The sequence below is a fragment of the Notamacropus eugenii genome, chromosome 4, assembly GCF_028372415.1.
Source record: "Notamacropus eugenii isolate mMacEug1 chromosome 4, mMacEug1.pri_v2, whole genome shotgun sequence".
Lineage (NCBI taxonomy): Eukaryota > Metazoa > Chordata > Mammalia > Diprotodontia > Macropodidae > Notamacropus > Notamacropus eugenii.
In genome coordinates this window covers 305304623-305416689 of record NC_092875.1, presented here as the reverse complement: position 1 = coordinate 305416689, position 112067 = coordinate 305304623, and the positions used below count along the sequence as shown (strand labels likewise).

At 37.7% G+C, this 112067-nt stretch overlaps 2 protein-coding genes across 3 annotated transcripts; one reads left to right on the top strand and one right to left on the bottom strand.

Annotated features, from left to right (window-relative positions):
* Positions 1–22466: 22466 nt before the first annotated feature.
* On the bottom strand, positions 22467–76610 carry CHMP4C (charged multivesicular body protein 4C). Its single transcript, XM_072604977.1, has 5 exons — positions 75881–76610; positions 29494–29671; positions 27446–27560; positions 23539–23692; positions 22467–23304 (listed from the first exon to the last, which is right to left on the bottom strand). The coding sequence occupies exons 1-5, from the start codon at positions 76068–76070 to the stop codon at positions 23243–23245; spliced, it is 699 nt and encodes a 232-aa protein (XP_072461078.1). The 5' UTR covers positions 76071–76610; the 3' UTR covers positions 22467–23242.
* Positions 76611–89193: 12583 nt separating this feature from the next.
* ZFAND1 (zinc finger AN1-type containing 1) lies at positions 89194–104680 on the top strand. 2 transcript variants are annotated; one of them, XM_072604976.1, is made up of 9 exons: positions 89236–89391; positions 90848–90927; positions 96063–96105; positions 97605–97644; positions 100203–100330; positions 100422–100513; positions 102754–102875; positions 103936–104091; positions 104190–104680. In XM_072604976.1, exons 6-9 carry the CDS (start codon positions 100477–100479, stop codon positions 104358–104360), a joined length of 486 nt encoding a protein of 161 aa, XP_072461077.1. In that variant the 5' UTR covers positions 89236–89391; positions 90848–90927; positions 96063–96105; positions 97605–97644; positions 100203–100330; positions 100422–100476; the 3' UTR covers positions 104361–104680. The 2 variants fall into 2 exon arrangements, with proteins under 2 accessions (XP_072461076.1, XP_072461077.1); XM_072604975.1 differs by lacking the exon at positions 90848–90927 and having other exon boundaries at positions 89194–89391.
* Positions 104681–112067: the final 7387 nt, after the last annotated feature.

The following is a 112067-nucleotide window of genomic DNA, read 5'->3' as shown; positions in this document are numbered from 1 at the left end:
GGAAATCACAGAATCTCAGAGTTGGAAAAGGCCTGAAACGCCATATCGTCTAAAGCTACTTGAAAAAGAATGTCCTCTAATGCATAGTAGGGTAGAGATAATAGGAATTTTAGAAAAGTAATCACTTCATTTCAGAATCCATAATCAAGAAGAAAAGGGAATCATAGGCTAGTCTGACATGTGCCCTAAAGTATGGGAGAGTAGATTTCAAAGGGTTCAGAAAAACAATAGGTGGAATTCCATGAATTAAAATTTGGTAGAGGATATTGACCCCAAAGGAAGAGGAAACAGTTGAGAATGAAGTTCTAAAGATGAAAGGAGAGGTTATCCTGATGCAAAAGTAAAAAGAGAGTTGCCAAAAATGAACTATATGGATATACAAGAAATTCTCCAATGAACTTAATTTTTTTAAAAGATTTATACCTGGAATGGAAGCAAAGGCAGGAAACTAAGGATGAATACAAAAGCATGACATCCTGTTAGAACAGCATCAGATTGTAAAATCTCAAGCTGATCTAAAACTGGTAAAGAAAGCTAAGAATAACATATACATATATATGTGTATATATATATATGTATATATTATATATATATATATAAAACTGTGTGTATAGATACAGATATTTATACAGTAGCTGGCAAAAGAAGAATACTGAAAAAAAGGATAGTAGAATAATGGCTCTGGGGAGGTGGGATAGAACAGTTCAACCCTAATTTTACTTCTGTTTTCTCTACTAAAGGAAGTCATTTTTGGATTTGAAAGGACAGAATAAAGAATGGCTCATGAAGTGTGTTGATGCTCAAGATAAGTAAGAAGATAATAAAAATTCTGAAATGCCTCCTGAAGAGTTACATCACCAAGCCCAAATGAACTCTTATCACTGGGTCCTAAAAGAGCTAGCAGATATGAGTGCCAAATCATTGGCTATGATCTTTGAAAGATCATTGATAAAATAATAATCTTACTTAAGGTCTTCAAGCACAGATTATAAGACCAATTAGCAGGCATAGTATAGGCAGAATTCTTGTTCAGGTACAGGTTGGACCTTAAATTATTAAAGTCTTTAATTCTATTATTGTGTGACACACAAATAAGTAGGTATACTTTAGCCTTTATTTAATGGGTTGTCATAAAGGGGAACCCACTGCCTCATGCAACATTTTTAGATGGTTTTAATTATTAGGAAGTTTCCTTCTATCAAATCTAAATGGGGCGGGGGAAGGAGGAAAAAATTTACGTGATACTTTTATTATGTATTAAGCAAGTTGTACATAATAGATTTCAGTTTCATATGCAATCATCTTTTTTTATGGAATGTTATGTAAATACTTGTTTTGTCCTATAAATTAAAAATAAAATAAATTTTAAAAAAATCTAAATCCACTTCTCTAATCCTAGTTCTGCCCAATGGGACCAAAAATCATAAATCTAATTCCTCTTCATTCAACATGAAACTATAACTAGACTATGACTTTGGACAGTTTGAATAGTTTTATTTTATTCAAAAGAAACAGAATATGTAAATAGGGTGTGTTTCGGTTGGGGGAGAGTGAAAAGACAGCATTGTATAATAAGAAGGTTTATTCATGGGAAGAAATCCAACGAACCAAAAGAGGAAGGTATGGTGGAAAACATTGGGATAAAGGTCAGTGGAAAAAGAAACAGAAAAGATTTTTGTCTTTAGAGTATGCTACAGATCACCTAAAATCTAGGGCCTAGACAAAAAGGGAAAACATATGAGGAGTTTGGGAGACAGATCACAAGCTTGACCCAGAAGCATGATCAAGTAGTCATGAGTCAAGGGAGACTTTAATTATCTAGACAGCTGCTGGATTTCTTGGTGCTAAAAACAGAAGAGCTAATAACTTTTTGACTTGACTTAGTGATAAGGTCATCATTTGAAAGGGGGATGGAGCCAATAAGGAAAATCTCTATTCTAGGTCTGATTTTTTAAAAGACATTAACTTGTTGATGGGGGAGAAATGATGGGAACTCTGGGAAGAAATGATGACTCCTCCTTATGATCACAGAATAAAGGAAATCTGAGGATAGCCTGACACCCTAGATTTTAGGAAAGTACAATTCAAAAGATTTAGAGGAATTTAAAATTCTGTACAAATCAGCCCAAGAGAGATGGGAGATAGTGATCAAAAATTCTAAAGACAAAAAGGGGAACAATTCCAATGAGGAGGAAAAATGGAATTTGAAGACAAATTTGGTTACACAGGGAATTTACCAATCAACTTAAGTTGTTTTGGGTTTTTTTTTGTTTGAGACTGGGACTCCCTATCTCACCCAGGCTGGAAGTATAGTGGTCATTCACAGACCCAATCTGACCACTGATTAACACAGAAGTTTTGACCTGTTCAATTTCTAACCTGTCACTCCTCCTTAGGTAGCCTGGTGGTCCCCTACTTACCCTGCTGGTGCCAGACTTATTGTCTATCTGCATAGAACTTTAGCCCTTTTGGAACTCAGAACTCCTAAACTCAAGCAACCCACCAGCCTCAGTTTCCCCTAATAACCTGGATTATGTGTGAAACTATGGCTAGCCCAACTTAAGTTTTAACAAGATGGAAGCAAAGCCAGGCAGCGGAAGATGAATGTAAGAGCATGTCATGGTACTTTAAAAACAGCGTCAGAAGTGCTAATGCTCAGAAAGAACTAGGGCTGCCTTGGAAAACTACAGACAAAAAGAAGAGGGTATTTTTGTTTTGTTTTTTTAAGCTATGTTGGAGCAAAAAGAAGGATCAAAGAAGGAACAGGACCTTGTTTGGAATGAGTGGAACAATGATAACTGACAAAAGAAGGAAGGCAGAACTACTCATTTCTTAATTGGTTTGTTTTCTCCGCCAAAGAGAATGATCTTTCCCGGGAAATGAAGGAACAAAAATGGTTAACATGGAAATGATTCCTAAGATAAGTAAGGATCTATGAAGAAAACACCTAATTGTCCTTAGTGTATTTGAGTCACCTAGCACAGATGAGCTACATCCTTGGGTTCTGCGTTTTCTCATTCTCTCTCAGCTGAGGATCTCAACTATTACTTTACTGAGAAAATAAAGACCAAATTAAATATAGCTAGAGGAAATCTCACAACTATATTTACTGATTATATTGCAAATTCATGTTATCTAATCCCAACTGCAGCAAGGCAACCCTTTCATTCCTCCTTTAGTAATTCCCCACAAAAGCTGTTCCACATTTCTATTACCCTGCTCAAGCACTCCAAGTTTTCTTCTTCTCCCCATCTCATCTTAGAACCTCATATCCAAACAGATGTTTCCCCAAATTCCTTAGCCTCTCAGTTGCTCAGCCTCCTTAAATTCCATGGCCTTTTTCTTCACTCCACTTCAGCCACACATATAGATGGTTACATACTAGTTCTTGTTACTTCCCATAAACATTCCATTTTCCTAATTGAAAACTCTGGTATTCCCCTATCTGAATATTGCCTCCCATCATTCCATCTCTCCCTATAATTCACCCTTGCTAAACCTGTTCTTCACCCTCATAAGGACCTCAAATCACTTCACTTCTTTCTCAAGCTGTTACACCAGCTCTGACTTCACTTTTCACCCTCTCCAATCTCAATCCATTAGTTAGCCATTTAAACTCTATAGTATTCTCTGGTCTCAAATTCTTTGCTCCCTTGTCCTATCAATGCTTTTCATCCCCAAAGAGTCAGCAGGTTTACTCAGAAGCATACAGTCTCCTAGGCAAATCCTTTGTTGAAGATAGGGCCACCTCCTGTTTGTATCTTGGTATATAATCTTATGAGATTTTAAAAAGTCAGAGCAGCAGAAATCTAGTGATGGCAGTCAACTAACCCATCACTCCTCCTTAGGTAGCCTAAGTCAACTAGTCAAACTAGAGTTTGCCAGAAGCTAAGTCTGATGCACACATGTAGACCCAAGGAATAACTTGCTTGATTCAACCCAATAGTGGATCAACCTGGTAGCTGAGATGTAATGTCTTACAAAAAAAACCTGGACTAACTATGCTCATTCAGAAGTGAACTGAGTGGACCAAATGCTTTACAGTATCCAGTTTAAGTTTGAGCCCAGTCTCTCTAAGGCCCAAAGTGGTAGAGAAGAGAACATGTCTTCTTTGGAAGATGTTTCTGGATGTCTATTATTCTTCTATAAAGAAATCTGCCATAGTTTCTTTTAAATAAAAGAATTGTAGACTAGATTCCTTTCCCTTAAAGAAAGGGGTAAAATATATGAGCATAATAACTCTATACCAAAACAAATGGTTCCAAGATAATATAGCAATTACATAGAATTAGGAGCACTGACCTGCTTAGCATGTAAAGGGTGAACACACTTTTAACAATGAGGAGACAAAACCAAGGGGGGAAATTCCAACTTCCTCTTTCTAGGCTGTCTTTTCAACAAAGCTTTTGGCATTAGACATAGTTACATTTTTTAAAAATTAAATCAGCTGAGGTTCCAAAAATTCCAGATTAAGCAATAAAGGGGAGGGAGGGAGTTATTTCAGGAAGTTTAAATGTTTGCAGCTGAATATTTAATTCCTTTGAATTTTTTCCTGGGGATTTTCTTCTCTTGCCTTTTTCTCACTTTGAACTGTCACTATTGATTTAATGTCTCCTCAAAACATAAAAAGCCAATATGAAGTCAGCACTCTGACACCCTGAATATGTTTTTAAGATACAAAATGGTCACTTTGGTTTATCACTCATTCAGTATCTCACCAATGCATTTTTTTCCCATTCTCAAGTATGTGTGGAATGAAAATTTCATAAACTTTGGAATTTACTAGCTTTTTACTCCTAATACCTTTATCAATGCTATTAAAGATAGAGACCAGATTTATTTACATATACACATGCACACATGCTCCCCCACCGCTACTACCACCACCAGTAACAACAGCCAAATGAATAGAATTCAATTTTGCAACATTGCCAGAAGAATAGCCCTGTACTTGTATAGCTGTTTTCACTCACATCTGTTCTTTTGTAGAAAAAGTTTCATCTTCCACTGTGAATAGGAAAGAAAAAATTTGTTATGTCATATTTTTATATGCTTCCTTTTGCAGCATGGATTGAGCCTCATGGAATATATACGGGGATAAGTCTGCAGGAGCCATTCCATAGAATGTGCACTGAGTTGTCCTGGCCATTTTCAGGAAAACGTGCTCACCCATGAAGAAACTGTCACTTTGGGACATGAAACAAACCTGAATGGTTCCTTAATCCCCCAAGGGAGTGACTTTGCCCTCAGTATCTCTCTCCCATCTACCCTGCAGAAGGTAACATGACATAACTCTGAGGCATCTGACAAAAGACAGAGAAGAATGGTTTTCTCCACCCAGACAGCTTAGCAAATACTTCCATGTAGCTGTGAAAGCAGAGGCTCAACTAGACAAACTTAAACCTGGTCTCTGGCTATCTTCTGATTTATTTTTCTTTGCTTGATCATGGACCATTGAAGAACAATACCAAAATGAGTATGCCCAACCTTGGAAGCAGTCTTTTGAGTTCCAAAGATCAGGAGATCCTGGGTCAATCAATAGATAACTAATCAATAAGTACTGTTAAGTGCCTAGTATGTGCCAAATACTGAGCTGCAATACAAGTATAAGGAATGAAACAGAACCTACACATAAGAAGCTTATGTTCTAGTAGAGGAAGAAAACAAGTATATGTGCACACATATGTAGGTATGCATATATACATATATGTTGCATAAAATAAAGGAAATAAATGCAAATTATATAAAATAATTACACTGTAGTTTAGTATAGAAGCAATAGTCATGGAAAACAAGGAAGACTTCATTTAGAAGATGGGATTTGAGCTGCATCTTACCTCCATGAGGTAAAGAAAGGTAAGGAAGGAGTATATTCCAGGTGTGTAGGATGTTGAGTGACAGACTGACTGGCCAAGTCAGGAGATGGAGTTCCATGTACAAGGAAGGGAAAGGAGGCCTGTTTATATAGATCTCAGAGAGAGGGAAGGGGAGTAATGTCCCCTAGACTGGAAAAATAGTTTGGGGCCAGCTGTGGAGGGCTTCAATAATGAAATAGAAGAATTTATATTTGAGGCAACAGGAAGCCACTGCAGTTGATTAAACAGGGGAGTCACATGATCAGATCTACGTGTGAGGAAATTTACTTTGGCAGCACTGTGAGGATGTACTGGAATACCGAGAGTCTTGAGATGGAGAGACCACTTAGAAGGCTATTGCAATAATCCAGGGTGAAATCTAATTAGGGCCTGAAGCAGCAGTGTGCTGACAAATGTTTAACAACCCCAAGAAATATGCATGAGGATGGGCCTCCATTGAGTGAGCAGGAGATTCAGATTTGATCTAATTGACTGTGGTCTTGCAATCTCTGATAAGCAGGCATTGCACATGGATTTGGTTGTAACTGATCTACCATGTCCCCCCAGAAGGCAAACTCCTTGAGAGCAGAGATTGTTTCATTATATGTATGTAAATTCCCATTGCCTAACACAGGGCTTGGCACATAATAAGCACTTAATAAGTACTTGTTGACTGACTGATTAGCATTGTATCTGCTTAATATATGATTGTTAAATAACATCATAGGTTCTTAATGTATATTTGACTGACATAGTAGACACTTAATAGATGCTTGTTGACTGACATATCTTAAAAAATGCTTGCTGAAAAATAATCAACTATGATCCTAGAGGATCCGTGAGGAAGAATGATATCTCCCCTTCTGACACGTAGAATGAGATACAGTTTTGAACACGGACAATACGGGAAATTTTTTTGCTTGACTTTGATTATCTGTTGTAAGGGTTTTGTTTTTCTTTTTATCTCCCCCACTGTTGGGGAAGGTGTGAGGAAGAAAAAACCTAAGTGCTTGAAAATTTAAAAAAATTACAAGCAAAATTAATCATAAATGCTTGTTCACTAACTGATTGATGTCTTTAAGAATCACCTTCAAGGAGACTGGTGACCACACTGCTCTTCTGGAATAGATTGACTTAACATCACTTAGTGTTCTTTGTTGCCTTTGGAGTCCAGCCAAGGACCCTGTAGAGATATTTCTCATAATCCCATTATAACAGAGGTGGGGAACCCGGGACCTCAAGGCTACATATGGCCCACGAGGTCCTCAAGTACAGCCCTTTGAATCCAAATCATCACAGAACAAATTCTCTCAATAAAACTATTTGTTCTGTAAAACTCGGACTCAATCAAAAAGTCACACCCAAGGACCTACAAAGCCACATGTAGCCTTGAGGCCTCAAGTTCCCCACGCCTGCATTAGAACAAGCCCTACTTCTTCCGTTCTGTGGGTGGGGAAACGGGGGAGGAGTTGGGGAAAACCAGAGAAAGGGTCATGTAGGAGTAGACACCTGGTCAGACTAGAGAGAAAGTTAATTATTTAACTTTCAAAGCAAGCCTTGAAACTCACTTCCCAAAAAATCTTGTGTCCCCCCTTCCCCCTAAAAATAGGTCTTCCAATCCTTTCACACTTTCCCTCTTGAAGATACACTTGAGGCTTACAGAGACTTTTAAAGTCCTGACCCTCAGGAGAAAGCCAATACAAAGCAACAGAGGGACTAAGCTAATCGTTTTCCTTGCACTTTCTGTTCCTGGCTCTGAGAGGTAAGTAGCCAACCTAATCCCTATCCTACAGAAGCTATAGGTCTCAGACACTGTGATAAGAATAAGGAAGACATGTAGACATTCAAATGACTGAGAAAAGTAACTGGTTTTAATTAACCAGTTCTTGACATTAATACATAATTTTATGGAACTGGGGAGATGAATTTCCTCACCCCTTTATTACTATGCAAAACTCTCCTCCAGCTTCTGTGATGGCTGGACCTTTGATATTTGAGGAAAATAGAAAGATATTATAGCATGAATAGGGTACTTCATATAGGGAGTATTCATTTTTGAGAATTTTTTCTTTCATTTTTGATCTCAAGGAGATGAGAGGCTAAATACGGACTCATACAGAATGTCATGTTTAAAATTGACAGAAGCTATTTTCAGCTTAAAGAAACTTAATTAGACATCTAGAAGTTGCTCTCCAGGTTGTTATCAGATGTTCAGAAAGATTATCCTACTTCATCAATCCCCTGTTTGTATGAACCTCAAACGTTACACAATTTGATTCAATTCAATGTGCCAAGCTATGTGCTTGGCCATGGAGATACAGAGATGAATAAAAGTCAGTACCTACGTTCTTGGAGTCTGCAATCTAGCAGGTACCATTGTAGATACTTCAATATATATGTATGATCTTCCCATACCCAAAGGGTGGGAGTAACAATCTGAAGTAGAATGTACTTTTCTTGGATGGGAGCCAGGGAGCCATGGGTTCAAATACCACATCAGACACACTAGCTGTGTAACCCTAGGCAAAGCATAACCTATCTATGCCTCAGTTTCCTCATCTGTAAAATTCAGATAGTACCTATCTCACCGAATTGTTGGGAAGATCAAATGAGATAATGTATATAGTGTGCTACATAACCTCATACCTTCAGACTTTAAAGTGCTATACAAATGTGACTATGTACAGCAATCACAGCACCTGGGACAAATTTTATTGAGCAGGAGAGGGTGGGGAGGAGGAGGGTTGGGGGTGGGGGTGGTGAACGTATGTATGTGACCACTACTGTGAGTAATTGAGGTAGACTGGAGAGAGAGGTCATGGGAGTTAAGAAGTTTGAAGGTCAAAGAGCCTAGGATGCTAAAAGAGAATAAAAGGTGGGATGGAGAACACTGTGAGCTAGTACTGACTTTATTGGTGAGAAAGGCAAGTGGCCTGAAGGTTCATAGTTAATAGCAACAAGAAGCTGGGCAAAATGGAATGAAAATTAAAGGAAGAGATAATTGTAGAAAGATCGTGGAAAGTGGCAGTGGGTAGTAAGGAGTTAGCACCTACCCCTGCTGACTGGTCCTGGGTTTCACGAGATGTGACAGAAGGAGCAGGCAGTTTTGGAGAAGGTAAAGTGTTTTCAGGAGAAACCCAGGTGTCAATGGGCAGCAGAAGATGGAAAGAATGTGAGGAGAGATATAAGATAAAGGGCAATTTATTAACAGAAGAGGACCAGAGCTAGGAAGGAGTTTGCTGTGGTAGGATTTAGAAAGTACCATCCCACATACACTACACCCCACCCTCTCCCATGAAAAACAGTTGCTCCCCTTCCCCAGAGTTGGCACCTAGAGCAAAGGTGCCCTAACCTGCTACGCCAGTTCTGGCTCTCTTTACCAATCAGTCCCACTCATTCATCCTCAGTTTAGTAAAAACTGACATAATATATGCCAGGAATGCCTTCTTAGGTTGAAGTTAGTTCGAGAAATAGTATATAATAACCAGGCAGACGTACAAATGTTCACCTTTCATCTTGTCCTTGACTGAATAACTAATTAACTAGTCATGGTTCTTCAAGGAAAACTTGAAACACTGCATTCACCCAAATGAGCCCTAAGCTGGGCTAAATGTTTGGAGTGGATGGGGAGGAGAGGAATACTAGATGTACCCCACCTTACTGAAGTCTCGTACCATTAGCGCTCTATCAGGTTGGTATCAAGGGTGAGCGAGTCTCCGGGATCTCATTTAAATACATTTCTGCATCTTTGCAAGCTGACTTGCTAGTTCCATGATGCATGAGTAAGGCTTTTGAGGTAAAAGCCAGCCTTCCAAATCCTGGACGGTTTCAGGCTTGGTTAAGCCTGGCAGTCCGTCTTGTTCCCCCAGTTTGTGTTCCTTGATAAAATCCCATTTTCACTACTAAGGTTTTCAATTAATGAGACTCCAACTGCTATCAATTTCTCTTTAAAAGGTGCAGTTTACAACACAGATTTTAGTCAGCTTGCTCTCATTTTTTATACACTCACTATATAGTGAGTCCAGAGCCCCACCTAGAGGACAGTTGGGTCCCATTACACTTGCTACATAGAAGACTTCTTTCTAAAAAATGTTGAGAAAAATAGCCAGAGATGTCAGACGTAAAAAACTCAAGGTCCCCAAACCTGAACTAGTATCATTTATATTTTATAGGTTTAGCTGACCTAAGTTGACTTTATTCCAAGGAGGCTTCTTTTAAAGAACTATCTCACTGCAGAATATTTGCTCCCTGAAGTGAGATGGATCCATGTATTTCACTATACTATTTATCTCACAAATGAATATTTCTTAGATGGTTCCCTCCCCCTCCAGTTACTCAAGGCTATCTGTGAGAATTTATTGCCTTTGAAACTTTAGGGAAGGAACAGGAAATAGGTTTTTGCCATATTGAGCAAGTATAGTAGCTTGAATCACTTGGGAGTCAAAAGAATCATGGGATTTTAGAGTAAGAAGGAACCTTAGAAATTATTTCAGCCAATTCATTCATTTTAAAAATGAGAGAACTGAGGCCCTGAGAGATTACGTGATTTACCCAAGGCCACATGGGGTAATAAGTGGCAGAACTACAGTTGGAACCCATGTCTTTTAACTCTTGAGTACTTTGATTTAACTGTTCAAAAGAGAGGCAACTTGATGCAGGGGAAAGGAGCTGGTTATAAAGTGCAAATCTCAGTAATATTGCTAGTTGTTATGGGTTTTTTTAATCTCAAAAAATCATTTCACATCTCTAGGCCTCAGTTTTCAGTTCTATATAAAATTGAGGAAGTTGGACTTCTCTGGATATAATTACTATTAGTCTATACTTAAAATTTTATAAACTTTTCAGTCTGTTGCTATACAATTGTGGTTTGAATGGAAATTTTACCTTTACTTCTCTACTTATATTCATCTTTTGTGTAAATTGAGGGATCCATCAATGGTCACGAAGTGTTGGACATGACTGAAAAACACCCGGGGCTAATAAGGCTTTCTAGCTTCTCACTTATTAAGAGTTACTCCAATAGGCCTTCCTTACTTCCTCCCCATCATAGCTATAAAAAAAAAAGTGTTTGACTTGTACTGATGGGACAAGGAATCAGTAACACCCACACACACCCACACACCCACACACACACCCACACCCACACACACACACACACACACACACACACACACACACACACACACACACACACACACTCCTTGCACTTTCCCAAACATGGTAGAGTGAAGAGGGACCTCTCCTCATGTTTGAAAGCAGGCTCTATCTGGGGAAGGGTTGTAGGGTAAGGGAAGGGGTTACTTCCTTCCCCTTCTTTCCTGGCTGGTTTTGTCAAAACCCTATTTGCTCAAATTGTGTGATGTGTCTGTGACTCTGTATCTTTGTTATTTGTAATCTCAGTTATTTGAATTCCCCTCCAAAGACGTAGATTGTAACCCATCTGTGCCTGAGCATGCTATGCAATTCTTGACCCTATTTCCCATAACTTTGACATATAAAGTACTGGATGCTTTCCTTGCTTTCTCCTGATACCAGGAAGGTAACAGTGGATCTCTTAGACTGTCCACTTTTCACCCCTTGCTCCCACCATGGGAGTAACCCATTTTTTTTCTGATCAAACATTTCTTTGATGCAATTCTTTATTCTGGTTCTATAAAGTTCCCTGTTGTTCCTTGATTTGCAGACTATAAAAATACAACTGAATATCAATATTATTAATTAATTAATATTATTATATTAATAGTGAATAATAATATTAATATACAATATTAATATTTTTAAAAGATCCCTTTTTTTCTGTTTCATGGAGAAGTTTGGGACCTTTGGAGGAGCTTTGCCATTTCCTAAAAGCAATTTTCTTTCTGTTTAATTCTGGATCCTTATTGGCCATGTGTACTGTATGTCTAAGATATACTGGATGTCACAAAGGTCCTAACTAAGACTTAATGGACTAATACTTTTGGGACACCCTATATAAATTGGTGGGCAAGTTCAATAAATTGCCCATCTAATTGCATGTCACAATCTGGACCATAGATAATCTTCATTCACTTTTTTTTTCTGTATGGATTGCTATGTAAATTTTTTTAAAATTAATTTATTTTTAGTTTTCAACACTTACTTTTGTAAGATTTTGAGTTCTAAATTATCCCCCTCTCCAAGACAGCATGCAATCTTATATAGGCCACACATGTATGATTATATTAAACATATTTCCACATTTGTCATTGTGATGGCAAGCAAAATAGGATCTTTTGCCATTTCTGTTTTAGTATAATCAAGTGCCTCTGACTAAATCTTGCTTTTATCAATCAAGAGTCTTTACTAGGCTTAAAGTATAGAAACAAGAGTTTCTTTAACTACAGACAGTGTATTGTTAATTATTTTAAGGTAATTAAAGAGCTTCCCCACCCATTAATGGACCTGCCCATTAAGGGGAGTTTGATTAGGGCAGATTTGTGGGAAGACCCAAGCCTTTTGTTAATGAAGCACTGGCTCTCAAGGGTTGTGATGCCCTCTGACTCTTAAAAAAAAAGATATAAATACTCTGAGTTGAGGTTTTACTTTGGGACTCACTGACTGGAAGTGTTTGTTTGGTCAGAAGAGGACTCTGGGAAGTTGCTAAGGAGCCCCCAGCCTGGAAAACCCAGATGTCTGTGCTTCTCTCTCTGGTAACTATGGTCAGATAGTTGGACCTGTCGAATTATGGTCAGGCAGAGGAAGCCATGTCTGTTGATTTTTGATTTCTCTGTATTTTCTTTGAAGCTCAGGGTGCTGACTCCCCTGAACAAGGTGAATGCTATATGTACTTGGTTAAAGGAATTATACATTTAATTGATTAAAGTGATTGCTAACCCCTCAAAAGTTGCCTTTCCTTTTATGAATGCAGATCTAAGAACCTCCCTCCCATGTATGTTGGGGTGCTTACTGTTAGTCATGTTGTGGAAGAAGAATCAGAACAAAAGGAAATAACTATGAGAAAGAAAAAACAAAAAAACAACAAAAGAAAGAGAAAATAGTATGCTTCAGTTTGCATTCAGACTCCATCATTTTTGTTCTGGTTGTGGATGGCATTTTCCATCATAAGTCTTTTGGAATTGTCTTAAATCACTGTGTTGCTCAGAAGAGCCAAGTCTAACAAAGTCAGCCATTGCACAACATTTCTGTTACTGTGTACAGTGTTCTCCTGGTTCTACTCACTTCACTGAGAGTCAATTCATGCTATGCAAAATTCTTTTGAGGATAATATCATCTCCAAACAGGAGCACCTAGAAGACCCTCTTGGATTCTGCATTAACTTTCCTCCATCACAAATAGGGAATACATTTGGCTCCAATTTTATATCCCATCTCATATTTAAGATCATGAAACTGACAAACAAGTTTCTCACTGGGTTAAATCTTTCAAGGAATCTTAAAAGTTTTTTGACATATGGATGGAAAGCACCATGTTGCAATGTTGCATTTTCTCAATCAAATAAAATACTTTTAAAAATAATCAACAAACAATGAGTATAGAGGGATTCTTTATATCAACAGTATCAAACTCAAATAGAAACAAGTACATAAGTATTCCTGTTGGCTGCATATTGACTTAGAAAACCACATATAAACATTAGCTTTGTTCTATTGTATTTTTATTTATTAGGTTAAATATTTCCCAATGACATCTTAATCTAGTTCCTGAAGCACTCAAGGGGCTGTGTGGATGACAGCATGTTTGACATCTCTGTTTTCTATCTTTAGTCAGTAGTGAAATGGTAAAGCTATGGTCCACTATGTTACACCACTTACGAAAAGACTACTGATTCTATATTAATGTCTTCATCAAGGAGAAGTGTGTAGAATATTCTCATCAAAATGTCATATAAATGGGAAAGCAGGAATATATTCTGTAGTTGCCAGTACTCTTTTAAAAAAATAAACTTTTTTAGTATTAATATGATCCAAGATTTTTTTTCTATACTTTTGATAGGTTCCCATCCTTCAGACACCTTTTGAATTGGTCCCTCAATGTCACCTGTTGCACAAATCTCTTCTATATATAAACTTTGTCTAATTCCGCCTTTCCTGCCATCTCTATTTTCGTTGGTGTCATTTTTCCTGCTTCTATAAACACACAAACAGTGTGGTGACTCTACTGCCCTTGAAAGTGAAAGAGTTGTAAAAATCATTGCAAATGTCTTCAATTTTCCTTCTGTTTGCTTTCTTCCTTCAATTTTCATCCTTAAATTCCCTCAAGATATTTTGGATTAGTTGGGTCTCTGACTAAACTTTCTATAAAATGACTTTATCCTCCATTGCCTATTTATTAGGGAATACTGCTCATCTACTTCCATTAAATGTTTTTCTCCATAAGTTTCTATAGTTCGTAACTACTAGACTCACTTTTCCAACCTACCTTTGGACTAGTTAGTAGGGTCTCCAGAGTGAGACTTTGCTTATTCCTCAGAGTTCTAGGGGTAGCATAGAGGAGTTAAGGGTCTTTTCCTAATACAGTTTCTCACAGACCCACTTCCAATGTGTTACCACAATATCAGTTGCTAGTCACTATTTCCCCAATATCATTGATTTACAATTACTATAAATTAGCTTTTACAAAGAAATATTTTCTTAAACAATATAACAACAACTGAAGCATAACACTTTCTCAAACTGGGAGCTATGTTCCCATCTCATTAAAGCTGGGTGTGAAACAGTAACCAACAACCATTAGATTTTTAGTTGATATTAATAACTTAACTACACAAGTGCTTACATTTTAGGAGGCACATTATTAACCAAATGTTGAATTATCATGTAGTTAAGTCTTGTGTTTGCCATAGGGGTTTATTCTCTTCAATTGCAAAAAGGAGAAATTTTTCTCCCTGAAGACCCATTCTGGTGGATAACAGAAACAGTAATTGTGTGCGTTTGTCTTTCATTGCCGAAGAAGACCATGCCATCAGAGAAATGATGACATGACTTTGGGTGAGGGAGGGCTGTACAGGTCACCAGACTCACTTCTCCTCCAGAGCCATCTGAATCCAGTGACCAGATATTCATCAGGATGACTGGAGATGACCCAGGATGAGGCAGTTGGGGTTAAGTGACTTGCCCAAGGTCACACAGCTAGTGAGTGTCAAGTGTCTGAGGTGAGATTTGAACTCAGGTCCTCCTGACTCCTGCACAGGTGCTTTATCCACTGCACCACCTAGCTGAATAGCTAACATCTAAATAGAGCTTACTATGTGTTTACTATATAGTATTTTACAAATATTATCTCATTCTAGTCTCACAACTCTGGGAAGTAAGTACAATTATTGTCCACATTTTATAGATGCAGGAACTGAGACAGATAGAGGTTAAGTGACTGGCCCAAGGTTACACAGCTAGCAATTGTCTGAGCCTAGATTTGAAACCAAATTTTCCTTACTCCAGGCCCAAAGCTCTACTCACTGCACCACCTAGCTACTTCATAAATACACATATATGTATGTATGCATATGTGCAGATCTGTATATGTGTGCACAAATAACAGAAAGACTAATTATTAGTTTAAGAGGAGAAAAGGGGATTTAGAAGAATCTATAGAGCAAAGGATAGGGTCAAAATCCATGGTCATTTAAAAAAATGTTATTCAGTACTCCAGGCTATGAATGCACAAATAATACAAGGTAGAACAGACAGCTTTCTTGTTTCATACCTTAAAAGTCTTGTCTGGCATAGAAATTGTGAAAGCCCCCTGTAACGGGAGTTAAAAATCTTCCCTGCACATTAATAGGCCTCAGATGGAGCTATTAAGAGAAGTTTGATTAGGGGAGTCTTGTTTTGTTAATTGCTAATGAGGCATTGGGTCAGGAAGGCTGTGGTCCCTGAAGTGAGGTTTTGCTTTCTGGCTTAGTTTTGGAAGAAGGTTCATGTGCCAGATGAGACTCTGGGTAGCTGCTAAGGAGTCCCCTGGCTTTGAAAACCCACATGTTGGTGCTTCTCTCTATGGTATATATATAATGCATGTATATAATGGTCAGATAGTTGAATCTGTCCATCTGTGATATATGGATTGCTTACATTCTGATAGTTAGACTCATGATGTAAAGTGCTATCCACATCCAGAAAAAGAGCAATGGAATTTGAAGGCAGATGGAAACGTACTATTTACTCTCTCTCTCTTTTTTTGTTGTTTGTTTCTTCTTTCTCATGTTTTCTCCCATTGGTTTTAATTCTTTTTTACAACATGACTAGTGTGAAAATAGGTTTAATATGAATGTATATGTAGAGCTTATATCAAATTACATGCCATCTTGGGATGGGGAAAGGGGAGAGATGGGGAGAAAATATGGAACTCAAAATTTTATGGAAGTGAATTTTGAAAACTAAATAAGTAAATTTAATTTGAAAACCCTAAAAACACTGAAATAAAATCTCATTTGAATATGCGAAAAAAGGAAGAAAGAAAACTGTTCCCAAGGCAGAATCAAATGATGGACAAGTATGTGCAAAGTTGGAGGACTGACACCATTTTCAAAAGCATTGCTCCATAAAATAAAGTTGCTCTCTGTGCTAAATAAAGGGAGGGAGGGTGATGTCAGGAGAGGAAATACTGACACTTCATCAGACACTGAATCAATTTCTTCCCCAGGGCTATGATGTACTGGAATGATGGGAGCCTGATTAAGCACAGCTTTCTATGGGCTATTTTTTAAATGGCAGCCTTCTTGCCAGGACGGCTAACTCTAACACATTCATCCAATTTGTTTTAATGGAGCACATACCCTTGTCCAGTCTAAAACATTTGCCACTTTAATTTCCCATAATTAAGAGCCAAATTGTCTCAGCTCCAGCTCTTATCAGGATTAGAGAACTTGTGTCTGAATGTCACCCTGACTGTCACCAGTCAGAATGTCACATTGGAAACACCTATTTTGAAATAAACTGATGGGCAAACCACAGACTTCTTTTATCTAGCGTCATCTAAGAAAGAGTTTTTCCATCTATGAAATGTAACTTGAAGGTAATTATATCATTTTTTTAAACAAAAATATCAAAATCTATACCTAAAAATGAGCTTTGTTTCTTCTTCAGATTAACTACACTTATTCCAGTGATGCTGCCGTTGCTCAAAGCATTTTTGGAAGGCTTTGGTGCTGAATCTTAGAAAAATAGGATCATAGATTTAGAACTAGAAGGAACTTGAAAAGTCATCAAGTCCAAATCCATTTTACAAATGAAGAAACTGAGGCCTAGAGGTTGAGCGGCTTGCCCAGACTTACACAGTCAGGATTTTGCTTGTTTGGGTCAACTTCCCAGTAGACCAGTTTCTCTTTGGGACCAGCCTAGGAACTTTGCTTTCAGCCTCAGGACTTTCACTTTTCACATTAATTTATTATTAAACTTTACTCTGGACACTAAGCCTCTGAACATTAAGGGTCCTCAAGTCCTCCTAGTATCTTGGGCTCATGGATCTACCCCCTCCCCGCCTCACTCAGTTCCTAATTACCTTTCCCCTTTGCCTGTCACTGTTGCTATACCCAAAACTGGATGACCAATCCTGACATCTGTTGTCTTTTTTCCTTTCCATTCCCTTCCACACATTATCCAGACCACAAGAGTTTTTTTTTTTTAAACAATCAATAAACATTTATTAAGCACCTACTATGTGCCAGGCAAAGTGCTAAACGCTGGGGATACAAATACAGGAGAGACAATCCCTGCCCTCAAGGAACCTACAATCTAAAGGGGGGAAACAAAAGTGATGGTTGAGTTACCCTCATGTCCTCAGAGAACTTTCTAGCATAGGGAAGAGGGACAGATTGCTAAATGTTTTCCAACTGATTTGATGAGAACAGCAAAGATTTATATGGGGAAGTAAGAAAAGCTATAGAGCATGTATAGAGCTGCTCCCAGTCAATGCTGAAGGACTCTAGCACTTTAGGGATGATGAAACAATCCCCTTACTGGCCACTGAGCTGATTCAGTGGATCTTTATAATTTTTTCTTTTTCTAGTTTTTTATTTGAAAGTCTACACAAGAGTATGTTTTGTTGCAGTACCTGAAAGAAAAATTACAAGAAACAGTCTCTAGTCAACAGAATTTTTCACTTGCAGTGCAAAGATGATTTCTCTGAGTATTCAATCAACTTGATTTTCCTAGAGAATTTTTATACAGAAAAGCAGCAAAATCAATGGAAATGCAGACTGTATTCTGATTGGCTACATTAACAAGGTACAAGAATACATAAAAACAAATTCACAGTTAAGAAACACCTGCTTTAAAAGAAATAGGTGATATACGGCATTCACAATTTGAACAGAATATAGATTACATATAGTATAGGAAACTGACCATAAAAGAAAACATTTTTTCTGTAACCAGGGTTAAGCTTGGTACACTTGCGTAAGATTCTCCTTTTTGAGAGCTTTTTGAGAGAAGAAAGGTCTTTTTGCTTCTAACTTTAAGAGAGAACTTACTTGGTTCCAGGCTCTCTTCAGAAAGAGTTCCCTGGAGGAAAAGAAAGCCTTTGGGAGAAAGCCAACATGCTTTCAATGCTTCAATATGTCCTGATTTCTAACTTGCCTCCCTAGAGACTTTGGGGAATTTCCCATTGAATGAGGTCAGGAACTTTCTCAGTTTGAGCTGATATCTTGCTCCAAAGGGAGATTTCATTGGCTCTGTGTATTATCTGGTACTTCCTAATCCATGTAAATTTTCTGATTTCTGTTTGTTACTACTTTGCATGTATGGTCATATTCTCTAACTACTTTTGAAGGTAAATAGCATTTGATGAGAAGGGAATCAAGCCTTCAGATCTTCCCTGTTAAATGATAGTAACCAAGAAAGTGATTTGAACCTAAAAATCATTTCTCCTGGACTAGAAAAATTTCATGGAACAATTATATATAATTCTAGCTCTAGCTTCCTATCATCTCTCTAAGGAGCAGTATTATGGTCTCTATCTCCTGCTACCTTCTAGTGAGGAGTCAAAGACTTCCTTGGAGTGGGATAAGTGAGCTTCCAGAAATATCTCCTCACATATGCCTGCAAGTCACATTTAGACAAACCTATATAGACATATGCATAACCCATCTGGCCAACACACATGTATAATTCAAAAAGGATATATAATATGGGGAAATTTTTTGGTTTAGTTTTTCTACATACTACTATACTTTTATTTTTGCTTTCTTATCAGACTCCAGGATTGTGATTTCTTAAAACCAAAATGGAATTACTTAGGTTAAAATTTAGTTAAACTTTTGTGGAAGGAATTCTGATTTCTACTATAAACAATATGATATGTGTAATGAATATACTAATAGATTAGATTTTGCAAAATTGCCTTTTCCAGCTTGTGAGTCAGATTCACAATGCAGCTTGAACTGATCAATCAAACCTTGACAAGGCTCACCATCACTGGCATCCTTCTCCATGTACCTGAAGTGAAGCAAATCAAAGACTGTAGAACCTGTTCCCATCACAGAACTCTGGTCCTGTGACCCACTAAGTAACGACCCACAAGAACTTCAGCAGTATTGCTCCTCCAGGACTCCAGAATTGTTATATTGTCTTCCATTTGTGGATTTGTCATGGGAAACCACTCTGGCCCTGGGAACAACTATTTGTAATCCACTTTCTCCCTTCCCTTCCCACTTGTGATTTATGTATATAATCTATGTCCTCACTTCAGCAAGGTGGAATTCTGATCAGAAGAATTCCCAATTTGCAAATGTGTTCCTCATAATGAAGTTAATTAATTAAACACTTACCTGAGTACTTTGTCTCTGGTCTACTGTTTCGACATGCTCAGGTTAGAGACTGGCTCAGTAAAATCCTGTTAACACTTTATTTTAGTTTCTAGAGACTATGAATGATGGAAATAAGAATATGCAAATTCAGAAAGAATATATTATGATAATTAGAAGTATAAAAAAAACTACTCAGGTCCAGACTAAATTGTACTTAACTTCTTGCCTATTCTACCTACCTACTTTCTGGGTCTCTCTTCATCCATGATCCCCTATAACCATGGTGAGGTATGAATTTCTTATGGCCACAAAATATAGCTTCATCTCATACCTCAAACTGTCCTTTTAATTTCAGATTTTTCTGCCTCATTTAATCATTCTGCAAATCCAGATTCATCCTCCACCAAAAAAAAATGTTCTTGATGTATGGGGCACCACTCCTATTATTGCTCAGGTAACTAAAAATGTCTTTGTCCCTCCATCTGAAAGAAAAGGAGATCAAAATATCTATCACATATACTTAGTCCACATCACCTCAAAAGGAGAATACACCACCACTCCAAAAGTGCACAAGGATAAACCTAACAGGACATTAGAATTTCCATCAAAGTCTATAACAGTTTCTGAATTACCTCACTGACAGTAAATTTTTATTCTTTGAAGGAAGATGTTATTGTAGTGACTTTTTTTCTGTCACCTTCTTTGTTACTAGATACCACTTTTTGTCAGTGTCCTTGTTTGACCAATGCCCTCTCCTTTATAATTTCTAATATTTCATGAAGTGGAAAGACACATGACTAGATTTGTTAGAATTGTGTATCAAGTAAGAGTAAAAAAAATGTTGAGTAATGCCTGAGGGACTCTCTCCCAACTAAATTTTAAGAGTCTCAGGAGAGGTATTTCAGCTGCTCTGAGAAGTCTTTATTTCTAGGTGGCTGTATTCCAGTTGATTGAGGTTGCTTGATTCAAGTGATAGACAGACAGATAGACAGACAGACAGACAGACAGACAGACAGACAGACAGACAGACAGATAGATAGATAGATAGATAGATAGATAGATAGATAGATAGATAGATAGATGATAGATAGATAGATGGATAGATGGATAGGTAGACAGACAGATACATACATATCCCCATGTTTGCATTCCACAATATTACTTTTTCCTAACTTTTACTTTTAAGCAAAAAATATTTGCAGGTATTTTCTTTTATTTTCAAAATGTTCTCTAATGTCCCCACTCCATTCCTGCCTTAACTACAGAGCCAGAAGAGTAGCTGGACTGGAAATACCTTAGAGAGACTTACTTTATCTCTTAGCTGTATTTCCCAGAAATGAGAACTGAATGTCTCAAGAACAGTGACATACTTGAAGTAGAAAGGCAATAACAGGTTTCCTTGCCTAGGCCTCTCTCTCATGGGGTTCATTTGCCTGCTACATGAACAATGAGTCAGCAATAGCAACATATAGAGGTCCACTTTCTCCATGAGGATTTCTTTGATCCCTCTGGTCAGTAAAGAACATTCTCCTCTTTCAGGACTTTGCGTTCTTTAATGTTAATGGGATTTAAGGTCTTCCTCACCTATTAATAGGCCTCATGTGGAATCCATTAAGAGATGCTTGCTTAGGGGAGGCTTGCTTGTAAGAAAGTTTTCACACTTTTTGATAATTTCTCATTAGGCACTGAGTTGAGAGGGTTGTGATGCCCTCTGGTTCTGAAAAGGGTATGTATACTCTGAGGTGAGGCTTTGCTTTGGGGGCTCACTTATGAGAAGCATCTTGTGATTTCCTGGTCGAGACTCTGAGTGGCCACATGTTCAGAGCTCCCTGATTGCTCAGACGTAAAGGCTCTCTTGATCCAGGGATGTACGTAAAGTGTGTAGCAATACTGCTTTCATTCAGGCCGTAGAGCCCTGTCTGTTGGTCTTTATTTCTCTGCTTATTATTTTCTCTGTTTGTATTTTCTCTGAAGTTCAGGGTGCTGACTTTTCTCCTGAACTAGTGAATGTAAAGAAGATTGTTGACCCCTTAAAATGCTATCTTTCCTAGTAAAGCAGATCTAGTAGCCATCCTGGGTATGCTGGTGTGTTTGCTGTTACACTTTCATATCCATGTATGTATCTAATGCATATACTCATACAGTATGCTGGACTATAGTTACTCCTCTCTGAGTCATCTCCATTTCATTGTTGTTCAGTCATGTCTGACTCTTTGTCAGTTGGGGTTTTTTGGGCAAAGATACTGGAGTGGTTTGCCATTTCCTTCTCCAGCTCATTTTATAGATGAAGAAACTGAGGCAAACAGGGTTAAGTGACCTGCCCAGAGTCACATAGGTAGGGTATATCTGAGGCTGGATTTTAACTCAGAAAGATAAGTCTTCTTGACTTCAGGCCTGGTACTCTATCCCCTGCACCACTTAGCCCACTCATCTCTAATGACTTAACTATAAATTCCATGAGATCAGTGGCCACATTTTATCTAAACTGTCTATACCCAGCTCCTAACATAGTCTTCTGTATACAATAAGTGTTTACTAAATACTTTTTAAAAATGAAACATAGTTGAAGGTTTCTAGCTAGTGTGCCAAAAAATATCTTTGTGTACTGTGAATTTTTTGTGAGTGAGGATATGATTTAGACTACAAAATATCTGCTTATGTGTTAATGGGAGTAAAAGGGAGGAGAAGAGGGGACGTAGCTTTCATTTTTTCAATCTTTAAATGTTTATAAGTACAAATCATCTCATTGGTGTTATACAAATATGAGGGAATACTGCTAGACAAATTGTATTATGATACAACCACATCTAGAATGACATTTATCACTTACCATGCCATCTATAACACATTGCTAATTTTTATAAATAAAAAATAGAAAGTCTAACACGTTCTTTTCACAAGTCATTTTTATTTCTATAGATTTTCCCTTTCACATATTTACAAAGATTATTCTGTAAACTTGAAATAAATTTACAAGCATGAACCAAATAGGAAAGAATGAGAATCACTAAACTGAGTACACTGAAACATTGATGGTGGCCAAATGGATGGCTCATGAAGTACCTAAATCTTACCCATGAGAACCTGGCCCAGATCTCAACCGCTGCAAATGTATCTGTTACCTAATTTCGAACCTAAATGATATATTAAAAATCAATTTAAAGAATCTTTTAAGTTTCTAAACTGAAAAACTCAAGCATGATTAGTGTATGTACAGACTATATTAGAATTACACCTAGTATGTACACACTAATGTTTTTAATGATTACCATGTTCCAGACTTCTTTTAGCAGCCACCTCAAATACATATATATGTGTGTGTGCTAAAGGTGTCACACACATATGCCCATGCACATACACAAACAGAAGAGTGGGAAATGCAATAATTTACCTGGAAGTCCTAACCACACTACTCTTAAACAACTTGCAAACTGTTAAATGACTTATAACATTTCCATTCTGTGACCAAAGTATGTGGATTTCTGCATGTCAAAGATTTTTGAACAGAATTTTAATTAAGTATGGCCTAACAAAAGTAAGGCAATCTACCTAATTTTTTTTCCCCAAATGGCTTCAGTAAGTATTTTTTTATATTAATGAACTCTACTCAAAACATTTTATACATATCCAGTAGTTTTAAGCTTATAATAATTGTAGTTTGGTCTTAAGAAGCCCAAGCTGCCAGGTGTTTTATGTCATCTTCATCTTCTTTCCTCCTGGAAGATGCTGTAGTTCAAAAAAAAATTAAAAAAGGATGTAAATTAGTGATTGATGAGCTGCTGCAAGGACCAAAAATCAATTATGTTCAAAAAAAACTTAATAGGTATTTAGGTACTCCTCAACATTTAGGTAATCTCCAAGTCCTTTACATCGGAGTTTGTTTAATATAGGTAGGATATGGGAAAGTTAGGTATTTCCTAGGGAACCAATTAATTCCCAAGAGTGAAGCTGGAAGCTTACCTGCTCGGGATCGATGTGAGGTAGATGGTACAGATGGCAGCCTACCAGGGTGGGCTGGCAGTGAGGTAGAGGGTACGTTTGGAAGTCTGATATTTGTCATCTTCTTATTTAATTCCTCCTGCTCCAGTTCTTCAAGTTCTGCCATCAACTCATCCTGAGCATAAGTGAAACAAAGAATAGCAGATTTAATGTCTAAGACGTGGATTGGCTCATACACAATAACAGAAACATCTGCTTTCTAAACTGATATGTGAAAATTCAATGAAATGGAATTTTTATTTTAAAACTAAACTCTTCTTACAACATTGAGCAATAATTAAAAATGAATATTTTGGGGTTTTACAAATTTGATGTGGTTAATCTTATAATACTTCAGTAAACAGCCATTCAAATCATTCATGCTAAGGGAACGCATAAAACCTCACTAGTTTCTGGAAAGAGTTTGCACTTGCCAGTTAATTCGTTCAATGGACCACTTCTATCCTATTTAGAAGAAAATTCTAGCAAGAGGAGTCTTAGAGACCTGCTATGACAGAATGGGAAAGTTAAGTCAAATCCACAAGAATTTATTAAGCACCTACCATGTTCTAGGCACTGTATGAAATACTAGGGATGATGGAGTAGTTCCTTCTGAAGTATCCCTGATCTAGTCTGAAATAAATTTATTTCAGCCAAAATTTCAAACATATCTATCTGAACAATTGTTTGCAAAGGAAAGTCTTTTGTTTAAAAAGGAATAAGATATAAATTGGTGTAGAAATTGGTGAAATATCATATTGGAGCCTATGTGTTTTGATGGTTAATGTTAAGGAGGTCATGAAGCTGACCTCCTTATGACAAATGTCATATGACAGACAAAACAGGTAAGAAAAAAGCAGAAGAGTCACTATTCCTTCCATCAAAACTCCGTTTCCTTAATGATCAGGGACTTTGACAGTGTGAACGCACTACCTCTACCCAATACAGATTCTACAGTCTCTCTGTTCCTCCATCCATGGTCTCCTCTTCCTTCTCATCTCCACTTCTTGGCTTCTCAGGCTTCCTTCAAGCCTCTGCTAAAGTCCTGCCTTCAACAAGAGGCCTTTCCCAGTCCTCCTGATCTCTGGAGCCTTCCCTCTTAGGTCACCTTCAATGTACCCTCAACTTTTGGGACACTATAATACACACACACACACACACACACACACACACACACACGTATACAAATCTACCCACATGATCCTGAAGTATATATGTGTTTGTATGTACATGTGTTTATATACACACATACAAACACACACACACACACACACACACACACACACACACACACACACACAGCAGCTAATGGATAGACCCCTCTTCCAGAGTTCAAATTTAGTCTCAGACATTTATCAATTGTGTGACCCTGGCCAAGTCATAGTTTTCTCACCTGTAAAATGAGCTGGAGAAGGAAATGGCAAAATACTCCAGTACCTTTGCCAAGAAAATCCCAAATAGCTCACAAAGAGTCAGATATAACTGAGACTGACAGGACAGATAGACAGACAGACAGACACACACACACACACACACACACACACACACACACACACACACACGCTATATGCAAATAAGCAACATACAAGGAATTCATTCCATTTCTGGACACCTTAAATTGCTAGGAAGTTTTTTCTTGTCCTGCTCTCTGAAGAAATATAGAAATCTAACTCTTCTTTCACATGACAGCCCTCCAATTTTTTGAAGACAACTATCCTGTTCCCCTGCGTCTTCTCTTCCCTAGAATAAATATGCCTGGTTCTTTCAACATATTCTTGTATGATAAAACACTTAGGGATAAATAAAGCAACAAGAGAACATATCATGGTCCCAGACTATATGAGTTCCCATAGTTGCAAACAATGCTTGTTTATTGATCATAGTAAACAAAAGAAATTATTATCATGCTATTAACAGATATTACCTTTAAAATCCTCTCCTGATGTCTTATCATGGCATAGTGATTATTGGGTTCTGAAAAATAATGCTAAGAAATCTAAGCTCTAAGACCTGACAAAGTTGGAAAGGCTTCAACCAGTGATGGACTATATATTTGTTGTATGAAGACCAACCTAGTGCCATGCAGAAGGCTGAACCTGAAATGTTAAATATAAGGGCTGGATATGGAGGTTCATAAACTTATAAAGATTGTCTCCTAAAATTTGAAGAATGTGCTATGTACATCAGTGAGGGGAGTAACCAGATCAATGAAATCATATATCTTTGAAGTACTGGAGAAGAATTAAGAAACACAATAGAAAAAAAATCATAGTAGCTATCAGTCTAGTACTTTGCAAATCAAATATTAGATTACATACTTTCTGAGTTCAACACTTCATTTTATAGATAAGGAAATAGAGACGCAGAGAGGTTAAGTGATTTGTTTGAGGTCACGTAGCTAACTAGTGGCAGAACTGGATCTTGAACCCTGATATCCTAACTCCCATTTCCCTTTTCTCTCCATTCAGCCACATTGATGGTCATTAGTTGTCTACATAATCTATAAAAGTCATTATTCTCCACTTCTTATTCTCCAGGTTTCTTTTTTTTATTTTTTTACATTTTTTAATGTTTATTTATTTATTTTTAGTTTTCAACATTCATTTCCACAGAATTTTGAGTTCTCGTTTTTGACCTTGTCCCTCCCCAAGAGTGTTTATTTCTGATTGCTCCCTCCTCCCATTTGCCCTCCCTTCCATCATCCCCCCAACCCTGCTTATCCCCATCTCCCCTACTTTCTTGTAGTGTAAGATAGGTTTTCATACCAAATTGAGTGTGCATGTTATTCTTTCCTTGAGCCAAATGTGATGAGAGTAAGCTTCACTTTTTTCCTCTCACCTCCCCCCTTTTCCCCTCCATTGAAAAAGCTTTTTATGGATATTATTTCTTGGAAGCTAGATTTTGGATAGCACATATTTTCACTGAGAATCATTTGAATATCATGTGGTTACAGATTTTTTGTTGTGCTCTCACAATCAAATTTTTTAAAAATCTTATACATATACTGTGATATATATATATATATGTATATTTGGAACAGAATAACTGAAATTTCACACTGCAGAAACACTACCATTTGTAATTATAGTCTGTGTTATTGGACCGATTAGTTTTAATGAGACGTTTGTTAATAATGCCACTCTACATGTATTTTTCATAGTCTAAGAAATAAACACAGTCAGCTTAACCCTCTAATTTCCAATGCTCTTTAGCTCTTAAGTCTCTTCCTTGCAGTGACCCAATCTGCATTATGTTCTGCCCAGATGGGAAAGTACTCTTTTCCTCTTAATGTAGCTATTTAGGCTTTAATCACAAAAAGTCCTTAACTTATTTACATAATCACATCCTGATTTGTCCTGATTTTAAGAGCCAAAAGCTTGACAGGCTGTTTGCCAAAACATACTTCTCTTTTCTTTATATACTCCCAGACTCTGGTTTTTTTTCTTACTTGCAAAAATAAATGCATAACAAATATGTTGATTGAACATAGTGTGGCATAAAAGACAAAGATTTCACCTCAGAGTCAATTAGATCTGGGTTCAACATCTGCCTCTAACATATACTGGCTGTGTAGGCAAGCCAAGTCACTTGCATGGGCAAGCAAGCCACCTATTCTTACAGTGCTTTAGAAAACTCTCTAAGACTATAAATTGAAAAGCAGGAACTAATCTGCATTGGTAGAGAGAGTTTTCTTACTCAGAATTCTTTATATCAATAAAATCTCAAGTCTAGTCCAAAAAAGAAATTAAAAGTATGTTGAATTGATACTTTAAATAAGAAATCATTTGCATTCTCGGAATGGTGAGGGCGTTTCAGATGATGAAACTTCTGAAGGCACTGACATTTACAATGGACTCAGCTCTTATTTCCATTTTGTTGTGTTACTAACCTCATCAAAATCATCACCAAATCCAACTCGCTGAGAAAATGCTTCTGAGATTTCCTGGGCAATGTCTTGCTGTTCTGTAATCTCTTGCATCAAATCATCTATTTTGTTAACGTCCCTGGGGAAATAATTTTTATTGAAATATCTTGAATTTTCAGTTTAAAATTATGAATTTAAACTTTACATGAAAAAATGAACCCATTTACTTTAAAGTCTTTACTATTTCACTGATCTTCTACAGCCAGATCATATAAATAATTCTAATTTTTATAAAACCAATTTTTAAAATATATTTGCATTATAAAAGAAAAACCTTGCCTGAACAGGCATAAATACTGCCCAAATGGCCTCCGCATTTGGGGAATGAGGTCATGTAGGGATTTTAAAAAGGGAACTTCCTATGATAAAGATCAATTTATTTTGTAGTTAACACAAGGCAAGACACTCTTTCTATAGTTTGGTTGGGAAGAAAAATGATAGAAATTTAAATATGAGCCATTTATGACAAGACATCATTTGGCAAATCCAACTTTTTGTTGGATTGTTGCTATAGGCTACCAGGTACCATTCCTCTTAGGTAACATCATAAGTGGCAGTTTTGGGCAGTCGTTGCCAGGAAGGGGCCATTAATATAAACATATGGGACACTGCAAAAATGTCCTTTACAGATATTGATTGCTCAGGGACCTTGGTTAATTGCATAGGCCTCTCAGTCATCACTGGCAAGTTAATTACAGATGCTACAGAGGCTAGCTTTAGATCTAATGATCTCTGAATGATCTCAGCACTCATAGTACAAGCATTCAAATATCCACAGTGCTAGAACGTATGTATAGTGGATCAGGACACATAATGTGGGAAGGGCTTTCCAGTCCCTAGACTGCCATACAAAGGAGTTGGCAACCTGAAGTCTGACAACTATCTAAATGCTATAGATCCCAAATTAATTCTACATGACCCTAGCTGTGAATCATGTACTAGGCAAACCTGAGCAGGTCTAAGGTGTTTTTTTTTCAAAATCAACTAATTGTATATGGAAGGGAAATGATTATCCTTCTCATCCAAAGGTTCTTAGTAAACATAACCACATGAGTATTGTTGTGTTGAGATATATCAACAGATACTACCTCAAACTCCTAATGTAATAAATCAATTCAATAGTCCCAGTTCCTGGGGATGTTATAAAATGTTTGAATAATCATGGAGAGAATACGGGAGGTGGAAACAGGAAGGGGATAATATTTAACTCAGGAGATGAAGTAAAACCTAAAGGCAGTCTGGGGCAATGCTAAGTTTGGACATTGCCAGGGAAGGAATGGAAGCTAGTTGTCCCCTGTAATTGCAATATTTAGCTTCTAATTATAGGATCTATTTTAGAATACAGGATGCACCAGTGTCATTAGAGGATCCTGACTTTGATACATAAGTAGAATGTTCTCTCTGCGGTTGTCAAAATGGTAAGTCAAACTGATCGTTAGGGAAGTTATCATGTCTAACTATGGACAGATCCCAGCCTTCCCTTTTCTCTGCTCTTCCCCTACTTTGTGGTACCAGAAGTACTTTCTCTCAGGTAATTCATGCCTGGACTCTCTCTAGCCCTCCTCTCCATCAAAATATGCTCTAAAAAAATTAAGGATATAACTCCTATCCTAGTATGAATTTAAATGCATGTGCTACTTCTGTCAATATTTAGATTTTAAAGCTTATCTGTAATTATAAAACTTCACCCCCATCCCCGCCCTGGTCAAAGTCATTCCTTTCAGCAAAAAGGTGGAGGAGTAGGCAAAAAGGCAGAGAGTAGAATATTCCTGGCCTCTGAAATCATATCATACAATAAGAAACTTTCTAATCCACCCAGGCATAAACGGGAGCCCTGAAACCTTTTTCCCTCCTAATAAAGTATTCAATTCAGGATACTGCATTCGGTTTATCGGAGAATAGGCACATCAGCACAGATGAAAACCATTCTGCTTAAAGTCAGCCACTTGTTGCTTCCTAAGAATCATTTCCAGAGGAGGAACTGTCTGGGAAAGAAAACCAAAACGACTCACATATTTTCATGTACTGCCTTCATAGCTTTTGCAGCCATGCCCATGTTCCTTAACACTTCTGTGTTGGTATGGGAATTTTCCAGGGCCTCTCTCTGGAACTCAATGGTGGAAAGTGTGCCATCAATCTGAGTTAACTGTTTCTCCAACCTCTTCTTTCTCTTTAGTGCCTGTAATGCCGCTAGGTAAATAAGAAGTCAAGTTTAGAAAGCCAGAGGCCAATTCATCCATTCAACAACTATGTATTGAGTGCTTACCCAGGGCTTAGCATGGTGGATCCAGCAACCAGAGTATGAAGATATTTGAAAATAAAACTTGTCTTTTCTACCATATCTTCCATTTCAAAGAGATAGGGACTAGAACTTTTGATTTTATTAGTGTAAGGGATTCTCAGATGAGGAAATTCACTACCAATGCGGGTCTGGATTCTCCAACTTAGAGTTATCTGGAAGTGTAAAAGTGAAACGCCCAAGTTACTAAAAGTAACGTGATCTGCGGAGGGTCACACAGCCACCACGTAAAAGGCAAACTTTAGTCATGTCTTTCTGGTTCTGAGACTGGCTGTCTGTCTACTATGCCTCTCATAGAATTCCTCCATTCCATAGGATTGCAGATTTAGAGTTAGAAAGGGCCTTGGAAGTCATCTAGTCCAACTCAATAATTGTACAGATGAGCAAACTAAGACCCAGAGAAGTTAAGTGACTTGCCCCATATCACACAGGTAGTAGTAAGTGGTATTGCTGAGGTTCAAACTCATGTCCTGTGACTTCACATTTAGCACTCTTTGCATCACACCACGCCTCCTCTTTATCCCCTGCCTTCGTTAATATTATTCTTGCAAAGAACTAACAAATAAAAAAGAAGTCAAGGAAGCAAGTCTCTTTTCCCAAAAATGACACAATGGAAAGCACAAGGCATAGCTCATAGACTTTATCATGATTCCATCAATGTGGATACCATCTCCACTAATGCACATCACAACCCTTCTTCGCCTTAGTAGATCATCTTTTCTGAGTTGCTGTAACCAAAATATGTTATTACCTGATGACCAACATTCAGCTTCTCAGAAACTGGCTAGGCTAGTACTGAGACAAAAGACATGCTTATAGACTACTTGGAATCTATTACCAAGCCTATAGATAAGAGCTTTCCAGCAGGGGAGACCTGCCAGAACTTGTGCCCTGTTGGCAGAGCTTTTGAGAACCTAAGATCACCTCTACATTATGATGTGGCATCTAAGGAAAGATTTCATGAATGTTAACTTTATACTGAAATCTTTCTTAGTGTTGCCCTTTCTTAGAATAGTTAGAGCTATTCAAAGAGAGTGGATGGTGGAGAAATATGCATGAAAAGAACTAGAAACAGAATATCAAAGAGAATCCCATAAAAGACTTGAAGATGTTAACTTTTGTGGTTTCACTGCCAGCCCTGTAAAATGATGCTCATAGAGATTTTCAACTGACCACTGGAGAAGGATGATAAACGAATGAATGAGAATTTGAGGAACAAAAATAAAAAGAGAGTTAAATGGAGTGTGTTGCTGGATGAGAAGAATTTCCTTTTAAGGACCAATTAATTGATTAAAAAAAAAAAAACAACCTTAGATCTGTTCAGGTTTTCCAACTACATGATTCACACCTAGGGACCTGCAAAGAATTTGAAGAAAATGTGGCCAGAACTGGAAATGTAATGAAATATATGTTGGGGGGAAAAAAGAATAAAAATCACCACAAGATTTTATTCTTCCCAGACTAGTCAACCAACAAGCATTTATTAAATGTTTACTTTGTGTAAGGCACTAGAGACAAAAAGGCCAAAATACAGATCCTGCCCTAAAGGAGATGCCATTCTGTTGGAGGAGAGAGATGTAAACAACTGTGTACATACAAAATATATGTAGCATAAAATGGTAAGTAATTTCATAGGTAAGGCTCTGGATGAAGGATCTGGGGAGAAGGGATAGGCTTCTTGCAGAAGACAAGATTTCAGTGAGTCTTGAAGAAAGTTAGAAGAAAGAGATATAATTAATCAATAAATGGGGGGAAAAGATGGCTATTGCAATCCATCTAAGATTTAATGAGACTTCACAGAAGAATTAGACCTGCCACAAAGAATATGAACAAGCAGATTTCAGATGGAGAAATCAAAGATATATGTATATCTTTGCTCTAAATCACTTTTGATTAGAGAAATGAAAATTAAAACAACTGAAATACCATCTCACATAAATCAGATTGGCTAATATGACAAAAAAAAAGAAAATGATAAATGATGGAGAGGATGTGGAGAAATTGGGACAATAATGCAACTTCTGGTGGAGTTGAGAACTAATCCAACCATTCTTGAGAGCAATTTGGAGCTATGTCCAAAGGGCAATCAAATTGTGCATACCCTTTGATCCAGCAGTACCACTACTAGTATCCCAAAGGAATCGTAAAAAAGGGAAAAGGACCTACATGTGCAAAAAATAATCTTAGCAATTGATGGTGGCAAAATACTGGAAACTGAGGAGATATCCATCAATTGGGGAATGGCTGTAGAAACTATGGTGTATAAATGTAATGAAATACTATTGTGCAATAAGAATTGATGAATAGGCACATTTCAGAAAAACCTGGAAAGGCTTGTACAAACTGATGCAAAGTGAAATGAGCAAAACTAGGAAAACATTGTACATAGTATCAGCAACATTGTGTGATGATCAATTATGAATGACTCCTTTTCTTTCTTTATTTTTTTAGTTTTAGTTCCTGAAAAATCATTTATTTTTAAAATGCATAATTTATTTATTTTTCAGTTCTTAATATTCACTTCCATAAGAATCTGAATTCAAAATTTTCTCCCCATCTCTCTCCACCCCCCACCCCAGGATAACATGCATCCCATCCACCCTTTCCTCCAATCTGTCCTCCCTTTTATTACCCACCTTCTTCTATCCTCCTTCCCTTTTATTTTCCTGTAGGGCAAAATAGATTTCTATACTCCAATGCCTGGATAGCTTAATTTTCAGTTGAATGCAAAAATGATTTTTAACAATCATTCTTAAAGCTCTGAGTTCCAAATTCTCTCCTGCCCTCCTTCCACAACCTCATTGAGAAAACAAGGTATTCAATATAGGTCATACATGTGTAACAATGCAAAGCACTTCCAAAATAGTTATGTCATAAAAGACTAACCACATTTCCCTCTGTCCTATCCTGCCCTTCATTTATTCCATTCTCTCCTGCTAAGTTCCCAAAGATCTTATGCCTGCATGAGATCTTTCTTCTGGGCATGAATGAATGAGGTGGGAGCAAGGATGGTATGCACTCTGTTTATTCTCAGCTAGCTTAGAGTATATATAGGCATTCTACTTCCATGCATGCAAGAAGCTCGTATACACTGTGTGCTGAGCTTACATGCTTGGCTGTTGTTGCTCTTGCTCAAGGTAATTGTGAAGGTCAGTTATTGCATAAGGGTGGTCCATCACATAAGTCATGCAAGGACATGACGTCTCAAGAGATTTCTCCTGAGGGCACCATGACCCTGATAACCCGAGAGTTCCAAACCCCTTACACTCTCCCTTGACCTGTCCTCCCACAATTGTGTTTGCTTCTGATTATCCCTTTCCCCAATTTGCTGTCCTTTCTATTATCTTCCTTCTCCTATCCCCTTTGCCTTCCTGCAGGGTAAAATAGATTTCCATATATAATTGAGTGTGTGTTATTCGCTCCTTAAGCCAAAACCCATTAGATTAAGGATCAATTATTTCCTTTCATCTCCCACCTCTTCCCCTCCATTGTAAAAGCTCTTTCTTCCCTCTTATGTGAGATGATTTGGTACATTCTACCTCTTCTGTTCTCTTACTCCTAGTACATTCCATTCAACAATAAATTTATTTTTTTAAAGTATTCTCCTTTCATATTCGGCTCACCCTGTGCCCTCACACACACCCATGTACACCCATGTACATATACATACCTACCCACACACACCTACATATATATTCCCTCTAACTTCCCTAATACTGAAAAAGGTCTCATGAGTTACAAATAACATCTTTCCATGTAGGAATGTAAATAGTTCAACTTTAATGAGTTCCCTAAGGCCTTTCTTTCCTGTTTACCTTTTCATGATTCTCTCACTTCTTGTATTTGAAAGTCAAATATTCTATTCAGCTCTGGTCTTTTCAACAAGAATGCTTGGAAGTCCTCTATTCCATTGAAATTCCATTTTTTCCCTTTAAGTATTATACTCAGTTTTGTTGGGTAGGTTTTCATGGTTTTAATCCTACCTCCTTTGACCTCTGTAATATCATATCCCAAGCCCTTCAATCCCTTAGTGTAGAAGCTGCTAAATCCTGTGTTATCCTGACTGTTTTTCCACAATAAATGAATTGTTTCTGGCTGCTTGTAATATTTTCTCCTTGACCTGGGAACTCTGGAATTTGGTTACAATCTTCCTAGGAGTTTTCCTTTTGGGATCTCTTTCAGGAGGTGATTGGTGAATCCTTTCCATTTCTATTTTACCCTTTGAGTCTAGAATATCTGGAAAGTTTTCCTTGATAATTTCTTGGAAGTTGATGTCTGGGATCCTTTTTTTGATCATGGTTTGCACGTAGACCAATAATTTTAAAATTCTCTCTCCTGGATCTATTTCCCAGGTCGGTTGTTTTTCCAGTGAGCTATTTCACATTGTCTTCTATTTTTTCATTCTTTTGGCTTGGTTTTGTAATTTCTTGGTTTCTCATAAAGTCATTAGCTTCCATCTGCTCCATTCTTTTTTAAAGAACTATTTTCTTCAGTGAAGTTTTGAACCTCCTTTTCTATTTCACTAATTCTGCTTTTTAAAGCATTCTTCTCCTCATTGCCTTTTTGGAGCTCTTTTGCCATTTGAGTTAGTCTATTTTTAAAGGTGTTATTTTCTTCAGCATTTTTGGGGACTCTTTTATCAAGTTGTTGAATCACTTTTCATGATTTTCTTTCATCGTTCTCATTTCTCTTCTCAATTTTTTCTCCACCTCTTTTACTTGATTTTCAAAATTCTTTTTGAGCTCTTCCATGGCCTGAGATCACTGAAAATTTTTTTGTATGTTTTGGATGTAGAAGCCTTGACTTTGATGTCCTCCTCTGATGGTATGCTTTGTTCTTCCTCATCAGAAAGGATGGAAGAAAATACCTGTTCACCAAGAAAGTAACCTTCTATAGTCTTATTTTTTTTTCCCTTTTTGGGGAATTTTCCCAGCCAGTTACTTGACTTTTGAGTCCTTTGTCAAGTGAAGGGACTCTAAGGACCTCTAAGTTCTCAGTTCCTCAAAGGTAGCACAATCAAGGGAGAGGAGTTTACTCCTCTCCTGGCCTGTGCTCTGTTCTGTGAGCAACCACAGACACTCTTATCTGCCCAGGATCTGCAAGTAGAATTCTCAGTCACCACCAGTTCCACCACGCCAGCACTCTTTCTCACCCCAGGACTACCACTCAAAACTGAGATCCTGATCAGCTACTCAATTCCCACATAGTCTTTAGGCTGAGGGCTCCAAAAGTGGCCACTGCTTCCACAGTGGCTGCTGTCACCCTGGGGCTGGGGCTGGGGCTGGGGCTGGGGCTGGGGCCAGACCTCGCTCTTCTCTCACCCAGGTGAAAGAGCTTTCTTACTGACCTCTGAAGCTATCTTTGGTGTTTGTAGGTTGAGAAATCTGGGAACCACAGCTGCTACCTGTGATTCCATGCCCTGAAGCCTGCTCCAGTCCTATCCATGCTGCACACCAAAGCTGAGCTGTGCTCTGCTCTGAGCTCAATGTGACAGACCTTTCCTGTCAGCTTTCCAGCCTGTCTTGGGCTGGAAATCTCTTTCACTCTGTCGTTTTGTAGCTTATGCTGCTCTAGAATTTGTTTAGAGTCATTTTTTACAGGTATTTTATGATCTATAGGGGGAGAACTTTTACAGGTCCATCCTTCTACTCCACCATCTTAGCTCTGCCCCCATGACTCCTTTTCTTAGCAACAGAATCATCTAAGACAAGTACAAAGGTCTCACAAAGCAAAATGTTATCCAAATTCAGAAAAAGAATTGATGGACCCTGATATTCTTCACTTACTTTATTCTCTCATATTTTTTTTCTTTTGATCTGTTTCTTCTTCCACAACTGTGATGAATATGGAAATATGTTTTACATGATAGCATATATATATATATAAAAATATGTAAATACATAAATATATACATATATATAAAAAGTATACCAAACTGTCTATGTTTTTTTAGAACAGGAAAGGGGAAGGAGTTAGGGAGAAAAATTTGGAATTCAAAATCCTGTAAAGAGGAGTGGGGGGGCGGAGACAAGATGGCGGAGTGAAAGCAACGACTCACCTAAGCTCCTGGAAAAACTCCTCTGGATATCTCTGGGAGGAGAGTCTGACCAGACTTTGGAGGTGTAAAATCCAGTGGGTGACGGACTTTGACGGATTCGGAGCCCAGGCTGGACCGGAGGGTCCACGGGAGGGATCTGTTCCGCGGGGGTAAGACCCCGGCGCACAGCGCAGCGCGGTCAGCGCGGCAGGGCGGAGGGGACCAGAGGAGCCCGAGAGTGGCGGGCGAGACCAGCGGAGCAGGAGATAAGCCAGGCCGAGCCGGTGAGAGCCGCTGAGTGCCAGACATCACCGCAGCAGCCCTTGAAATATTCAGCCTGAAGACGGACTTCGGTGGGTCACTACTTGAACTTCCAGGAACTGGGATGGCAGAGTGATCAGTAAGTGCTCTCTCCTCCCCCCTGATGACCGTGAGGGAACCATAAAATTCTTCCCCAGATTAATCCTGGATCAGCGGGAACAGCAGAAGGGGGCGGGTGGTCTCATAACACCAGAGGCTGGAAAAGTGGCAAAGGGGGATTCTTCCTACTGTGGTGGAGGCGATCTGGAGGGACAGACGACCCAGGGCAGAGAAAATTCGCACTGAGACCCAGGCAAGCCTCAGAGCCAGGAGACAAGCCCCAGGAGGGGCGGGAACACGCGTTAGCTTCTAGGCGTGCCCCAGCCCTCCAGGGGAAAAGGGAAGACAATAGGGAAGCTGGGATTACCATCCCCTGACCGTGCCTTTGCCTCAAGTCAGATGAGGAGATAGCCTGAGACCAGACCACACCTCCCACACACCTAACAAGATAACCCCAGGGTTGATCGGGGAAACAAAAAACAAAAGCCTGCTTTTAGCCCAGACACACATAAGCTCAACTTAAAGATCTGTACCTTCTGACTGAAAGAACCAAAAGCTACAACACTCAGCCAACATCATGAATCGGAAAAAGCAGACGAAAAGTGAAAAAACCATAGAATCTTTCTATGGGGATAAGGACCAAAACACAAACACCAAAGAGGTTAGGGCTGAGACTGTACTTCCATCTGAAACCTCAGATGGGACTATGAATTTCTCGCAAGCACAACTAGATTACCTGGAACGTTTGAAAAAGGATATAAAAGAAAAACTGGCCAATGATTTTAAAACTATAAAAAAAGAATTCACTGATGAGAACATCACCCTGAAAAAGAAAATTGAAGAAATGGAAAAGGAAGTTCAAAAATTAACTGGAGAGAATAATTCCCTAAAAGGAAGAGCTAATCAAATGGAAAAGGAAACCCAAAACCTAATTGGGAAAATTGATCAGATGGAAAAGGAAACCCAAAACCTAACTGGGAAAATTGGTCGATTGGAAAAAGAAGTACAAAAATTAAATGGAGAAAATAGCTCCCTAAAGGGAAAAATTGGTCAGATGGAAAAGGAGATGGAAAAGCTAACTGAAGAAAACACTACGATGAAGATTAGAATTGGGCAAGTAGAAACTAATGACTCAATGAGGCAACAAGAATCAGTCAAACAAAATCTAAAGAATGAAAAGATAGAAGAAAATGTAAAATATTTAATTGGAAAAACAACTGACCTGGAAAATAGATCCAGGAGAGAAAATCTAAGAATTATTGGCCTGCCAGAAACCCATGATGAAGAAAAGAGTCTGGACAATATCTTCCAGGAAATCATCAAGGAAAACTGTCCAGAAGTACTAGACTCAGAGGGCAAAATAGTCATCGAAAGAATCCACCGTTCCCCTCCCGAAAGGGATCCCAAACTCAAAACCCCAAGAAATATAGTTGCCAAATTCCAGAGCTATCAAGTGAAGGAGAAAATACTACAAGCAGCCAGAAAGAAACAATTCAAATATCAAGGACACACAGTCAGGATCACACAGGACCTTGCAGCTTCTACATTAAAAGATCGAAAGAATTGGAACCCAATATTCCGTAAGGCAAAGGAGTTGGGACTTCAACCAAGGATCAACTACCCAGCAAAGTTCAGCATAACATTTCAGGCAAGGAGAAAGTCATTCAACGAAATAAGGGATTTCCAGAGCTTCCTGACCAAAACACCAGAACTCAATAGACAATTTGATCTTCAAATGCAGGTCTCCAGAGAATCATAAAAAGGTAAACAGAGGGGAAAAAACAAAAACAAAAACTTGCTACTCAATTAGGGCAAACTGTTTACCTCCCTATAAGGGAAGATGATACCTGTTAATCTTGAGAACTGTGCAGCTATTATGATAAAAGGGATATATGTAGAGGGAACGGGCATAAAGTAAATGCTGTCATGTCAAAAATATGATTTAAGTATGAGAAGGGAATGTAATAGGAGGTGCGGAAAGGGGGAAGCAGAAAATGGCAAATTATATCACAGGAAGAAGTACAAAACTATAGTAGAGGGAAGGAGGGGAGGGAGATGAGCATTGTTTGAGAGGTACTCTCACCTGATTTGTTCAAAGAAGGGAACAATAATCTTAAGTAGATAAGCCTAACTAGCTCTATAGGTAGTAGGAGGGGAAGGGGGAAGAAAGGGGAGGGTGGCTAAAAGGGAGGAAAGAAGTAATAAGAGTAAAGGGAACTAAAAGGGAGGGGGGTCAAAAGAAGGAGGGGAAGGCTGCAGGAGGAGGGGGAGAAAAGTGAATACTATTGAGGAGGGGAAGGGAGACGGGAGAGCTAAAAGCACAAATGGTGGGAAAGAGGTTGGAGGGAAATACACAGATTGTAATCATAACTGTGAATGTGAATGGAATGAACTCTCCCATAAAACGGAGACGGATAGCAGAATGGATTAAAAGCCATAATCCAACAATATGCTGCTTACAAGAAACACATTTGAAACGGGGGGATACACATAGGATAAAGGTCAAAGGATGGAGCAGAATATATTGTGCTTCAGCTCATGTAAGAAAGGCAGGAGTAGCAATCCTAATCTCAGACAAAGGAAAAGCAGAAATAGATCTAATCAAAAGGGATAAGGATGGAAACTATATCCTGCTAAAAGACAATGAAGCAATATCATTACTAAACATGTATGCTCCAAGTGGTATAGCATCCAGATTCTTAGAGGAGAGGTTGGGGGAGTTGAAGGAAGAAATTGATAACAAAACTATACTAGTGGGGGACCTCAACCTCCCCCTCTCTGAACTTGATAAATCCAACCTCAAAATAAACAAGAAAGAGGTTAAGGAGGTAAATAAAACTCTGGATAAGGTAGATATGATAGATCTTTGGAGAAAATTAAATGGGAATAGAAAGGAATGTACTTTTTTCTCAGCGGTACATGGAACATTTACAAAAATTGACCATGTACTAGGACATAAAAATCTCACAATCCAGTGCAGAAAGGTAGAGATAATCAATGCATCCTTTTCAGATCATAATGCATTAAAAATTACATGTAATAAAAGGCCATGGAAAGAGAAACCAAAAATCAATTGGAAACTAAATAATCTAATTCTAAAGAAGGGTTGGGTTAAAGAAGAAATCATAGAAACAATCAACAATTTCATTCGAGAGAATGACAATAGTGAGACAACATACCAAAACTTATGGGATACTGCAAAAGCAGTTATTAGGGGAAGTTTTATATCTCTGAATGCTTACATAAATAAAATAGAGAAAGAGGAGATCAATGACTTAGGCTTGCAGTTGAAAAAGCTAGAAAAAGAACAAATTGAAAATCCCCAAGTAAATACCAAATTAGAAATACTGAAAACCAAAGGAGAGATTAATAAAATTGAAATTAAGAAAACTATTGAATTAATAAATAAAACCAATAGTTGGTTTTATGAAAAAACTAATAAAATTGATAAACCTTTGGTCAATCTGATTAAAAAAAAGAAAGAAGAAAACCAAATTACTAATATTAAAAATGAAAGGGGTGAACTCACCTCCAATGAGGAGGAAATTAAAACAATAATTAGAAACTACTTTGCCCAACTTTATGCCCACAAATTCGATAATCTAAACGAGATGGATGAATATTTTAAAAAATACAAATTGCCCAGATTAACAGAAGAGGAAGTTGAATACTTAAACAACCCCATCTCAGAAAAAGAAATTGAACAAACCATCAATGAACTCCCTAGGAAAAAATCTCCAGGGCCAGATGGATTCACAAGTGAATTCTATCAAACATTTAAAGAACAGTTAATTCCAATACTACATACACTATTCTTGAAAATTGGGGAAGAAGGAGTCCTCCCAAATTCTTTCTATGATACAAATATGGTTTTGATACCCAAACCAGGAAGAGACAAAACAGAGAAAGAAAATTATAGACCAATTTCCCTAATGAATATAGATGCAAAAATTTTAAATAAGATTTTAGCAAAACGAATACAGCATCTTATCACGAGATTAATACATTGTGATCAGGTAGGATTCATACCAGGACTACAGGGCTGGTTCAATATTAGGAAAACTATTAGCATTATCGATCACATCAACAACAAAGCTAACAAAAACCACATGATTATCTCAATAGATGCAGAAAAAGCTTTTGACAAAATACAACATCCATTCCTACTAAAAACACTGGAGAATGTAGGAATAAAGGGAACTTTCCATAAAATAATAAGCAGTATCTATCTAAAACCTTCAGCAAGCATTATATGCAATGGGGATAAGCTAGATGCATTCCCAATAAGATCAGGGGTGAAACAAGGTTGTCCATTATCACCACTATTATTTAATATGGTACTAGAAATGTTAGCTGTAGCAATTAGACAAGATAAAGATATCCAAGGAATTAAAATAGCCAAAGAAGAAACTAAGTTATCACTCTTTGCAGATGATATGATGATTTACCTAGAGAATCCCAGAGATTCAAGTAAAAAATTACTAGAATTAATAAACAACTCTGGCAAAGTTGCAGGGTACAAAATAAACCCACACAAATCTTCTGCATTCCTATATATTAGCAACAAAGTCCAACAGCAAGAGATAGAAAGAGAAATCCCATTTAAAGTTAGGGTAGACAGTATAAAATACTTAGGAGTCTACCTGCCAAAACAAACCCAGGGATTATATGAACACAATTACAAGACACTTTTTGCACAAATAAAGTCAGATTTAAGTAAATGGAAAAACATTAGTTGCTCATGGGTAGGCCGGGCTAATATAATAAAAATGACAATTCTACCCAAATTAATATACCTATTTAGTGCCATACCAATTAAACTATCAGACAATTACTTTCTAGAGCTGGACAAAATAATATCAAAATTCATTTGGAAAAACAAAAGGTCCAGAATATCAAAGGGACTAATGAAAAGAAATGCTTGGGAAGGTGGCCTAGCGCTACCAGACCTCAAACTGTACTATAAAGCAGCAATTATCAAAACCACTTGGTATTGGCTAAGAAACAGAGAGGTAGACAAGTGGAATAGACTTGGCACTCAAGATGCAGTAGGCAAGGAATATAGCAACCTTCTGTTTGATAAACCCAAGGACCCCAGCTTCTGGGATAAGAACTCATTGTTTGACAAAAATTGCTGGGAAAACTGGATAACAGTGTGGCAGAAATTAGGCATAGACCCATACCTGACACCGTACACAAGAATAAAGTCCAAATGGGTACATGATTTAGGTATAAAGATTGATACCATGAATAAACTGGAGAAGCAAGGAATAGTGTATTTATCAGATCTATGGAGAAGGGAAGAATTCTTTACTAAAGGAGAGATAGAATGCATTATGAAATGCAAAATGGATAACTTTGATTACATTAAACTGAGAAGTTTTTGCACAACCAAACCCAATGCAACCAAAATCCGGAGGGATGTAGTAAATTGGGAAAGAATTTTTACAGCTAAGCTCGGGGATAAAGGCCTCATTTATAGAATATATAGAGAACTGATCCAAATGTATAATCATACAAGTCATTCCCCAATTGATAAATGGTCAAAGGATATGAACAGGCAATTTTCAGAGGAAGAAATTAAAGCTATCTATAATCATATGAAAAAATGCTCTAAATCACTATTGATTAGAGAGATGAAAATCAAAACAACTCTGAGGTACCACATCACACCTATAAGATTGGCAAACATGACAGAACAAGAAAATGATAAATGCTGGAGAGGATGTGGGAAAGTTGGAACACTAATTCATTGTTGGTGGAGCTGCGAGCGCATCCAACCATTCTGGAGAGCAATTTGGAACTATGCCCAAAGGGCTACAAAAATGTGCATACCCTTTGACCCAGCAATATCGCTACTAGGACTATATCCCCAAGAGATCATAAAAATGGGAAAGGGTCCCACATGTACAAAAATATTTATAGCAGCACTCTATGTAGTTGCCAAAAACTGGAAGTCAAGGGGATGTCCATCAATTGGGGAATGGCTGAATAAATTATGGTATATGAATGTAATGGAGTACTATTGTGCCATAAGAAATGATGAACAAGAAGACTTCAGAGAGGCCTGGAAGGACTTATATGACCTGATGCTGAGTGAAAGGAGCAGAACCAGGAGAACTTTATGCACAGCAACAACCACAGTGTGTGAGAGTTTTTTCTGGTAGACTTAGATTTGTGTAATAACATAAGAACTTCTTACCAAAAAAAAAAAAAATCCCAATGGAGGATCTCAAGGCAAAATGCCTGCCACACTCAGAGAGAGAAATATGGAAGTCACTCACATATTGTAGCAGATCATGTTTGTGTATGTGTATGTGTTTGTGTATCATGTTCTGATTTGTTATACGATTTCTTTCATTTATCTTAGTCTGACTACATAGCATGACTATAGTGAAAATATACTCAATAGGAAAGTATATGTAGAATCTATACAGAATTGTATGCAGTCGTGGGGAGGGAGGGGGGGAGTGGGGGGTAGGTGGGGGGGATAAAATCACAATTGTATGGCAGTGATCGTTAAACATTACAAAATAAAAAAAAAAAAGAGGAGTGCTCAAAATTTTCTTGATATGTAATTGGGGGAAAAATACTATTTATTTAAAGTAAAAAAAATAATTACACCTGCCATTCTTAGACCTGCCAAATTCTTCCTGACTTGGGTCTGTTCTCTATCCACTATACCACAATACTTCTCTTAAGCTTTCCTTAAATATGTCTAATAAAAGCCTATTGTTTTCATCACAGAATGCCTCAGACACCTAATAACAGTATAATCCTGCATCTCAGTAGCCCCAGGCAACTCTTTAAGATGCAAACTTGCTGAACAGCTATCATCTTTGTCAGGAGGATATTCTTCACTTAGGACTTACCTAAATCAAGGAAATCAGTATTGAATTTTTTTAAGGAAGGTTATGTAGTTTAACTGGCTATATCCAAGGCTAGAAACATGGAGAAGGATCAAAGGATCATAGATTTAGAGCCAGAAGTGTGTAAGTGGTCATGAAGTCCAAGTCCTTCATTTTACACATGAGAAAACTGAGGCACAGCAAGACTAAGTGTCCTTAATCTTGTGACCTGTTCAGGGTCACACTGTCTTGGACAGAATTTGAGTGTAGGTATTTTGGACTTCAAATACAATGCTCTATCTCCTTTCTCATACTATAATAATGATAACATATATACTAGTAAAAGCATGTAATATAATAATCATCACATTTATGGAGCACTTATTTAGAGTTTACAAAGTACTTTAAAAATAATATCTCATTTTTATCTTCACAACAACCCTGGGAGATAGGTGCCATTAGTATTCCCATTTTATGAGTGAGAAAACTGAGGTAGGTAGAAGTTAAGTGACTTGCCCAGAGTGACAGAGTTAGTAAAGATTGAGGCTGACTGAATTCAAGTCTTACTGACCCCAAATCCACCACTCTATCCACTGTGCTACCCAGGTGCTATCACAAGAAGGACACCAGGGCAGCACCTGACCCACAAATTGGACAGGAAAGAGTTATGACTAGGGCTGGTCAATGGTACTGCAAGAGGTGAAGTTTATACATCACTATACCAAGCTCTTGCCATCCCTCCCAAATTATTATCCTAGACAACAGAGCAATGAGGGAATGCTGTAGAGACCCAAGTGCTTTGTAGAGATTTGTGGGGCCTCACTCAGGGGTCCCCTGCTTCTGATGTGGGGCACAACGCTCCAATTAAGTGAGATTGATTGGAAGATAAAAGTTGCCAGCATGGAAGGTTCCATGCAAAGAAGTTTCCAGCAAATGAGAAGGCGTCAGGCAGGAGAAAGGGATGTTTCTAAAGAAGAGACAGCTTGTTGCAGGAAAAATTAGGCCACCAAATCAGAGGTTTTTAAGATCACCACATTGACCTGGGTAAGAAATATCAATATTGTATTAAAAACAAAAGGAAAAGATGCACCCCTCCCCCCAAAAAAGATCTTTCTAGGATGTATTTTGGATTTCATTCAGACAAAATTCAGACTCCTGGATCTTCTATATATTTATATACAATACATTGAGCCAAGATTCTAGAACAGATATTAAAAGGGATACAATTTAAATAAATATATTTATATAAATACTAAGCATACTTACACAAATATAAATAAAATCAGAAAACTGATACATAGCATCACAAGACCTTAGCATTACAATGGATCTTAGAAGGCGTCTATTTATCTACTCTAACCTTCTGCCCCATGCAAGAATTTCTTGTACAATATCTGACAGATGATCATCTGTCTTTTGATTGAAACTAACAAGAATCTCCACGATACAGATGGAACCAGAAGCCCATAGTAAAGCTTATGAAGTTGAAAAAGTTTGTCTTCAAAAGTCCTCCATTTCTCTTTTCACCCTTTCTTCCTCCCACTTCCTTGAAGCTCTAATGTTGAGCCCTGGTTCCTCAAGGAGGCCACTGCTCCATTCTCTTGAGATCTGCCCTCCCCAATATTGAATGTCCCATGCCTGGAATCCTTTTAGTTCCTCTCTGTCCTGTCAAAATTTAGCTGTATTGTGTTCCATTCCCTCCAGACCTTGTATCTGCTAGTGATTATCTGGTCAATTAATAAAATATTAATAGTTCAAGGTGGTTTGATGCAATAAATCCCTCAAATATCCAGTTAGGATGGCTGTATCATATGGTGGGACAAGCCCTTTGTTTAGAGTCAGAGACCTTTTAATGCCACCTCTACCTCAATCTGATTAACTTTGGCCAAGTTCTTTAACTTCTCAGTCTCAGTTTCTTCATCTGTAATAATATGCTATCCACCTCACAAGGATCAAATGAAATACTATATATATATGTTACACATTACATGAATGTTAGCTACTATTTAATACTTACATTTTAACAACAGGCTTCAGTGTTTTTACTAAAAGTAATCAAATTAGTGATTCAGAGACTATAAGCAAAGAAAGCTGATAGGAGAAATGTTCTGAGATAAGTGAACCTTTCCCAGAATTCTTCACATCAGAATATACAAGCAGCTGTCTACTTACCCATCAAGAAAGTCCCAGGCAAGAATTCCCATAAACAAGAAACTATCTTTGACCTAACCTATAGCACAATGCAATTTGGAAACTTGGAGACTTCCTTGTCACAAGCTGTCAATCTAAAATATAAAGCCAGTAATATAAAATAAACTGTAACTTCAAAATGGTAATAACCTACAAAGAGATAATCTGTAAACAGAAGAATGATTGATAGTCACGAATGAATCTGGAAAACAGAGAACTGGATTGTTTAAGAGCATGTCAGTTTGTATTCACAATTCTCTAGCAGAGAGAAAAAAATGTATTTGAATGACACAAATATTCTGATTTACTGCAAAGATACACTCTATTATCAGAAACTACTAGAGTTTGAATGAGCTTAAGAAATTTTCATTTTCCTTTCTTCATAAAACTTTACCAAAAAACTTTTTGGTTGTTGATTAAATTTCCATATTTGCACCTGTGATATTTTGTGTCATGTGACCCTTGGTGCTCAGCAGTAATGGCACTGTGGTATGGATGGACTTATTTATACTGCTTCCTTCCTGAAAGGCAGCATGTCACTGTAGCAATGATCTAGAAAAGGGATGCAATCTCTGTGTCACCCACCAGGTGGTGCTCTCCATGAGTTTGTGACAACCCACAGTCCCAAACCTAAAGTTTCAGCAGTGGGATCTTGATGTTTCTGTCCTTCACAACAAAGAAGTCAGAAATCTCAAGGGCTACAGGAGGAAACTAGGGATTCCAAAAGGCCCAGCTGAGGAGGAAGACAACCTTGGAACGATGGAACACAACCAATACAAAGACACAACAGCAAAAGTGGAGAGGATTCTGAGAAGATAGTGAAATAAGACAGGAAACACTGGGATCTCCAAATTTTTCCAAGAAATAAGAAAAAATATCACCTCAAAGTAAACTTTAAGCAACAGAAATAATTAAAAGTCGGGCAAAACAGTTGCCCTCCTAAGGCAACTTGGGAGGATCTTGGGAAAGACCTGACCACGCTGGGCAGTTGGTCCAATTGAAGTGCAAACACCTCCAAGAGACTCTGCTGAATCTACAGACAAAAAGTCTGGAGGTGGGGTGGGAGGCAGCTGGGTCAGAAGGCAGCCCCAGCTTCAGGAACTTTCACCTCATGGAGAGTGGGGGATGAATAGTTGAGTAGGAATAGAATAAAGGACCCTCTGATGTTGTAGGATGTCAGGCCAATTTGGGTTACCAGATGGAGTCCAGAGCTGTGGGTGAGGAGAAGCAAACCCACACCACCTGAGTGCAGTAGCAGAGGGATGGGGACCCTGCTGGCTGCAGAGACTTGTGGAAGAGCAGAGTCCCTGCTTTTGGTTTCAGGGCAGAGATGAGAGCTGAAGTTTGCAGTGGCAAGAGAGACCTCAGGGATGTGTGGGATGGCTCAGGTCCCTACATAAATCAATTACTCAGAGGCCTCTCAAAGTGATGACAGAAAAGAGATTTATTCGATTCTCAAGAATCTGGACAATCCTACAGCAGTTCACCTGGAGTAGGAAAGCCGAAGACAAAGAAAGGGCAGTGATTTATATAGACTCTAACGCAAGTCCCTCCCTCCCCACTGACCATTATTCTCATTAGCTGAGAATATGATCTTACATTCTAGACACGAAATCTAACCAATCCCTTTTGAAATGAAGACATTGAAGAATTAGGTAAACTTTATCCAATCATTGAGACCCTAATGTACTACATAGTTTTATATCCTTATATGGAATTATTCTGTTCTAAAAATATAGTAACCTTGAGCCTCTCAGTCTTACCTCACCCCTGGGAGAAGAACTACAATCTGAGAAGTCTTCACTAAACCTATCCCACTCAGGGAGTAAGAGTGTTTGCAGTGACAGCATGGCTGGGGGGCTCAGGTGCAGGCAGATCAACCCTGAGGTCAAGACCCTAGGCAGTTTTTAGAAAATAATAACAGTACAGAAACTTGAAGCCTGAAGCATCACCCCCCACATCTCAGGCCTAGAACCTGACTATAATAATAAACCACTAAAAATAATAATTAATAACGAGTAAGCAAAGGAGAAAGAACCTAACTATAGATAGCTACTATAGGGATAAAGACGATCTGGGTTCATACTCAGAAGAAAGCGAACTTTAAAAAGTCACTCCTGCTTCAAAGAAAAATGTCAAATGGCCAACAAGCCCAAAAGGCCCTACTGGGCAAACCTTATAAGTACTTTTAAAAATCAAAAAAGATTAGGATAATTAGGGGAAAAATTAGGAAAATAGTAAGAGAATCAAGAAAATTATGAGAAGTCAACCAATTGGAAAAAGATTCAAAAGCTACGGAAGAGAATAATTCCTTAGAAACTAGAGCTGAACAAGGGGATGCTAATGACATCATAAAACAACAAGAAATAATGGTTGGTTGGTTGTTATCCTTTATTTTTAAAGAGGACCAAAACATAATAGGACCAAGAAGAGGGCCGAGAAATAATAAAAGAAAATCAAAAGAATGAAAAGAATATTAAACATCTCATGAGAAATACAACTGATAGAGAAAATAAATTGTAGTGCCAATGTGATACCCACAGCAGCTGCTATGGATATGCAAGCGTATTTCCAGGGTAAATTCATAAAATATAAACTATTTTCCTCACAGAGGAAACCAAAATATTTATTCAGATACTAGAAATTCAATTCCACCAGGGTAACAAGGAAGTTTGTACACATTACCAATAGAGGGAGGGCCTAAGCCTTCCCTCCATCAGGCCTCCCCACAAACAAGCTCTGTTAGGTAAAACATCCCTCTCTCACCCAGACTAGCTGCTCTACTCTGCCGGACTCGGCCATGCTCTGCCCTGCCCTGACCTGTTCTGCCCTGCCTTGCTCTGCCTGCTGCCTCTCAACTCCACCTCACTCTCCCTCTGGTTGCACCCTTCCTGCTCCACTCACTCATCAAGCTCCTCCCACCTTTGGCTCCATGTGACTCAAGCTATGGGTTGGGCCAAAGCTCAAAGCAGGTCATTTGTGCCTATTAAGGGGCAGGGAAGATCTTCAAATTCCCTTACCATTACACAAATTGAGGAGAGACAATGTAAGAAATGTTGCACTACCTGAAAATTATTTTTTTAAAGAGTCTAGATACAATATTACAAGAAATCACTAAGGATAATAGCCCTGAAGTTCTAGAACCCTTCTGCACAACCTACAACCCACCAAAGAATTTTAGGTGGCCCATGAAAAACATTTTTCATGGGCCACCCAAAATCCCTAGGCGGGCTGCAGGTTTGCAGGCCTATTCTAGAATGAGAAGGTGTAACATTAATAGAACAGGAAGATCTTCCCTGCCCATTAGTATGCATAACATGTGGAGCCTGTGATCACCTGGAGCCTGGAGCGTGAGTCACATGGAGTTCAGACTGGGAGGAGCTTGCCTAAGGAGGAGAAAGAGACAGAGACAGAGAGAGAGAGAAGGACAGAGAGAGAGGGAGAGAGAGAGAGAGAGAGAGAGAGGGAGGGAGGGAGGGAGCGAGGGGGAGAGAGAGAGAGAGAGAGAGAGAGAGAGAGAGAGAGAGAGAGAGAAAGCTGGCAGAGCAGAGAAAAAGAAGCAAGTTGTAAGTGGGAGTAGTTGGCCCCAGGAGCAGAGAAAAGAAGCAAGCTGTGAGTGGACAGAGGGAGGAATATGTCTAGGGGAACTTGTTTTTGTGGAGAGGTCTGACAGAAAAAAGGTTTAAGAAGTCTGCACTCCCTGGATTAGTGATAAGTACCCTATTTAATCTTACCTCCTGGTATTCTAATGATGTCCCAAATAAATATTTGGCTTTGCCTTTAAGGAAGAGAGTTTATTGTATTTAGCGAATTTACCCTGGAAATATGCATGCATATATATAGAGTCTGCTATGGGTATCCCATTGACATTACAGAAGGTAAAGGTAAAACAGAATTAGAAAAAAATCCATCTACTGTCACCTGAAGGAGATCCCAAGATAAAAACTCATGGAAATACCATAGCCAAGTTTCAAAGCTCCCAAGTTAATGAGAAAATACTACAAGCAGCAAGAAAAAGAAACTTAAAATAATGTGGAGCTACAGTCAGGATGACACAAGATCTAGTAGCTTCTACATTAAAAGAATAAAAGGTATAGAACATTTGAAGAGCAAAGGAGTTGAGTTTGCAATTAAGAATAATTTACCCAGCAAAGCTGAGTATAATCCTGAATGGGAAAAAAAAGGCATTTAATGAATTGAAAGACTTTCAGGGATTTCAGGGACAAAAAGATCAGAACTCAATGGAAAATTTGACATATAAGATCCAAGAGAAACCTAAGGTAAACATTAAAGACCAATTATAAGGGATTCAATAAGGTCAAACTGTTTACTTCTTATATGGGAAAATATTATCTGTACTCTTGAGAATGTTACTATTACTTGGGTAGTTTGAAAAGCATACATAGATACAAGGCTTGGGATTGAGTTGGGTATGATAGGATGATTCTAAAAAATAAAATTGGGTAGGGAGAGGTAAAATGGAGCATTTATCTCATATAAATGAGGTGTTCATGAAAGAATTGGAAGTACATGGGGGTTGAGAGCTAGCAATGCTGGAACATTATTCACATAGGAATAGCGTTGAAGAGGGAATTATATATACATCTAGAAGGATAAAAGTCTTCTAAATTTATAAAGATATAGAAAGGTAAGGGGACAAGATAAGGGAGGGACTTTAGAAGTAGGAGGGTAGGGGGAGATGATAAGGGAAAGATTCTTTAAAAGGGTGCAGATTAGGGAGGCAGTGATTAGAAGTAAATCAAATATGTGAGGAGGGATAGGGTAAAAAGAAGGTGAGAAGGATAACAGAAGAAAAACAGAATATAGAGAAATACACAATTGGTAGTTAAAACTTTGAATGTGAATGGGATGAACTCATCTATAAAATGGAAACAGATTGCAGAACGGGTTAAAAGTCATAATCTGACAATATGTTGTTTACAAGAAAGAGGAAAATGGATATGGTATGGAAAGAACATCAAGTAGGCCAGTATAGCTGGACTAAAGAGAGTATATAAGACAGTAATAAGTAACAATACTAAAAAATATAGGGTGGGCCCAGGTTGCAAGGAGCTTTAACAGAATAGTTTACATTTGATACTAAAAGAAAATGAGCCACTCAAGTAAGAAGGTGACATGGCCAGATGTACCAGTTAGGAAAATCACTTTAGTGGTTCTGTAAATGATAAATTGGAGTGGGGATAGACTTGAGGCAGAGAGACCAAATAAGAGGCTACTGTAATAGTCCAGGTGAGAATTGATGAGGGCCTGACCTAGAGTGAGGGCTAGGTGGGAAGAGGGAACATTACATGTATCATATTTGGCTAGGAAGAGCAGTATGTCTGGGAGCAAAGACAGTAGGTTTGGTTTTGTAAGTCCTGTAATACTGAAAATGTATTAGTAACTCCATTTTGCTTTTATCCATCATTTTGTGAAATTAAATCTCAAAGTCACCTGAGATCCGAGAAATCACAAGATTATTACCCCCTCCCAAGAATCACCCAACTTAAGGTCACAAAACAACCCCTTTTTCCTTCTCTCTTGAGATGAATAAAAACCCCAAGAGACAAAGTTTCTGGATAATTAATGATCCTTTTATTAATTAGGTTAGCTGGCAATCAATAAATTCATGGTGAGTGATTTCTCTCAGTAATCAAAGATGCCAAGGGAGACAATGAAATGCCTTAAATCCCTTCTCAAAGGGAATTCCCCTGACAAGTGGAAATCAACTCTGAATGGTGGACACTTAAAGAGCAGGAGGACTAAAAGTCTTCAATTTCCTTTGCTAAGAACATGATTTGATAATAACACTCAGCAGCTTCAAAGTATATGGCAAAGGGGAAGCCATTTGCACCCCGACCTCTCCAGCTAATTTTTTCCTTCTAGAACTGAGTTGCCCTAAACTCTAATGGAGGGGACCAAGGACAAGAGGTTCCCTCCTCCAGGCAAAGACTCACCCAGACTGGATTCTGTTTATACTCTAAACAGAAATTAGGTCTTTTAAATGTGTAGGGTCCCATCCAACTATGGAGCATGTGCCTTGAGGGCTAGGAGCAAATCTCAAGAGAACTAAACTTTTCATGAGATGGATTTTAAGAGAAATAGGACAGAAAATAGTGGATCACAAATTAATAATTAGTTATTAATATGATAGCATAATATTAATTTCTCTCACTCCTCAATGTTACTTGACTGTCTCCCAATCCCCTCCAGCCAACCCTCACCTTTACCTCATTATCTACCAATCCCCTCCTCCAATAAGAAACCAGATGTCTTAACCCTTTTCATCCTGTTTTTCATTCCCTGAAAATTATGTTAATTGGATAAAGAAAAAGGTTCTGGAATCTTGGCCAAAAGCCTTGAACCCAGTTTGTTTTGAAAACTTCATGCAATGCTAAATGAATCATTTGTCTGGATGATACTCAGTTTCTTTATTTCAGTGAATATTTCTCCCTTCAACTCCCCCTCCCCCAACCAAATTCCTGACATAGTCTGCTTTACAGAGATAAATGCATAGTTGAAGTTTAATATCTAGCACTTCATGTATGTCCCTATTCACTTATTATGTGATACCATAGCAGGAATTCACTTTGATACATCAAAGGATCTATTACCAATATAGGCGCATGCCTTCCATTGATGCAGATTGGCATTTCTCCATACCTTCTCATCTTGTGCAACTCTTGCCCATGTACTCTCATACATCCTCATATATCCTCCTTTGAAGTTCGACCCAAAATTCCTACTGGCTTAAAGCCTCTCCATTAACAATACGAATGCTTGTTTTAGGGAGCACTTAGAGGGTCATTACTCAATGACATACTGGAAAGACTACTGGACTTACAGTCAGAGAACTTAATTTCAAATCCACATTTTGCAACTTATTACCTATCTAACTTTGGGCAAATTATTTATTGTCTCTGCAACTCAATTTCCTCATGTATAAAATAAGAAGGTTGACAAGCTTACCTCTAAGGTCCTTTCCAGCTCTACACCAACGATCTTGTGATTGCATTCCATTCCACATCTAGTTCACTGTCCATCTTTAGTGTTTGTCTAAATACATATGTGTGTATATGTGTGCAATAAATATGAAGTATACATACTGATGGACAAGTGCATAATCCATCTAGGTGCATATAATTATTTGGACAAAAGATATTCTTAATCCATTTGATTTTTTCTGCATAGATGTTGTTCAGTCATTTTTCAGTCCTGTCCAATTCTCATGGCCCCATTTGGGGATTTCTTGGCAAAGATACTAGAGTGTTTGACCATTTCATTCTCTAGCTCATTTTACAGAAATGGAGGCAAACAGGGTTAAGTAATGTGCCCAGGGTCACACAGCTAGTAAGTGTTTGAGGCCCAATTAAATTTCAGGAAAATGAGTCTTCTAGACTCCAGGCCCAGTGCTCTATCCACTGTGCCACCTTGCTGCCCCTCTTCTCTGCATAATTAGACTGAAATCCTTTGAAATGAATTGAATTTAAATTCAGTGGACTCCACAATATCCCTGGACTTAATGCTATTAATACAGTGTTATCCACAAACAGAAGCACTGGAGAATGGTTTTCCACTTGGACTGTCATTGGCCAGCTTGCTAGACAGTGGCAAAAACCTTTGGTGAATACTATCTCTTTGCTTTATGGTTCCCTAATATCAATAAGCAGGGATCATTAAAGTTCTTTGTGTTGTCACATATATACATACTCCAATGAATCTTGTACGGTTGGTATGGGAGATACCTTGTTGAAAAAGATCATCTAATATAAAATTATGCTCCAATGAATCAATTTTTATAATAAAAAAAACAACAGTAGAATAGAAATAGAATAATAGGATAACAACAAACAATAGACGCAGCAGAATCCTCAAGTGACTATAAAGATATAGTCTGTTGTAGAACATAATTTGTGAAAGCCAATCTGTTCCCTTCATAAAAAAATCTCTCCATACATGTTTAGATCGTTCTCATTAAGATTTTATAGGGATAGGAAAGTAGGCAGATGGGTCAATCAGCTTTTTTGGTAATAATAACATGCGTGACTTTTTCTGAACATTTAGTAACTTTCCTTCTTTCAGAGATTTTTAAAACTGATACTTCAAGTCCTTTAAAATTGTGTCACCTCCAACAAGGATCTATTCCATGTGCACTCCCATGTACATCTGTTCTTGTCTTTTTCTTTTGCATTCTAACTTCATTTATAACAAGAATGTCAAGATTGATATGATCTTAATTTCTCCACTAGAGAAATGCCTGCTCTGTCACTAGACAAGACCCTCAATTTAAAGTACAATTAGAGTACAAGTTAATGTTTCTAGATAGACTAAAAATTGATTCTTAGCACCTTTCCTCCTCTCCCTACTCCATTTTCCATTAATTTACAACCTGCTGCAGAACTGGAAGATAGCCAAATAGGACTGAGGGCTATTTTGTACTTCTTTGTTTCATGGATTGCCAAAGCCAAAGAATTCATCATCAAGAGACCAACCTACTGGCAAAGAACCTCTCAGTACTTAGCTAGACTGTCTGTCAGAAAGTAAACATAATTCTATCTTTCCAGCATAGTGGAACCTTCTAGGGCTTCCACTCTTCTGACATAGCCTTCAAGAATTCAGGATAAGTATGACTTGAGAAGGAACAGGATTTTAACATTATAATGCATCTATTATAAAGTAAATACAATAATATGAAAACAGGAATTAAATAATCTAAACATTTTCTTTGGATTTCAGTTCTCCAGTTGAATACCATTCCTAAATGTAGTACAAGAAAATTATAAGTACCTGTCACCACTCAAAAATACAATCAAGTGGAATGTCCAAATCCTAGCTCCTCCCAGTCTTGTCAAGCTGGTTAAGTGATTACAGAGGTTCTGAGCCCAACAGTCACTCATTAACTGAAAGTTATTATATTTTTTTCCCTAAATTCTATTCAAAACTATTTTCAAAAGCATGTGGTATTTTCTGGGAAAGGAACTAAAATTAATTTCTGAACCTTAATTCTAAGTACTTCACAAACTATGTCACATTTAAATGTATGCATTAATTGACAATATACATCCTAAAATTTAAATTGTGAGAGGAAAAGATGAAAAAGTATTACTTAAGTATAACTCCAGCTTATATCACAATTCTGACAAAAAACAAACTATGCACACATCATTGAAAACAACTGAGAAGCCGAGGCTGCTACCTAACAAACACTGAGACAGAGGTAGACTATCCTACATACCTGACTGGTATTACAGAGATTTGGTCTGAAGACAATGTAACGCCAGAATAAGTGGAGATGCTTTTCTGAGATTTAACCATGGGCACTTACTAAATCACTGAATCAACAAATGACACTGTCATCAAAAAGGAAAGAGAACAGGTGTACCGTAAACCAGGTAAGAAATACAGTGCCATCTGGAGGCAAAGGCCAGGATGATGAGAACAGAAGCTGGGGAAGATATTCTTGTGGGCAACAAGAGTTAATGACATGTATATAGACAGGCAGACTTGGGAAAATGAAAATGAAAAATACACTTGCTTAGAAGTTAAAAGTAGAATATAAGCATCTCTCTTTATCTGAACCAATCCTAGTTTAAATGTTATAATAAATTCAATCAATCAGCCAATCAACAATGATTAATTAAGTTCCTGCTATGTGACAGGCTCTGTGCTAAGTGCTAGGGTTACAAAGACAAAAGCAAAGTAGTCTCTGCCCTACTTTAGTGAAGACAACCTATTTATATAAAGAAATATACATGACACATGAAAAAGCAGATACTAATTTTGAAGGGGAAGGCACTAGCAGTTAGGTGGACTAGAAAGTGGGATAAGGTGGAATTTTAGATAAGTCTTGAAGGAAATCAGGGAAATAAGGAACAGTTGAGAAAAGAAAGAGTATTACAAGTATGGGACACAACTAGTACAAAGACATGAAAAGAAATGGAGCAATATGTGTGAAACATACCCAGTAGGCCTGTATAGCTGAAGGCCCAGACTGTGAGGAGCATAAAATTTCAAAAAGCGTATTTTACATTTGATCCTAGAAATAATATGGAGCCATTGGATTTTACTGAGTAACAATGATTAGGGTATGATGGATAGAGCAGGAAAATGACTTTGGTATTTCTGGGAAGGACGGATTGAAATAAGCATAGACTTGAAGCAGAAGGAACCAACAGGAGATTATTATAATAGTCCAAGGTGAGAAATGATGAGGGCCTGACCTAGTAACAGGGCTATTTGGGTGGCAAGAAGGAATATTGTGGAAACAGCATCTACAATATAATAGATATGGCAACTGATTGATTGTCTTCATGTAGCGAGTGAGAATGAGGAGTGGAGAATAATACTAAGGTCACAAGTCTGAGCGACTGGCAGTATGCCCTCTATAGCAATAAGGAAGTTTGAGAAAGACAGGTTTTAGGGGAAAGATTGTTATTGCTGTTTAGTTGTTTCAGTTGTGTCCAACTCTTCATGATCCCATTTAGGGTTTTGTTGGCAAAGATACTGGAGTGGCTTGCCATTTCCTTCTCCAGCTCATTTTACAGATGAGGAAACTGAGGCAAGCAGGGTTAAGGCACACAGCCAGTAAGTGTCTGAGGCCAGATATGAACTCATGAAGATGTCTTCCTGATTCTAAGCCCACTGCTCTATCTACCTCACCTCCGCACCGCCCCATATGGAAAAGACACTGAGTTCTGTTTTGGAAAGGCTGAGTTTGAGATGCCTGTAGTACTTCCAAATTGAAATATTTATGGACCAATCTCAGGGGCGGGTAATGGAATGAGGGCACTCTATATTCTATTGAATATGCATGCACAGAAGAGGCTTTATGTAGGGACAGTCTCCTTCTGGTAAGTAAGTGGTAGGTAAGGGATACTAAAAAGAACAGTTCTACAATTTTATCTAAACACAATGGTCTGGAAAAAACCATTTGTTCCTCAACAGCTAAGGAGAGAGAAGTCAGAGATGTATTGGAACGATTGCTGCTAGGCTATAATTTACCTAGGTATTGGAAACATTTCCTGCACCTGTTCACACCTGGAAAGGGATTTGAGAGCTGAGGTCCTGGTCCCCTGCTAAAACGATGACCAGCATGGGGATTTTGGCCTATTTATCTTTTAATTTTCCCCAGTATCCAGACTGGACAGTGTTTTGAACATACAATTCAATTAATCCAACAAACATTTACAAAGTGCTTGCTATTGTACATGTAGACCCCTATACTAGGGGCTATGAATACAAACATAAAAAACACAGTACCTGCTCTCAATGTGTTTATATTATAATGAGGAGGGTGCAGCATATAAACAGATAATTATAATACAAGGTGGGATATGATGAAAACAAAGAGGAGATCCAGACACAGTACTCCAGAAAAATCTGAGGAATCAAGGAAGATTTTTATGCAAAAAGTCCCATCTGAGCTTTGCCAAGAAGGAAGAGAAAAATGTCAGCAGGTGGAAATGCAGAGGGAATGAGACTAGGCAGGCAGCCTGTGTAAAATGTACAGAGGTGACAAAGGCAGGAGACCTTCTAGTAGCAGCTCAAGGAGCACCTACTAGTCCAGTCTGACTGGACTATACAACGAAGGAGAATCATATAAGATTGGAAAGGTAGGTTTAAGAAAAATTGAATAAAATTTTCCAAGATGGGCTTTTGTAACTTGTATTTTATCTTTTAGGAAATAGAGTGTGATTGAAGTTTGTTGTTTTGTTTTTTTACAGATGGGAATGAAATTATCAAATTTTTGCAATATAAAGCTTATTTTGGAAGCTGTGTGAAGGATAAACTGGAGATTAGACATGGGAAGACCAGTTAGGAAACTACAATCAAAACCAAATAAATAAATAAAACAGATGATAAATTATAAGGACTTCAATGAAGATGGTAAAAGTGTAAGTGGACATGTGCAATATTGTGGAGGTAAAATTTAAAGGACTCGGCAACTGCTTTGCATGTAGCAGTTTGACAAACAACAAAGATGACTATCTAAATTTTGTGCCTCAGTGACTGGGAGGACAACAGTATTATCAACAGAAAAAAGAAAGCTGGGAAAAGCAAGGGTAGGAAGATGGTGGAATTGGTTTGGACATGTCGAGTCTGAAGTGCTGGTGGGATATACGTGTAAAGATGTCTATCAAGCTATTGAAAATATTTCATAGAAGAACTGGAGTTACTGGGGCTGAATGCATTAATTAGGGATTTGTTTATCTAAAAGGTATAAATAAATAATAAATAAATAAAGGTATAAAAAAATAAATTGAATTCATGGGAGTGGATGAAGTGATCAAGTGAGAGAATATAAAGGAAAAGGGCATAGGAAATCCACACTAGGAGAGTGGGAAGTTGACAATGAATCAGTGAATATGATTTTGAGGGGCAGTCAAACAGACAGAAGGACTAGAAAGGAATAGTATCCTGGAAGTCAAGGCAAGAGAGAGTATGAAGTGGAAGTGGATAATTAGCAGTGTTAACTGCTATTTAAAAAATGGGAGAGATGAGTTCAAAACCTACTCTTTACTACCTACACAACCTTAGACAAGTCACTTAATCGTTCAAGGTCTCAGGTTTTCTCATCTATAAAATCAGGACATTAAACAAGATGATCACTAAGATCCCTTCAAGCTCTAAATCCAATCACCTGGCTGTTCTATTGTTCAATAATTAATTGGTGAGCCTGTCATTTAGGATCATTGGTGACCTTTCAGAGAGAGGTTTCAGTAGAGCAATGGAGCTGGAAACAAGATTGCAGGGGTAAATAAATGGATACTGAGGAAGAGTATTTTTTTGAGTATAGACTACTCTTTTTAGAAGTTTAGCTGTAAAAATCCATTAGACTGTAAACTCTTAGAAGGCAGGGATTATTTTTTGCCTCTTTTTGTATCTTCAGTACTTAGCACAATGTCTGACACTGTAGGCAGGCACTTAATAAATCTTTATTGATTAATTGAAAAGGAGAAGAGATGTAGGATAAAAAGCTAGAGGAGGATGCAAGATCAAAGGAATGTTTATTTATTTTGTTTTTTAGGATTTGGGACATCTGACCATGCTTGTAAGCAGCAAATAAGGAGCCAGATGAGAGAATAAAGATGATATAGAGAGAGAGAATGTTTGGTGGAACAAGTTTTTGGAGGAAATAGGTGAAAATGGTATCAAGGGCACAAATGAAGGGGCTTACCAACTGTAGGAGGAAGATCAGTTTATTTTCTGAGATTGTAATAAAGAAAGAATAAATAAGTGAGAATTTAAAGACTTTGAATTATGGAGTGTGGGAGATGAGGAAACTGGTGATAGATGGCCTTAATCCTCTCAGGCTTTCAGAAAGAAAGAGAGAGAGAAAGAACGAAAGAGAGAGAGAAAGAAAGAAAGAAAGAGAAGGGAGGGAGGAAGAAAGGAAGGAAGGAGAAAGAGAAAGAAAGAAATCTACTGAGAGGGGGTTGGGTAATAGGCATGAAGTCTTAATAAAAGATGAGATGAAAGAAATATCAATGGGTAGAAGTCAAGAGTCCAGTTGAGTTTAGGTAGCATGAATTTGTAGCACACATAAGCTCGAGATTTTATGGTTCCCCCACATTTGAAGGTTCAGGACTAGTAGCACATGGACAATGGTTAGAGTAGCCTGAGGTTGCCCATTCACAGGATGAAAAGAGTAAAAGGATGAGGGGACCTGGAATTCAAAGGAGAAGACAGCCCAATAGAAGGTAAGATCTTTAAGGCAAAAACTGTTTCATTTTTGTCTCTGTATCCCAAAGACCTCAGTAAATTTTTTTAAAAGACACATGATTTTGTCAGTGTGGAGAGTCCTCTGAAGAGCTTCTCTTCTCCCAGTGCAGAATGGTATCTTCTCTGCAATGTATAGTCTAAGAGAGCTGCCTGTTGCAAAGATGTAAAACACAAAGCCCACAACAGTCCCAGGTGTCTCTGGAGCCAGATTAAAATGTAATTAGGAAATATTTAACAAAATGAATAAATCATAACAAAACATAATGTTGATACTGAGGATACTTAAGTGGCCCAGTAGATAGAATGTTGAACCTAGAGTCAGTAAGACCTGAGTTCAAATCAGACCTCAGACACTTACTAGCTATGTGATCCTAGACAAGTCACCTAACCCTGTTTGCCTCTGTTTCCTCATCTGTAAAATGAGCTGGAGAAGGAAATGACAAACCACTCCAGTATCTTTGCCAAAGAAAACCCCAAATGGGGTCACAAAGAATTGGACACAATTGAAAAACAACAACATTATTATATGTTTTCTAATGAAATAAGTGACCCACAGGGATCCTTATGAATACTTTTGTGGCCCCCATTTCTATTTGAGTTTGACACTACTGGCCTGGTGGGCTGAGTGGATTAGAGACTTGCTCAGGATTAGTAAGAATGTGTTAAAGGCAGGACTTGAATGAAGCCCTTACTGACTCCAAAGACTTTCTCTCCCTCATGCCATGCTGCCATCATCTGGTACGTAATAGAGGTTTAAGAAATATTTGTTGATTGATTAACTTTTTTGTGGAAGTAGCTATGAAGTCCATGAAGAGAGGGAAGTGAAGCTGGAAAATGGGTGATAGATTGAGATCAGTGTGAGATAAGGGAACTGATGTTTGCAATGAGAGGCATAGAAAGGTTCAGGAGGAGTGAGGTAGAAAGACAAAGAGAATAACAGAAGATTTTGAACAGAGAAGTAAATTTTAGAGTTATTTCAAAATTCAATGTCTTGGAGGCTTCAGGCAATGGTTATGTCTATGAATGGCAAGGAAGAGTGATGATGACAGTTGTCAGACTTGAGGAAATTGATGAATGAAGAGTCCGGGATATCAAAAGAGCTATCAATAAAAGGACTGAAGGCATCAAAGATGAAGACTGGGGCAGGAGAAAAGCAAGACTATGAGCCAGATGCTGAAATCATTAACAAAGATGGAAAGATCAGCACATGTCAGAAATAGGGATATATACAGAAAAATATAATTGGGTGACATGAACTTGAAAAGAGTAAAAGCTGCTAAGTCATGGTAGCAGAGCAAGGATCTGGAAGGGAAACAAGAAAAATGCTGACTCCTTGCCCCTGTAAATTGAAGTGGGGAGGTGAGACAAAGTATAGCTAGCATTTTGAGACAGTAGCAAAGAATATTCATTTAATTGAATTGTTAAAGTGAACGTGATATCTTCAGGGGAAAGCCACATTTCAGTTAATAATTGCTTATGAATGAATAAAAATGAATGACTGAGTGAGGATGGTGTGCTGTCTTTCATGTATGAAGCTGATATTGCTGACACATCAGCAGTATGACATATACTTTGAATTGTTTTTCCAGCAGTAATGAGAAATGAACTTTAAAAGCCTTCCTGCAGTTGTATTCATCAGAGACATCCAACCACCTAATTATGCACCTCTCTTGACATAACGAAGAAGGAAATTTCAAAAGGGGATGTAATTCAAGCTGTCTGCTTGGCATACTGCAGTCTTCCAGTCTCCCGTCCAAGATATTTTCTAGAGTATTATCAGTCAGAGACATGGGATTACTTGTTTAAACAAAGAACCTAGTGTCTTAGCAAGAGTGCAGGGAAGTCTAGACTCCTTGTCTCACCATGCAACAGCAGAGGTGTGTGAGTGCTTTTTTCAACTTCTGACATAGTAGATAGAACAATGTCCCTTATATACTGGTGCCACAAGAAACAAATGACTCTTTATAGTGATTTACTGTGGAACACTGCTGTAACTTAAGCTACAAAAAAACATTTCAGTAACAACGAAAAGAGTGCTATATAAATATACTGTGTGTGCACTAAGGGCTGACGCTTTCAGTAGCATGTTGTTCAATCATGATAGTAGGTCTGTAGTAAAGAGCTTATTTAAGAAGCCTGATTTTGGTTCAGGTTCCTTTGCCCACATAACAAGATTTGCTTCTCCTAGAACTCAAAGGACTCACTGTCAGTTTATTTTGCATCTATTTTTTGAATTATTTTGATATTATGATTGTGATATTATGAATGTTTTAAATAATAAATCCATTAGCTTTCTCATAGGCAAAATATATTGGGAACCATAATATAGCATAAGCACAGACAAAGCTGTTTATGAATTGAGAAAAGCAACATATCATGACTTATATATGACTGTGATCACTGAATCACCTATAAAGGAGAAGGCACTTAGTCCCAAATAAGTGACCTTGGAACCTCTATGAGCTTTGGTGTCATTAACTGTAAGATGGTTCTTCTGAGCTCTCTCTGAGGCAGCTAAGTGGCACAATGGATAATTTGGATTGGAGTCAGGAAACCCTGAGTTCAAATTCTGAAAGAGATACTAGCTGTATGACCTTAGACAAGTTAGTTTTCCTCTCCGTAAAATGAAGATCAGCTATTGTGAGGATCAAAATAGATAATATTGATAAAGCACTTTGTAGTGCTGTGTAAATGCCTGTTATTATTATTGCTATTATTTACAGTCTGTGATTAGATGAAATGACAAAAATGAGGTTATGTTGCAGGTTTCATGTAGAGTCTGTATAACAGAACAATGATTAAGATCATTATCTATATTTCTTTATTTTTCAAAAAGATCTTATCAAGACTATGGTGTTTCATCTGAAGATCTTTACTGCAAACTTTTACAGAATTTCAGAATTGGAAGGGACCTTAATATCCATTTAGTCCAACCCAAACCTGAAAAGGAATCCCTACTGTAGCATGACCAACAAGTTGTCATCCAACATTGGCTTTAAGACCTTCAATGAGGGAAAACCCACTTTTTCCCATGTTAACTTATTTAATTTTTGGATAGCTCTAATTACTAAGTTTTTCTTGATGTCAAGTCTAAACTTGCCTCTTGTAGCTTCAACTTACTGTCCTGGTCCCACTCTTTCAAATCAAAAAGAATATGTCGAATTGTTCCTCAGTGTAATAGACCTTCAAATACCTAAATATGACTGTCATGTTCCTCCTAAGACTTCTCTTTCCCAATATCTCTATTTCCTTCAACTGATCTTTAAATGACAGTGACTCATGTCATCCTGTTTTCCATCCTTTATTCTTACCAAGCATCATGTTTACCATCATATTTTTCTCACCCAGATTCACACTTCTATCTCCACCCCATTACATTAATTAAATGGCAACATGGCATGGTGGATATAGGGGGCCATATAGAAGGTAGGGCTTTAAACCAGTCAAAACTGGATTAAAGTCTTACTTATGACAAATACTAGCTGTGGGATCACAGGAAAGTCGCTTAATCTCTCGGTGCTCTCAATCAACTCTCTAATATAATAACTGCAAAGGCTTTGTCAATTTTATCTCATCAGTGGAGAGAGTTTCTATACTAGGAGCTCTTCTTACTTGATCAACTCACAAGTATGGACCAAAAAGAAAAACATTAACTAGTTTATAGCAGCAGTTTATTATAGGTAACTTAATCTCGGTTAATTTAATAAATAAATATTGTTTTCATTTCATAAATTATGAAAAATACATTCATCCCCATGACTGTATATATTATTTCAATGATATTGAATGCTGTAGCATTCTTAACAGTGGCATCCCTTTGCAATTCTACATTTCCATGACATTTTTGAGTATTAAAAAAGTCTCATCATTTGTTCAAGTCATTCAACAAGTATGAAATGAGTTCCTATTATAGAAGTAGCTTAGCATGGGTGTCTCATATACTGAAAGTATAAAGAAGTACCAGACAGTATCTGGTGGCACAGTGGACTTGGAGTCAGGAAGACCTAAGTTCAAATCCAATCTCAGATACTTATCAGCTATGTGACCCTGGGCAAGCCATTTAAACCTGTCTGCCTCAGTTTCCTCAACTGTTATACGAGGACAACAATAGCACCTACTTCCCAGGGTTGTTTTGAGGACAAAAGGAGTTTTCTAAAGTGCCTCACAAATCTTAAAGTGCTATATAAATACTAGCTATTATTCAGGGTCCTTGATGTCAAAGAATTTACAAGCTCATTGGAAAGATAAGGGATGACATAGTTAAATCATGATCCAAAGCTCTTGACTTTTCCTCCATTCTTCCATCATCCAAATTCACTAAAAGGTGATTAATGGTCCTGGTTTTATTGAGTAAACAGAGTGAATTTTCTTTCTAAATTGTTTGTACTCAGTCAGCAAAGTAAATTCCTCAAGGTGTTGGAGTATAGTAAGAATTATTAGTATTAATTTCATCAATTCTATTTTTTAAAGAAGTGAAATCAGTTATTTGGCATCATGTAAAATGATCAGTAGTTTGTTGAATTTTTCACTATTCAATAAGCTAGTCCAATGACTCCCTCCCACAGTTATTAGCCCATTAATAAGACCACATAAACTCCCGTGGCTATCTACCACTTACAGGATTAAATACAAAATCCTCTGTTTAGCATTCAAAACCCTTCATAATTTGTTCCTACTCCCCTACCAGTCTTCTTACACTAGCACCCTTCCTCACAATCACACTTACTCAGATCCAGTGACAATGGTTTCCCAGCTGTTCCATGAACAAGACACTTCATCTCTCAGCTCCAGGCATTTTCTCTGGCTGCCTCTTGCCTATAAAGCTCTTCTTCCTTATTGCCTCCTTATTCTTTATTGCCAAAGCTTCCTTCAAGTCCCAACTAAAATCCCACCACCTACAGAAAGCTTTTCCCAATCCTTCTTAATTCTGTTGCCTTCTCCATTAATTATTTCCTATTTATCCTGTTTCCTGTATATAGCATTTCTGTATATATTTGTTTGCTTGTTGTGCCTCCCATTAGAATGTGAGCTCTTTTATAGCAGGGACCATCTTCTGCCTGTATCTGTATACCCAGTGCTTAGCATAGTGACTGGTATATAGTGGGTACTTAATAAACGCGTATAGATTGACTGACTGATTACCATGGTCTACAAGAAATCAACAAAAGAAACTATTTCTCTTCCATGAGGAGCAAAGAAACACACTGGTGTTCCTGCAAATACACCAATAATACCATTAATTATTCATATTACCTTCATCTTCAAACATCTTCACATTTAAAGTACTTATCTTTCCATATATTATCATCATAAAACTATATATTGAGTTCTGTAGTGGTAAGAACACTAAATTAGAAACTGAAGATCTGGGTTCTGGTGCTGATTCTGGCAAAACATTGCTGAATGACCCTGGGCAAGTCACCTTACCTTTCTAAAATTCAAGTTCTTCACCTGTAAATCGAGAGATATACTAAATCAGAGATGTCAAACATGCTACATGAAGCCTACAACATTTTCTAGCACAAACTAAACCAGATTAAAATGTAATTTGGAAATATTTGGCAAAATAAATAAAAATACAATAAAACATAAATAATGAAAATATGTGTTTTTCTAATATGTGCCTTCATAGGGATCCTTATGGGTGGTTTAGTGGCCCCCATTTCCACTTGAGTTTGACACCACGGTACTAAATGATTTCTAAGGTCTCCTAAAAACTAAAATTCAGTGATTATAACCAATTAAGCAAAGCACTATGATCAGATGACCATGGCAATATGGAGTCCCCTCCTCCATCCAATTTTAAAAGGATTTGTACTTCTTTAAAAAAAATTTTTAACCGGAAAAGGTTGGAGAATTATTCTTAATCTGGGATTCAGAATGTGAACTAAAAAATCAAAAAGGAAAATTCTGGATGGTCTACATGCTAAAAAAAAAAAAAAGTTTGTATGATAAAAATTGGAAACTTTGCATGGACAAGTATGGCAAAACCTGCTTGTTGTAGCTAAAAGAGGGCAAGCTTAGTATTAAAATAAATGTCCTTTGTCAGAAATCAAAGGTATGTTGACTTACACTGCTCATGTATTAAATCTGTAGATTAAACTATAGTGTAAATATCCCAGCCCTCCGAGAAAGACCTGCAGAAGAACGCTGCCATACTAAGAAGGAAACACCCACTAGGATTGGGCAGGACAAAGTACACATTTGAAGACAATTAAAATGATTTTAAAGGTACATTTGGAAATCTGAAAAAAAAAATACTAGCTGAGTCTTCACAGTAATTCAAGTTTTACTAGACTATACCTTTTCCAAAGTGCCTGCCAGTGGTTTAACTGTATCATTTCACGGCTCCAATTTTATATTGAAAACCTAACTGGAAGTATGAATCTTACTTATGTTGAAATGGGAAGGCGATGCTGAATTTTGTATTTTACTTTAAGCCATTAACTATAAAAGCAGAGGTCTCCATTTATCTCCAAAACTGCTGCTGTTTCTTTCCTTCCTTCCTTCTCTCCTCCCTTCCCTCCTAGCTTCTTCCTTCCTTCTCTTCTTCCCTCCATTCCTTATTTTTTCCCCTTTTTTCTTCCCCTCTCTTCTTTCCTTTTTCTTTCCTCTCTTCCCCCCTTCCTTCTCTTTCCTTACAAGCTTTTCTCCTTTCTTCTTGCCTTCCTTCCTCTTCCTCCTTTTTCTTCTTCTATTGCATGAGTATTACATCCATTATCCCCAGACCAACAACATATTTCAAGCCCAAAGAGTTCTATGGCTAAATTCATTTGGGAAACACTATTCTAAAGCATTAGGATCCTAAGATGAAATCCTAAAATTTGCACCTGATATTTTTGCCACTCATTTAAGATGAAGGTTCTATACTCTTAGATAGAACTTATTTAAGAGAACTTTAGTCGATAGCTATTTTATGAATGAATCAACCTTGTTTTACCTCCTCTCCACTTTTGCTTTCTTTTGGCAGAGCAGTAATTCAGATAAGGTCTTTTCCTCACAATACTAATACATCCATCTCCACTCACTGTCCACACTTCCTATGGAGATGATCACCTTTATATTCCTCACCTCAGCCCTGGACTGCCATTCCCAGGATCCCATCACTTCTTCCAAGGCCTGCCTTACCTCCTGCCATTGTCACATCCTTCTCCGTGCTGATTCCCTCACCTCAGCCTGCTCCCAAGGATTTTAGGGATCAGGAAGGGAGTTCTTTGGTAATCAGTTATCAATTTTGCCATGTGTATTCAAGGATGGATTTTAAAGGGGACAGGCTTACCCTCAATTCAGCAGGATTACACCTGACCAAGGTGTAATCTACATTCAATCAATTAATTAATCACCAAGCATTTAAAGCATCTACCACATGGCAGGCATTGTGATAAGCACTGGGAATACAAAGACAAAAACAAATCAGTTTCTCCCCTTAAGGAGCTTATTGAGACAGACATATACATATATAAGTACTTAGGAAATACATAAACAATTGCATTGAATTTGCCTGAGATGCTGGAATTCCTCATTACAGCTCTGCTTTTGAGTCATTTCACTACCCGTTAACACCTTCAATGGAAGATTGTTGGGAAAAGCAGATAAAATTTAAATCACTGCTATTTGCTAGAGATTTGCTGAGGCAGAAGTCTGAAGCAGTCTATGATTGAGGGTCTTTTTAGACTTGTCAATTTACTTCAGTTATCCATGATAATTTCATCCTCTCACTGCTGTGGTTAATCAAGCTCAGGTTCATGCATGTCATAAGCACGGATATAGACACTGATCATGGGAAGGTTGGCCATAGGGTGATTAATTTTTCAGTCACAGAAACTGATGGAGATTATAGGCAGAGAGAAAGGTTGTGATTTACATCAGTAGAGTATGTACCCACATTAATGAAAACAACTATCCTTGAAATACTGAAGCACAAATATGAATGAGATATCCCTGCCAGAGAAATGTGATAACTAAGAAATGACAACTCTCTCTGCTTCCTCGCAAGTCTTTTCATGGCTAGGCAAATACTTTTCTTTATTTTTCTGTTACTGTACATCTTGCAAATAATCTGTGAAAGTACAAGTTGGTCCTTTACAAATAATTAAACATAAAGCCATGAAGTTAACTTAAAAAAAAAAAACACTAGCAATATTAAATCAGTTAATCAATTGATTAACAAGCATTTCTTAAGCATTTACTACATTGCTAATAAATGAGCTAAATTCCTGAGCTAAGCACTAGAGACACAAAGAAAAATTGAGAACAGCCCCAAGATTCAAAGAGTTTATGTTCAATTGGGAGAGGGGAAAATAATGTATAATATGTATTCAAAAGTTATATGTAATGTAAATATAAATATATAAATAATATGTACACACACGTATCCATGCCACTGGGGACATGTCCACATTGCTTTCCTATCTGCAGAAAGGACATTTCATTTGAAATGCAAAGCATGCCAGCTGTCCAGTTTACCTGAAATGAAATTTACACTTAACATACAGAAACTCAATAGAAAAATCATATAAACTTTCTACAACTATGAAGATGTATAGAAAAGTCTGAGGAAACACCATCTGTTACATACTACTCTCTTTTACATAACAATAAAAATTATGAGGGTGATAGCTGACATTTATAGCTATTTACAGCTATGACATCATGCTAAGAGCTTTAAAAATATCATCTCATTTGATTCTCACAATAACCCTAGGACGTAGGTGCTATTATGATCCCCATTTTACAGAAGAGGAAACTGAGGAAAACAAAGGTTAAGTGACTTGTCCAGGGCCACACAGGCAGATGTATTTGTTCTCAGGTTTTCCTAACTCCAGGTCAGCACTCCAGTCAATGTGCCACCTAACTGCCTCCATAGTATTAATCCTGATTACTTTAAAATGCATAGTACTAACCCAGATCGATGAAGGAACACTTACCACTATTCAAAGTCAGAAAGAATATGAAGAGAAAGAAGACACAGAAATTCTGTTTCTAAAAACAGACACATACTGATCTATCAAAAACGACACTTAAAAAGAGAGCACTTAAAAAATAAATATGTGATCACTAAGAGCCAGCATGAATTTAATAAGAAGTTAAACCAAAATAACTTTATTTCCTTTTCTGAGGTATTTGTAGGTTGGAAGAATGTCTTAGACATACTACTACAGCTTAATTTTAAGAAGGCATTAAATAAATCTTCCTATCTCTTGAGACAAAAGAAGTTTGCAAACTACATTGTTAGAGGAAATGCCCACACCAACAAAATCATAGATCCTTAGAATAGCTATTATCTCTTCTAAATTCTAAGAAGGGGGTAAAAACATCGCCTATGATATTTAAGATCCTTTTGGATCTCACCTTCTTTGAGAAGTATTTAGTACCCTTAAATAAGTCATTTCACTGTGTCCTCTTTATTATGGCAACTATTTTGTGTAAGTTTAATATCGGTATGAAAAGGTGATGATTGAGTAACTATTTTAAAAATATCTATCTTCTATTTTTCAGAGTTAACTCTTTTTTAAACAAATATAGTATATTCTCATCTTTATCCTTTCTTCTAAACTGATATTTAATGTCTTTTGCTCTAACTAGTCAAAGATCTCTATTTGTACAAATTTATTTCTGTAAACATTTATTCGGATTATTATTAAGCACTGACAGTTTTAAACAGTACTAAGACTTTTGGGACATCCTGATAAAGCACATAAGATAACTGAGGTAAGAGTGCCAAAATGGTGCTTCCACAGTAGTTACCAATGAAAATAGAACACTATAAAAATGCTGGCAGATCTGTTCCAAACTGCTCTCTACACTTGGGCTTCATATCTATGAATATTCTTGTTATGATATGACTTTGCTGAATCTTGTGCAAAGTTCTCTATAGGATGATTTTCTCAACTAATTTCCAGGTTTGTGATAAAATGCTATTTGCATTCTTCAAACATTGACCAATTTAATTTTTTTTTTACAAATGGGCCTGTATTCTAAACTGGTATTGCACTTGTCTATCATCCCACGGCCTAAAGATAAAATTCCTTTGCCTGACATCTGGCGGGAGTCTTCCACGGCTGTTTAACCTCATATTACCCCTTCCCCATCTTCTTTTCATCAAGCATAATGAACTACTCTCTACTGACTCCCAAATTCACTGTGCTTTCCCACTTCTGGGCCTTTGTTCATTTTCTTCTTGAAAAACGCACTTTTCCTGTCTATTTTACTGAATTCCTATCCATCCTTTAAAACCTAATTCAAACACCAATTTTTCTTTGATGCCCATGGTCCTAACAACCTATCCTCTTAAATATCACAAACTATTTTATTTCAGAATAATTGTATTCTAATGAATTTATTGTATTTTATATATCTGTTTATCTAATCCCTACCACTACTATCCCTTCCCCAAAAAAGGCAAAGATTTCATTTCATCTAAATTTTGTACCTTCTCCAGTGCCCAGTACTGGATTCTCCACATAATAAGTGCCTTTTAAGTACTTGTTAAATGAATTAATAAATTAGATTAAGTTTGCTAGCTGAGTCAATTTTCTGTGCTCTTTCAGGCCTCCTTGTAGCAAGTATTTTGCATAGGTTTGTTTTCTCTAAAAAATAGCCATCTTCCATTTCTTAGAATTGACAGTTTGTTAAAACAAATGTGTCTTCTTATCTTTATCCCTTTTTCTAATCTGTATGTAATTTGTACTTTGTTCTAATTAATTTATGAACTGAATATATAAACAACTGATTTAGAAGTAACTACTTCATCTCTACAGCCAGCCATATCCTCTGTTAAAATTAACCAGTTTTTCTGTTACTGTGTACAGAATCCCCTGTCTCTCTTCTAGCAGAAAATATTCATGAAGGAAGGATGTGAGGTTTCTGAGTAATTTTTACTTTTATCCTCTTTCACTTCTTATTTCCAAATGATATTTCCCACTGTAGATGTCACTACTCTTCCCTGGGCTATTTGCATTGGAATTACTGAGTGTCTCAGCTTTAGTTAAATTAGTTTGGAGAATTTGTCAGTTTTCTCAGAGAATTCCCCTATATCTTGATGATATTCAGGAGATGTTTGTACATAAGATACTATTATTTTCATGTTGATCTGAATGCTTCCAATTGGGAGCAGTGAAACAACAAAGTGTTCCCCATGAAATACAATAGCATAGTATAACAGAACACTGGATCTGGAGACAGAAGATCTGGTTTGACTCCTGGCTACCTGTGTGACTTTTGACAAATCTCTTAACTCCCTGAATATCAGTTTCCTTATCTTCCAGCTCATCCCTAAAGTGCCTTTTTGCTCTAATAGTCTATGAATCTGTTTCTGTTGTCTTGGTACATATGATGAAAACAAGCAAACTTTTTATTTCTTATTGTCACATTTACAATGAGAAAGCTAATAAAGATATTTGGTTCCTCTAGTTGTGAAGCAACTCACAGATCATTGCACAAAGATAGCATATTAGGATAATCAACAATTGAATTGATGTTCACAAATAATCTAAAAACCATTTGATCTTTCTAGTCTCTATTTCCTTTTCTGATATCACATCAGCTACACTATGGAAACAAAAGAAGGTTTTATGCTTTTTCTGTCAATTTTATCGATTGTTTTGGACAAAAAGAATCATTAGCTTCTGTCTACCCATCAGCTCCTGGTGATGAATCTCTCTCTGCTTATCTAGACTCATGTATCACTAGACTTGTATTCAAAATCTTACAACTTGGGAAGAATTTGTGAGAATGTGTTCTACTGGCATAACTTTCAAGAACCTAGGGTCACTTCCATGCCTAATGATACATTATCGTAGAATTTTCATGGAGGAATTATTATTACATAGCAGTCAAAAATAAAAATAATTTTAGGACACATAAATATAAACATCATGTCCAGATCAAGGGGAATAATACATTGTACTTTGTACTTTTCAGACAGCCTGTAGAATATTCTGGCCAGTTCTGGGATTCATGCTTTAAGAAGGAGAGTGACAACACAAAAATAGCCAGGATAGAGAAAGTTATGGGGCACATGTCCTATGGAAACCAGTGGAAAAAACTTTTTTTCAGGAGGAGGGGTATTTGGAAAAAAAGAAGATTTAGGCAGATTATGAGAAAGTACTCACCATGTGATGGAAAGAATACTAGACTTGAATCAAGAGATAACTGAGTTAAAACTAAAAATGGAAAATATCATATTTATAGTACCTGCCTCACAAGTGTGATAAGGAAAGCACTATATAGTTACTATAATAATAATAATGATAGTTAACATTTATAGTACTTATGCATAGGCACTGTGCTAAGTATTTTCCAATTATTATCTCATCTGATCCTCACAACAATTCTGAGTGCTATTATCATCCCCATGTTACAGATGAGGAAACTGAAGTAAACAAAGGTTAAGTAACTTGCTCAAGGTTATACAGCTAGTAAGTGTCCAAGATCAGATCTGAACTTAAGTCTTCCTGACTCCAATGCATCACTCAGTTGCCTGTTTTCAAATATTATTACTATTGATATTATTATTGCCACAAAACATCACTCTCTCTGAAATTAGGGGAACTGGGTACAAATCTCCCCCTCTCAACTTGCCTTTCTTTATCTTCCCAGTACTTACTATAAGTGCCTGGCACATAGTAAGCTCTTAATAAATACTTTTTGACTGACTGAATGTCCTGTATGCCCATGGGCAAGTTATTTAATATCACTGGGTTTCAGTTTCCTCATCTATAAAATGAGGGGGTTGGATAGCCTCTGAAATTCCTTCCAGCTCTAACCCTATGACCATAGGAATACTAAATGCTTGAAAAGTTATTATGTGTAGAGAAATTAGTCTGCTCAGTCCCAGAGAGCAAGACTTGATCAAGTAATGAGTGGATGCTAGAGAAAGGCAAATTTTAGCTATTCATCATGAAGAACTGCCTGACAGAGACATCCAGCAATACAATGTTCCCTGTTACTAGAGGTGTTTAGGAAGGCATGGTGTGGTCAAGGGGATTGTTGTTTTAGGAAGTCAGTCACTGCTGTGTGACTTTGAAGAATCTGCCTTTTCAAGTCTATTTCTAAGTACTTAAAGATATGACTCATAAAGGAGCATGTCGCCACTGTACATAACACATAACATAACACATTTCAAATGACAATGTCCAGAAGAAGTAGATTATTTAATACTAGAAGTTTGCAAGTGTCACAAATCTGTCCTAGATGAAAGGCAAGGAAGCCTTTTTTCAGTATCATCTCAGGAAGCAACACTAAGGGAATCTCTGACCCCTGAAATTCTTGAAAAGATTAATAAATCGTATTCCAATTGATCCTTTTTCACATTTCACATTGTGAATACACAATGCACAAGGTAGCTAGTTGATTAATGAAAATTACATGTAATTGTTCTTTTAATGATGCTGATGATCACAACTGTTGCTTTATATGTGAGCATTTATTGCAAACAAAAAAATTAGTCATGAACAACAATCATTTCCATGTTTTGGCCTACTAATAAGCTCATTCCAAGCCAGATCTTTCTTTATTCCAACAGACACTGAATTCAAATGTATCCTCGGGTTTCAGCTTCTGTAATAAAGAATGCATTTTAGCTATTCCCAATGATCCATTTCTTCCCTTATCATCATCTCATTCTAGTAGACTGTCTTGCAAACTCACCCCCTTGCTATTCATAGTAAAATATGCAATTAAAGCTCCTCTGATTTGAGGGTGTTGCTATGAAGATCCTTTGCAGATGCATTGTTAACACACATATGGGGTAGTGAAGGTACAACAGAGTGCTATCTCTGAGTTAGAAAACCTGGATACAGATTCTACATCTGACCTTTAATGTCTATGTGACCTTACTCAAATCATTTAATCTCCCATACCCTGTTTTCTGCTCCATAAAATGAGGGATGAAGTAGATGGCCTCGAAGGTCTCTTTCAGCTCTGACAATTGGAGAAGACTAGGATGAGTTTTCTCTAATTTTTGTCTTTAAAGTGTAAGCCTGCAACTTACTACTTGAAGAAGCACAAGAAAATTTTGGAAAATATCAAATAAAGAATAATAACTTTAGGATATATGAATATATACATATGTGTATAAAAACATACATGTATAAATAATCTCCCCATACTTTGCATTTGTCATATCACATGTAAATAATGTGCTGAAGGAATATTTCATATCCCTTGAATAAAGTAAGTTCACTCTGTCCTTTTGGTGACCTCTCAAGGAACATAACATGTGCGAGTTGGCCATGTATTAATGTTTTGGGAACTAGCCACTCCCGGAACACATAGAGAATACTTGGAGGATCTGGCTAGTCCTCCCAGTATATGATTGATTAACTTATATCTTGTGGCCCCCGTATGATATGTCCTTGACGAACAAACATCCATACTCCCATGGCCGTGTGCCCGACCAGCTTGGAACGGCACACGGGGCCGTTGGCAAAAAGCCTTCTTTGTCTAGATCCCTATAAAGTCCCCCCGCCTAGTGTAAGTCCTCAGAATCTCACCCATGGAGAGGACGCTCTGTCTGGGACCACTTGTCCCCAATTCAGACCCTGAAAGCTGTATCCCGGGATTCCCCAGCTGAGAAAATTCAGGTGTTGGTGCTTCCCTGAATTGGTGATGTTTTTCTATTTCCTCTTATATCTATATTAATATTGATATAATCATATTAGTATTAGGCTATATTAATTATTTCTGCTATAGCTCTAAACTGTTCATGCATTTGCCTTTTCTGTAAATCAATAAAATATCCAGCTTCTTCTTCTCAAATGTGTCTTATTGTAGGTGCGAATCTGAACCATAAATTTCCTTAATCACACATTTGTCTACTTCTGAAAGTAATATTTTAAGAGAGAAAAAAATGTCCAGGAAAAATGGCCAGGATGGTGACAGCTCTGGAATTAATGTCATATGAAGACTAGTTGAAAGAATTTGGGGTATTTGAAAAAGAGAAGAGCACCTATTATGCAGTAAGCACTAGAAGTGATCTCAAAAGCCATAGTCTTTGCTTTTGAAGGCCTTACAATCCAAGAGAGATTCCTTATCTCTTCAACATAAAGAACTTTTCAATAATTTAGGTGGTTAGAGAGCTATAAAAAGACAGACAAATGTGCATACGAGTAAGGAATAGGGAAGACTAGGCAATTTTAGGAACACAAAAGCAATATATGTATTAATACAGGATAGCTGGATGCCACAGTGGATAAAGTGCCAGACCTGGAGTCACAAAGACACATCTTCCTGAGTTCAAATCTGGCTTTCTGACACTTACTAGTTGTGTGATCCCGGGCAAGTCACACAACCCTGTTTGCCTCAGTTTCCTCATCTGAAAAATGAGCTAGTGAAGGAAATGGCAAACCACTGCAGTATCTTTGTCAAGGAAACACCAAATGGGGGTCACAAGAAATAGAACATGACTGAACAACATATTAATACAGTTATTAATTATTAATATTAAAATAGTAATAAATACAAAGAACATGTGAAAACCAAGAGAATGCAGCGTAAAGCAGTAATCCTTGAGACAGCCTCATCAGTTAATAATGATGTATTTTTTTTTCCAATAAGTTCAGATGGAACTCTTCTTTTTGAATTTACTGCTTTAATGCCTTTCAGTAAATATTTTCATACACAAAAATAAAATAGATGCCAACATTACAAGTACTAAATATGCACCATAGTACTGTGACAGCATGGGAGAGTGAAAATAGCACATCAAAGAAAAAATGAAGTTTGACCTTAGTGCATACTCCAGTTCTTATTGCTGTGCAGGACTGGGTAATAGTTATACAGAAACTTGTGGTGTGATTACAAATTCCAATGAGAAGGTACAGTGTTTTCAGGTCTGGTCCTGTGGGAAAGGACTTGTTCTCCCACCCCTTCCCCCAACAACAATCCTGGTATGTGACTAAGGGATGCAAGCATGGGGATACAAACATTAATAGTCTGCTGGTGAGAACAGAATTATGTATCACCAGCTCTGTTTCCAGCCCTTCTGGTGCCGAAGAACAGGAATCTAGGAGCTCTAGCTGTCTTAATACAGAAAGTTACGTTAGTATATGGGTCAAGTAATTTATTTTTTTCTGTGCTATTTGCCACACTTTAAGAAGCATAAAAAATTAAAGAAATTTTAAAAACCAGTATTTACACAGTCATAAAAGCCACTGTTCCTGCCCCTTTTAAACAATTTATGTGTTTTGCTACAGTGTTGGATACAAAATTATGCTAAAAAAGAAAACACATTTTTGTAGAAGCATTGCATCATTATAAATTAAACAGTCGCATAAAATTCTGCATTTTAAGACACGTTCAGTAGAAACAGAAAACATCTTTGTGTAGATGCAATCATGAACAGTCGCTCGCAGAGAAAAGACACCTCTTGCAGCTCTCTGTGAGTCTTTTTACTTTTCCCTAGTGTGTACTGATGTTCTATGGGTGTTGTTTAGACCCCTTGATCACAAAGCATTTATTAAGCACTTTCTATATGCCAGGCACTTGCAAGGTATTTGGGATTCCAAGGAAGAAGTAAAACAGTCGAGTGGAGGTTTGCAAAGCACAAAGAACTCCCAATGTGATAGGCATACTAGGACATTATTGATTCAGAATTCCCTACAAATTGCAAGGCCAAGCAGGCATAGGTATTGGAAATCTTGATAAGATCTGAACTACAGAAAAGTTGGCTAAAGGGCTCAGAGATGAAAGGTGGTTGGAAGGAGCACATACAGATCTCACTAAAATATACGCAACGTGGTTTCATGTTTGGATACAATTCCATCCATGGTTCAACAACACATACAAGTTTTACACAATGCCTCTATTATACACACACTCAGCTCCTTTTTACTGCTAGGGCAGTCAGAAGCGTCTAGAGACAACGAAGCTGTGGCTTGCTCCGACCCTGGGTGCTGAGCTCTGGCCCCTCGCTGCTCAGAAATGAGGTCAGGTAGCCCTACCTCGCTTATCGCGCGTCCCGTGCTTCTTAGCCAGGGCGAGCTCCCTCTGGATCCTGGATTCCAAGTACTCCTGTTTCTTGCCCAACATCTCCTCCGTCTCCCGGAGCCGAGCCAAGGCCTCCTGGGGGCTGGGAGCCGCCTTGCCCTTGGAGGATTTTCCCGCTTTGAAAAACTTGCCCAACTTGCTCATGGTGGCGTCTTTGGGGACCCCAAGGCACCGAAAGAGGCGGGGAAACCCGGCAGCCCCCCAGGCCACACCTGGAGGACAGGTGAGGAAGAGAAGTCCTCTCCCGGCAAGGCGGGACAGTCTAAGCTGCTAGAACTCAACAAGGTGTCAGGGCAATGAGTGACACACACACTCGGGCACTTCCTGACCATCGGGCCCGGAGCCCCGCCCCGGCAGTCCTGGAGCCGGCTACCTGTGGACTAGGGGTGGGAAGGCGAGGGAGGAGAGTCGGGGAAGCCAGCGCTGTCCTGAACACTGGGTCCAAGAGCCCCGAAAACACGAGTGGGTGGGAAGCCGCACTCTGCGGACCCTGAGCACGCTCCCCGAGAGGCGCATCCCAGGAACCGGGAACCAGCTATGTAGGACGCACCGAAAGAGCAGCGCAGGTAGACCCGATCACGTTTGGGCGTGCCTTCCTTCGGAGATGACCTCTTATTCACGATGGATGACATATATACATAGCTATTAGTATGTGGACTCTCTCATTAGACGGCGAACTCCTCAAGAGCAGAGAACTGGCTCCGCCTCCCCCGTGATTAGCACTTAGTGAACAACAGGTGCTTGTCGGCTGACTGTCAGCCCTCCCTGACTGCGGATTGCAAAAACCGCTGAATTAGGAGTCAGAGGACCTGGTTTCAAAAGCATCTCTAACAGTTGTGGTGTGACCTGGGCAAGTCCCTTAACCTTTCTGGGCCTCAGTTCCCTTAACTATGTAATGAGGGAGTTTGACTAGATGACTTTGGAGGTGCTTCTAACCCACATCTATGATTCCACCTATGTATGCAGATGCAGGTGTTTCTATGGATTTATGAAAGCTCAGGGATGTGTGTGTGTGTGTGAGTGAGTGACTTATTTTGTGTGTATATAGTGAAGCTCTGCTCAGAAGTATGAATGCGTTCTATAAGATAACCTTTACCAACATGGATTTAGAACGGGATGGCAGTCTGTTTTTCCTAGTGGCAGGACTTTGGGAAATGTTTAGTTGAGTTCATAAGGATTTTTAAACTTTCTATGGAATTCTATCTTAAAAAAAGGCTGCAATTTTCTTGCTAGATGAAATTGGGTCTATTTTCCAACTATTATATACATGCAAGTAAGTATTAAGAAGGGATAGACAATCCTAGTAAGAGAGAAGCGTTATTTTGCTCTTATTCACTATCTGATTCCCATCATCAGAACCAAAAGCAATGTTTGGTAACATGAAAGGCAAATTGACATTATTTACAGACAAGGAAGTGGTCTCATTAAAGTTAAGTGACTTGCCCATTGTCACAGAACTAAGCAGTATATGATCTGAGATTCACAGAATGATGGATGTAGCACAGAAAGGATCTGAACTCATCATCTCTTCCCTGCTCATTCTCCACCAGTTCTCTGAAATCTATTGAGAACACTCATGTTCCCAGTCACCCAAGGCTCATATCTTCAGAACCAATTTTGACTCTTACTTCACTATATGTGTAAAAGTGGGGTCAAAACCATTCTTCCCATTTTAGCCTTGATACCTTAAATAGGAGAGAACATGCCTCAATCAATGACATAGACCTTAAACTACATCCTAAAAACAAAAAAGACCTTCCAATGAAAATGAAAGAAAGCATATTCAGATAGACCAAGAAAATTTGACCATACCCCAGAGATCATCTACAAATTATCAAATTAGGGTAGATTTCCAGAAATTGGAGTATGTGGCTTCCTTGGCCAGGTCTCATTCCCATTCCACCCACTTTGGCCAGGATGTACCTTGAAAGTCTTAAAAGGTCTTAAAGATTTGGGACTTTCTATTTTTTTTTCATTGGTGGCCTAGTAGAATCCCAGATCAACTAGGGGCAGTATCTACACCAGGAACCAAGGACAGATGGCCACAGATTCATCATGTTTGAAGGGAACTTCTTGAACATCCCACAAATGAGAGAGAAGTTACAGCAACCAAGGGCTATGAATTACCCTATGATATGATCTAAGCTTAAGCCCACTTTCCCATGGACTTTAAAAGTATTTGTGGAAGAGTATGTTACTTATTTTTGGGGGGAGGGGAAGGGACATTTTGTATTAACTGTTATTACTATACAACCTTGGTAAATATCCCTCCCTAAAAGCTAATTAAAACTGGTTAGTTAAGATGATTCTCAGTTGATAGTATTGGAAGGGAGACATCAGAAAGGGCTTAAGTCAGTGGAATTGGAGAAAGTCACCCCATTTCCCTTCAGAGGGTATGTCTGAAACCCTGGATGGGAGATACAGCCAAACTCTGAGGACCTGACTAATCAAAGGGATTTAGAGTGAGATAAGTCAACAAGTCAGACCAACAAATATTTAGTGCTAAGTACTATGCTGCTTTAGAACTTACATAATCATACATGTATTTAATCAGTTTCCAAATTCTATTGCTTTAACTTCTTAGGTATTTCTTGCATCTATGTTCTTCTCTCCACTCCCATTGCAACCATGTTGGGCCCTTATCTCTTCTTACTTAGTCTACCATAATAGCTTACTAAGTATTCTTTCTCACTCCATTTTATCTATCTTCTGTCTCCTCCACATTGACATTTAAGTAATCCCACTAATACATTTTTCTGATCTTATCATTCTACTAAGCAAAAACTTTAATTGGTTTCTCATTGTTAAGCAATAGGATTAATTAGAAAAAGTGTAATTTCTAGATCCTGGCATTTAAGGTTTTCTACAATTTGTCTCCAACATACATTTACAGTTTTATTTCATATCTCCTTTTATATATTCTATATTTCAGTAAAACTGGTCTTTATTCCATTACCTTTTCTGCTCTTTCCTTTTCCATTAATATCTCTTCTTAAAATATTCAGAACATTTATCCTGAATCACTCTTTTTGTACTTATATTATTCTCCCTTAAATCACAGTTATTTATTTATATGACTTTATCCCATTTGTATTGTAAACCCCTTGAGATAAGGATTTCTTGAATCGCATTGTCTAACATGCTGCTGTATAGGCTAGGCACTTCATAAATGTTTCTATAATTAAATATGTTGTTGGATTTATACATTTTTTAACATTGAACCAAAGGGGCTAGAATCATAAGGAAACATGGCAAACATCTTATCCAACCCCTTAATTTTACAGATGAGGAAACTGAGGCCCACAGAAGTTGTCACATTCCCAAGGTCACATGCATAGTAAATAGTAGGTCACTGCTCTGACTCCAAATCTAGTGCTTTTTCCTCTACACCACAATGTGGGTGTGGATAACTTCAAATACGAATAGTCTTTGTACCCCCCAAGGCCTAGTAGAGTGACTGACACATAAAAGATGTTTAAATAAAAGCATATTGAATTGAATTCAATCCTTGACCACTTAGAGAATTTATTTAATTTATAATTTGAGTATACTGCCTTGAACTATTTTCTAAAAAGTTTCTATTTTTTGGTCAAAGGAATATGAATAGGCAGTTTTCAGATGAAGAAATTAAAGCTATCTATAGTTATATGAAAAAATGCTCTATATCACTATTGATTAGAGAAATGCAAATTAAAACAATTCTAAGGTACCACAACACACCTGTCAGATTAGCTAACATGACAAAACAGGAAAATTATAAATGTAGGAGAAAATGGGGGAAAATTGGAACACTAATGCATTGTTGGTGGAGTTGTGAACTGATGCAACCATTCTGGAGAATAATGTGAAATTATGCGCAAAGGGCTGTAAAACTATGCATACCCTTTGATCCAGCAATACTACTACTAGATCTGTATCCCAAAGAGATCATAAAAAAAGGGAAAAGACCTCCATGCACAAAAATATTTATAGCAGCTCTTTTTGTTATGGTAAAGAAATGGAAATTGAGGGGATGTCCATCAGTTGGAGAACAGCTGAACAAGTTGTGGTATATTGAATTTATAATGGAATACTATTGTTGCATAAGAAATAGTGAGCAGGCAGACTTCAGAAAAACCCAGAAAGACTTGCATAAACTGATGTGGAGCAAAGTAAGCAGAACCAGAACACTGTACACAGTGACATCAACACTGTGCAACAACCAGCTTTGTCAGATTTAGCTCTTCTGAGCAATGTCATGATTTAAGACAATTCCAAAAGACCTATGATGGAAAATGCTATCTAAATTCAGAAAAGGAACTATAAAGTCTGAATAGAAATCAAAACATGCTATTTTCCCTTCCTTTTTTTTCTTTCTTATGGTTTTTTTCCCTTTTGTTCTGATTTTTCTTTCACAACATGACTAATGTGTAAATATGTTTAATATGATCATACATGTATAGCCTATATCAGATTGCATGCTGTCTGGAGGAGAGAGGAATGGAGGGAAGGGGGTGGGAATTTATAGCTCAAAATCTTATAAAAGTAAATGCTGAAAACCAAAAATAAATTTTTTAAAATTTATGTTTTTTATATCTTGTCTTCTCAACTATATTGTAAGCTCCTTGAGGCCAGGGACTATTTCTGTATTTCTCTATCCTTGTGTCAAATTGCTATCTAACTAGGCACAAAAGAGCACTTGAAACTTGTTGGATTAAATATTTAGGAGTGGTTATAAGACAACCTTGTTAGAGTCATTAAAAAAGAAATCATGGATTCAGGGACAGGTTAGATTTTAAAAGGAACTGTATTTATAATTCAAGAATATCTTTATAGATCATTATGAGAGACAGAGTAGGGCCAGAGTAAATAAAAGTTAAAGCATTAAAAGTTTGCCACTTGAAGTGCAATTGTAAATGAAGATTAAAAAGGTCTATGAAATTAAAATGAGTGAAAAAAATTCTACTCCAGCCTTCTCACACATAAGCCCCAACAGACAAAAGACTATACTTGCAAGTCAGCAAACAAATGAAACATATTTCATTGCTATTCCAGTAATGGAGGTGGAGAAAATAAACTTTTTTTTAATCAAGTGATTTACAGACTGAAAATATCCCATTAATCTTCATTCAATAGCATAAACCACAAATGTGGTTTCATAAAGAGTTCTCAGCAGCCAGTATATTTTTCAATTTTTAATCTCAATTGATCTTAGCTAATAAGGAGGCTGTTGTTTAGAAGAATGATCATTCTTGGCTTGATTTAGCATAGTTAAGATGGCAGGGAAATTGGAAAATTATAGATCTAATAAGAGACAACAGAAGTCAGGCTAATTGATACATTTATGCTGCCCTTTGAAATTGCATCCATTTTTAGAATGTCAAATGAACTCTAACCAAGTGAAGAAGAATCATTCTTTAAGCATGCCACAGGATTGTCATCTAATAGTGATTTATCAAGCAGCTAAACATGTATGGGCACATTCTTCAGGCATGCATTTTTCAGTCTAAACAAAACATCCATGGAATTCATATAGCTGATCACCATGATGAGGAAGGAAGCAACAATTTTGGAAAAAATAACTTTACAGCAATAAAGTATGATTGAAATTATTTTTCAAATTGATTTGACCCATAATAAAGAAATACTTAATATGCATCTGAGTGTCATTTTTTTTTATGTAGGCTTAATAAGTCAAAGAATCTACAGTCTGTGAAAATAATACTAAGAACTTGTCTATGTCATTTTGTTGTTATTGTCCAACTCTTTGTGACCCCATTTGAAGTTTTCTTGGCAAAGATACTGCAGTGGTTTGCCATTTCCTTCTCCAGTTCATTTTTTAGGTGTGGAACTGAGGAAAATAGGGTTAAGTAACTTGCCCAGTGTCACACAACTCAAGTGTTTGAGTCCTGATTTGAACTCATGAAAATGAGTCTTCCTGACTCCAGGCCTGGCTCTCTATACGCTGTACCACTTTGCTGCCCACATTCTATATTTAGATAACCCTAATTGTTAGGAAGCTTTTCCTTAGAGCAAGACAAACTATAATTGGAATTTCTTCACATGGGTCTCTGGAACTAAGCAAAAAAAGTCAAATTCTTCCATAGTAGAGTCCTTCAAATACTAATAGGTAGTTATCATGTCCATTCTAAGTATTCTCAGTTCTAGGCTAAACAACCTCTGTTGATTTCCTGATTCTCATGACACAAAAGCAGGGCTTAACATAGTATCTGGCATGTGTTGCTCAGTTGTATCTGACTCTTCCTGACCGTATATAATCTAATAGCATCCATAGGGTTTTCTTGGCAAAGACACTAGAATGGTTTTCCATTTTCTTTTCCAGTAGATTAAGGCAAACAGAGGTTAAGTGACTTGATCACATAGCTAGTAAACATCTGAAGCCGACTTTGAACTCAGATCTCCCTTACTCCAGTGCTCTATCCACTGAGCCACCTAGCTGCCTCTAATCTGGCACGTAGTAGATACTTAATAAATGTTTGTTGATTGTTTAATTGATTGGTGCAGTGAAAAAAGTGCTGGATTTTGTATTAGCAGACCCATATTTGAATCTCAGCATTGCCCCTTATACTCTTAGAAAAGTCACTCAGTTTCTTCACATGTGAATTGAAGGGGGTTGGATTAGATTAGCTATATAATCTGTACCCATTCTAGGTCTATAATCCCCTCCTAAATCTTCTCTAGGCTAAACTTTTCAATATTCTTCCTTTAAAAATGGTGCTTTACTGAATACGTTTCTGATGAGGTCTGGCTGGCTATTACAAGTATCTAGGTGAAAAGTGATGAGGTTCTGAACTACAATAATGGTAATCAGAATGGAAAGGAGGAGAAAGATAGGAGAGATGCTCTGGAAACAAATTTAGAAAGAAAGAATAATGACTGTTTTTTTAAGCCTCAGTGACTGGAGATAGTAGTGTCAACATCAGAAGTAGAGAAACTAGAAGAGCCAGGAAATACTACAAGGGAAAGAGCCATGTATTAGAAGGGTAGGAAAAGAAGGGAATAAACCTTTATATAGTGCCAACTTATTATATGTCAAGTACTATGCTAAGCACTTTACAAATATTATCTCACTTAATTGATCCTTACAACAACCTTTGAGGTAGGTGCTATTATTATTCCTATTTTACAGCTGAGGAAGCTGAGGCAAGCAGATGTCAAGCTTATCCAAAAAATGAGTCTTTTTATTTGTCTCTTGTGCAGAGGACTAGACTTTATTGGCTGCCCAGGGCTCAAGTGGCCTAATTTTTGGAACATTCAAGTTGGAAGGGACCTGGGAGGTCATGTAAGTTAGCTTCATTTTATGAATGAAGAAACTGAAGCCCATAATGGTTAAAGGAGGTACCCCAAGTCATACAGGAAACTCTATGAGAAACAGTCATATTGATTTAAATTACTTGAATTACTCAGAGGCTCAAGGTAAAGGGACTGCATGGAGAGAGCAAAGTTGTTCTCCATTCTTTCTCTACATGAATGACTTCCACCTAGACTAGCATGGGAATTAAGTTCCCAGCAAAAGGATAGATCCTCTATTCTTTCTTGCCTAGAACACTGAGCTTAGAAATGAAAACAATGTCTCTAGTGATAGAGATATCAACATAGTGTCCCTGTGGACTGCAACTAAACCACTGACGTGTTCATGAAATCTTGGGATGGATCTCTTTGTTACGTAATATTATCTTTTCATCCATCAACCTTTGCTGTCCTTTTTTTTAGAATACAAAATAATGAATTAGATTCAGCACTTTTTATTTCTAGAGCTACAGTTTATTAAAACAAAGACACAATAATTCAATCAAGGATACTTTTTGTAGAGGTATTCATAGCAGCTTCTCATTCTGGTTGGTATGCAACCTCCTAGTGCCTTCAGTCCCACAGAGACACATGCATCTTGGACCCCAACAGAGTTGCTTACCTAAGATGAGGTTACATCAAGGCTGGGGAAGTACTAGGAGTTTGACATGGGAGTCTTTTATAATTTCCATTACCTGTCCCTTAGCAAAGCCTAACTGTATGGATGCAGCTTTTATAGTTAGTAGGGCCAGCTGCATATTTTGAGGATTAAGCTATTCTATCAAGTTTCCATAGTAATTGTACATGAAGTTGTATGTCGAGGAGAGTTATTTAATTGGATCACTCAGATGAAATCACCTTGAGTAATCCGAAGCTATTTCTTCCACACTCTAGATACCCTAATGCCCTCTTTTAAATCTTTGAATAACCTCAAAATTTTGAAGGTCATTAGAAACCATTAAATGGTTATAACTGTAGCCTCCTACGTTGCAATTCAAGTCATGGTATGAATTTTAAAGTTGTGGATAATTTAATCAGGAAAACATAGTATTTCCATCTTAAGAGATGAGAGATTTATATTATCTTATGAATTAGGACATTCTCTGTCCTTTTAAAAATATGTTCTATAAGTGTTTATTAATTTATCTTGCTCTTCCATAAAAAAACACCTGAATCTCATGAGATAGAATAGTAAATAGATTCAGCTACACAATGAGTATTTCTTGTTTTATCTATTTCCCAACACTTCATTTAGCACCAATTTTGGAATCAGAAAGATGTAAAGTCTGTAAAAGTACTGGATATAATACCTGCCATTCTCTCAATTTCACTGAAATTTCTATAATTAGTGTTACTGAACCAATTTAGAATCTAAAAATCACAATTATGATGTTGTGCATTAGCATTACTACCACAGGTACCAAAACAGATTTAGATATTTTTATGCTTGACTTCGGTAAAATAAAAAAATCATGATTAAGTAATCATGATCAGAAGACAAAGTATTCCCATATTAAATGACTAACTGGAAGATGTTTATTGATTTAGCCACATCTATTAAACACTAGTATCCAGGAAATTTTACAAACTAAGAATAATTACATAAAGGAAAGGTAAAACTTCAGAACAAAGAGTTTTTGGAGATTTTGTCAAAGAAGCGCAGTCTTTAAAAGACTAAGAAGTCTTGGTGATAGACTAGGGGTCTCTTACGGTGGACCAGCCTAATTAAGTTCAGAAAGGCTCATCTCCAAAAGGTAGGTCACCATGTGGTTTTTCGTTTGTTTATTTTTTACCTAATGCAGAGATCTGATTCTGTCAGTTCTCTACTCAATAAACTCCAATGGCTTCCCATTGCTTCCAGTATTAAATACAAAATGCTCTATTTGGCTCTTCATAACCTAACTTCCTCTACCTTTGTAGTCTGTTTACACTTTATTCCCCACCATATACTCTTCGATTCAGTGACAGGAGCCTCTTTGTTGTTCCATGAACCAGATACTACATGTCTTATTTCCTGGCATTTTCTCTGGCTGCCCTCCATGCTTGGAATGCTCTCCCTCCTAACTACTAACCTCTCTGGCTTTTTTTCAGTCCCAACTAAATTTCTATCTTTCGCTAGAAAACCGCTCCAACCTTTCTTAATTCTAGTGCCTTCTTTTTTAATTATTTCCACTTTGTCCTATATGTAGTTTGTATTGTATATATTTGTTTGCATTATCTCTCCCCCATTAGATTCTAAGTTCTTTGAGGGCAGGAATTTTTGCCTCTTTTGTATCTCCATCATATAGCACATTGCTTAGCCCATAGAATGCATTGATTAAATGTTTATTGATAAACTAAATGATTAACAGAACCTCACAAAGACCATCTACTAAGGCACCAAGAGAATAAGCAGATGATAGTCTTCCTGTACTTGGCCTTAGTCAGACTACATCTGCCTCATTATTTTCAGTTCTGGGCATACCACTTTAGGAACAACTTTGATAAACTGTGGAGTGTCTAGAGGAGGACAATGAGGATGATAAAGACCCTCAGCTCATGCCCTATGAGAACGAGTTGTAAAGGAATTAGGAGAATATAACCTAGAAAAGAGTGTGTTTGTCCTTCGTTGCCAAAGAAGACCATGCCATCAGAGAAATAATGATATGACTTGCACCTGACTTTGTTTGGAGTGAGGGAGGGCTGTGCAGGTCACCAGCCTCACTTCTCCTCCACAGCCATCTGAATCCAGTGACCAGATATTCATCAGGATGACTGGAGATGACCCAGGATGACGCAACTGGGGTTAAGTGACTTGCCCAAGGTCACACAGCTAGTGAGTGTCAAGTATCTGAGGTGAGATTTGAATTCAGGTCCTCCTGACTCCTGCACTGGTGCTCTATCCACTGTACCACCTAGCTGTCCCACCTAGAGAAGAGAAGCCTGAAGGGAATGAGGGAAATGATACTGTCTTCTAGCGTCCAAAAGCTTGTCATGTGAGATCCTGGATTTGTTCTTTTTGGCCTCAGAAGCAATTAGAAGAAATTGGAAAGAAGTGAATTTAGGTTTAATGTAAGGAGAAATTTCCTAACAATGAGAGTCTTCCAAAAATGGAATTTAGGATGTAGTTGGCTCCCCTTTACTAGAGAGTCTTTAAAGGCTAGATGACCACTGGTTGGGTCTGCTATACTGGGGATTTCTGTGGTTGTTTTGGGTTAGATCAAATCAATCTATCAATCAACAAGTATTTTATCACCAACAAATGGTGATTTTTGATTATTTCCCTTGGTTGACAAACTTGGCACTGGCTGTAGTAACATTTACTAAACATCCTCTTAGACACCCTAGCTTGGTTTCTTTATGTTGTTGTCCAGTCATTCAATCCCACCTAACTCTTTGTGACCCTGTGCCAACTGTCCATAGAGTTTTCTTGGCAAAGATACCCAAGTGGTTTGCCACTTCCTTCTCCAGTTTTATGCAGGAAGAGGTCAAGTGACTTGCCCAGAGTCACACAGCAAAGAAGTATCTGAGGTCATATTTGAACTCTGTTCTCTCTGACTCTAGGCCCAGTGTTCTATCTGCTGTGCCACCTAGGGTTTCTTTATACCTTTGATCTAATTGAACTGGACATTGAAATACATTGAAAGGCACAAATCATGAAACAATACCATATTTTCTACTCATCTATGTCATTTTAGCCCAAAAAAAGGGTCACGTTTACTGATTTATTTGAATAGCTTTAATTACAAAACTGGCATATGAAGCTGGTTTGAATTATGAGACAACTCTAAAAGGATATAGAGTTATGGGGATAAATGCAAAGACCCACACAGGCTCAAAAAATCCACTATACAACTATAGAATTGAGATGTAGCTAGATAGTAGTCATGTGAAAAAGACTAGGGGGCCAGAGTGAACTGAAAGCTCTTAAGAAGTGGTAACCCCAAAATGACCATCTTAGGCTTCTATATTAAGGTTGTCAACCTAGAAGTTTGGTTAAAAAGGCAAATAGGCTGAATGCATGTTGTTTATTCCCTTAAAGGTAGAGGTTACATGATCATGGGATCAGAAGAACTTCTGACCAGCTTATACAAGAATGCCCAGGCTTAAATCTGTTTAGGACAATCCAAGGTTGTCTGTGTCCTTCAGATTTATGGTCTTGATGAGTGACTAACTATAACACAAGAAAGGAATTTCTTAATTGGATAGGTTGTAAATACAATAAGAGAGTGAACAAGGTGCTGATTGAAATTACAACCCAGAACATCTGTGTTTTCTTTATCACTATTATAACATAGTATATGTCCACAAGATGAAAAAGGAAAAGTCCCATTATTCAAGACAGGGTTAAGGGTCTCTAAGGAATGCTAAGTTAGCCCCATCTGGCTTTGCTGACATAGGAGGAGGAATTCTCTGAGTTTACTTCGGAAAACAAAAAGACTGTTAGGTACAGGCACTTCTTCTGATTAATGTAAGTCCTAGCCCCTTATTAAAGTCCAACATTTATATTAAATGATTTTCAAGGTCTAATGTCCAGAATGAGAGGTCATAATCCTGCTGTACTCTGTCCTAGTCAGGCCACATCTGCCTTGGGTTTTGGGTTTAGATTAAGGTGCCACATTTTAGGAAGGCTATTGATATGCTTGGGTACCTACAGAGAAGTAAAGATAGGCACTAAAACCGTGATTTCAAGGGAACTTCCAAATGTATAAATTCCCTTTACCAGTGCAGGTCAACCCCTTCCCCGTAACTTAGTCTTAAAGTTGTCTACTGCACTGAGTTTATATGACTAGTCTGAAGTCCAACAAGCAATGTGTCAGAGATGAGACAGAATACAAAGCGGATTACGGTGGGGGTACCAAAAGCTATTAGAAAGAACTGAAGATATTTAGCCATAAAGAAGGCTCATATGAATTAGAATCAGAAGAGATCATGCTCATTCTCCTGAAATACCACAGGGGACCTCAAATTTGAGTACCCTTTAACTCTTCCCACTTGATGCACGGAAGAGGCTCTGTACCTTTCTTTTCTCTAGTCCTCATCTTTCATCCTATTCATGTTCCCATTATTTGAGGTTTGATGAGGAATGTATTGGTTAAAACTCTTAAATCTAGTTGAAGGAGAAACAGCCAATAGGAAATGTGAATAATCGAGGGTTGACGCCCCCTTGCCGGGGTTCCAATCTGCTTGGGGCGGGGGGGACTGTCTCTCTCCTCAAACACTCCTGGAACACTGACGTAGTTGCCCTGTGCCTTGCTTCTCTTTACGTCATCATCCTGCAAGATCCCATCAGCTTCGGCCCCGAAAGGACGTCCCTGAGGCCACGTGCCCCAAGGCCTGGAGGAGAGAGCTCAGCTCCAAGCCGGCTGCGCTAATTCTCTACCGCGCGTGGAGCTCCTCCCCTCCCCCCTTCAGCTTCCCTGGCGTCTGGTCTTCCCCCTTATGGTAAGCCCCTTCAGGGCAAAAGCTGTCAAACAATCCTGAAACTTCCTTCCAGCCCTGGAATTCTATTTGTCTATGTCCCAGATACGCTTGCAAAGCATTTAAGTTGGAGTCTGTATACACAGCGGGAGCAGGGCTGATCACAGATTTACAGCCGGACTAGGCCTCGGAAAGTTATCTAGTCCACGTCGTTCGTTTTAAGGATGAGGCGGCATTAGAACCCGGGTCCTCACTGCCTCTGAAGCCGGCGGTTTTTAACTCTGAATGGTAGGTAATGGTCCCCACCCCACTTGTTTGCTGCGAAGGAGGGCAGGGTCCGAAGGTTTCCGGAAGGATGTGTGACACGTAATAAAAGTCACTTCACGGTATGAGGTCACATTAAACGCCGGTGCAAACCGAGGCTCCCACAACCCCAACGTCCGCCCGAAGGGGGCGTTCCCCGGCTGCGCCAGGCCGTACCGCACTTGCGCATCGCCTGGACTCAGGAGCCACCTCCTTCTACTTCCAAACCCGGAAACCCGTCCCCCCTTCACCCACTCCCTACCCGCCTCCCGCAAGCATCTTTCAAATTCTTCCAGCTGTGACTATAGCTGCCGGAAAAATGCCACAATCCCAGAAAGCACCGCGCGCCTCAGCACTTCCGGGCCATTCTCCTCCTTTCCTCTCAGTTTAGTTTAGCCGGCGGTCAAGAGCGTAACGATGGCCGAGTTGGACATCGGAAAGCACTGCCAGGTGGAGCACTGCCGGCAGAAAGGTGATCCTGGAGGATTATAGGAAGAAGCGGACGCCGCCTTCTGGGGACCCAGAGTAGTTGGAAGGGAAAGGAAGGGAGTGGGTCGGAGAGTCAAACCGAGCGGATGGGGCGGGGCCAGAGGGGAAGAGCTAAAATGCCTCGTGGGCGGGGCCGGGTTGGAAGGGAGGGGCCAAGCTATCTCGTAGAGCGGACCAGGGGGAGGGGCTGAGCTGCTTGTGGGCGGGGCCTGCCAGGGGGCGGGGACGCGCCGCCTGTGCTCGTAAGGCTCTGAAGGCCTGTGGAGGCAGGCGGTCCCCTGCAGGTTTCTTGCAGCCATGGCGGACCGAACTGCCTTTGTCCTTCCCAGTAGGCGTCTCTCCGTGTAAGCTGACCGCTGGGTTATATTACCTTGTTCCCGTCTTTTCTTCACCGGTTGTGACGCTAGCTAGCTGTTTGAGCTTCGAGAAGTCACTTCCTCCCCCTCTGGGCTTCAGTTTCCCCGTCTGTAAAGTTAAGGGTTGGGCTCGTGAGGGTCCTTCACCCTTTTTATGTCACGGACCCCTTTGACAGCCAGCTGAAGCCTGTGGGCTTCTCGGAATCGTGATTTAAGTGCCTAGAACAGAATGCATAAGATCACAAAAGAAGCCAAACATATGGAAATCCTTCTGTCAGAATAGACCTATCCTAGGTTAGGAATCCTGGCCTGGATGATCCCGAGGGTCTTCCTGTGCCTGTGCCAGCTGGGCATTTGTAGAGCTTTAGAAATTGGAAGTAGGAAGGGCTAGCCTTATGAGACCATGGGTCGGTGACCTGTGATGAGCCATTTGAAGAATAAATACATTTTTGTATTATATATGTTTTTATAACATCTAGTGTTTCTGTAGTTGCTAATTTAGGGTTTTAAAAAGCACTTTACAAATATAATTTCAGTTTATCCTCACACCAACCCTGGGAGGTAAGTGCTATTATCCCCATTTTACATATGAGAAAATTGAGGCAGATAAGGTTAAGTGACTTGTCCCAGAGTTACATAGCTTTATCCTCTTAAAATTGCCATAGCTCAAGCAACTTTTGGTCCAGAAGAGATAGTGACCTAAATATATTACACATTAAATGTTGACATCTAACACTGCCTGCTGAGGGATAGATTTCCTTGTTAGGGGAAGATTCACAACTGACTCATGCTGAATTCTTCACATTGCACTATAATGAAGAGGTCTAAGTGAAGTCGTTTAATGAAAAGTTTTGTGGCAGGAATTAAATCTTGTATTGATCTCCAATGATGATATTTTTACCAGTCACAGTCCTGCTTTGATCTTCAGGGAAAACACACTTATCAAGTACTAGGAGCCAGGTTTTTTTCCCCCTCTTGTAGGCATTTCTGTATCTCTTATTCCATAGGTTAATCTAAAATCTGATCTGTAGGTTAATCTAAAGTTAACACTATTTTTAGTATCCCTTTTCCTATCTTTCCCAGGAGATTCTTCAGAGAATCACAGGATGTTAAAAATGGAAGGGACCTTAGAGATCATCTGGCCCAACCCCCTCATTTTCCAGGTGAGGAATCTGAAGCCTGGAGCAGTTAAGTGCCTAAGGTACAGCTAGTAAGTGGAAGAGCTAGGACTCTAAGTCCAGATCTTTGGAATTCACTGCTCTTTCCATTGTAGAATAGGACCTTTATACCATTTCTACCTATTTGACATAACAATAACTTAGCCAACAGTTACAAGCAGCATTAGCATTTAAATCCAATCTACTTCTGCTCCTATCCCCATTTTACATAAAAGAAGTATTTCAGCTAAGTCAGTTTTGATTTTGTTGTTCTCTTTATGGGGCAATTTCCTAAATAAACTGATTTGACTGGGAATATGTGAATATTGATTTCTGTTCATTGATTTTTTGACCAAATGGTAATCAGTTATTCTCTCTTTTCTAATCAGTTAGCTACACTGTAGGATGAGGTCCTTTGTTTTGTTTTGGTAAATTTTTTTTATTGTGCACTTATATACAAAATGAGAATAGGAAAAAAAATTGCCATGTACACAACAGACCATAAGAGAGAATTCAATATAAAATAATACATTTATATTTTCAGAAAACCTATATAATAAATACTACACATTGTTTTCAAAGCTGCCAAGCTTGTCTTTGCTTCCTTGTTGGTTTTCTCTTGTTCTCTGCTGTGCACTTTTTACTTTATTTTTCCCCTCCCTGTTCCCTCCACCCTAAAGAAGGCTACAATTAAGCATGAACATATAAATATGTGTACATATATGTGTATATGTATGTATGTGTGCACACACATACACAAAGACATCTATAAATATAGACATATGGGCACATATACATTCATATGCATATATGTATGACTGTACTTTGCTTATTTCCTCCTGCTATCTGTTTCTTTGAAAGTGGATAGCATCTTCCTTCATAGGTCCAGGTCTTCTCCATGTTTTTCTAAATCAACTAGTTCATCATTTCCTACATCATAGCAATATTTCTTTATGGATTCAAACATTCATCTTTGTTCATAGGATCTTTGAGATTAATTTAGGTATTTATAGTAGTCAAAATGAGTTGGTTGTTCAAAGTTGTTCTTAAAACGTTACTTCTGTTATTGTATACAGCACTGTCTTCGTTCTGCTCATTTCGCTATTCATTGTTTTGTAGAGGTCCCTCCATGTTTTCCTAAAATCATTGAGCTAATCATTTCTTATGGCATGAACATATGCCACAATTTGTTTAGCCATTCCCCAATTGGTGGGCATCCCCACAATTTCCAGTTCTTTGCTACCACAAACAGGATGCTATAAATATTTTTGAACATGTAGATTCTTTTCCATTTTCTCTAATCCCGTTGGGAAACACACCTGATAATGGTAAGGCTTAGTCAGAGGGCATAGGTAGTTTGCTAATTCTTTCAGCATAATTCCAAATCTCCTAAATGATTAAATCAGTTTACAGATCCACCAACAATGAATTAAGATCCCAATTTTTCCACATCCCCTCCAGTATTTGTCACTTTCTCATTCTATCATTTTAGGTAGTCTGATAAGTATAATATATCTCAAGGTTTTAATTTGCATTTCTCTAATCGGTAATGATTTAGAGCATTTTTTTCATATAACGTGATTTCTTCATCAGAAAATTATCTGTTCATGTCCTTTGACTATTTATCAATTGGGGAATTACTCACATTTTTATAGATTTCATAAAGTTCTTTATGTATTTGAGATATGAGACCTTTATCTGAGGAACTGTCTATCAATATTTTTTCCCAATTTTCTGCTTTCCTTCTGATCTTGGCTGTATTGGTTTTAATTGTACAAAAACTTTTTAATTTAATGTAATCAAAATTATCCATTTTACATCTCACAACACTCTGTATGCTGTTCATAAATTGTTCACCTATCCATAGGTCTGATAAGTAATATATATGTTCCATGTTCTTCAAATTTTCTTGTAATATCTCTTTTTATATCTAGGTCTGTATCCATTTTGACCTAATCTTGGTAAACTATGTAGGATATTAGTCTGTGCCCAATTTCTGCCATATTGCTTTCCAGCTTTCCCAACAATTCTTGTCAAATTTTTATCAAATAATGAGTTCTTATCCCCAAAACTTAAATCTTTACACTTGTCAACCACTGGACATTTGCTGCTGTAGATCATATGTCTGCTCTGTTCCACTGATCATCCTTTCTGTTTCTTAATACCAGTTTTGATAATTACTGCCTTATACTATCATTTAAGATCTGGTACTACCACACCTTCCTTTAACATTTTCTTCCATTAGTTCCTTTGATATTTACCTTTTGATCTTCCAAATGAATTTTGTTGTATTTTCTAGCTCCATGAAATCCATTTTGGTAATTGAATTGAAATGGCATTGAATTTATAGATTAATTTTGTTAACTTGTCATTTTTACTATATTGGCCCTGCGTCCTTTCAGATAAGTTGTAGCTTATTCTGCTTCTCAAATGAAGTACATTCGTTTTATGAATATATCTGGAGTTATTTGTCCATACTCCTAATTAAATATGAGGCACAGGAAAGGCATTTTTAGAAATTACCTATTGTAGACAGGGAAACATCATTAATTGTCTGTTGCATAATCTTGGAATAGACACCACGTATGGAATTAGAAAACTTCCCTTATGAAGTAGTTCTCAACATCAAGGAAATGTGTAGTATCTGTTCAAGATGTAAGTCCAAGAATCAGCTCTATAAACTGCCCATCCAACTACATATCCTTAACTGACAATGGGCAGAGAAGCGTGGCTGCTTCTGGGAGCTGCCATTCCCCTTAGTAGGAGCTGAAGTGGGATCAAAGTTTACATTGTTTCACTTGTAACCATGTTTATCCCAACTTCTGCCCTATTGAGGGACAGAATCTGAAAGCCTTCTTGCTGAGAACCTACTGCCCTGGAACCAGCAACATCACTCAGCAGCTATACCAACTAACTTTAGCCACCACAGCAGTATCACAGCCTTCTATTACCACTTCTAGCTCAGGCAGATGTGGGCTTTTGTTGACTCCGAGGTTCTTGTCCTCTACCTGCTTCTCTCTGGACTCTCTATCATTGTACTTGCTGAGAAGTACGGCTTCTGCACTGGGCCTGATGAACTGTATTTGGAAGCTTATTCTATAACCTATTGTCTGATTTACAGACTGATCCCACCTTCACGGGGCAAGCCAGAGACATCTCTTGTCTTTATTCCAGTTCCTGTGGTCACTATAGTTCCTTCGTCACTCTTTTTAAGGAGAGAACAAATGTATGTCAGCCTCACACATCATGTATTTCATGAATATGGGAGCCCCAGTCAACCGGCACTGCCCCTGTCCTATGACTAGTAAATTTTTACTTCTTCCTCGTTCATTAGCCCTTGTGATTCAGAGTCACCACTGGCCAAAGTAAGCCCTACTCTTTCCTACCGCTCCACTCTTTCATCTCCAGAGCTGTCTTTAATGTACTTTACTCTTCTTACATTGTACCCTTTGGAACATCTATCAGTTACAATATTTCCTTCATGCTAACCTCTTTTCACATTCTTTCCATCTACTTGCACTCATAGAAAACTTGCTCCCTCTAGAGGACACTGTATTCCTGACCTATCCTTTCCGGTGTTGCATACGTTTGTGTATGTATGAATGTGTATGTGTATATGTGTGTATGTGTATTTTTTTCCTTTTTTCCCCACACTGGGCCAGAAATAGATATACTCCCTGTTCCATTTCTGGACTCTTTCCCTACTACCATTACTTAGCAGCATTTCATTTGAGGTTTACTGGATCTCTCTCAGGGGTACTATCAATATCATTGTTGCAGTCATCTAAAGACCTTCAAATTTTTCTCTTTATATTGAATGCCATATCTTTTCATTTTCATCTTTATAATTTTATAACTTTTTATGATTATAATTTTGTAATTTTGATCTTTGCTCTAGCAAGTTGATGCTGTTTCTCTACCTGATAGCTCATTCAGAAATTATTACCAATCTTAGAAACCAGTTCCCTAACAAAATATTCACTTTTCTTTTTGTGATGTTTTTTGGTGCCTATTCCTTTCATGAAAGTATTCATGAAAAAGTCATTAAGCATTTGTTAAGCACCTACTATGTTGTAGGCACTGTACTAGGTGATAGGGAAACAGGGAAAGAAAAAAAAAAGTCCCTACATTCAAAAAACTCACAGTCTCATGAGGGAAACAACATGAAAATAACTGTCCAAATGTGACATATAGGGTAATTTAAAGATCATTTCAGAGGAAAGGCCCAAAGGATATGGAGGACTAGGAAAGGCTGCTTGCAGAAAATAGATGACTTTAGCTGAGATTTCTAGGAAGCCAAGAGAGGAAGATGAGAGATAGACTTCCAAGTAGTCTCCAAGTTCTTGGCCTCTTGTTTCTTAGTTTTGTGCTACTTAATATGTTTGATGATGCTAGAATAAAAGTTAAGAATCCTGACTTATAACTTGCAGACCCCATTCTCATCACTTTTTCTCTTTTCTAGTCTTGCAAAAGTTACTGTTTGTTTCAGTCCAAAGGCCATTCCCTTTGGCAGAGGAAAAGAAGTAAAAGTCAAGTAGATCATCCTTGTCTCTAGTGTGCTAATCATCTCAGTCTACAAAACAGCAGTCCTAGCCCTTCACTAGTTCTCTTTTCCCTAAAGTAGCTCAAAACAAGACAAAAAAGCTTTTTATTATCCTTAGCAGTTCTCCTCAACTGCTACTCATACTGAGCTTTAGCATTCCTAGTGCCATTCTTACTGGACTGACTATGCCATGCTTTTGTATTCATTTTCTTACCTGCCCTTGCTTTAACTTTTTTAGATATTTTTTCCCCTGTGCATCTTAAGTTTATCATAACAGTATCTCTGTGAAGTAGGTAAGAGACCCATAATTACTATTTCCATTTTATAATTGAGACATATAGTATTTTATTGAATATCAGGAAAAGCAGATCATTAAATAAAACTTAGAACATCTGACTTGTCATTCATCCTTCTTAGCACAAACGATGCTTAATTCCTAATAGTCCCAATTCCATCATCCACCTCTCACAGTTTCATATGGTTGTGTTTTATGTAGCATGGTATACCTGCAAAGAAATAGTACTTTTTAAAAAGTTTTCTTAAGAAAACAAAATAAAATCATATTCTGAGAAGTAAATATCTTTTATTTTAATTTTAGATTTTCTTCCATTTGTGTGTGATGGCTGTTCAGGAGTATTCTGGTAAGGCATATTAGCAGCATCTTATATAAAATGGAGGATTAGTGTCAAGGTCTCTACCAGGCTATTTCTTATGGAGAAAATAGAGAACATTATTGTTTTATATGCTAGTTATACTCTGTGGCTATTATTTAATATTTATCATAGTATTCACTGGGATAAAACTTAGTCGTGGATGTGTACCACACATTAGAATTCCTTGTCCTCCACACATGGGGTTTAAACACCAATTAAATGTGTGAATTGTAGTCACACAGAGGGTCAGTGATAATACAAGACTGTATGGCCAAAGAGGGGCAGTTTGTGGTTGCTTATTGAGATCAGAACAAAACCTGACGTATTTTGGAGTACAAAGCAAAACTTGAGAATTGACTGAATATTTTGGAAAATATTTTCCAGTTGTCACATTATGTAGCATTTAATAATATTGAGTAAGACTTTGAAGGAACTTAATTTTCAGGAAATTCAGAAAGGATTATTAGAAGGCAAAAAACAATTGAGACTGACATCAGTATAGAAGTAGCATGCTTTGGTGAATGCTTTAGTAACTGGTGAGTTTGAAATTTTTCTATTAGTGCTCTTCGAGAAATGACAGGAATTAAAAGCTTTCTAATATCTATGAACCATTGCTAACTGTTGAGTGGTATGAATGTTTTATTTACCCCATACAATTTTCTGTTTGTGATTATATTCTAGATTTTTGGATCAAAGTATTAAAATCTAAAAGCAGAATATGTGCTAGTGGAACCAATGCAGGAGGATGTTTACAAAGTTCAGATTCCCAAAGTAGAATACCATAAGGCATACAAATGAAAAGTGATATTCAGTGGTCAGTTTTTGCTGTTAATATTAAGAAGAGAGGCACAATACTGACTTTGAAGCCAGGAGGATCTGGGTTCAAACCCTGCCTCTGACATGTACTGGCTTTGTGACCCTGGGCAAGCCACTTAATCTCTTAGTGCACTCAATAATTCTAAAAGACTAGAAGTTACAGAGAAGGTGCAGTCCTGCATTGGTCAGATAATGTACCATTTCCAGTCTAATCCCTAGCCCTATTATTAAGATAGATTGTTATGAATTTAAAATATATATAGACAAATCAGGAGAATTGGACCTCTAGTTAACTGATATTTAATTATAGAGAATATATTTCATGTAAAAAGTTATTATAAATTATATAACATGAATTATATCATCATCATAGCCCAAGAATACTGTACATCAGAGTGTCAAACTTGCACCTGCAAAAATCCCAAGTAGGGCCCAAACCAGATTAAAATATAATTGAGAAATGTTTAACAAAATAAATAAAAATACAATACATAAATAATATTCATTTGTAGTTTTCTAAGTCACTGCAGCTGTAAAGATCTGGGGCTATTTGAGTTTGACACTACTGTACATGATAAAAGAGCAAAATAAATGCAAAATGTCTAAAAATAATGTATTAAATGGTTAAAATTTTGTTTTATTTTTTTATTTTGTTTTGTTTTTGGCTTAAGTCTTGAGCACAGAAGCAGGGAATCTCATGGCTGTTCTGAGGTATGAATAAGAATGTTAACTTTTTTCCCATAATTCATTTAAAATCAATTTAAAATTTAATCAATTTAAAATCTTTTGTGTTTCTATTTAAGGTATGATTTCTCTTTCTTTTTTATAACTTTCTCTTTTATAAAGAGGCTGAGTAATAAGAATTAGAAATTGTAGTTTCTTTTTTTTTCTAACACCAGATAAAATTTGGCAAGATAAAGAAATATGTGAAAAACTGATTTTTTTCTCCCCTTAATTTTTTTTCAATGAGGTTCACTTTAAGAAAAATTAATCTTTTACATGTTGTCATGTACAGTTTTTTTGTGGTCATACTTTTTGTGCATATACAAATTAAAGAATCCAACCTGGAAATTACAGAATTTCAGGTTGGAAAGAACCTTAGATATCATCTAGTGAAAACCATCTTTTCAGATGGGGAAACTGAGTCTTAGAGAAGTGATTTGACTTAGCCAAGATCACAGAGTGGCAGAGTGGATCAGAACCCAGGTTACCAGACTTTCTTCAAGATTTTTTACACTGTGCCATGCTGCATGCCTACTTGAAGATTTGGGCCCTATGTTTACCTTTGAGAAGGTCCAAAATAAAACAAATGACTTTTTATTGACCCAGATTTGTATAGATTTGTTTTTTTCACTGGAGCCCAAGAGTAGGATACTGTGAAAAAGTACAAGTAAGTAAATTTTTAGAAACTTATTTAGTCACTATAATATAGCACAGTATGAAAACAGATAAAAATGAGAAATAAAGTTTTTTATCTGGATCTTCAGTATGCATATAATGCCACATGAGTACAGATTTTAGAAACATCCAGATATTTGATTGAGTTTTTCATTGTGTAATCTATCTCTCAACACATATTTATTGATGTACAAAACAGCATGCTAGATGTTCTGGGCAGTACCAAAAAATCTAAAGTTTTAGTTCCTGCCTGCCAGAAGTGGAGAAGAAAAGACAATTAATTTCTTTTTCATAAGAGAAAACAGCAGCCGTGTAGGCATACGAGTGCTCCTTCTACAGACTCTAAGACCTGAGACAGGATTCTTCCAGGCCCATTGGAGGAAGAGCAGAACAGAATGTGCAGAACAAGGTGACTGAGTTAGTATGTGCTACATACGTACCAAAACAAAAGAACTTGAGACAAAACACGTTCATAAATGCTAAGTGAATGGTACAGTCAGCAAAAGCTTATAGGAATAAGTGCTTTTCTTTGAATGTGCAGCATTATTTAAACAGTGAAGGTGCAATAATGTGTGTCACAAACAGACTTTCTTCACTTATGCAAATGAAGGATAGGTCAAAATTGGACCTTTAAAAGTTTAGGGGTACTTCTTTCTATGGAATACAAGCATTAGGTCACTTGCTGCAGTCATGAAGTTTTCATAGGAGTGACAATCTTTTAGGATTTTAAAGCTTTTAAAGAATAAAAATAAAACACCACTTTCATTAAATTCATTTAGAGTATTCACTGTGGGAAGAGTACAATTCATACATGTTTCCTAAGCAGTTTATGAATCAGTCTGTGTTGATCTCTTTTCCCTCACACTATTTAATATCTATAACTACAGACTCTGTGAATCCAAATATTAAGTAATGAAGCCAGAACATCCATAGGAGGGTGTTAAGAAGTCCAGAGCCCAAGGCAGAAGCATTGAGATGGAAAATGGCTCTTTGGTTACCCGTTTTTTCAGTCAGTGTTTTCCTAAATTTCATCTTAGAGACTTGACCCATGCCTAGTTTTGAACCAGGGCAAGGGGGTGCATCTTGTGTCCTTGAATTTCTATGAAGGGATACCCTAATATATGGAATATTATATTAAGTTCATTATACAAAAAGTAGAGTTTTATAGTGGTCTTCAATTTCTCACGTTTCATATAATTATGTAATTTTTAAAAAATTATGTAATTTAAAAAATGTGATACTGGATTTAGTATGGATGGAAGAGAACAAACCAGCATTGCTAATCTCTTATTTTGTGTCCATATTTTTGAGATTGATGGGATATCATCTGACCATAGTCTTTGAATCCCTTGGGAGTATCTCCCAGTGAGTGAGTATATCACAAAACAAAAGTGATGGTAATGTAAAATTGAGCTGAATATTTCATTTAGCTTCATTATTGTACATCTACATATACAAGAGCTGGTTATTGTATACTTATTTTAGTCTTTGTTGAGAGAACTTGAAAAAGTTTACCATGTTAGTGTACCATGTTAGTCATTCATTACACAAACACATATGGAGTGTCTCTTCAGAAACATTCTCCTGATTGCTTCAACTTAGTAGAAGTTTATTAAGCTTTTTCTGGGTATGTAGTAATTTAACTTATTAGATCTAAAATGATATGGCATCTGTCTTCCAAAAACTAAAATCTAAAATGTGAAATAAGCATACAAATATGATACTGATAAAATGATGACATTTATGAAAGTAATAAAGCCATTGCTGTAATTAATGCAGTATTAAAATTATTTCTTCAAAATGATTTAAATAAAATCTAATTTCCTTTCGTAGTGAATTACAAGGACATTTTTCCCTCTCTGTATTCCTAGGTGAACATAAAAAGTGAGAGACTGAAGACTGATGACCATTCATCTTACCCATGTTCATACAAGGACTGCAGTGGAAGAGAACTTGTGCCAGTGTTATGTCCCTTCTGTGAGAAGAATTTTTGCCTGAGGTGATGATTAGACCTTTAAAAAATTGTAGGTATTTTTAGATTCTGTGCAAGTTTGTGAACCAACCAGTATCTGCTCTTCTGTTCTGTGTAGACACCGGCACCAGTCAGACCACGAATGTGAAAAACTGGAAGTTCCTCAGGCTCGGATGGCTGCCACACAGCAGCTTGTTAAAGGTATAATAGGTAAGGTCTAAAGTATTTGACTATTCCCAATTTCTTTTACTTTGTACATTTCAAAACTTTTGCCTGCTTCATATATCCTTCTCACAGTTAGTCAAAAAACCTTTGTTAAGCACTGACAGAAAAGCAAAAATGATCCATAACATCATGGAGTTGACATTCCAGTGTGGAAGACAGTGTGAGAATAACTTGGGTGTAAATGAGATATACATTGTAAGTGGAAGATGATTTCAGCAGGAGAAGGACTGGGAAAGTCCTACTATCAAAGGGGGAATTTTAGCTAAGTCTTGAACAAAGGAAGCCAGGAAGGAGAGTGAGGAGGGAAGAGAATTCTAGGCAGAGGGGAAGCCAGTGAAAAGGCACTGAGTTGGGAAATGAAGTGTCTTGTTTAAGGAACAGCAAGGAGGCTGGAGGAGGGGAGGAGAAGGGGGAATAGTGGTAAGTAGGGTATAGTAAGACTAGAAAGTAGGAAGGGACTAGTTTGTGAAAGCTGGAGGAGTTTGTATCTGATCTTGGAGGTACTAGGGAGCCACTTGAGTTTACTGAGTTTATAGGTGATGCACACCTGTGTTTTATGAAGACAACTTTGGCATCTGAATGGAGGGTGGACTAGAGTGGAAAGAGACTGGAGGCAGGGAGACTAGCCAGCCTGCTATTGCAGTAATCCAAACATGAAGTGATAGAGGCTTACACCAGGGTAACAGCTGTATCATAGTCGAGAAACAGGTATATATGAGAGATCTGGCTCAAATGCCACCTGCCTGAGCCTTTTCCTGGTCACCTCAATTGCTAATGCCTTTGCCCTGAGGTTGCCTCGTATCTGTTTTATATATATATATACACACACTTATATATGTCCATGATTCCCCTGTAATGGGAGCTTCCTATTATGCTTTCTTCTTTGTATCCCCATCATCTTGTAAAATACCTGGCACTTAGTGGATGCTTAAATGCTTGTTGATTTATAGGTAGTTCCTGGAAGTAAGACTTCCAATTGATTAAAAATTGCATGGAATTATCCTTTTCATTTCATCCTTCTTGAGCTGCTTAGTTTGGTTGAAATCTCACAATCACAGAATTTGAGAGTTGGAGGGATCTCAGAGTATTAGAAGGCTGTTGAAGTTCCTGTCAGCTCTGTTACATGAAACTAGAGATGGTACTGTGGAAAGAGACTGAATTTAGAATCAGAAAACCAGGCTTCAAATCCTAGCTCTTCCCTTTAGGTCCTGTGTGACCTGGGATAAGTCATTTAGCCTTCAGGGGCCTCATTTCTTCATCTTTAAAATGAGAGGGTTGGATTAGATGGCCTTTGGGGTTCCTACCAGTTCTGAACATAACAATCCTGTCATCTGTAGTCTGGGAGGCCATTCTGAAGACCATCCTGACTCTAACCAGATGCCTTCCAGAAGCAATTGCTCAGGAATGGTAGTAGGTGAGAAGTATAGATGAGGATGGTGATGTCATGATCATCATAGTAGCTTGCATTTACATTGTGCTTTAAGGTTTGAAAAGAACTTTACAAATTTTATTTCGTATTATCCTCACAATCCTGGGAGGTAAGTGCTATTATATCCATTTTACAAGTGAGGAAACTGAGACACAGGTTTAGTGACTGATGCAGGGTTACATAGCTAATAAGTGTCTGAGGCCATATTTGAACTTGGGTCTTCCTGACTCCAGGTCTAGCACTTCATATACTTTGTCTGCAAAGACATAGTATATATTTTCTTTATTTATTAGTAAAGTATGTGTTTTCTTTATCTTTCCCATGATGCTAAAAATAGGTCATACTCTTCAGAAATGAAAAAAGGCACATCAGGGTTCATCCAGCCCCCTTATTTTATGGGTAAGAAAACTGAGAATCAAAGAGATTAAGTAATTTTCCCAGAAACACATGGATAGTAAATGAGCCAAGTGAGAATTTGAACCCAGTTGTTTGGACTCCAAATCCAATGGGCTTTCCACTATAAGAGAATATGCAGAAATGCCAAGTCCCTGCTTTTTACAAACTTTCCAGTTATTCATGGGCAAGATGAAAAAGACGAATAGAAATTTTCCTCAGTGATGGCTTATGGCTTCACCACCTTGCCATAAGTACAGAATCTTTAGTCTTTAAAAAGGTATTATGAACTGGTATTTGTGGATGATTCTTAGTGTTTTAATTTATCGTTAAGCACTTGTAATGAAACTAGAAAATGTAACTCATGATAATTTCATCATGTGCTAATTTTCTTATTTTCCAGATTCTAAGAAAGGAACAACAGTGAACAAAGGTCGCAGAGGTGCAAAGAACAGTGAAACTGCAGCAAAAGTTGCACTGATGAAATTAAAAATGCATGCTGAGGGAGATAAATCTTTGCCACAGGTTGGGTTTAGGTAGTTTAAAAATGTGTTACTCCATTATAGCAAATCTCATAATTTTACTGAATTTCAAAAGTGTGTGTGTATGTGTGTGTGTGTGTGTGTGTGCGTGTGTGTGTGTGTGTCTGTCTGTCTGTCTGTCTGTACTCAAGCAAATGTGTGTGAGCAGGAAAGTGAACATATTTAACCACATTGAAATTTTACCTGTTGTTTAAATGGACCTATTTCCAAGACTTGAACTTTTTTGTTAAATGGATTTTTGTTGTAGCAGTAATTAATTTTATGTATAGACATTTCTTTAATATAAAGTTGTTTTTTTTTACTCTAAGTTGAATTATCTAGCAGTACGATTAGAAGTCATGAGACCTGGGTTCTGCTCGTAATGCCTAGTGCAGATGAGGGAGTCAGCAGGAGTGTATAGGTGGCCTGGGAATCAAGAGTTTGGATTTGAGTTTTACTCTTAATTTTCTCAGTATTTGGGCAAACCATGAAACTTCTAGACTTCAGTTACCCCACTAAAAAAAGTAGGGGGTTGTATTTTGATTTCTAAGGTTCTTTTCAGCACTAATATTCTATGGCTCTCTGTTCTTTCCCTTAAGGTGTAAGTACATTCCCACAGAGCTGGTTACTGATTTCTATAAAGTGAACCCTACTTATCCTCTGATATCCTTTATAGAATCAAAGATGAGTTCTAACATAAATTGTTATTCATTGAATGAAATCAGAGTTGTTGACTTTTACATTTTCTTTTTTGCTTTTGCTCTGGAAAGAGAGATGTCACCTTATTTTTTCAGAGTAACTTTAATAAGTCATTAAAAGTCTAGAGGAAGGGCACCTTGACTCCCATTATGTCTCTGCTGAACACTTGATAATCACTAACAAAAATCCCTGATAGGTTAACTATAACCTTCCCTTTATCATTTGTATTGATGTTCACCTAGTTGTTATACTGTCTCTTTTCCCCCCGTTCTCGGCTCTAAACCACTATTGCCTCTTACTTTAAAAGTAGCATTCTCTTGTCCAAGGAAATGCATAATGTGTATTTTTTTTTTTAATTTTTGCAGACAGAAAGAATTTACTTCCAGGTATTTTTACCTAAGGGGAGCAAGGAGAAAAGCAAGCCCATGTTCTTTTGTTGTAAATGGAGTATTGGCAAGGTGGTGGATTTTGCAGCTTCATTAGCCAACCTTAAAAATGAGAACAACAAAGCAGTGGCCAAGGTAGCATTAGTAATTCGTAGTAATTGTCATGTGAAAATTGATAGATTACTTTTTTCAAAGTGCAATTGCTAATTGTACTCCTGTTGCCTCTTTTACAGAAATTAAGATTGTGTAACATTGCAACAGGAGAAGCCTTACCTTCGGATCAATCTTTAGACACGTGGATTACAAAGAAAGATTGCCCTTTATATAATGGTGGAAATATTATCTTAGAATATCTTAATAACGAAGAACAATTTTTGGAAAATGCTGATTCTTACTTAAAGTAGCCATTCTAAGACAACCTACAATCATTAGGAAAACAATACATTTTGAAATTAATTTATTAAATATTAACACTTCAAAGAAAGGTGCTTTTAAGCATAGTTCCACATTGTTTAATGAATTTTTATATAAAATATTTTTGTAATTATGCTGAAAATGATGATGAAAATAAGTTTGGGCTGAAAACCCATCAAATTCAAGTTTTAAGCATTGCTGTATACATGTACACACATAGCACACAGGTCACCCTCTGTGATGCATAGTAGTTCTTTGTCTAAAACTTCATCACAAGAAATGGTAATAAAAGAGGAGATATAGGAATAAATAACTTTTAAAGTTTGCTTCATTTGAACCTTTGGTATTAGGCTGGGGAAGGTAGGAATGTCAAATATTGGGGCTGGGGAAGACATTCCTGTACAAAATTATCACTAAATATTAAAGTTCAGTGTGCCAGAAACTGTGAATGACAATAAGCTTGAGGGAGGGAAAGGGGCTATGGAATAAGGTTAAAGGATGGAAAGAGAAGAGGTATATACAGTGTAATTTGTGGCTTCTGTCTCTGTCATAAACTAGTTAATCAATCACTTAACTCTTTTAGGCTTTAGGTTTTCTCATCTAGAAAATGAGATGGGACTAAATGACCTTTAAAACCTTACACTCAAAAATTCCATGATTCTTCTGCTGTCGTAGTGCAGGAAATATGCATACATTTGGGGGAGTTTCGTTTCAGAAATTTGTAATTAAGGTTTGCCGCATATGCCTTTAAAAAAAATGTACTCTGAAGGTGCTCAGGAAGGGCCTGCTGGAAGAAGGTGTAGGACACACTGGAGTTTTCAGAATATTCAGCATGAGACTTTAGAAAGAAGCAGTCTTTAGCTCAGTGTCCCAAATCAGCTTATTCCATGAGTTTCACTTCTTAATGTAAAATCTCAGAACCATTGGTGGTCTGAGATAAAAATTTACTCATTTTGATTCTACCCAGGGTTTCCCCTGGCATGTTCTACAACAACAAAAGAGAAAATTCTGGCAGTTTCCAGCTTCCTAACTGTTGTAGTGGAGACTGAATTCAAATCCTGCCACAGACATCTACCATCTCGTCTACATGACCTTGTGCCTCAGTTTCCTCACTAATGAGTTGGACTTGATGTCTCTCATGTTCTTCCTCCTCACTCTACCTCCTGGCTTCCTTCAGTACCCAGCTGAAGTCCCATCTTCTGCAAGAAACCTTTTCCGGATCTTAGTAGCTTACTTTGATCTATCCTGCATGTATCTTGTTTGTTAATTATTTGCATGTCATCTCTGTTGGATTGTTAGCAACTTGAAAGCAAGACTACCTGACTCTTGTATGTGTATCTCCAGAACTCAGAACAGTGTCTGGCACATAGTAGGTGCTGAACAAATGGTAGTTAACTGATGATTGATTTACCCCTTTTAAGTTTTAAATCTACGATCTATGATCCCAAGTGACCGGTTAGCCTAACAACTGAATACTGAATAAATTAATGGTCAAAACAATTATCCTCTCTCATTTGGGCCTTTACTTTCCCCAGGGACTTAACAATCCTTTAGACCTATACTACCACCTTAGGGTTGAGAACAGTCAGAACAATATGAAAGTAGTTAGGGTTGATAAAGAATCAGATGACTCCCTTATTCCAATTATCCAGGTATTTCCACATTATAGTAATACTCTATGGTTAAGATAGTCTCTAAAAAGAGAAAGTACTCAGTTATGAGAACATCAAGCAAGCTTCTCAGTCTCCTTGATGAACCCTTCTCCTAGTATGCTTAGGTTACCTTTACAATCTTCCAAACTTATGGCACTTTCCTGAGGTTAAAGATAATTTGTGATCCTCACAACAAGCCTAGGAGGTAGGTTCTAAAGGTATTCCCTGTTTACAGATAAGACTTAGAGAGGGTATGTGCCTTGCTCATATTCAGATAGCAGGTTTTCTTGATTCCAGTGACCTTTCCTTCACACCACCTTAGCTTTTCTTGCAGTCCTGTCTCTTGATTTATATTGTTTTCAATCCACTAAAGTAGTTATTTGTGCTACATCTTGTTCTGGTGAAATTTATTTTTTTTCTAATCTAAGCATAGGTCTTTACATTTGTCCTTATGTTTTGCCATATTAAATTTAGACCATCATTCCTACCTAGATCTTTTTGGATCTTTATTGCAATTGTATGTGTTAAATGTATTTCCTAAATTCATGTTTACTTGTGTTAGTTAGCAAGCATTTATTAAGTGATTCCTATGTGTGCCAGGCAGTTGGTTAAATGCTAGAAGTACAAAATATAGGAAGGACAATCCCTTTCCTCAGGGGCCTTATATTCTAATGGGGAAAGAACACATAAAAGGGGAGGTGAGAAGGAAAAAGGAGGTGGATGGGAAGAATGTGCTTGGGACAGGGACATGGTGGCCAAGTATAGAGAATGAGGGATAGCTGGTTTGGGCCCTTCCCCAAAATGGAAGTTCTAGGAAGAGCTGAGAAATGAGAGACGTGACCTGTAGGAGCAAAGTAAAGAGGCAGCAGAGGCACAGTGATACAGTCTGGAGCACTACAGTGTGTCAATTATACATTTAATAACCATGTCATGTATGCCTTCATCTAAGCTACTATTGAAAAGGACCAGTGGCAGCTGAATATATATTTCAAAGAAGTACTACTGAATGGGAACAGATTTAGTGAAGACTTCTCAGTGGTACTGAGACTCCTCCCTAGAGTAGAAGAGACCTTAGATCCAGGTTTCAATTCCTCCAGTCAGGTGATTTCCATATAAAGCCATACAGTGCATTAGGATCAATAATTGGCTATGGCTCACTAACTCCTCAATGCCTACTTGCATATGCGCAGGCAGTCTGCAGTCCTCACTTTGGTCTGCCTGATTTGCGTAAGTTCTCAATGCCCAATTTGCATGAGTCAGTGCTTCATTTGCATATTTTCAGTGCCTGATTTGCGTATGATGACATGTATTTTCACAGGCTTTGTAACATCGGGAGTGGGAAATTTGAACCGGGTTCCAAAAAGGATTGGTTAGATTTTGCGCCTAGAATGTAAGACCTTGCTTCTCAACCAGTGAGAATAATGGTCAGCAATGGGAGGGAGACTTCTGCTTCAGGGTCTGTATAAGTTGCCATTCTCTGTAAGGTGCCTCCTGACTCCAGCTTTACTGGTGAAGGGACTGCCCACTTCTCATGATAACCTAATAAAGGAGATTTTCTGTTTTTACTTTGAGATGCCTCTGAGCAGTCAATTTGAGTAAGGTTTGGGGTCATGCTATCCCACTCACTACCAAGCTGGAAAGGATTTCATTATTGGACGGATGATGTCTGATGACTAATGGCTAGCCCAGCTAAGTTTGGTTCATTTCCAGAGAATTGAATACATAGTCATTTAACCCTGTTTGCTTTAGTTTTCTCATATGTAAAATGAGCTCAAGACAGAAATGGCAAACCCTTCCACTACATTTGCCAAGAAAACCCCAGTGAGATTGTGAAGAATTAGTTGGACACAATTGAAGTGACTGAACAACAGCATCTGTGTTTATGGAGAGAAATATTCACACTGATGAAATCATAGGTCTTTGAAATATGTTCTAGATATCCATTAAAATTTGTGCTGAGAACAAATTATTTCTTACAGACATTGAAGAGTTGAAAATACAGTCTGAGCAGGTTCACTAGGATCCCTGCCCTCTCCAATTGGCATTACAATAAGCTTTGCCACTGTCTCATCTAAAGAGAGCCCCAGTTTGTGAGTGGACAGCCCAGCCCTTTACTGGTGATTTCTAGCTCCAGATGACTTCAGTAGATGTTCTCAGAAACCAGACAGTTACAGGAGATATTTGAGCCCTAAGATACAATGGGCTGATGAAATGGACAGTAGGAATGCCTTTTTCCCCAGGCATCATTGTTCTTTGTAAGGCCTGCCTCCTGAAGCAGTCACCCCGGTGGCTCTTATCAATGCTTGGGTTACTCTCCTTTCCTCTTCCCTTCACACTGTTCCTATCATGGTGAGTCTCATAGTTAACAATTCATCCTGATTTCCCCCTTAGTGGACCTTTTTTAAGTTCACTCCCTTTTATCCTTGAGAATGTTGTTCACCCTCTTTTTTAGGAATTATTCTCTCCTGGATGCTGATGACTCTGCACAGCTCTGCCTCATTTAAATCCAATTCATTTGCAAGTCAAGACATCTCTTGGCTGATGTCATTGGTCCTGTTCAAGAATGAAGGCTGAACAACTCTCTCCTTAAATGTTACTTGATCCTTTTGGAGGAGGAGGACAGAGTGGGGACTAAATATTACCTCCATGTCCCTTCTCATATTGGGGTTCATCTTACTGATACTGACATGGTCCAGCAGCTCAGTAAACACAGTGGCTCCCTTAGGTGGCAACAGGATTCCTCCCAACCAAGAGGAGGGAGTGTTGAATGCAGCTGTCTAGGAGCTGACTTTGCCTTATCCCAGAGCTTTGGATTGCCTGAGGGTAATTGAAACCAGTTTTTTAAAAAGAGGAAAGAAAGGACCCCCAGTTCTGACCCAGTGTTACCATTCCCCAGCTTTCTCCAGCCTTCTCTATGGAATGTTATGCAAAACAACTTGCTTGGCAGCTTCCAGAGGTTGTGTTTCCCCTGGGACTCACTCCCTGTTGCAGTGTACTTAACCCTGTCCCCCTCTGTCCCTGTTAGGTACTCTAGTACTTTGATATTGTGTGGTGGCCCTGGATTGTACTTCCACTGCCTCCATTAAAGATCCTAGCTTTTGCTACTTTGATAGTATTCTTTATTTCAGGTTGATATGTCTTCTGAGCCAATAGGCCATTGCTTTACCATGTCCATCCTTACATAATGAGTCTTGAACCTTCTAGGCAGGTTTCCTGGAGGCAGGGAATATCTAATAAAGGAGATGAAAAGGCTACCTTAACAGAGTGGGCAAAGGAGAGAAAAAGCCCAAAAAGAAAGTGACCAAAGAAATGAGATCAATGGGAAAAAATCAGAGATGATAGCTATAAAGGTGTGCAGGGTGTTGCATCATGGGTAATGAAGTCAATTAGTCTCTGAAGCTATTGCAAATTAAAATAATGAATGAGGACCAAAATGAGTCAGTGTGAAGATTACTGATAGCCTCCCTTTATAGCAAGAGCTTTACAAAAATAAAAAAGTTAACTAAAAAGGGACTTCCTACCATCATTACCATGCTGCCTACTAAGACAAAGATGCAACTTAATGAGAAGATTCAATTTCATGTAATGAAGTATGACCAGTGTAATCCAAGTACCACAACATGGGACAGAAAGGAATACTACCAGGATTAGCAAAAATAACAAGCATTTATATAGCTCAAACTATGTGTGAGGCACCATGCTAGATACTGATCAGGAGTAAGAAACAGCAGAATCTCAAATGTACTTTATTCTTCTCGTTATATATCTGATTTTTTCTTTTAAATTTCAAGTCATTTCTTCACATGGAAAATTAACTTCTACGTGCGCTGTGTTGATCATACGCAATTTATATGGTATTCAAACCTTGAATCCTGGGAATGATTTTTTTTTTAATTTCTGAAACTACCAGAAAAATTACTTCATGCTCTAGACCTTTATTGATTGGAGAAATGAAAATTAAAACAACTTTGAGATATCACTTTACAACTACTAGATTGGCTAAAATGATTGAAGGGGAAAGCAACAAATGTTGCAGGGGATGTGGAAAATTTTCATTGTTGGTGGAATTGTGAACTGATCCAACTATTTTGGAGACCCATCTGAAATTACGCCCAAAGAATTATTAAACTGCCTCTATCCTTTGACCCAGTGATAGCACTACTAGGTCTATTTCCAAAAATGATTAGTGAAAAGAAAAAAAACTATATGTTCTAAAATACATAGAACAGCTCTCTTTGTGGTAGCAAAGAACAGGAAATTTCAGGGATGGATGCCCATCAACTAGGAAGTGGCTGAACAAGTTGTGGTATATGATTGTGATGGAATACAACTGTGCTATAAGAAGGATGAGCTTGTGTAAAAGTGTACAGTAATGACTGTGATCTACAACAGTATTTGTAACAGTGACACCAATAAAGAAGAAGATTGAAAAGGAAGGTAGAGGAACATAGCCAGGAGCTGACAGAGAACAAACTGATGGATCTGCATGAGGAGCAACAGTGGGAAGAGGAGGTTGAGAGGGTGGAGGAATCCCTCATGTCAATTAAGATTAAGGAGGTTTATCAGATGTGGGGAAAAGTGCAAAATTTTGTTGATAAACATCACCCAAATAAGGCTGTAGCACAGAGAGCCGTGAATATTTTTAACGATAATGCAATTCTGAAAAAAACATCAAAAACAAATGTCTTTAGATAGATTCCTAGTCAGAAGTGAACGTAAAGAAAAAAAAACCAATGAGTCAAAACATGAAAGGGATTATAAAACAACAAAAAATAAGTGAAGGCAGTAATGATAGTCTTAATTTTAGTGAAAGTAGCTTAAGAGAGAACACTCCTGATGCTGAAATCCCCAATGTTTTCATAAAAGGACATTCTCCTTTCAAGCCATAATCCTTCCTCCTTATCCTCCCTCTCATCTCCCTCCCTTTAGCCACTACTCTTCTCAAAAGTAAAGTGCAGGTTAATATATATTACTTTCGGTTTATATTGTGTATTAATCATTGCTGTTGTATTTCACAAAGTGCACTAGGGACAAAAATCTTACTTAAAATTATAAATTTTTATATGAATATTTTTGGGGATGTGGTACTGACCATCTGACTATTTCCTATGGGAAAATTCACTTTGCAATATGAACAAATCGCATGATGAACAGAATCTCAGAACAAATTAAATTCATAAACCAAGGTTCTACTGTATATACATATTTATTTTTAATAGTATCCATCTCTAGGGTAGGGGGGAAGGGAACAAAGAAATTTACATGTTAACTCTATTATATATTTTAAAGGAATAGCAAGTTGTACAAAATGGATTTGCAGTTTCATGTGCAACCATCTTTTTTTATGTTAGAAAATGCTTGCTTTATTCTATAAATTAAAAATAAAATAAAAATTTTGAAAAGAATATACAGTCTGAGTGAGGTCTCGGGTACCCTGCCCACAGAGGAAGGGGCTTTGGGCCTTCACGAAACCAGACTGAGATTCAGCGCAAGTTGGTAGGTAAGACTCCAGATCCAGATGAGTGGATAGACTTTTTTCACTTTCTGACTTATTGCCTTTTATCTGGAGGATATCTTTAAATCAAAGCTTAGCTATGGCTCAGGAATCAGGTCCCTTCCCTCAAAGTGACAAGGCATAGTGACCTAGTCTGGAGAACTAAATGTATCAGTTGTGTGAATTTAATATATACCTTTATCTAAACCACTGCTGAAAAGGTCCTCTTTTTTTTTTCTTAGAAAGGAAATGGTACAGTGCTTGCTGGATCTAGAATCATAGGGCCTGGGTTCAAATTCTGACTTTGCTACTTAACTACTCTCTGTCTGACCCTAACCTGACCTAACCACTTAATCTTTCTATGCCTTGGTTTCCTCAGTTTTTACAAATTTTTACAAATCAGGAGGCTGAACTAAGTGACCTCTAAAGTATCTTCTAACTCTAAATCTTGAACATAGGAGTCTTGAAGTTATTGATGAGGCCTCTCATGACAAAGGCACAGCATGGGATGATGCACTTGCTGCAGGATGAGGGATGACTTGGTGTAACAA

Coding starts and splice junctions, on each gene's coding strand:
- ZFAND1 (XM_072604975.1), top strand. CDS start 89,337: ATGGCCGAGTTGGACATCGGAAAGCACTGCCAGGTGGAGCACTGCCGG. Junction 96,106..97,604: donor GGCTGTTCAGGAGTATTCTG/GTAAGGCATATT, acceptor TTTTGGCTTAAG/TCTTGAGCACAGAAGCAGGG. Junction 104,092..104,189: donor ACAACAAAGCAGTGGCCAAG/GTAGCATTAGTA, acceptor CCTCTTTTACAG/AAATTAAGATTGTGTAACAT.
- CHMP4C (XM_072604977.1), bottom strand. CDS start 76,070: ATGAGCAAGTTGGGCAAGTTTTTCAAAGCGGGAAAATCCTCCAAGGGC. Junction 29,672..75,880: donor CGGGACGCGCGATAAGCGAG/GTAGGGCTACCT, acceptor TTATTTACCTAG/CGGCATTACAGGCACTAAAG. Junction 23,693..27,445: donor TTGGTGATGATTTTGATGAG/GTTAGTAACACA, acceptor ACTTATGCTCAG/GATGAGTTGATGGCAGAACT.